The sequence below is a fragment of the Thrips palmi genome, unplaced genomic scaffold (genome assembly GCF_012932325.1).
Source record: "Thrips palmi isolate BJ-2018 unplaced genomic scaffold, TpBJ-2018v1 HiC_scaffold_1, whole genome shotgun sequence".
Classification (NCBI taxonomy): domain Eukaryota; kingdom Metazoa; phylum Arthropoda; class Insecta; order Thysanoptera; family Thripidae; genus Thrips; species Thrips palmi.
In genome coordinates, this window is record NW_023144620.1 from 7,001,909 (window position 1) to 7,138,712 (window position 136,804).

The 136,804-nt window shown below is 58.9% G+C and overlaps 1 protein-coding gene and 1 long non-coding RNA gene across 2 annotated transcripts; both read right to left on the reverse strand.

The window, feature by feature from the left end:
• Positions 1-2,355: 2,355 nt before the first annotated feature.
• LOC117640576 (octopamine receptor beta-2R) lies at positions 2,356-17,784 on the reverse strand. The gene is made up of 4 exons (XM_034377154.1): positions 17,157-17,784; positions 10,900-11,196; positions 5,755-6,104; positions 2,356-5,435 (listed from the first exon to the last, which is right to left on the reverse strand). The coding sequence occupies exons 1-4, from the start codon at positions 17,655-17,657 to the stop codon at positions 5,114-5,116; spliced, it is 1,470 nt and encodes a 489-aa protein (XP_034233045.1). The 5' UTR covers positions 17,658-17,784; the 3' UTR covers positions 2,356-5,113.
• A 138-nt stretch (positions 17,785-17,922) lies between these two features.
• Positions 17,923-111,093, reverse strand: LOC117639805. The gene is made up of 4 exons (XR_004587386.1): positions 110,841-111,093; positions 78,288-78,375; positions 32,277-32,328; positions 17,923-18,200 (listed from the first exon to the last, which is right to left on the reverse strand). It is a non-coding gene; the product is annotated as an uncharacterized LOC117639805 (long non-coding RNA).
• Positions 111,094-136,804: the final 25,711 nt, after the last annotated feature.

Below are 136,804 nucleotides of genomic sequence, written 5' to 3' on the forward strand. Positions count from 1 at the left end.
TCTGGGAAAGAGGGTTGTATGGTATCATTTTTTGTTTAGCACAATGAAACTTCCGTCGCAAGGCTGCTGTTGTTTTGGTTCGGGCTGTTAATGTTGTTTGGTGGCAGCGGCGGCGGCGGTCGGGAGGCGCGACGACTTCCACAGTTAGGTCGGACAAAAAGAGCAACGTCCATTAGAACTTAGATGATCGACCCAGTACAGTTGCTTTTAGCTTTTTTAAAACCAAAGCTTGCATGCGGAGATTCAGGCTGTCGACACGACGCCGGGCCAGAGCTATTGTGGCAAGTGTAGGGTGGCCGTCGCGTCGTCGCCGTCGTCGGGGCAGTGGCGGCCTGTGCCCAGGGACGAGCGGAATTAAATTTATAATTCTGGCGTCTATTTTTAGGTTCGCGGGCTTGCGGGAGAACGAAGACCATTATACATCGCGAGACTGTGTCATCCCTGAGCGTCTTTGGAGATCGCTCAAAAGTCTCCGTGTCAGAGGATATCGGTGTGCGGGCATCTGTAGCCGAAATAGACGAATCGTCTGGAGGCTTGCCGCTATTGCCGAAGACTGAATGTGACTGCCATCGAGCATCGAGTGATGTGTCGCCTGCCAGTCAACTACGTCTAAATTTGCTACTTTATCGTTTAGCCATGCTTCGTCACACTTTCAGCCCAAGGCATTGAACCTAACCTAACCTAACCTAACCTAACTTAACCTAACCTAACCTAACCCTGCTCGAACTCGTGCGGAAGGGAGCCTTGCGGGTGCTCCTCGGGGGTGGGGCTCGGGGCTCAGGCGTGGCGCGCGCTCCGGAGAACGCTGCGTCGTGTTCGCGGCCGTCATATTTTTGCATGGATTCTGGTGCACGTTAATTCGACGAGGCGCAGCTGGTTCCCTGGCTGGTCTGGGCCCGCCGTGCCCCAATAATACAGCTGTGCTTGGAGCCCCGCCAGCCCCGCCAGCCCCGCCAGCACCGAAAGCCCGCCAGAGAGAGCCGTCGTGTCTCCGCGACCCTCTCTGCAGTGTAACTTCTCAGTCCGATTCGATCACGTTACTGCTGACAATTGCCAGCCGCGGGCGTTTTTGAAAAAAAAAAAAAAAGACGACTGTGCCAATATGAGCGGATGTTTCGCTCGAAACACGCGGGCGGGGGTTTCCCCGGGTGGCTTGAAACGAAACTGGGTTTCAATTCGAGACACGCTTACCGCTGTTTATGCCCTGGTGGGACTCGGGGGTCCCGTAAATCTCCCGGGACTGAGAGGCAGGGGCGCCCTGCTCTGCCTGCCCTGGCCGCCCTGCTGCCCTCGAACCCATCCCGTCCGCCCCGACTCACTCCGCGTGGGCGGAGTCCGATTGAGGCCCCGTCCGTCCTACCCGTCTCGGGCTGGCGCGGCAAACTCTCCGAGAAAGGGTCACCAATTCTTAGCGGGATCTTCATTTCGGCGTCCACCCTGCTGTCGCCGCCTGCCGCCGCCTGCCGCCGCCCCGACCCACCCGACCCGGCCGCCTAAGCCTCCGGGCTGTCAGATAGATGCTACAATTTAATTAAACCCTCAATGGGGGGATCTGGTCCCCCCCCACCCCAAGAATTCGGTAGCGCGCGTGCGCGTGTAGACGAACACACACACACACACACAACATCAATGTAATTTCATATTGCCCCCGGCGCTAAGTCGTCTGCAAAGTCTGCGACGAAAGGGCTCTCTGGTAAACGTTTTCCCAGTGTCATGTCAAGTGTCAGGAGGTTGCTACGGTGGGGAGATTTGTCGCAGCGTCCAATAAGCTTTCGTTGCCCGGAACGCAAAGCGACTGACTGAGCTCGGGGTAAGACACCTTATATGCTTTTGAGTGTGTGTGTGTGTGTGTGTGTGCGCGCGCGCGCGCGCGCGTCGGTGTGAGTGCGGGTGAGAGCGCGAAGACGGAGTCTTTGTGGGACCGTCTTTCAATGGACGGGGACGCGTCCACATTCCGGCCGTTCCCGCGTTCCGGGCGGTCATGCGTCACCCCAGTATGATAGCGGCGCTTTGCCGGCCGTTCAGGGCGGGCCGGGGCGAGTCGGGGCGGGTCGGGGCGGGTCGGAACGGGTCGGGGCGAGGCATTGACGCTTTTGGCGCGAAAAATGACTTTGACGGGGAAACAAAGGTCGCGCGACAAAAGGCAGCTTGGTTGGCCTTTAGTGCCTTTAGCGCCTCTAGCGCCTTTAGCCGCGAATTGACCAGGAATGCTCTGCTGACGTCACGCTGGCCATCCATCTTTGTGATGACAAAGCCCGTTCGGAGTCCAGTTTTCTCATCCCCTCGAACCCCAGGACTGAAGTGCTTGCTGTCGACACCGCGAGATAGTGGGGTTGGAAAAAAACAGACAAAGAGTAAAATTTTCCAACTATCTTTAATGTTCACTGCAGATTCAACATTGAACAGAGTCGTCAACATTTAAGTCTAGCCAGAGGATTTAAAGGTTGATCCAGACAACTAGTCCCCACTGAGACAACCACCATACATCACACTCAAAGCTTACTTCCCACATTCGTTTGATTTCGGCTCACAATTTATAATAAAGTTTACTTTCACATTAATGTCTTTTTCAAACGCTCGGAACGTACGTGTCACATTGCCCTTGGGACAAAGCTCAAATACTATGCAAAGCCGAAAAGTATTGTACAGATTGCTTTGTTCCTGCTGAACCACATGAGTCTGGAAGGTCGGATTGGACTGGGACACAGAGGAAACAAGGAGATTTCGTACCGACGGCTAGCTTATTTTTCGTCACTAATCAAGAAGTTAGAACCAGGGTCGTGCTCATTCGATTTGAGAGATTTTACCCGTATTCTTATTTTTCTCTAATGAAATACAAACTTCTAATCTCAAGTTTTAAAAAAATCTGCTTTTGTACAAAAAAATGGGATGATGAATGACGAATTATACACTTGTCATTGATGGATCAGTAATGCAGTGTGTACTGAGAAACGGCCATAGCCACAGATTCCTAGGTAATTCAGATATGATTTCCTGAAGAAAATTAATTTACAATATTTGTCTGTAAAAAAAAAAAGATATGAACTTCACCGGCACTGCTCAGCAAATAGCAGTACTCTTGCTTTATCGAAGTGTTCTACTTATGCAAAGCTATTTTTCACACGAAACTCGCCGAAAGTTAACTGAACTCTATAGGTCATTAAAAACACGAGATCCACAAGAACTTTGCATTTTATGGAATGCTTAGCCATGAGGTATTTTCTCAGTAGTCTCCGTGACATGAATTGTATAGGTGATGCAACTATCAAAAAATATTTCAACTCATTTTCTACACAACGTGCTAAAATGACCACTGAGGACAGAAAATACAGAAAATATCAGTAGACTTACACTTAATTTTCCTAGTCTAACGTCTATAAATAATAGCACCATTGTTTGATTTTGGTAATTTAGCTGAGCAGTATTGACTCCTTGAGGAATACAATTATTTTGTATCTATTGGTTACTCCCCTTGAGCATAACATGGTTACTTTTACCATATTTCAAAGCCTTCAGTGCTCAGAAACAAGCTAGCTCTCGGTACACGACTGAAGAGGATAATATTCGGTCAACATACTTTGATACCCAAGGGAAAGCAGTACTGAACAGTTACTACACAAACATAATTTAATTACGTATTGCTGTTCAACGTCCACCTAAAGCAGATTCCTTTCGACACAAACGGGGTAACTAGGAAGGTCTACTCTCCATCATCCTCTCCTTCCTAAATAGAAATAATTAAGGAAACTGCAGGGGATTTACCGTAAACAACATTACTCATATAACATTTATAAGATTTTAGCAGGTAGGAGGAGTCGGAAAGGAAATAGGAGGGAAGAAGAACGCATATGTAAACATACTGCAGACAGACTCATATTTGATGTTACAGGAAACAATTATTGCATTTTGAATACTGACACTTAGAAAAATATTTGAGCACGGATGCATAGATTAGTAGCTTACAGCCGAGGCAGTTATGGACCCATCATAGATGATTACCTCCTCTCATTTAATTTTGTACGCAGACCATTTTGTCACAACACAGGACCATAAAAACACATTGGGCCGAGCTAGCAAGACAATTCAAGACTATGATAGAAGTGAGAAGTTTACTACGCCCTAGAAAATATAAGGTTTCATTTCTAGATTGTCACTAAACTTGGAACCAACTAGTGGCGTCACGAGAGGAAGCGGTCGCAGAGGACAACCGAACGGGGGGACCTGGCCGCCAGCGCGCTAGCGTTGAAGCGCTCGGTATAGCAAAGGAGCGGCCAATGAGATCAATTCTGGCGAATTGCGCCGCATTGTTGAGGTGAAAGGAAGGTGCGGCCAGGTCCGCGCGTTAAGCCTGCCCCGGCGTGCCCCCTCCTGCTGTTCGCGGAGCGTCCACCGTCGGGGAGGGAGCACGCCAAGGTCACGAGTTAGACTTCAAAAATCCATTTAATAAAATAAAATGCTTTTTATCTCTTGATCTGTACAAATTATTATTATTTTTTTACATCGTATCTAACATTACACTGTACATATGTACACGTGAGAATACTAGCAAGTATCACAATATGGGTAGCACGAACATAATGAAATGAATCATTGGTATAAAAAAATGAATGATATAATTATTATTAATATTATTATTTATATAAATATGAAATATGTACAAAAATATCATCAATCTGGCCCGGGAGACTTGGGTATCTTTCCTTGTGCTGCATTTTGTGAAGGTACAAGACGAACGAACAATCGAATTGAAAAATAAAAACATACGCAATCTAAATTAAACAGTCTCCAAGCACTCTGTAGTATTGCGCTCGCACTAAAATATCGAGGCGGGGGTGGAGGACATGAACACTACTGCACTCTCTCTGTCCTTAAGTAGTTTTTAGGTACATGGGTTTCATTTTTGATTCACTCGAGGGCGGCCCGCACCTCGCCCGCTCACTCCCGATTGCGTCCAGGTTCACCTCCAGGTTCACCTCCGGGTTCGCGTCCAGGTTCACGTTCACGTCCAGGTGGCGCACATGCTGGGGTCGCTGTCCGGGGAGCTACCCGAGCCACTGGCCGGGGCGCTGCCTGGCGCGGAGTAGGCGGGGCCCGGTGGGGCCGTCGGGGGTCGTCACAGACTGCTGCCGAACTCTGAGGAGCGTCTCCGGTCGATGTGCCGCAGGTACGTCTCCGAGTACACGCTCTTGGTGCGGTCGTCGAAGCGCAGCGACGGCCGCCGCATGTCCAGCGCGTCCAGGTCGGACGGCGGCCGCCGGCACAGCGAGCAGAAGGCGCACTGCAGCGTGTTCTTGAACGCCTCCCGGAAGTCCCGGTTGAAGTAGGCGTAGATGAGCGGGTTCAGCGTCGAGTTGAAGTAGCCGATCCAGAAGAGCAGCGCCACCACCACGTCCGGGCAGTAGCACGCGTCCCCGCACAGCGTCGTGATGACGTACCTGCGCAGCACCAGGGCGTTAGAACTCAGCCAATCGTCCCAGAGGCTTCCGGCAAAGGACACAATCAATCAGGGGCGTATGCAATCAACAAAAACAGCCACGGCCGCACCGAGGCTAAGTGCCGCGTCCCTCAACATTGACACTGGAGTCCTGATTGGCCGGCTCGGGTGGCGCAGCGTGTAGCCCACTCTGTAATCCAGCACCCTGCCCCTGTCGGGGCGACGGCGGCGGCGCCAATCGGGGATGATGGCCAGGCCATGGCCCGCCGCGCCCCGCCGCGCCCCGCCGCGAGGCACTCGTCGCGATGGAAGGTACTCACCACAGGAAGAAGGGCAGCCAGCACAGGATGAAGATGCCCATGATGATGCCCAGCGTCTTGGCGGCCTTGTGCTCCCGCTTCATCTTGATGATCTGCCGGTCCTTGGTGGGCGTACTCTGCGCCTGCTCGTGCAGCGTGAGGGCCTTGTTGGAGCCGCCCGACGACGACAGCGCGTCGCCGTTGGTGGCGCCGTGGTTCGTCGACATCATCATGGCGTTGCCCATGCGGTTGTGCATCTGCTTCTCCTGCCGGTTGGCCTCCTTGAAGATGGCCAGGTACGTGAAGATCATGATGGTGCAGGGGATCCAGAAGGAGATGGATGACGAGATGATGGCGTACAGCTTGTTCACCTGCGCAGACAGAGTGGGGGAACTTGGTTATGCTTTTTGTCCGGTCCTGCTCGATTACGCACGCGGCCGCCTGAGTCGGCAGCCTATCACGCCACGCCCGGTTAGAGTAATCAACCTCACACGCGGCGCGCGCGGCATGATGCAGCCGGAGTGACGGAGCGCTAATTCAATTTCCAGCCTCGCATGAGCCGCGCAGCCGCGCGCTCCTGCCCCCAAAATAATGGCACCCCCTTGAATCCGGCCGCCAGCCGAGCGCTTGCCAGCCCCTCCCCCTCCAACTCCGAACCGAAATGAATGAAAAATGTCCCCGTAGTTTGGCAACACTCCCCGAGGAGGCCCGGCAGTCCGGGGCGGCAGCCCGGCCAGCGCGATCGCCATCCGATACTCGGGCCATAATTTATTCGCCGGTCCAGCGCGGTCCGCCCAGCCAGGCCGGCCTGCCCGCGGGGCCGCGCCCATTCATCTGCATTAGGGGCGCGTATGTGCGTGATCACGTTATGGCGCACGTTTTTAGACTAAAAAATTTTAATAGTGAAAAAAATACGGGGGTGGGGATTTGAATTTTGGCTGTGACGTGTTCGCTCAACGTGCTTTACCATACAGTCCGCGCAGGGCCGAGCGGGGCGGTGGCGCGGCTCGCGTTTTGCAGCTCCTGAACTACGCCACCGGTAATGGGAGGGCCTGCTCTCATCACGCTGCGTCAGTCAACGCAGTTTCATTCCGGCAGGGATTAACGCGCAAAGGGAAAACAACAACATTCAAGAACAACAAAGATTTTAAAACCGACGAAATGATATCACACGTTATTCGTAGTAGAGGTTGAGAGGAATAAAATTCAGTTATTTCTGGAGGGGCGAGGTTACTCAGATGCAAATAAATTCCACACCGCTTAATTATTTTTTAGGAAACAAAAAGTTACGTATGCGCTCCACCATCATGCTTTCAGAAAGAATTAAAAATGAAAGTGGGCGTCTTTTGTTCCGTTGAAAGTGTCCGCGGAGAAAAGGTTCGGGGCGCGTGACAGCGCAAGGTGTGGCAGGTAAGTACCTTAATCCCAGCATGAATAAACTAGACTTCCGCTGGCGCCTGGAAAGAAAGTTGCGGGACTCTCTTGTTGGTGGACGGCTGGCTGCCTGCCGGCCTGCCCTGCTACCGCTTTGCGACCCAGCGAGAGGAAAGTTTGGCTGCTGAAATGGCGGGGGCGGGGATGCCGTGCCGTGCCGGGCACGACGTCGTTGAGGGCGGTGAGCGTGAGACGCGGTGTCCGATACCTTGGAGGCCATCCGCTGGTACCCGCCTTGTCCCGCTCATCGACAAGAAGACACGGCCAACGTCACGCGGAAAACGGGCCGGGGAAATAGAGTAGACGGCGCCCTCCTCGCGTCCACCCACAAAACTTGCTCCTCGTGCTTTGCCCAGCAGGAATTCCTTTAAGACTATTCATTGGTAGCTGTGCAATGTTTGCAGACGCGGGCGCTGGTTTTACGGTGTCCGAGGAGGTTGTCCCTCCGAGAACGACGGTGGCGGCCGCGTCTCACCGAGTCCCGTGCGTCGGGAGCGTCCTTTCGAAAAACGGGTTACCCTGTGTTGTTCACAGCGCCGTTAAGCTCCTAATGACATGCCCGCCTCCAGTTCGCTCCATCTGGCAGATTTGAGAGGAAAAAATGAAACATAAAGAGAAAATCCGTTGGCGTCGCCCGGTCGCGTTCCGCGCCGCGTCTTGCCTCGTAAAAGCCCTAGGGATGCTCCGCACCGCTCCGCACCGCTCCGCTCCACCTGGAGGAACCGTAAGGGTTGTCGGCACATCGTCCAAATCCTCTCCAGCGCGACAACTGGAGACCGACTGGAGGCCTGGCAGCCGACCGGAGACCGGGATGGGATGACGGCTGTGCAGCAGCACACAGCAGGTACAGCAGGCCGGGGGGGCTTACGGGAGCCCGACAGCCTCAGACCATCCTCCCGGATTTTTGTTTTTAAATCGCGACCCAAACAAACAAAAATTCGATACGTAAAGCAAACACTTTGCGCTCTGCGCTCCCCGTTCTCCTTCTTGCTGCCCGGGCCCTGGCGCGACCCTGGCGGGACCCTGGGGCTCCACGGCGGCGCAGACACAGTCGGGACGCATGTGCACACGGACCATGCGCTACAAAGGGCTGCCGGAACCAAAGCGGCCCGAAGGGCCGAACCAAAGCAACCTAATCAGCTTCGGCCTCGGCCACGGCCACGGCCCGGCCACGGCCCAGCCACGGCAAGGGATGGCGCCCTAATCCCGGACCCGGCCTCGGCCTCGCCTCGTTCCGTTTGCCCAGCGCGCCCCGCCCGCCTCGCCGCCCGCCTCGCCGCCCGCCTCGCCGTCCCACAGTCGTGCAAAGGGAATCGGGGCCCGTGCCGCGGCCGTGCCGGGTGGCTGGGGCCTCGCTGAGGCCGTGACGGGGAGGGGCGGGGCAGTCCTGCAGCGTTCCGGGGGCGCCACCCTTATCTGTAATTGATGAAAACACACCTGGCAAGGAGGCGACAGCCCGCCGCGCCCCGCCGCGCCCCGCCCCGCCTCAAGCACTCTGGCCACTGCGCTTACAGCTCTAATCCTGCCCAGCAGGGCGGCCAGGGCGCGAAACAGCCGCGCGTGGCGCCACCTGGCGCGTCGCACAGCAGCTCGCACTGGAGCAGCTCACACTGGAGCAGCCGAACTCAGCGGAACTGCGAGCGTCTCCCGTCTTCCGCCCCCATAGCTTGCATGCGAGGCCGTGCTCGGCGAATCAGGGCGAACAATGGCAGGGCGCATCGGTGTGAAATCGTTGCGAGAAGGAAACAAGCTCCGAGAAGGCAAATGGTTTAGATGGAGAGTCATGCCATGCCAGGCTGCTGGGCGGTTCCAGGCGCCAGTGGAGAACAGCATAACTCGGTCCCAATGAACGTCCGATGGATTTGGGAACTGCCATGGCACGACTGGCACGGCGCAGCGACGGGTCCACCTCCCGGTCAGACTGAGTCAGACGGGGCGAGCGTGTCGTGAGCGTGGCGTGAGCGTGGCACCGGGACGCGACGCCGCGGACACTGCAGCCGGGCCGCGGCCCCGAACCAAACCGCAACACAAAGCGGGATTCGCTTTGGGAACAGTGGCGGCGCCGTGCCGCTCCGCCTGGCTATAGCCAGCCACCCGCGAAGTGAACGGCCCCGTGTGTCTGTCTGCTTCGCGTCTCGTCGGCCACGTCACGCCCCGAGCAAACACGCTCTCCCGCTGTATTCCAACCCATTAAAGACGGACAAAAAAAAAAAAAAACACAACAAGAAAAAACGGTCTTGTTTGCCGCGCGCAAACCTCATTTCGCTCCGCCGTCTACAAACATTTATTATTTCACCTAGACACGAAGATAAAAGCGGGGGCCCAATCAGCGCGCCGTTTCGGCCCTTTTGAAATCGACAATAGCGAACTGTCGGCGGGGCCGCGGAGGCCGTCGTCGCGGTGATCCACCCCGCGTGACCTTGACGGGGGCGCTCGCGGCAAGGCTCGCGGCCCCGGGGACGCCGCATAAAGACATAAGACAACGCGGCCCCACACGAAATCAGCAGAGGGGTGGGGAGGAATTCCCTCACGGAGGGCGCATAATTTCTCCCCATCTGGAGGCAGCCGGGCCGGGCCGGGCCGGGGCACAGCCAGCCACGCCCCCTGCTTAGGGAGGGCGCGGCGGCGTGGCGTGGCGTTTGGCAAAATGCAGGACGCGGCCTCAGCCACGCATTCCCCGGCCAACCCTCCCTGGGGCCGCTGGGGCCGGGGTGCCGGGCCGGCCGCGGAGCGGGGACCGTTATTACTGCATGGCGGGGCTCGCGTTATGAAGCGCTCCTTTTCATGGCCCCGCCATGGGCCCCGCCATGGGCCCCGCCATGGCCCGCCGCCGCCATGGGCCCCGCCATGGGCCCCGCCATGGGCCCCGCCATGGGCCCCGCCATGGGCCCCGCCATGGGCCCCGCCATGGCCCGCCATGGGCCCCGCCATGGGCCCCGCCATGGGCCCCGCCATGGGCCCCGCCATGGGCCCCGCCATGGGCCCCGCCATGGGCCCCGCCATGGGCCCCGCCATGGGCCCCGCCATGGGCCCCGCCATGGGCCCCGCCATGGGCCCCGCCATGGGCCCCGCCATGGGCCCCGCCATGGGCCCCGCCATGGGCCTGGCCCTCGCCATGGGGAGGGGCATCCAGCCGCCACGACAGCTCGGCGCCCCGGCTAGACTTGGTCGCCCTCCTCGGCCGCCGAGTGGGCCCCTGCCCTAACCACAGACAAAGCCGGCAGGCTTCTTCTATTACGAGCGCCGAAAGTGAAAGCGTTCCCACAAAGAAACGTCAAGGGGGATGAGGACGGTGCGAGGCTATTGAAAATTCGGCCCAGACGCCTCCCCCCCCCCACCCGCCTTCGACAGGGTATCTCGATAATTGCCGGCAGGAACGTGTGAATCGGATGTTTCATCTTGTTTTTTCCCCCTGCAGGCGAGCGATGTCAGAAGCAGATAAAAAAACGACATTGTTTTATCCGACGCGAAGACGGCGGTTTTCCCTTTGAGTGCGCATCTCCGCCATAAAAAGGGCCACAACCCGGCCAGCCCATTCCGCTTTATTCCCCAGAAAGGTGATCATTTTCAGACTTTTGACAGATGACTTTCTCGAAGGAGATGAGGCCATCGGCTACGGGGCGCAGCGAGAAGGACAAAAAGGCGGTCTCCGACTCGGCGAAATGCGCGAGCCCCTGGTGGGGCCACCCGTCTTTGGCCACGGGCCCCAAGAGTGCGCCTGGCTGTGCTCACCTTGAACTCGCACCGGTCCGGGTGCATGTCCCGGAAGGCCTGGTGCTCCTCCGTGGTGTACCAGCCCAGGAAGATGGGCACGAAGCTGATGATGGCGGGCGACAGCCACGTGTTGAGCAGCATGACGCCCACCACGCGCTTCGTCATGCTGCGCGGGTACTTGAGCGGCATCACGATGGCGTAGTAGCGGTCCACCGAGATGCAGCACAGGTGCAGGATGGACGCCGTCGAGAAGTACACGTCCAGCGAGTTCCACACGTCGCACATGAAGTAGCCGAACAGCCACCGGCCCGTGATCTGCAACAAAAAAACATGGTGCATCAGCCACAAAAAGAAGTGCAGGTCTTGCCCACGCATTACCGGAGCGACTCCCATCTCGCAATGAAGAGCCCAACCGGACGCCGTCTGATTGGCCGGCCTAGGGTTCCTTTCTGTGAGGGTGGGGACAATGCCAAGACGACCACTAACGCGGGAACACACGCACACACACACACACACACACATATATACTTGACTGGGCAGGACATAAAGGGGCTGCCTTGGAAGTTGGTCCTTGCAGTCCAGTGGCGTCCCAGACAAACCTATCAAACTGCTCCGGCCCCGACCCAGAGCCTTTGCCGTTCCCCTTTTGCCGAAAAAAAAGGGACGCTGACCGGGATGAAAAATTTGTCGGGGAGAGGGTGGGTGAAGCGGAGACGAGAGCGAGACCGACCAGCCAGGTGCGTGCGGCCGTGAGGGTAGGGTCTGCACAGCCGCGGCAAAGCCTCGGCACAGCCACGGCACAGCGTGCACACTAGGCCGTAATGTCTTTATTGGCCCCCGGCCGGCGTCCTGGCCATCCAGGCCGTTCCAGGCCTCCCTGGTGTCCCCGACGTGCCCGCGGCGGACGTGGCCCGGCCCACGCCGTGTCGGACCACACCGCACGTCGCTCTGTACAAACGGGGAACCGATAATTGTCCCAAGTGACCTCCGCCGGAAATTCGCCGCGCTGCGCCGAATCGTGTGGAGGAAGCGTTACGCCAGCAGGATATGGCTTGAGGGGATGATTCCGAAGACGGCTTTCGCCACTCTGTCTCTCTCGCACACACTGGACGCGAGAGAGACAGAGCGATGAAAGCGTTCTTGGCGGAGCCCCTTCGCTCGCCTCCTGCACCGGTTCCAGGAAAAAAGGATGCGAGAGGTGTTCCTGGAAATTTCGCAAGATCTCCTGCTGCGGGTTCTTTACGAATGCATCTTTTCTGCGCTGTGCCGTGGCGGAGTACAGACGGAGTCAGCGTCTTTTTTTTCGTCCAGTGCACGCAGTCTCTCGGGCTCACTCACGACGGGTTGCGTGAGGTGAGGCGGAGCGGCGACACTGCGCAAAGTGGCCGGTTTAAACACTTGGCGGTGGAGGCGACGCGTGGGTCGCTGGCACGCCAGGCATCCGGTGACGAGGCTGAGCGGTGAGGCAGGCAGCAGGCCGCTTCGGCCCCCCTAGCATGAAGGGCTGGCAGAGAGGATTCGCTAATGTCTTCAGTAGCCCTCTCAACCCACACCGCGTCCAGGCTCCCCCTCCCTCTCTCTTGTTCGTAGGGCGTGTGGGTGCGAGAGAGACAGACAAGTCAGCCTGCCCAAGACCTGGCCCAAGACCTGGCCCACGGGATCCGGAATGTGCCGCGTCAGCCCCGCGTCAGATCGACGCCAGTCTCGAGCTGACCCACCCCGTGGCTCTGCTACTCTGCCGCTCCGCCGCCCTGCCGCTGTCTCTGCCGCTGTCGGGAAGGAGGGACGTCGGTAGGATAAGGGTTGCAGGCGGGCCCGGCCGGCGTGTTTTCCCAAGACACGAAAAAACAAATCAGTCGAGGAGCTCGGAAAGCAGATAAGTCGACTTCAATCACATCTTTCCTTCACTCCCCTCGACGGGTTCCTTTCTTTCGTCCTGTCGCACACGTACACGCCACGCGCAAAACGCGCGATTGGGTTTTGGCGACTTTAATTTCAAAGCGGAGAAGTCGCGCTTGGTGGGACAAGAAAAAAGCGCGCCAGTGGCCGTGGAAAAGAGTCAACATTCCCCTCACGACGATTGATTCGTCTTGAATTCGTTTGAAGTGTCCAATGTCAGCGAGGACGTCGCAAGCGACTGGGATGTTGTTGTTGCTTTTTTTTTTCGAGGGTGGGACACTGTCTACTCGGCTCTCGACCAGCTCGATCAGCCAACTCAAACACGCTGTGCCCCCTTTTCTGTCTGTCCCACCCTCGCGCTTCCAAGCCACCCCACGACGCCTTGCGCGCGCTTCCCCAGCACAATTCTTCCTTGATTTTCCCTCTTGTTTGTTTGCAATGTGTCACACGCAGATGCGCTGCTGGAAGCATGCATGCGAGAGTTCTGCCGTGCCTGTAGCGTTTGGCACCTATAAACAGCGACAGAAAAATAACAGTGTACTTCTATGGTGGGGACTCTGACACAATTCCAAAATGTACCCGTCTTGCGGAGCTCTCTTGCTTCTTCTACCCTTTTCTGATTCGGCCCAGGGAAACATTATTAAACGTTTACAAACATCTCGAAGTACCGTATTTAATTTTTAGCTGCAGTGCAGACGCATTGCGTGGACCCACACACACAAACGCACAAACATAAACACACTCACACACAGCCACATGGCTAGCCATCGTTAATCGCAGACGTGCGAAACTTGAGCCCAGCTGTCACACAGGGGTTGCCTCGAGTCACGTTATGTCACGTGATTTGTCACACACGCGCGCGTGTGTGACACTGTGACGAATACATGCCTTCGCAACGCGACGTCGGACAGGATATCCACTGTCGGACTGACGGCAGTGTAGCAAAGGCACATCGCGCAGAAAGACACTCTCCATTGCATGTCGTCGTAAAAGTACCATTGGGGTACTACGTCAGAGGGACCAACTAATCGTTTCAGAGGAGAGTTTCTTTTTTCCCTTAGGAATCTTGGATGGCCCTTTCGGCACACGTGGACCGTGAAATGACGACATAAATTTGCAAGTCGCGAAAAAGGTCCGGGCGAGAGGAGCCGGGTCGGGGCACAAGTCAAAGACTTAAGTAGAGCAAAGAAAATTAATTCGGTTAGTGGGCACGCTAAAGGTCGTGGGCCGTGGAGGGTTGTTGGCTGGCGGCCTGGCGGGCTGGCGGCGGTAGCGGCCTGGAGGGTGGTCCGGGATGGCTGAGCGAGCCCTTCAACCACCTACCGCCCGGACCTTGCCCCAGGGGAGCCAGGCGGGGCCCCAGCGGCCCCCACAGGGGACCCAGAGAGGACCCAGAGCGGACCGAGGGGTCCCAGAAGCCCCCGGGCGACTAGGGCCGGTTCCGGGCGAGATCACCACAAGTGACGATTTGCATTTAAATAACGCTCGTTTGATTCCAATCAGAGCTCCTCGGCGCTGGCATTATATAAATCATACATTTTTCATGTCGCTGCCGCCGCTGCCACCCTCGGAGCCTCCCCGGGGCTTTTCCGAGCCGGCGGCCTTCCAGAAGTGCCTGCTGATGCGGCGCGCCGAGGACACCCCGACCACTGCATCGTGTCGCCGCGTCTGGCCGCCACCACGGCAGAGCCTGCCTCCCTGCCCTCCTCCGTGAAGTAGAGATCCACCCGAGAGGCCGGCCTGCTCAGAGCAGCACCCGGATTCTTGACTTCACTTTTCATGGAATTTTTGACGAATACTGAGAAAAAGTCTTCTCCAGTCAGAGGATACTTTCTTGAAAGTTTTTACCCCCCTTTTTTTACGAGACAACAAATGACACAAAATTGAAAAACAAACCAAGACACACCGTACCCCGCGCGGCGCGCGTCAACGAAACCCTGCCGCGTTTTGCGGCGGTAGCTAAATCCTACGGAGGACAAATTACGCAGACCTGAATGTCATCATTCCATTATTCAGATGCAAATCGTCCCCGAAAGCTCCGCCTTTTGGGACTCGCTGCGCTAAACAAAAACAAAGGGCGACGCGCATTGACTCGACCGTCTGCAGCAGGCGAGGCCAGGCGAGGCCAGGCGAGGCGTCAGCGGCACCGGCTGCCTTCTCGACTCCGGATTCAGACAGACAAAGCAGGCGGCAGGCAGCCACACCGACCTGGCGCGCCCCCTTTGTGCGCCCCCACCCCTTTTGCTTTTACAGCTCGGCACGCCACGCCACGGTCAGGTGATTCACACTGCCCTTTTCATGTAAATGGTTGTGTTGATAGTGGCGACGGCGGCGCTCTGGCCATGCCACGCGCGGGAGGGTAAATATTTCCAGTGCCATTGAGTGAGTCGCGTTGCATGGGGCTGCGACAGGGGCTGGGGCGGCGGGGGCTGCAAGGTGGAGCGGGCCAAGAATTATGGATGGGCGTCCCGGGCCGTCACCCCGCTGTGCCCAGCCGGATGTTTGACCAACAGCGCGAGGTAAAACACGGCAACGCCACTGCGAGGCCCGGCTACACCCAGCCGCATTTACGAGATGAGCTCAATTACTTCTTTTCATCGAGGTGTGCGTCTTAACGATCGAGGCCTGCGGGGAGGAAAACACCGTGCGTTCAAAGAAAGGAATTGTTAAAAAAACGACCCCCGGCTCTGCTCTGACTTGACTTTCCTACCCTCTGTTGTTTTCCCTTCCGTCTCGCATTTCCCGATATAGCGGTTTAAAATATTCATGGGGAGGCAAACTGGAGTAAAAGGAGCGTTAGAGAATGGAAAGCGGCACCCACCTCAACGGGAAAGGGGATGGGGAGGAGAGAGCCTGACGAGTGGATCAAGTTGCAGCCGCGGGTTCAGCGGCAGGCGGGTCTTCCCCAACTCTTTCAACTTGGCAAGTCCGGTATATCCCCAGTTATGAGTTCCGCTCAAGCAGCAGTCAGATTGCACCGTCTGCCCGGCCACGCGAGCGCGAATGATTACGCCCGCGGGTAGGCGTGTTTGCAAAGGTGTGTGCGTATGAGGCATACCCCGCATGTGTGACTCGATTACCGACAATGGAAACGGGTGCCATAATACGGAGCCAGAGATGATTGCTGATTAGAACAAATGCCATCGCGGCGGGCTCCCCGCCACTGTAAACAGCCAGGCCACTGCAAACCCAACGCGGTGTCGCCCAGGTGAGGCGGCCGGTGCAAACGAGCGACTCGAAAGACAAATTGGCTGATCAGAAAGGTGCTGGCGCGGCGCCACGCGAGAAGGGTCGCGCGGCGCGAAACGCAGTGTGCCAGTGGGGTGGGCTGGCCCTGAAAAGGCTGAAAAGGGAGAGCGGGGGGCGAGTCTGTGTCGTGCTCTTGCTGGTAAATCGGCAAGCGACGCGCGTGAATTATGACTTGGGTCCCCGCCCCGCCCTCGCCAAATGAGAGTCGGCGGCACGAGGCGCGCGCGGCGGGGGCGCGACTGAGGACTCTCCGCAGCAGCAGGACTCAGAAGGTGAAGGAGAGGCGGTCGCGGGGGAAGGGGGGGGGGGGGATCGGCGGCGGGGGTCGCATCGCAAGGAAGAGCAGCGCGGCGTGGCTAGGCGGGGCTGGGCGTGGCGTCAGGGAGGGAGGGGGCAGTTATATTGGCACAAGGCGCCCATTGTAGCACGGGGAGCGCGGCGAGCACGGCGTCTACGACCTTGCAGCAGCCAGGGCCCACCGGTCGCCGCAGGCCCGCGCATACACAAACACAACGACAGAGACACACTACACGCTCACGGACACAGACACACACACAAGCCGCAGACACGCAAAACAGCGGGAAGGGACCGCGGCATGCGACAGAGACTGGTAGTTGGTTATTTTCGGAAGGGCCGCGCTCATTTCAATATGACGTTCATCCCGGCCGTGCGGCGCGACGGTGGCGGCTGCGTCCGCAGATCCCCGGCGGCGACCCTGCCCCGCCCCGCTGTGCCCTCCCTCGGACGCGGTCCTCAATACGCGGTGCGCCGGCCCGACGAGTAAACAGTGCTGATGAGGGAAGTTCTCCAGGCGAGACAACCGAGCCGAGACGCCTGGGCCCGCTGGGCTGCACCGCGGCCCGGCTAGGTTGGCATGCCTGTGCTCCGCTGGCTTCGCTGGCTTCGCTCTGCACCACACGACCGCCGCATAGTTTACTCCGCCTCCTGTGATTGGGCACGGCAAGCCGGCAGGTTGGTACTACTGCTTGGCCCGGAATGTGGTGGCGCCGCCAACTTCGCAGTCGAGTAACGGTTTGCGATTACGCAAATCACTCCCCGGGTAGCGAATTCCACGCGAACACTATCAGCAGCCGCAATTAGCGGAAAGGAGGCACCGCGGCACTCACCTGCACGCTCATGTTGAACGTCATGGCCACCATGGCCACCAGCATGTCGGCGAAGGCGAGCGACACGACGAAGTAGTTGGTGATGACGCGCAGCTTGCGGTGCCGCATGACCGACACGATGACGAGCAGGTTGCCGAGGATGGCGGCCAGGATGATGAAGCCCATGAGGGCCACCTTGACGACGAGGCCGAGCGTGTCGGCCCATTCCTCGTCGGCGGGAGCGGCGGCATCCTCGTCGAGGGCCACGGCCGTGGCGCCACCCGCCGAGTCGTTGTAGTGCGTGGCGTTGCCCAGCCGCTGCAGCAGGGATGAAGCGGTGGCCGCCACAGCCAGCGTCAAGCCGCCGGCGTCGGGGAGGGTGGTGGCGGTCCCGGCCGGCGGCGGCAGTGCCGCACCGGAACCGGGTACCGGCAGCGTGCCGCCGGCCGACAGCGCCGCGGCCAAGACCGCGGACAGGGCGTCGTGGTTGTCGACGAGTACGTTGCTGCCGTGCGGCGACATCCCATACTCTTGCTCGCGGCGGGGAGTGGGCTAGTCCCGGGACTCATAGCGCCGCGTCATGGCCGGGGCTGGCGGTGCAGCGCCATACAACGCCGGGGGATGACGGCCGACTGAGCGCGTTGGCGACGCGCGGTGGTCACCCTGCGCGCGTGGCGGCGCGTGGCGGCGCGTGGCGCGCGGCGACGACGGGAAGGACGGCGACAGCTGCGAGTGGGCGGCGTCCCCCGGCGTCCCCCAGCAGCGCGGCGCCGCGACGCGAGATTAGTAGCCTGGCGAGGGCCGCTGTCGCTGAGGCTGCCCCTGAGGTTGCCGCTGTCGCTGGCGCCGCGGCTGCGTCAGGACGCCTCTCGTTTTAGCGACTTTTCGTCGCAAAAAATAACTTGACGGCGGGACGGCGGGGGCGGCCGGGGCAGAGTGGCGTCCCGTCAGGCTGAGCGGCCTCGGCCTGGAGCAGCGGCAGTGGCAGCAGCGGCTGTGGCCCGGGGCTGCTGGGGCTGCTGGGGCTGCTGGGGCTGCCTGGGGCCTGCGGTGCGCCGGCCGCATCTGCAACGAAAACACAGGCCGAGTCAGCAAACAAGGTCAACAGGCAGGTGGCGGGGCTCCGCGTTGTTTTGGGACCTGAAAATGGACTAGGGCAGTGGTGGTGGTGTGTGTGTGAGTGGCGGTTGCACTGTCGCGCCTTACACCGAGACTCAGAGAGTGCCAAGAGCACGGTACCATCGCGAACTCTCTGAAAACGTACCCTCACCCGCCTCCTGCCTCGCGCGGGGCAGTCCTCCCTGGCAGTGGATGCCCCGTCGGCAGCAGGGATGCAGCGAGGGGCTGGTGCAATCAAAACCGGGTTCCATTCACTCGTTTGACACTTGTACGCAGCGCCCCGCCGCGTCGTCATGGGGTGGCAGAGATAAGGCAGTCGCTCCTGCATCACATCAGGTGCTGTCTGTCTGTCCAACTGTCTATCTGTCTGTCTGACTGTGCGAGAGGGGCGGATGCGGTTTATCTGATCCGCCCTGCCCTGCCAGCGCGCTGGTTTCAAAGTTGGGTCTCCCGACGTCCCGTCTCCCTCGCACCCGCACGGGACACCCCGTGAGTGCGAGGGAGATGCCTCTCACTCGGACTCAGCCCGCAGTAGTGAAGGCAAGCTGGTGCCAGCGACCCCTCGGGGGTTCCCCCGCGACTTCCCGCTGTTTGATAAAGACCCCGTCAGCCAGGTCGCTGCGTTGCGGTGCGCTGCGGTGCGCCGTGGCGCCCCGCGGCGGCGAGGTCCCCGCCCCGCCCGCCCCGCCCGCCCCGCCCGCCCCGCCCGCCCCGCCACCGCAAGGCAGGTGCGAGGCGACACGGAGCGACAAGGAGCAACAGCGAGTCACGGCGGTCTCCATGGAGCGCCTGCGGAGTCGAGGGTAGGCAAGCCCGCTGGACGCCAGCGCGCAGCGGAGCGCAACATTGCCTACGCCCAATTACCATTACCACTAAGGGCCCGCAGGCGGCCACCTCCCACCCAATAGCTGTGCGACTTAACTTTATTTCCAGAAACGTATTCCCACGCGCTGCCCGGTACGTCACGATGTAGCTTTTCCGCATACAAGCACGCGAACGAACTATGTACTTTGCGGGTGGTAAACCCGAAGCTTGTGGCCTCCCGCCGGGCCGCACTACGCGGTGCGGCGCGGTGAGGTGCGGGTTCAACGTGACACCAATTACATTACGCGCGGTTCAGCCAAGCATTAGGTCGGAAGGGAGGTATCCGGAGGGGGATCGGGTCGAGCAGGGCGAGCAGGGCGAGGGCGCCTGGGCGCCGCGTCGGCACCGAGACGGGCGCGCCGGCACGGCGGCAGCGTCTCGCGCCAAATTGATTCCCTCACAGTGTGCACCGTCATAAACAATTTTCACCAAGTCAACCACTCATTTTTTCCCACCTTGTTTATGTTTTCGTGGTGAGGGCCTGATACTAATCTTTACAAGTCACGTAAAAAAAGAGCGGTTATTTCTATGTTCAAACGAAATTGACCGGTTGTTTGCCTGCAATGGGCTCCGCTTTTGGGACACTGCACCGGGGCGCGCCTCCTCTCCATTACGCCCGATAGTGTAATGCCGGTTAATCACGGAGCTTTAACGTTATTATTTCCGAACCTAATTGCCGTTCAGGTGGAGCGACATGAAAGCAGCCCACGCACTGATCGCGCCGCCCGGCCGGGTCAGCGGTTAAATCGCCCGGCTTGGATTAATCTCCTAATGCGACACGCTGTGTGGAGGGGGAGGGACACAACCGGGTCCTTCAGGGGCAGAGGGAAAAGGGGGGGGGGGGCACTGTGAGGAAAAAGCAAGTGTCGCTGACACAACACGGATTTACACGAGAGCGTTGTGCGAGGCGAGTGACGGCTGGCGCATGGAAGAAGCGACGAACTACATGAAGGACGCACATGACAAAAGAACCGAGGGAGAGAGAGAGAGAGAGAGAGAGAGAGAATGAGAGGGGGAGGAGAGAGGGAGATAAGGGGGAGGGTGGCGCAGGGACACCTCCTTGCATCGGTAGCGCTTCGCATGGATGGATATAAGCCCCAATTTTGCCACCCTGTCTCTGTCGTACTTTGGGGGAGTCCCGTAGGGTGAGTGAGAGAGAGAGAGGGAGTGACACTTTGGAAGCACGCGGCAGACGGCGGCGCTGCGTGTGATGGACGCCAAAACGATGCTTGATTAGAGGCGTGCGAGGCGTGCGTGGTCGCGTGTGGCACGGCGCGGTGCGTGGCAATCAGGACGGAGTGCAGAAGTCCGACTTCCGGCCCGTCGCCCCGCCTCTCTCGCACCCCTACGACGCGGCGCCGCGTGAGGGAGACGGAGCGATGGAAGCACGGTTTTGTATCAGACTCCAGGCCTAGCTAGCGCTAAGGCTTATCGTGCCGGTGACGATGGATGCACGCGGTATACACCGACCAAAACTTCGCATGCGAATTTTCTAACCAAAAATTCACTGTGTCAATTATTATCCGCGTGCATTGGTGCCCGCGGACAAGTGAGCTAGTGGCGTGGTGAACACAACAACATTGCGGCGGCTCGTCTTCCGCCACAAAAGACCGTCATTAAGTGGTGCTTCGATTTGATTTCCGCATCATAGGCGGAGCGTTTCGCTGGCCACACGATCACGTTTTCTAGCCGACTCGGGCAGGCGGCCCACACAGTATTTATTTTAACTTCGGCGTTGGCGCGACGGAAAAACACACACACACACACCACGGTGCTTTGGTCGTCACGGCCCGTTACCATAATGCCGCGACGTACCTGAAGCTAATTTCATTGGTGGCCGGTAAACAACCCCCACCCCCTTCGACGGACACACCCACGGCGAGCCGCTCTCGGCGCGCTGCTCGGCGTACACACACACACACACACACACACACACACACACAACGCGATTAGCGCCGTGTTGCTTTTTGAGCTTCCCCGCGGCGACGACGCGCGGCGTGGGCGGGCCGGGCGGAGGCTCAGCGCCGAGGCATCGCGGTGCGTCTATCTGGAACGGGATTACCACCTGCCGCCCGCACGCAGCCTGCGCTCGTGTGTGAGTGTGTGTGTGTCAAAGAGTGACGTGGAGGGGTGCGAGGGGAGGGCGTCAGGGGCTGCCGCCAGTGTTGGCGTTCCTTGCTGCGGCGGCGGGGCTGTCGGACTGGTATGCCCCGGCCGCCATACGCTGGGCCATCCGCCGCCACTGCCCTGCCCCTCCGATGAAATTTACACCCCCTGGCTAATTTACGAGCGCCCTAGTTGCGATGCTGGCTGCCGGGGCGCGGCCGGGGCGCGGCCGCGGCGTGGGCGGCACGCGTCGACGGGCCGGGCTGGCTGCGAATAAAGAATCGCCGGCGTGATGGCCGGGGTTAATGAGCATCAGGGCCAGACAGGCCCGCCAAGCAACGTCCGTCAAACAGGCGGGGCGGGTCAATGAAGCGGAGTGTGGCGGCGGCTGCCAGACAGCCGTATTCTGTATCACACACGCGTACGCACACACGCGGCCCGGCCACCACTCATCGTTCGGCCCGCGGGACACCTGTTTCTGTCGGCCCGCGGCGCGCTTCGCTCGTCGCTCGGCCCGGCCGCGCCCGGCCCGCTCGGGGCGCGCTGAGCTTGCGAGACGCGCGGGCCCCGAAGTGGGTCATGGAACTCGTCTTCCTATTTTCGGCGCCCCGGCGGTGGCACTGCCGCGGCAAGCCCATGGCGCTGCGGGCAGTGTGGCGAGAAACTCAATGGGCGAAATGCACCGCGGTGCACCGCTATGCGAACGGCCGAATTTCGGCAGTGTGCTGCACCGTGTGGACGCACTAGGGTAAATCCACTCTGAAATTTTCAGAGTTTCTGAGACCACTAGGGTAAATCCACTCTGGATTTTTAGAGTTTTGTCAGAGTTGCAGAGTTTTGCTCAGAGTTTCAGAGTTCAGGTCAGAGTTTCAGAGTTCAAGTCAGAGTTGCAGAGTTACGGTCAGAGTTTCAGAGTTCAGCGTTCAGAATAAGTCAGAGTCTCAGAAACTCTGAAAATTTCAGAGTGGATTTACCCTAGTGACTCTGACTTATTCCAGAGTTATAAGAGACTCTGAACCAGAGACTCACGAAATTCGCGCACCCCAGAGTTAAAAGGCCAGAGTGTAATCTAGAGTTCAGAGTCAGAGTGTTATCCAGAGTTTCTGATGTCAGAGTGTTATCCAGAGTCTCTTGTCAGGGTGCCAGCATTAAGTTTCAGAGTCTTAATAATGATAGAATATCTTGAACAGTGCTTGGTCTAGAACTGCCTTGGAAGTGTCCCTAGGGGCTAAAAATCGAGTCCGAGCCGAATCTGCAATCCATTTTTCGCTACCATCAAATGTACCTCAGCATACCGGGCCAATACTATCCGATCAGATTGAAATTAAAACTGTCCTAGTAAAATAGTCCATAGATGACACCTACCAATTTTCAATCAAAAATAACAAAAACTTCCCGAGTTATGGCTTCGTCAATTTGGAAATATCTAACTCTGAAACTCAGACGATGGCTCAAACTCTGAAACTGTGAACCGGACTCTGGAACTCTGGATTGAACACTTAACTCTAAAATCAAGGACTCCAAAACTCTGCAACTCTGACGCTGAACTCTAAAACTCTGAGCGTAACTCTGCAACTCTGACGCTGAACTCTGAAACTCTGACCGTAACTCTGCAACTCTGACTTGAACTCTGAAACTCTGACCTGAACTCTGAAACTCTGAGCAAAACTCTGCAACTCTGACAAAACTCTAAAAATCCAGAGTGGATTTACCCTAGTGCGGCAACCTAATTACACCATCTGCTTTTTTGCGCCCCGCCACTGAATCAGCATGACCGGTACCTGCCCGGCCTCGTCGCTGCTCGCGGCATTGTCCGTCCCGATGCCATTGTCACGTGGAGGGAGAGGGAGGGGGGGGGGCATGTTAGTTTGCCGAGCCCTCGCATTGGCAAAGGGTTGACAAACACACACACTGGGCAGGCCCGATGAGGCGCACGAGGGTCTGCGCCGTAATGAGTCGAGTCCTGCTCCTTGCCGTCGTCGTCCAGCTGCAGGAAGCAGCGAGGCAGCGGGCCGGATGAAAATTTGACAATGGCTGTCCGCCATGCTGAATGATTAAACGCCCGTCCCCTGCTTCTTTGGCCCTCTCTTTTCCGCCGGGGTCGAGGAGGCCGAGGGGGCCGAGGCCCAGGCCAGCCCAGGCACAGCCGCGCAGCCCACCGGCGTGGAAAAGAGGCCCAGCAATTATTTCGCCTATTTTACTTTCCCAGAGATTTTGCATCAAGGCGCTGGTGTCGTGTTGCCTCGCAAACAACCCAGTGGTCCGCCTTATCTTCGCGTAATGTCGGATTTCCATTTGACTCGAAAGGGGGATCGTTTAGTTTCCGTTTGCAGAGAATCCAAATGATTCATTTATCAAATTTGAGTGCCTCACCCTTTCCCCCGGTCGGCGCGCCGCGGCGTGGACCGCCATGGGCCATAGCTGGCCTACATAGGCAGGCTACATAACGGCCAAATGAAAATTCCTCGGCACAGAGCGATGAGATCCACTCAGCCCCTACCCTTGCCGGCCCTGCCCGGCCCCTCTGTGATCATCACCCCACAGTCTGGTGTGGTACGCAAAGCCACAAGCCTCTTGTGGCCGGCACCCCGCCCCCACCCGTCCCGAGGAATCCAGCGGTCTGATGCCCGCCATATCCCCCTCATCTAGAAGGGGCGGGAGATGACCCAGAAATCGCGAGATTGTAAGTATGGGTATTCAAAGGGAAAGAGGTCATGAAGTATTCATAGGAGGGATAAAATATGGGCCGGGCTGATTAATGGCACTTTCTACCGTAGGAGGAGCTGGCCTGTCAGGCCTGACCCAACGCAGAAAAATCACGCGTGTCTGTGAGGAGGGCTGGGAACGGATTTGCCCCGAGTGCGTTTGTTTGTGTTATAGACCAGCAACAAGACTGAGAGGTAAACACATCCCATTGCAAAAAAAGTGGTCTTAGCTCACCTTCAGCTGCTTGCAAGTGGGTGGGAAAAGCGGGACGTGACTTTGGCAGCCTGATACTTTGTGTTTCTCCCACTTTCGCAGCCGTGTCCCGGCCAGCCTTCGTTGGCGCGCCTCCAGGAGAGAGGAGCTGGTCTTGCGGTGCAGCGGCGCGGCCGCAGCTTTGACCCCAGCGCGGCCAACTTCGCCGCTAAATCTCAAAACCCAAATTGGTTTTGGCCGCGTCCGCTCCGCACGGCAGGGCACGGCAGGGCACGGCGCGGTGAGGCGAGGCTGGGCTCCACACGGGTTTCGAAACCGCAACGTCCAGCAGCACAATGGGCGTACCCTGGAGGGCAGGAGGATCCGAGGCCAGCCGGCCAGCCACATGTCACACACTGCGACGCAGTGCGTGCACACACCGTAGAGGGCCCTCTGGCTTCGGGCGGCCGACCGCACGGTATAGTTCACAGCTCACGGAACCAATATCAAATAAGAAAAATCAACTCTCATGAAAATTAAAATTTGATGACGTCTGCCTCGTTACTGGGAACTTTCAAATGCAATAATCAAAGAAAATACGAAAGAACCGTGCTTGTACACGAGATGCGAGTTAGCCAGGCGTCGACACCCAAGCAGCCCACTCTTAAATTAAAGGCAACAAAATTCCGAAATCGACAAAGAAGCGCTTTGTTTCGTTACGTAGTGCGGGGACAGCGGCGAGGAGCCGAGGAATTTTAATCAGCGCCTTTTACGGGGCTTTGGCCAATCGGGCGTTTGAGCCCCGCCCCGCGCGTGTGGGCTGGGCTGCGGGCTGCCTTCGGCCCGGCATTTCCCTCTGTCAAACCGTTTTCGCTTCCCCGCTTATTTTTTGGCTTGCGCTAATCTTATTTTCCCGACGCTCGGCCGCCGCCGCTTCGGCCCTTCGCCTGGCGGCAAGGCTCGGCTCCTTCAAAATCGAGTAAAAAAAAGGCCTTTGCAAAGCAGGAATCTAGTAATGGTCGGAGAATTAGCCGATAAAAAGGGAAGAAAAGGCGATAAAAGATGGCGATTACAAAGACCGCGAGGTGCGTGCGCCACCATTTGTTTTAGCGCCCTCCTTTCACGCGACTTAGGAGACTACGCAAATGCAGGAGCCAGTTTGGCACGCCCCGCCGCATTGCTGCTCGCGCGGCTTGTCGTCATGAGTGGGAATTCGCAGTGCCGTCGCCATGGCGCGCCAGTCCGCTCCGTGAAGCCCCGCCAAGGCGAGCAACGCCGAGGCAACGCTCCGGCGCACCCTCTCAGAGTCTGGCGCCATGGCAACCATCTGCCCCGGTGCAACAAAGGGGCCGAAAGGGGCGCGATGCGCTTTGCACGCCCGATGGGCACGGGCGCGCGATCAAAGCGCGAACCGAGTGTGTGAGTACGCGGACATCTCGACGGCTCAACAAAAACAGAGCCGGCGGTGAAAAATCACCCGGCCCTCGCACAAGGCGCGGCGCCCACCCCGCCCAGCCCCGCCTCGTCCGCCCCGCCCAGGCGCCACACGCCCCGCCACGAAGATGGATGTGAGCCGTCGGCTAGGAATCTGAATCGATTTCCCGTCAGCAATATGATCACGCTTCCCGCAACGCCACCTTCGCGTTTTACTAAATCGACCAATTTTCCGCATCAGTGCAGAACGTCTTGTCATTCAGCCTGCTCAAAAATGCGGCCATTTTACTTCAAGAAAAATAAGACAAAAAGTGTAAGTCATGGAAGATATTCACCATAAGTGCAGTACAGACAGTCCCATCCGTGTGAATTTGTTGCGGCTACCTTCCAAAACGCGGGCTGGCCCGAATTCTGAGGTTGACCTTCTCACCCCGTAGGAATGCGACCGGGCCAAACTATCCCCAGCGGCGCGGAGGCGCAGACTCAGCAGGGAACGGCTCTTCCTTTAGAAGGCTTTGGCGAAACAATTCTACTTTGCCGTGGCAATAATTCAATGTTTCAATGAAGGGACCATCGAGGGGGCAAAAGTTGGGCCCAAACTCGGCGCAGGCTCGGCACCGTAATCAAATTAAAACTACTTGCCCGGCGTGCCACAGGCGCCACAGGCGCCACAGGCCGCGGCGTGCCGACCTGGCGGTGGGGCCATCGGCCAGGACGACCGCAATCTCAAAGACTCGCAGAGATGATGCAAATAAATTATCTTCCGAAGTCACGGAACCGTACTGAGCAGTCGGGAAGAGTGCCCCCTTTCAGTGCCCGGCTTTGCTAATCTTTCATCGCTGGAGGAGGAATGGAGTCCTCAAGAGGAGTAGTGCAGGACCTAGCCCAAGGACGCCGCACGGTCTCCGACAACCGTGCACTCTGCAATTAGGGAGTCGAATGCTAGAAACGAAAATGAAAAGCACAGTTGGATGTGACTTTCCTCACCGGCATCCTTGTGTTCGGTGGTGCAAGACTAGCCCGCCTGACCTGCGGTCGCGAAGTCTGTCGAAGTCTTGGACGTGCTGAGTCGCGGAAAACGAGTGGCCGGGTAGACATGGGGCAGCCTTGCGCCTCGCCCCACCACCTGCACTCCGATGACGGATCCCTTGTAAGGATTCGCAGGGGTGTGACTGAGAAGAGAGTCGCGAGGCGGGGCGGCGTCACCGCGGCGCGCCGTCGTAAAACTCAATACATGGTCGCCCATAAGGGGCTGGCTGCCTGGCCGTGCAGCGGGCGGGTGGGGCGCCGCGCGAGGGCGGCAGGGGCTGCAGGAGGGCGTACATTTATCACGTCATATTAGTGTTGGCACTTTCGATCTGCAGCGCCACACCGCCCGACTCGGTTGCCGGCCGCGCAGAGATATGTGTTACGGGTGCCGACATTTCAGCAGCAGGACCAGTGGCAGAAAGACAAGTGGCAGAGAACAGGAAAAAACACTGCTGGAGTGATTAATTTTACGAGGGAGAACTTATTTTACGTAGCTGCGACGTTTCAAATTGGTTTCGGTTCGCAGTTTGACCAAATTTTGTGGGTGATTGTCGCAGTGGATGAACTGGAGAAGAAAGGTCAAAGAGGGAGGGGCACTCTGAGGCAGCAGCGTCGTCAGAGGAAGAGCCGCGGGGCGGCAATTAATTTTTGAAGGTCGAGAGGTATTCGGCGCGCACTGGTGTCGCTCGGCGGCCAAACGGAGCTTGGCAGGTGAATGGAGGTCCAAATGGCCCATTAGGTGCGGCCGTGCTCCGGCCGTGCTCCGGCCGTGCTGCCCTCTTCCGAGTGAGGACCCCCTGCTTCGGCCGTGCCGCGCCGAGAGGACGTGTGGCTCCTGTGGCGTCAATTCCGCACAGTTAGTGCAAGAAATTTTTAACTTATGATTGATCATTAATTTTTTGATCATTTACTTGACTTGAAATTGGTGACCTAAACTAACCTTGCATTTCCAAAATCGTTAGAGTGAGGATGGGGTCAGCTAAAAACACTTCTGGATGTGCGTCCGTGCTACGAAAACAGGGATGCGTGGCCAATTAATTCATGTTTTGAAAAGCTTGTTGGCTAAAGCTGAGCAGGGCGAACGGAGAGGGACTGGGAGGAACAATATTTCTGTATGGATTTTTGAGGGTGCAACAGAAGCAGCCCAGGCCCCCTCTAAAGCCAGATTAAGGATTTCATTTCGCGGCGAGGAAAGCGGCCGGGCTCAGCCTGGCAAGGAGGAGGGTGGGGGATCTGATGTGGGTGGGTATTGATGAGAACGATCCAGCCCCCACCACGGACAAAAAGAAATAAAAATATTTACGAAAAAAATGAACTGGAATTGCCGTTCACCAGCACCGTTTCCGATTTTCTGATGCCTCCTGGATCAAAACATTGCCAAGTCAACATTGCCACACTATTTAAAGAGAAACTATTTAAAGAGAAGCTATCTCGTTGCTATGCCACTTTAATAGAAGCTGGTTGTTTGAACCAAAGCGCTGGGTATGTCCTAAGTGAAAGCATTTAAAAGCAAGGCCGGTATGCACTTCGGCAAAGTCTCCCTATCGATATCCAATGCTCTTGAGCATAAATCCTTGGAAGGTCATCCAGCTTACCCAGAAGGCTGCGTGGGCAGAAAATCTTTGGTACTAACCACCAGAAACCGCGAAATGGTGTCCAATTCAGTTTAGCACAGCAGTAGTCGCAGAGGGAAGCAAACCCCAACAGATACAACTGATACGAAGTTACGGTCCGAACTTCACGCCCCGTCACGCCCTACCTCATTTGCCCTATCTCGGCGGGCCGCGTTAAAACCGGGCCACACACGATAGCGGTGGCGGGGAGGCTGCGCCGGGCTGCGCCGCGGGTCGAAGGTCCTACCGCCACGCCGCCGTTTCGGAATCTGCTCGGTTTAATGTGGGTCACGGCCAGCGGCACAGCCAGGGGATTTTACGATCTCGTTCGGCCCCGCAGAATTCGTCCATTTGCAGCGCCCTCCCCGACATCACTCCTACCTGATGCTCGTCAGAGTGGGAACCCATCATCACGTCAAAAACGCGACCTGTTTTGGTTTTTCATTGAAATATTCTTGTTTGTGGTGGGCACTTTAAAGCACCGTTTGAATCCACAGTTTTCTGCCGAAAAGAGCTCTCTGTGGGTAGGCAAGCAGACCAAATGCAGCCCCGCGGGTCTGCAACTACGACATCGACCGGGCGAGGGGGGCCACCCTGTTGACAGCAAATTTATCTCCTTGTTTTCCTCGCATTGTGACGCTCCCCTCTCCTCCCTATCCGCGCGGGAAGGTGAGCACACGAAAGCGCCGCTGCAAAACGGCAAGCAGCAAGCAGCATACGCTCCTGCAGCCGCACATCGAAAAGCGATGCCGCGCATCGGCCGCGGCAAGAGGTTAGAGGTTGCGCCGGTGTTGCCAGCAGAGCTGGGCGCGAAACGTTGAGGCAGGGCAAGGAAGGAGCGCCAACCTCAAAAACAAAAATATATTCGCTGCAGACGAGAAGGCACTTATCTCGGACGTCAAATGTGGCGTAACTTACAAAGTTGGCCGTCCCGACGTCGTCCCAGTGATTCATCAGATGCATAAATAAATTGGGCTGGCGTTTTTGGACCACCTGGCAAAAGGCCTCTTTATAATGTCGTGTCAGAGGGGGCGATGAGCATTTTAGGCGCTGCAGAGAAGAGTCTGTGAGAGTCTTTCGAGAGAGTGGCAACATTCATCTTGTCGCTCACCGAACGACACTGTCATGACAAAGCAACATTATTCTTTACCCCCAGTTTTTTTAAAGGTTTTCTAGCAAGATGTTTGTATTAATCCACGTATTTTGCAATAAATTTGTACTGTCAATCGTGTTTCTAAGGGGCACCCATTCGCTAGCCCGGCAATGCAAGTAATGCTGAAAAATTGGAGTCGCCTTTGTCCTGTGCAAGAAGATCCCGAGAATCCGTTGGTGTCCACTTCCACAGCGCGATGTCCCGCCCGGACCGTCAACGACACGTGGCAAACGCGCGGCAAGGTTCCACGTGGCGAGGTGTAACATTACCGACGACGGCGATGAAATGCGATAATCAGGTGACGGTTTTGCCGGAGAGATTTCAAACCAACCGGTGTTTATCGTCACGCTCCAGTTGCGCACGCGTTACGGCTGGCAAGTCCATCCCGTTGCCGCCGCTGGGCCTCAACTCGCAGACTGCCTTAAGCCCTCACGCGTGTGTGGCCATCGGACCGCAGCGCTGGTCGAGCAGCATCCTGCCTCATCTCCATCAAATCACCGCAATCCATCATCAAGCTGAAAGCACTGCCAGCCAAGTTGCTGAAAGGCCGCACGCCGGAGTACGGACGTTCTGGATTAAGTTCAAACGCGCATCAACTCAACGCAAAAAATAGCTGTTTACAAGCATAAAAATCAGCAGCTAAAAATTAAAAAGTGTTACGCATCTGAGGCGTTCCCCAACGAAGTTTTCCCCTGGGCTCCCGTCGTGAGAATGAGTGATGCGCTTCTTCTTAGATACTCGTTCATTTCTGGAAGTAACCCCAAGCAGCTTCGCGGCCGCAGCCCCACAGGAATTCCAAATTAAGGCGATCCAACATCTGTCCCGGAAGTGCCGGCAGCAGCGCAAAGTGTCATGTGACCGCCACTGCTTTTATCAGATTCTTTTCTCTTGGCCAAAGTTATGCGCAGCGCGGGAGTGAGCGAAATTAGCTCGCGGAGCCGCACTCAGCGGCGCCCTCTCGCGGCAGTGGGGCCCCACAGGCCCCACTCTTTGCCGGGTAATAAAGGTATTGTGACTGCTGGCCACCGACAACTTTTTCATTATGTTGATAGAAAAGGCGAGTAGATTTCTCTCTTCCTCTATCTTCTTGCGGCGCCGACTCCGTTCCTCCCTGATCCTCTCTACGGCGTCCCTCCGCGGCCGCGTGAAAGAGGTCGTTTGGGAAAGACAGAGTGGAGCGATGATAGAAAGCATGCATAATAGATTGGATGTCGCCATCCCTACCGTGCCCTACCCGCCGCCAGGCCTCCTGACTGCTCTGGCCAGAAAAAATATTTCTGAGCGAGCTAATCTTTTTTCTGAAGCACAACTGCTTGCTTTTCTTAAAAATGAAAGGGTTGCAAAAACTGCACAGAAGAGCTAGTCCAGTTACCTCATGAATTCAAGGAAAATGAACGACATTTCACAACGAAAATGTTTGTGCCAGTGTCATTCCCGGCCTTCCCGCCGCCCGCCCCCTCGCCCCACTACCGTAGCCAGCCCGGACGGTGGCGGCGCCGGCACAGTGGTTTATTGGAGACTGGAAAAGGTAATGCTATGCCAAGGTCGGAGCGAGAAGCAGGTGAGAATGCCAAATGCATTCAGGGCGCGCGCTAGGAAAGAAAATAAAAAGACGAGGGTGACGTTTCTCAAAACCCAACTTTTGTCCAGCCAAGAGGCGTTCGGGGCGTGCCCTAAATAATGGCAAAAAGTTGGAGAGAAAACTCCACGCCGTATTGTCTTGCCCTAAGTACGTCCCCACATTTAAAATTAGCGCAATCATTTTGGTCGAGAGACTGTGTTAGCTATTCTATTCAGTTAAGCTTTTTTGAGGCCTCATCGCTTTGCTTGTTTTTCGGCCATGGCGATACTATTTCATTATTGAGGAAAAGTCAACGTTGGCTGCTACCAAAATTAAAAAAATAAAAAAAAACGGGGGAAAACATAGCATTCCATTGGCACCCCAAACAGTGTACAGTGTCCCTCGTGCGGTCCAGCTGGGCCAGTACGTATGCGCCCACAGCTACCTGTGTCGCGGCATGGCGTGCATGTGTGAGTGAATGTGGGAAAAGAGGAAAGGGTGGGGGTGGCTACGCGCCACGCCGGGCCCCGCACTCTGATGAAGATGGAATGAGGTTCACCGAGGGATGAAATTACACTGCTGGTGATGAGACATCGCGGTGGCGTTGTAGGGTTGACGAGGGTGGAGGAAGGAGGGGAGGTGTGCCTGTGTGGATGACAGTGGTCCCAATGCGTACACTGGGAGGGCTTGGCGGCGGCACCCTAAGATCAACGGCCCAACCACGTGGAGTAGGGGCGGCATGACGAATCAGGGGCTCCCACCATTACCAACCCCGTGTCACGAACCTGTCGAATGACAAGATCCCCGCAAAGGGCCGCCGGAGTGAAAGCTTCCAGTCACTCCAAAACGAGCCAAAAATCACTCTGACCGTTTGCGATGAGGCCCCTAGTGGAGAAGACGAGTATGTTCCAGGATCTCCAATGGCGCGCGACCCAGGCCGCTTCGTTGTGTTTCTTCCCTTCTTTGTATCAATTTGTGCCTCTGACGCGGCGCCTCCGCCCCGCCTGCTTTACATATGTTTTGCCTCTTGTTGCGGCCGCCTTCTCCTTTTTCTTTGCGCCGCTTCGAGAACAAGGCGAGTTATTGCCCCAGGTGGCGGCGCGGCACGGCAAGACACGGCCCGCGTCGTCAAAGGAAATCTTGTCAAACTCTCGCGCGGAGCTCAACTCAATTCAATTCGGAATAAAATCGGTCCGAAAAAAAGGCACGCGTGTAGCTCGTGTACTGCCGCCCAACCGCCAGCTGGGCCGTGAGCAGGAGCGCCTGGTAGGCTGGGAGCCCGCAGGCACAGTGCCGGGGACTCAGCCTACCTAACGGAAGTAATTTTTTGTACAGTTGCCGTCATGTCTCCATTTTTTACTCACCGATTTGCAACGTCGGGGGCAGCACGTCGCTACGTCATATTCCGAAGGAAATCTGCAAACAAACAAAGATACCCATGGGTTAGTAGCTGACAAAAGCAGCACTGGGTTGAGACGCCTCCTCCGATACATCGGTCCGGGGCGCGCGCTTCGTCATCGCAGGCACAGCACGGACCGTTTCCCGCACAAAACTTCCTGGATAGGGGCTCGCCTCTGCCCTTCGGCGAGCTGCCCCGCGTTGTTGGCGAAAGCGACGCCAAGCCGTGCCGTGCCGTGCCAGGCCGAGCCCTTGGCCGAGCCGCACCAGGCCGCCTGGCCATGCCACACACGTAGACGGAGAAAACTAATCCCCCGGCAGCACAATGTGGGTGGCGCGGCGGGAGTTATACGCTCATGACACATAGCTGCAAGCTGTCAGCCCGCAACGACCCGCCAGGCGCCCCAAAGGCCCGCGGTCCGCCACCTAGAAAGCAGCTCAACGAATTTTATTCTGGCGGCGCGGTTTGCCGCTTTTCCTCCTGCTGGTTAGAGTTTTTTTTGGAGTGGTTGAATTTTTTCAATTTCCAGCATCATGCCAAATTGGTTGAAAAAAAATGTAACATATTTTTCCCTTTCTCCAAGAAGAGCACAGAGGCGCCACTTTTCCAACAAAAAATCCCCCACCTAGCGTTGACGTGGAACAAAAAAAATCACGCACGCTTGTTACAATAAACTGGATTACCAATTATTATTTTTATACCTTTGCAGATCCCGCTTCCAAACGCGAAGCCGTTCCCATTCTAATTAGGGGGCGCTGCTCGCCGGCTGAGTTGAGAGAACCGAGCGGGGCTGGGCGTGAGGGAGCGCCGCCCAATAGAAACAGGTCCAAAAGGCTTTTTCGCGCTGCCGTCATATAGAGACGACAGTCGGGGATCCAGTGGCAGCACAGACGAAGAAAAATGTTGGTGTGTGGCGTGGCCAAACGGAAAGCCTCAAAGCCCCCAGGAAGAAGGCCACGGCCCGGGCCAAACGCCTCTCCAGGCCGAGGGCCGCGCCAGAGGGCCGCGCTAGAGGGCGCCAAACGGCCGTTAATCATATTCGCCCAGACATGTGTCTCTGCTCTAATGAGAGAGAGGTGCCGCATCGACGGCATGTGAATGAGGACGTGATCGGCGTTGCCAAGGCGTTGCCGAGGAGACCCTCCTCCTCATAAATCACGACGCTTCACTTTAGACGCTGAAACTTCCATGAGGCGCGCGCGGCGGTCGCGGGTGGGGTGACTTTGTCCGCTTGACCAGATCCGCACTTGCTGACAGCTCGGTCCAGCCCCCGCGACCGCAGTGCCCCTACCGTAGACCGCGCGGCGCTGATTGGGTCGGCGGCCAGACCGAGCAGGCGACCTTCTCCTGGTCGTTATTTGTTTCAGGGGAAACGTCACTGCTTCCGTTCACAAAATGTCCCCGAGGCCACAGTTTTAGTAAAGTGACGAACTTTCGTCACCACATGCCTATCAAATCTTACGCCAGCGGGTTCGTGAACGGTCGTGGACATGTCAGGTTCTTTCCAGAAGTGGCGATAGCGGTGGCTCAGCGGGGTCCTTGAGGTAGGGACCGTAAGTAAGTGCCTGCGGTGGGGGCGTAGCCCCCCCAGCGAGGGGAACGTTACGGAGGAAAGGCGCCGGTTGACTCAGCGTCGGCGGCCCGCCGCAAACGGCCTCATTGCCGTCGCCGTCGTCCGGGGAGCCAGGGCATCATTAAATATGGGTCACGGAGCGCCCTGGGGGCATTAGGGTGCCGGCGACATTCGCCCCCCCCCCGTCGATATCATTTTATATTTGATTTCCATGTTTTGCCGCCGCGGGGCGCCGCCGGCCCGGATATTTACGTCTTGGGGCTGGCCATGAAAAATCGGATGAACGGATCCGACCCTAACGCGCAAGCGGGCAGCGCCGGAAAATCTTTGCCTTTCAAAGGACGGCTGGGGACTCGTTGGAACTGCCACGGCATCGCCTTGACCTCGCGCAGCGCGACGAATATTCCCTTTAAATGTTCAGCGGCATCGTGCCGGTTAGCGTTATGGACTGCCACGCGCCAAGGACAAGAAGTGATCTCCTGTAGACTTCTAACCAACCAAGGTTTGAATACTGTTCTTGAATTCGGCGACACCCTTGATTAATCCTTTTTCATGCAAGAACAGGTCCTGCCGACGCAAATCAGAGGCCGGCACCCTTCTCTAGGTGGCCCCGTGCGGCGGTAGGCCGGTGGCGCGGTCCGGCAGCAGTCCTGGGACGGGGCCGCGCGTCGCGACCCGCATAGAATGGCCAAATTGCAAAGTGGGAGGAGTGGGGGCGGGGAGGGGGCGCCATTCAAGGGCCGTCCAATTTTTACCGGAGCGTGACGCCGACATCCCTTCGCCATTACTCCAATTCATGTCGCACCGCCCCTACAATTAGGTCCGACTCTTTTCGCCGCTTTCAGCCTGCCCCCCCCCTCGGCTCCCCTCCCCTCTCACTTTGAAGTCACGCGCCGCACTGCCGCCGAGTGGACCCCGCGATGCCGTGCACCACTGGCCACCCGGCGATGGGGCTCAACCGAGCGCGAGCGCGTTTAACACCAGGACTGCTGCTTAACTGCATGCCCATCGCTGGTAATGGAGTGAATGGGGCCTAGCTGCGCGGTGCCTTCATCTTGAAGCGCGTTTCCTGCTCCGTGCCCAGAAGTCAACCCATTCGTCGGCATTCGTTAGCCTCCCCTCCTTGCCCGCACGCACATCAAACGTATATTTGAATGCACATAAACACACACACATGCGTACGCTGCAGCCGCGTGTACATTCACGTGACATCATTTGCAGCATGCATATTCATGAGGGAGGCTACGGCATTCACACGAGTGGTCCTGTCAAACAAGGGCATTGCTGCACAACGCTCCCTGCAAATTCATGGGCCAGCCCTAAGAGGCGCATCGTTACGCGGATGCAATTCGCTCCACGGAATGAACGAAAAAGGATACCGCTTGCAATGTGCCTTATTTAAATTTAGAAGATGCCACAAGCAAAATCAACTCTTAATAGTGACAGCGTCCTCGTTCTAGGCCCTTTGTTTATTTTAGTCATCACTGTTTTTTTTATAAAGAGTGCGTTCTTGCCAATTCATCTTGCTTCATTTAAATTTCCATTCGATGTGAAGATTCTTTCACACTTTCATACGCGTTAGAACCCGAGAGGAGGCCTGGTTCTAACCAAGCACTCGTCTAAAATGAGAATCCACCCCTTTGTTTCCATGTTCCGGCCTTTTTGTTTGTGCGTCTGCTGAAGACTGTTGTTCCGCATCTTCTGCCCCAGTGCAATCCGAGTGCCCCACTCCGGGCCCACTACCACAATGCATCGGCGGCAGCGCAGCGCCACTCAGCCTCATCAAGACCCCGTCGTGCTCGCCGCCCGTGAGGCAGACTACGCCAGCCGAGCGCCAGTGGGACCCCACCGCATCCGTGGATTCGTTTCAAAGAGTGGACAGAAAAGAAGCACATCCCGACGCGGGTGTTCGCGCGGTTTTCCTTGTTGGCTTTTTTTGCCAAGCGACGTGCGAGAGCTTGTCAACAACTGTAAAAGTACAGCATTGGCAAAGCTTGGTATGCTGTAGAAGAGGAAGTTTTATTAAAACTTTGCGGCCAGGGAAGCAACACAAAATGTCACAATCTTTCCCAGCAGGTTGGAAGTGTTGCAAGTCCCTACCCACATTTCCCTGTATCCCGCGGGTTCCATTGACCACGCCGTCGAGACACAGCCGCAAGCCGTCTGCTTTGTATGCGAGCCGCACCGTCTGTCTGCCGCCTTCAATAACCCCACCCACTAGGTGGGAAGTAAGGTGCGTGACGGGCGACACGGCCAGGCGCGAGGCGCGCCGACCCGGCCTAACGTGTAACGTTGCAGCATCACACTGTATGAAGGGCGGCTGCCTGACGGGGGCGACAGGCGGGCTGCGGAGGCGGTCAGCCGCGCGAAAGCACCGACAGCGAATCGACTCGGCCGGGGCAAGATCCATCGCCAGGACGGTTTCATAATCTCGTTAAGAAAAGGGAGAGAACATGGTGATACGATTAGCAGCGTTTCGACGCGTTGGTTTCCGTCGCGACTGCGCCAACAGCAGGGCGGGTTGAGGCCGAGCCGGAGGGGCCTGTAGGCACACTGTGTGCGCAGGCAGACCGGGCCGGCGGCAAGCGGCACCCATCGATGCGTGCGCGGCTGCTAACTTTGATCGTCCAAAACACACGAGCTGCCCCGCGGCGGGGCTGGCCTGCTGCACCGCCACCGCACGCATGCAGTGTGTCAACACAGCCGCCATCGTAAACATTAATGAATGTTCATCCGCCGCAGGGCCTGCAGCCTGAATAGCCACCCCTCCCCCTTTCTCCGTCGCTCTCTGTATGCATCGTGATCGTGGACCAGCCCTAATTGGGGTAGGCGGCTGGAGGCCCCTGGCGCCCTCGGCTGTTGACACGACCAAACTAAAACTTGCACTCCAGATCCGCCTAATCGACGCCACGCCCGGGCTGCCCGGGTCGGGTGGTAATCTCAAGTCCCAATTGGTTACTTTCGTTAAACTTCAATCTGGTGCGCCGAGAGCGCCGAAGGCTCCGCCGTGGTCCCGGACAAGGTGGCGCGGCCTAAATTAAACGGCGGCGGCGATCGCGAAGAATAAATTTATAGGCACAACACGAAAATGTTAGTGTTTATTTTGGTCGCTGGTTGGAGGTCTTCCAACGGCAGGGAGCCGCCCGGCCCCTTCCACCGGCCGGGCCCTTGCGCTGGTCGGATTCCAAGCGGCCCAGAGGACGCGCAGGACGCGTGGGCCCTATCGAGTATTGCCGGTACTCCTCCTTGCCCCGGGTCCAGGCCCCCTGAGGGGGCTCCGGAGGGTCTCAAAGGGAAACCTGTCAAGGGCGTCGCTCCTGCCTGGCTCCTGCCTGGCTCCTGCCCTACACAAACCCCGAGCCCGTGCTGCCGCGCTGCCGCATCGCAAGCCCAGCTGGGCTGTCGGCACATATTACAACTGCTGGGACTGACACTAGACGGCGTGGCGCCTGCCAGCCAACCCCGCCGTCTACACTGTCGGCCACATTTGTTGCCATCATCTGCTCCAATTTACCTTGCATCGAGAGGCCCGACGTGGGGGCTCGATTCAAACTAACGGCCCCTTCACCGTGCCCGACCTTCGTCGTTTGTATTCCAGCGAAAACAGAGTGGAGCTCTGGCTCAAATAAGTCACCGAGTTTCGATACAGCGCTACAGCGGGCCCCGCCCCACCGAGATTCAATCAACAGCACGCGAAAACGTGACTTTATTTTTTTACAGGGGCGCAGGCACTTTACCGGAGGTCTTTCAGCTGCGAGAACTTGAATCCCTCCTTTCCTGCTCCGGCGATAGTGCGGCCGGAGTTTACTGATAACAACACAGACATCTCCAGCCATAAATCTACTCCCCCACTCTTCCCTCTCGATCTCTCTCTCTATCTCCTTCGGTCGCTCTCGCCCTCTCCGCCGCCCCCGCAGCCTTTGAGCCGATAGAAAGAGACTCTAGTGGGCCTCCTTGTGGTGACTCGTTAACGGGGCCACTTTCCTATCGTGAAATGCAGCCGCTTACCTCGCGTTCTCATCCGAATCAGGGCGAGATCTCGACGGGAAACCACCCCGCCTCGTAGAAACTGACCCCAACAGTGATTTCGCTTTGCAATTCATCTTAAAGACGCCACACAGAAAGGAACAAAACAGGTGTGATTTTTGGTGAGTGCCAGCCTCCCCCAGCCTCCGTTTTAATCCGGCCCTGCCGGCCTAGCCGACTTTGAGGCCCGCACAAGAAGCGCCGCTTTATCCCGCCAGAAAAACAGGGTGGCGGGAAAAAGGAGCTTGCCGTCGCACCAGGCGGTCGCCACCTGACGCAGACGCCGCGGCCGCGCAGACCGAGCAGCCGCCCCCTCCCCCCACTTTTTGTCCGATTTGCTCCTTTTCCCCCGCCCCCTTGTTTGGCGCGTGCATTCGGCGCACGCGTTTTCGCCGTTTTTTCGCACACACGCCCACACATGGCCCCGTGTGTGCACCGCCCGCCGTCAGCCCCAACAGTGGCGCTGTTGGCTGCGGCGCCGATGCCGTCTCGAAGGTTTGCACGCACGCAGAAGAAGGCCATAATGCAGCAGGCCGGCGGCGAGGCACGCAGCACACGCCCCCGACGCCCGAGGGGGCTTGATGGAGATGAGGTGTGAGTGTGGGGGTGGTGGCGGGGAACTTGAAGTGGTGTAATATGCCCAACAAGTTTGTACATTCTTCGTGAAACTCCTCCGGGCAGGGCCCAGCGATAAGCAGGGGGACAGTGACGGCTGCTGGTGTTAGTGAGGTGCTGCCGCACTCACGTCTCACTGTACCACTGCACCTGAAATAGGGCAGTTTTGTACCAGTGAGACTTTTGCCGAGACGAACATAAATCCAACGTCGAAATGGAAATGCTCGAGGATGAAGACCATTGACACGGGTCCTCTCATGACGAGGACCCAATATTTTAGGATGTGTGCAGGCGGGCACGGGAAGAAACCCTGAATGCAGCCACTCTTAACAGCCAGTGTGCTTCTTTTCGCAAGTAAAGCAGCTTGAGCGAGGTAGCTGCTTGGCTTCCGTCGCATAGCCCCCTCCCCCTCGGTCCCGCCGCCACCACTTTCAAACCTCCCCCACCGTCAAGTTTGTTTCTCCAAGTGTACAAAAGTTGGCAGCAAATTGCGGCAAGGGGCGGTGCGAGTCATTCAAGCAGTATGCGTGGCAGGCCTGCCCCGGCCTGCCCGCCGCCACCCGCTGCTCCCAAGAGGACCACCCTACAGTCCTGCAGGACCTGGAAGGCCTAGCAGGGGGCTTAAGGCCATTATCACAATTTGTCCGAAATCTTCCCTCCACGACTTTAGCGCGCACTCAGCGCCCTCACATCTCCTGGGGACCTTCCCCGCCGCCGAGAAGCTGATCGGACCAGGCGGACAGATGAGCAGGAAAGAAAAGATGCTTGGCAAACTTGATGACTAAAGTGTAGCTATCACGCACGTGTTGTGGGACGGCACGGAAGTGTAGCGAGGACAAGGCAGGGTGGGATTTGGGGGCGGGGCGCTGTCGAGTTGGCCCCAATCTGCAACTGTTTATTTTCACGGGAGTTAAGTGCGTAGTTGTGTCGGGGCGAGGCGAATCAGGCCGAGTCCAACCGAGGTGGACCCGAAGTTGTCGACGAGGCGATCCGGATAGTGCCGGATGCCCGGGAGCTAATAAGACAGTGGTGCCAAGTCCGACTGCACTGCCAAAAAGCGATCCCCACGGTGAACTGCGGTGGCCAGGCGGTAATAACTTTTGCGGCGCCCAATGTAACAAGCGTAAAAAAATATAGTTTTCATGAATTTTCCTAAGTGATTTCTGGCTTTGATTTTGATAGAGATGGTGTCTAGTCGAGGACAGTTTCCTCCCGGAAACCGTTTCATGAAAGTATTCTGCCAGTACCCCATCAAGCAAATAGTGCACCAGGACGACGGACACGATTGATTCCGTTTGCGTCTGGCAAAGAATAAAGAGGTTTTGCCCGCTGTCGACGCTAACGCACTCCAAAGAGTAGCGATCGCCAGGGGACGGCAAGGTACACATAGGTTGAAAGGCAACACAGCAAAGAATAAGTTCAGGTAGCTTTCAACCGGACAGTGGGTACGGGTACCTCCCGGCGACTGTGGCCTTACGCAGTAAGACAATTTGGCTGTCACTTCGAGCTGTTTGTTGCGCTTTGCGTTCGAAAGTGGGTCGAACGGTTTACAGAGGCCAAGTGAAGCCTTGCAAGCAGGCAGGGCGAAGCAGGGTCAGGAGCTGTCAGAGCAAGCAGAGACGACCCAAGGCTGTCGAGGGTGGAGTGTTGCTACAGTCCTTAGAAAACACTGCCCCAGTCGCCGAGACGCGAAGGCCAGGACGATAATCCAACCGCGCGGCGGAGTGTTACCTCTAGTGCGACAGTAAACTGCGACGACCAGAACATAAAACTGCAAGCACTTCCTTCAGCAACAGTTACGCGAGTTTACTGGACACGCGTTTCTGTATTCTGTATTTTTTTTTACGAATTCGCGACGGAGATTTCGTCGGAAAGGGGCGGCGGAATGGCCCATGTCCGGTTGGGCACGGCCAGGGCACGGCCAGGGCACGGCCGACGCCGCGACAGTGGGGGAGTCTCGTTTCAGGCCGATGGCGGCCGATGGCAAACAGTCCCAGAGCAATAGCACGATGATGCCGCCGGGTTAAACAATCCCAAAAGCCCCTGGCCCGCCTGTAAAACTGTCGCAAACTGCCTCGGTGGCCGTGAGGGCAGCAAGGACCGTGACGCCGGGACGGTCCGAGGACCGAGGCCGCCCGCCGGGGCACAGGGACAGGGCCACGCGTGTAACGAGACCAAAAACAGGGACTCGAGGGCTCTGAAAGCACAGCGGCACAGCGGGCCGCCGCGGTCTGTGCGAACCGTTCAGGAGCGCAGTCTCGACATATAGATGGATACACTTTCGGAAAGTGAGTCTCACTGTTCCTCTCCCACGCAGCCTCCTACAAGGGCACTTTGCCGGATTGAATATTGGCAGAGCACGCCACACTCAAAAAAAATTTCAATACAAAATTCTGTAACATGGTTACGCAGTAATTTCCACTACAAATGTTACAGAATTTTGTATCAGCACTGATACAAAATTTTGTATCACGCGTTACGGTAAACTGTTTCCCGGTTATAGAATTCTGAAATGCGAAAATCATAAAAATTGGTCATTTTATAAACAAAATTTGAACCTCAACGATCGTTCGTTCCTACACATTCGCTCCGTCGCTCCTGTACTCCCGAACGCCCGGAGAAACCGAACTGCGTTCTCCGGAACCGAACCCCGGTCCCCCGGATTGCCAGCTCGGCATGCTACCGCTTGCGCCACAGCGCCGTATGGGGAGGCACGCCTCAGACTGTCGATCACACCGAACGGGCACGCTGCATGCCCAGGTAGTGGTGGGATACGAGCCCTGCGGCGCGACAGTTAGAGTTCCTGGCCTGAAGCTTCTAAGGTACCATGCCCCACGTTAGGACTTTTCACCCGATCAACTGCGATGTTAAAATTAAGCTCGTAATATAACTTTAAATTTGCGTTATTAGTTTTTGCATCAGACGATATGTAAACTTGTAACGATATGTTACGGTTTTCTGTATCAGTTACAGTTATTTGCATAAAGATCGCATTTTTACATGGAACTATATCACTGATTGTGAATATTGAAACGAAAAGTACAGAATTTTGTATCAGTTTTAGAATTTTGAAGCACTGATTCGTAAATTCGTAACATTCTTGACGTGATACAGAATTTAGGATCAAGGATACAAATTTTTGTATCCGACTGACGTGTTACAAAATTTTGTATCAAGATCGTTACTAAATCCTATATTATTTTTTTAGAGTGCACACTGCGCACACATACACAAAGAAGCAGCTCTCTCTTTCCCTCTCGTGCGCAAACTTGGAACGGTCTCTGTCGGGGTCGGCCCTTGCCCATCCGCCCCCCTGCGCAGCCCAGCGTCTATCCGGCACGGAATCGGGCTTTTGCGACGGCCCTAGATTACAAAGGCGGCTTCAAACCGACGTCTGCTTTGAAACACGCAGCCCGGCCCGCAGCCTGCAGCAGGATAGTGCACGGCCGGCAACCGCGGAGACGGCCCGCGCTGCAGAGTGCAAAGAGGAAAAGCAGCGGGACAGCGTAGGTCGGCACGCATCTCCACGAGCAAGAAGTGCTCCTGCGCGTTCATCTTGCACCGCTGCCGGCGGCGAGGAAAGTCTTCTCGCCGCCACGCCCCGCCAGGTTTATTTGAGTTCCAGATAAAAGCCGGTGTTCCGAGCCCTGCGGGCTGGTTCCGAGTGTCGTGGTCGCCACCCTGTCTGCCTCACACCGACACGGGACGGTCCATAAGTAGGAGAGGAAGAGACAGAGCAACGGAACGGCGCTCGGAAGCAGTCTGCTGGACAAAGCGCGCGACCGTCTCTTTGCTCCCTCCACTGCGGCCCTGGCGGCCCTGGCGGCGGCGGGCACACCTGACATGTTTAAACAAAAGGCGACGCGCTGGCACGCCGCCCGCTTGGCACTGCATGGCCCGGGCCCGGCCCCCAGCAGCCTCCAGCCGCCCACGCACACACCGCCACAAACATGGAGGCGGGAAAAGGGGCCGGAACGCTTGCAGAGGGGGCACATCCAGGGAGACACAGAAAAGGGCTAGGCCTTTTAATTTGCTGCGGATTTCGAACCCAGTTTTTAGATGACGGCCGAGGGGTGCGTCTTCTAATGCGAACATCAGAACAGCACACAATGTATGAAATTTTAAATATGTCTTCTTTGTTCTTTTCGGCGCTGGGTTGCAGCAGTGCCACCAGCTCTATCCGCAGACTGGCGGTCCGGGTCCACAATCCCTGATTCGCTGGACTCGGGGTCAAGACCGGGCCGCCAGTGTATGCGGGCGACAACGCGGAGCCATTGTGTCCGTTTGTTCTCCTGATTCCCCACTCGTTTCGGTACACAATAATAATTGGAAAGGCCAACAATGAAAATCATAAAGACTATTCACGCCGCTGCCCCATTTTCGCATTTCCCCCCCCCCCCCTCCGTCCGCGCCATCGGGCTCCGCCCCTCCCCTCTTCCCGGAGAGCTGACCGGGCGCAAACAGCGCAGAGAGCAGGCCCAGCCGAATAAGATCGGATCTTGATAAATTCCCCACGGCGAGGCAAGTTGTTCCGATGGTCCAGTCGCTTTAAACGCGGCAGCGCCATTTGTTTGGTTTGAAATAACAGTGGGCGGACAGGGACAAAAGGGGTCTTACAGCAACGGGAGGCGATTTAGCCGAGCGCGCTGGAATCCGAATTATTTGTCACCTGGTTCCGGTTCCGTGCCGCCTTGAACTTGACACGGCTGCTGCCCGCGGCGCGCGGCGCACCCGCTCGGAACGCCTGTCGACTCAAAGATAGGCAACGGTGGCGCAAGAGTGCATGGCGGGACAGCCGTCCTCCAGGCGCCTTGGTGGCCCAGGCCCATCAGGCAGCCGGACTGTGATGTCACTCCTTAAGCTCTGTAGAAATTGCTGGAAAATGTTTTAGAGCGCACCAGGCAAGGTCAGATGTAAAAACAACACCGAGTGTGTTCAAGTTTCGACCAACGAATTCCTGCAAGTCCTTACCGCATTAAAGGTTGATGTGTTTCTGAATGAGGTGCAGGCAAGCTGGATGCACACACACGCACGCGCACACACAGAGGGCGCCATGTGCCCGATATTGCTTTCTTGATACCTGCGCTGCTGTTTCGCAGCTGCCTTGCCCCTCTGCTCGAGGAGACCCAGCTTTCTGCCCCGGGCCGGGCCTCGGGCCCACCACGCCCCGCTGCCCTCCGCGCCACGCTCTGCGATACGACCCGCCGAAGAAGAACAAGCCGTTGCCTCGGCTATTTGTAAACATTGTGGCAGCCGCGCCGAGAGACGCGAGGGCGGGCATGGAGAGAGCCACTCGACCCGACGAAGTCGGCGCGCTGCTGCCAACGACAGGCAAACGTGCCACTGTTCTGTTTTTGTTTTCGCTACGGTGTAACTCAAAGTAACGAGACCAGTTTTGGGTGACGGGCTGCATGTCAAAATAAAAGGTGGGGAAAAAGAATCAGGAAGAAAAAGATCACAGGCGGTCGACACGGGATGCAAAACACCGAGCACTCCGTCGAGAAGATGAAGGAGGTCGAGAGTCGGCTGAGTCGACAAGACGGAATACAGATTGACAGATGAAGTGCGAAAGATGGCGCGGGGGCGGGGGCGGCGCCCAAGGGGACCGCGGCTGCCGAACGGGACAAATTAATGGTCTTTCGCAGTTGAAGTGGAGACGGACCGGCCGGCCAGCGGCATGCCCACTCGACGGTGAATCAAGAGGGGGCCCATTCAGTCAAAGACAGAGCCAAGGGCGCTGTGGGCACTGTGCAGGGCCCCGGCTTAAAAGGGGCCTCCCCAAGAGGGCACACTTCTTTTTGTCACGGGTAAGGTCACACACACACACACACACACACACACACACACACACAACGTGCTGCTTGCTTACATGTACTGTGTGGTGGTAGGCCCGTGGCAGGCCTACGGGCATGCACAAATATTGGGTTCCTAAACGGATCAATAAGCCACGCCTTTGAGGCAAACTGCTGTTTTTTCCCCTCATGACAATACAGGCCGTTTTCTGCATAAATTGTTGACTTTGAGTTGCTTCGGTGTATTCGACCACACTCAACGTTTTCGTTGTTGATTTGTTTGTTTCGTTGCGTTAGGAGAGACTTCTACTTCGGGCCGCGCGAGCCTCGCTTTCCCTGCATTGTGAGTGACCGATGATTGTTCCTGCAGTTGGCCAAAACGGGCCGGCGCTCCGTTGCACCTCGAAGCACGATGGGAGTCGGCCCCGCTTCCCGGCCACTGGGGCCAACCTTGACCAGGCTGCTGCAATGTCAAGGGCCCTGCCGAGGGGACAGTTGACACACGAGCAGGGGAGGGGATGAAAAGACTCGAGCGCCGAGCTGCACGGCCGCGAGAGGCAAACAAGAAGAAGCGCACGAAGGAGAGGCGACAGCGGCAAAAAAGAAACGGGGACAGCGTAAAAACGAGAAGACAACAACGTAAAAACGAAAGGACCACGTGCCGGCCGGACAAACTTCCATTTGAGCAAAGTGCAGAGTCCAGCCACGCTGCGCGCTGCGTGAGTTCTAAGACGGCGTGCTTTGCGACGCAGAGCTCCACTACACCGTGCGACGGCGAGCTCTCGCCGGCCCGCCCGTCGGCCAGGTGGAGTGGGCGGTGCGCAATATTCTCGCGGCGCTCCGCTCCCTCCGGATTCGCACCACTAATTAATGCCAGGAAATTAATGGCACCGTGCAAGGTCTGCTCGGCGGACTGCGTGCAATAGTCACCTACAAGGCACGCGAAGGGAGGTACAAAAAAGCGCCGGGGCGTAAATATGTCATGATGACAGCACGAAAATCCATTTAGCTCCTCCGAAAACTTTACGGCGAGAGGCAAATGGCTTGTTGAGAGTTTTTATTTAGGCGTTTCGCTGAGAGGGGAGGGGGCGTGTTTGCGTGTGTCCGTGTACACTGCGTCCGCTAAACGACGAAACAAACTGACAATCACTTTATTTCAAACACGAAAGAAGGGCGGTTAAATAATTTACAGCCCTCCTATTCCGACGGTACTGAGTGTGCGTGCGGCTTTCTTCGGTTTTTACTCTCAAGGGAGAGAATAAATTCCCGCCAGAACAGTGATTTCAACGATCTGGAATGATGGAGTTTTTGTTTTCTAACTTTCGCTCTGTGTTTTTTGCTTAGTGCGTGATGCTGCAACGCGCTGCGTCCAGCATCCTGCCAGACTGCCGAGTCAGCGGCCACCCCTTCGGGGCCGTCCCAGGCCGCGTCCCAGGCCGGCCGGGGCGGCAGTTGCTTGGGCTCAGTGAGCGCAAACACACTCATATCTCTTTAGGATTATTGTTTGCTGAGCCCGGGCCGACCGGGATCGAACCCCGGCCGAGCGTGGCGCCGCCCTCGGCACAACCCTGGGGTGTAATCTGAAGCGCGCAGTCACTGCGCGGTGGTGTGTAAACTTCGCAGCGGCATCACACGATCTGGTCGTCCCCGTTTCTAATTCCAACCGAGTGCAATCCTCATTTCCCTCGCTGCTGTCATCGCCGCCGCCGGGTTCTTTTTTCGTCAAGTTTTCCCGCGCAAAGTTTGCATCCGGGAAGACAGTTGACGCGTTGTAAACGCGCTGCGCTATTGGTGGTCGCCCAATTGGCGCGATCTTCACTGGCGCGCTGCCCAGCCCGGCCTCGGTCGGCCTCGCGAGGCCTCAGCTTGAATCGTTCAGCTTGGCGCCGGCCTCGGCCGCACAGTGTGCGCACACAGGCCCCAGTGTGTCTCGCGAGCTTTACAAAGGCGGACTTGGTGATATAAGACGACGAGGCATATTTTTGGCCGTCCACGAAAAAAATGGCAGCGCGCGCATCGCTTCAGCGGGCCCGCCGGTGCAGCAACGTGAGAAGGGTATAAACGCTTCAAACAGGAGACGGTTTGTTTACTGTTTTTGGAGGGCCGGTCAAGATGACGTTGAGCATGCGTGGATGGAGTCGAACCACAACGTGTTCCAGGTGAAGTCAACGCGGTGCAGCTCCGACCCCTTTCAACCCCGTTTCGACCCCTTTCGACCCCCTTCGGGACACTTCGGGTCCGCTAATGAGCAGGGCTCCTCAGCGCAGCCTTGTTAGCTCCAGCCGGCCCTGGGCGAGGCCCTGGGCGAGCGAGGCCGGGCGAGGCCAGCCCTGCAGCCAGCCCCGCAGCCAGCCCCCAGCCAGCCCCGTACGCACGGCCACTGCCCACACATTATAGAGGCCCGCAATTAGAGGCACCAGAATCAATTTGCACTGGCCGCACCGCCGGCAGAGCTCCACTCAGAAAGAGTCCAATCAGACGGCGTCTTTAAACACGCGCCGCGGGTCGCTATTGGGAAACGATGGAAAAGCCCTCGCCCCGCGGCGGAGACGCGGACAGAACGGAACACAATCGACTTTTTAACAAGACAAAGAGGCAAATAAAAACGACCTCATGGAAAAATTTATTGGAACGAGGAGTGCTGTATCCCTCGGGCGGGTCTTGCAAGTTGTCGCGCAATGATTGGCCAAGCACGGGCATCCCGCTTGCTGGTGGCGGCGCTGGACCGCCGCAGCGCTACAAAAACATGGCGGGCTGAGAGTGACAGCGAACCCACTTAGCCCTAGCCGGCCCGGCCACGGCTCCCCTTAATGCCTACAAACCCCGCGGTCGCCTCGCTCAAGGCCAGCCCGGCCCAGGGCGGCCCAGGGCCCAGGGCGGCCCGGCACTGGGCCTGCGGAATAATTCGTCTCCGCGTTACACTACAGTGAATGGGAGTGCCCGCCTCCCTGGGCCGTAGCGCCGCCGAGAGAGAGGCCCCATCCCTCACGTGTGGACGGAGGCGTGGCGAGATGGCGGCTGCACAGTCAGAAACAAGCTTCGATCGCCCTGCTTCAAATCAACTGAAAAATTAACAGGACAAGTTGTTAAAAAGGAACAACCTAATTGGCAAAGTGAATTAAACTTTTAAAATCATACAAACTTCAAACACATCCTGGAAGCTGACTTCAAAAGTGCGTAGATTCCTGAGTTTTTTTGGAAAAAAAAAAAAAAAATCTCCCGTGGAACTTCAAGTCGCTTCAATTTCAATTTTGAGGTGACAGACTCACCGACGGATGGTGATGGATTAACGCTGTTTGCCCGTCGAATTTCATCTCTGGATTGGAGTGCGGCAAAGTGGGCAGAGGATTGGTAACGCGGGGCGCGCGAGGGTAAGCCTCTTTGAAGCAGAAAACACGCAAGGGGGAAAATTAAGTTTTAATTTGGGCGCCCTGTCCTGCGTGGCCTCACCTCGCCGCAGCCAGCGCCGAGCTCTATCGGTGGGCCCGTAATAGAGCCACGGTAAAGTTTGATCCAATTTGAAGGGGTGTCGGGACGCGAGGGGGACGGGGGTGGGAGGAGCGCAGCGGGGAGGCAACAGGAGGCAGAGAAAAAAAAATGGCACATTATTCTGCAGCGAAGAAAAGCGTTTCCTCTTCTCGCGAGTAATTGCTGTAAAGCGCTTTCGCGAGGAAAAACAGAGCAAAAGGGGCTTCGAGCGGAAGGGGCTGCGCACGGAAATTCGGGACGAGGCGACCTGGAGTGAGTGAGGACAATTAAGTCACACGTCCCGCTATCAAATCGAGTCCGCACAGGCTGCACTCCAACTAATAGGGTCTCCCATCACATTTTGACGACGGAGTTTATCCAAGTGCGGTCGAGTTCTACAAAAAACCCACTGGACTAAAACAACTTTGTTTTGCATACGAAAATAAATCAAAAATTAATTGAAAGGTGGGCCGATTCTGGGTGTGGTGCTTTGTGTGCGCGCCGAGAACTGCATCGTCTGGCCGCAGTCCTGTCCAGTGCAGGCCCGCCGCCGCCCACATCAAAGGCACGGACAAGAAAAGCACGCACGGTTCAAAGAGCGCCTACTCAAAAGCAGATAAACGGCTCTTGTCCAGGGTTTCTTCTTGGTCAGAAACGAGCGGTTCACACAATCATTAGTTATGACGAAGCAGGCCGACTCTACTACTGGACCCCATAGGCAGGATCATGGATACACCCCCAGACAACCCAGACTTGACAACACAAAGCAACTTTTCCGAAGAGGAAAATTACGGGGCGAGCGCTCACACCCTCGACGAAGAAAATTTTCCCGCCGAAAGGCAAGCCTTACGCTCCACAAACTGGACTCCTATTCAGCGAGCTGGAGTGCATCGGACCGCACTGGGCGCTGTGCGAACCAATTAAAACTGTGAACGAGTATGAGAAAAATGCACAACATTTAGAGGAAGGGGTTGAGGGTGTGGAACGCCCGGTCAGCTCTGTGTGGCTCGGCGCGGCTCGGCGCGGCTCGGCGCGGCTCGGCGCGGCCAGGTGAGAGGGGGCCCCGCGCGGCGTGCCTCTCATATCGATATCACTTCTATTACTCCAGGAGCGGAAGGAGCTCCATTGGCACGCAGCAGAAATGGGAACGGGGCCGAAAAGAGGGACAGGGGGAGGAATGTGAGAGGTTGCCTTCCTGTCCAGCCCATAGTGGCCTTATAGCCCCCGCGCCGTGCCGCTCCCCGCCGGGCCCGCCCCCTCCCCGGGACATTTAGTCTGAGTAATGTGCTGCTTACAACGCCAGCCAGCACGGGGCGCCGCGCCGCGGCTGCACGACCCGCCGAGCCTCGGCCGGGATAAAATGTCGGCGCAGGTATATTCGCCAAAGGTGGTGCGGGGGGGGGGGGGGGGGGGGGTCTCTAGGGGGGGGGGGACTGGCGGCGGCGGCTCCCCTCCAGACGCGTCTGGCCCCGGGAGGGCGCTGCCGTCAGCGACGCATGCCACCAGTCGGCCCAGCCGGGACTCAGAGGTGCAAAACTCGAAAAACAAACAAAAAAACAAGGCAAAGCCCTAACGCAAACAGGAAAAAAACAAAACAAATAATAGCGTGCCGCTGAATGTCGCGTGTCGTGCGGCACGATGACACGCGTGCGCACGCTTCAATTTGCGTCGCCACCTCCGCTAAACGCGCACACACGTCGCGAAGCACGCGAAGCACTGCGTGGGGCAGCGAAGGCAGCGAACACAAAAATACTACAGGGGAAAAGGCAGAAAGTAGAACAAAGCAACGAAGAATAGCAAAAGAAAACAGAGGAGGAAGAAGAAGAAGAAGAATGGGTGGCGCTGATGGCAGGGGAGGGAGGGGGGGCACAGTTCAAGCTTATCGTCGCGTCCCCCCTCTATTATACCTACCGAACTGCCCCCCACCCCTGTCCACGCCCCCGACCAAAACACCCGCGTGGCGTTGGAGCGCGGGCGGCGACTCAGTTTCGTGACAGCAGATCATTTGCGAGACTACTTCGAAACAAGTGGCGACTACGCGCTGCAAACATTACACCACCTGCAGGCCTTTCATCTTGCTGCATAGCCCCCCCCCTCTTTTTGCTGCTTCCCCTTGCCCCCTCCCACGCGCCAGCACGGCACACACTTTCTAGGGCCGTCGCACGTGCACGCTCTGCCTGCAAATAAACAGAACGGCCGAAACTCGCACGCTGAAAGTTACAGGATTCAGTCCGCGGGGGAGAATGAAACTCGTGAAATTCACGGACTCATCCACAGACAAAACCACCTCCATGGCCATTCACCACCTCCTAGTTGTAGATGTTTCTGCGCTCCGAGTTTTCGAGCGCCAGTCCCGCGCCCGTTGGCACCGCCAGCAAAGCCCCCTCCGCGCCGCCGTCCCGCGAAATCCCAAAAATACATTCAAATAATCTCTATTCTCGCACTGCACCGCATCGGACTGGCAGAGAGGGATGGCGGACACGTACAAAGGGTGGGTCGCGGAGGCTCGCGCCAGCAGCGAACGCCGCGAGGACCGGCGACGACGGAGAGCAGTCCAAAAAGTGTTTCAAAAGGACCTAGTTTGTCGGCCTCCGAGAAATTTAATTTGAGGAGTGTGAGCAGATTGAGTGTCCCGGTGCTCCGCCAGGTACCCGAACGGAGGGCTCCCCTCCCCGCGCTGCTGCCGCGCTGTCGCCACACTGCTCGACAAAAAGGGCCGCCCCTGCTTTCTCCTCCGTGGCTTTCCTTTCAGCGCAATTTGTACAGCTCATTACTTTTTTTCTTCCTCCCTCTTCCTTCTGTGCATTTCCCTTGATTTTTATCGCCCGTCCGGTCATCCCTCTCCCTGAGAGTGGGCCCAGTCCATTGGGCCCAGTCCATTGGGCCCCGTGGGTCGCTGATTACTCGGGCTCAAATTTCGTCCTCCTGGAACGCTGAGCCTTCGCGGCCGCACCGACTCCCGGCTGCAGAGTGGGCACCTCGGGGCCAAGATTCACACGGTCAAGAAACGGCGAACATTGGCGATTCCTGGACTCGATTCATTATCCCCCAGTTAATTGGCGCGAAATATCGAGGAGGGAGCGGGTGAACCAAGAGCAAGAATTGATTTCCCAAAGGTACCTTCACTTTGAAGGTGAGGAGAAGCGTACCTTTCAGGAACACTCCACCGAAGCTACCAACCACCTGCAAAAACCATAGCCTCCACTGCCGTGATTTTCTCTATTTTTCCCCACAGCACATAACACGGCTTTGCACTGGATACGCGAATATGAGCTGTAGCTAAAGCTTGAAATAAGAAACGAATGGAAATGAATCGAACGCACACCCTCTCCGGGCCACACTGTTAGTCGGTTTTGTCCGGCAGATTCTCATTCCCTTTCATCCTCTACGAACACACACACAAGCGTGCGTACACGTTGACGGACACACACCCCTGCCCACGCACAAGGCCTCCCCCCCCCCCCCACGCACACATTCGCACAGACCCACGTACATACTCCAATCAGCAAACTGTAATTGTATCGGGTCGGATCACGCAATGGCGTACGCGCATGCGCAGTGCCTGCAATCAGTACTGCTGCTGGACCTTAGTTAGTCCACCAGGCCTCCCACCGACACACACACACAGACACACAGACAGGGCACGCACGCACAGAGAGGCCATCATGTTCTGGTTCCTAGTAGGCCGCCGCCAACCCCATCGCCCTGCGACAAGCCCCCGCAGCACACGATCTGTTCGGACCGACAACCTTTCACCGTGCCTCTCTAACTGGAAACACACACACACACACTCACACACACACACACACTCGAAAAAAGTAAACAAAGGGAGGCCAACACATGTCCCTTACTGTGTCAAGAGCCGCAATAAGTTCGGGGCGTTCTGTATTCCGACCTGAGATCGGCTTGGGCCGGGCCGACGCGCTGGGGTGCTGTGGCACAGGAAGGGGCGGGGGAGGGGGCTCGGAAGGGGTGGGGGCGCTGTCTCGTTAACGCCCTCCACCGGGCGGTGGAGCCCCGCGGGCACGCCGTTGCCGTGGACGCGGAACAACACGTGGCGCACCGGGTAGGGTGTTTCGGGGTTGTTGTGCCGCGCCTCCATCGCGGCGCACAGCGGCCAAACGTCGAGAGTACGATTAGGAAGCCGGATTGCGCGGCCGGCCCGAGTTTCGCACGTCATGTCACTATCGCTCCAGTGGGCCGCGTGGTCGCCGTCGCCGAAACAGCACGGCCGGCACGGCCAGCGCTCCACCGGCCGGACTTCCTAATTGAGTCGATGCCGCGCCGCGGTCGGACCGTCGGACCCCTCGGCATCCAAATGAGAAAGAGATACGGCCCGACAGGCCTCTCTCGGCGCAACATCAATGTTCCATTTGGCATCGGCCGGCGGCGCGGACGCGGACGTGGCGTGAGCGGCCAGCCTCGCACGGTGGGCCAGAAGACCGGTGGAGGCGGCCAAACTGGACGCGTTCTGAGCTCCAGAGTCACTAAATGGGACTCCAACCGACCGTGTGACCCCTCCAATGAATTGCTCTCCGAATGAGGAATCCATTGGCGGGGTCACACGTTCGATTCGAGTCCTATTAAGCGACTCTGGAGCTCCAGAACGCGCCTAGAGTTTTGGCCGCGGGCGCGGCACTCACCTCGTTAACCGCAAACTGACAGCAGCACCCCGCCAAACTGACCTGCGAAAACAAAAGGGAAAGGACGCGTTAGTCTCGATGGAATTCACTGCCGGAAGAGTGGATTCATCCCTTGGCACGGTGTTCTCCTCGCAGCGCACGCACGCCGGGTCGTTCGGGGCGCCAACGCAGCGAGGACACTCTGGCGACAGCCGCCCGATTTGGGGAGGGGGAGGGGGCAGGCCGCACCGGCGGGGCGAGGCGGGGCGCGCTGGGAGTCCGGGACGGCGGCAGTCCGGGAGGGGAGTCCATGCTGTGAATGTTGCAGGGCGCGTCCGTGTTAGTCCGCGTGTTCTGCTGGTGAATATTTCAATCGACAAGATAAAAGGTGGGGAAGCCGCCGGGACCGGGGCGCAAAAAAGGCCTGGGGCAACATGAGCCGTAACGGTGATCGCGTCCACATCCGCTCGGTGTCCAATTCGCCGATTCAGCGATGTTGCCGGTCGACTTCAGCTTCCTTCGACCAATCGCACTAATTACCGCAGGAGTTTAACCGCCCGCGATGCCCGAACCCGTGCCGCCGGCCGACCGCGCCGGCTCCGCTATCAGACCAGCGCTCCCGAGGCGGCCACCCGGCGAGCGGGGAGCCACCAATCTGCATAGCATTCCACCGAACTTGGCGGAAGCCGCGGAGGCATTCCAATAATAACCGTCTCCGCAGCGTGCCGCCGCGCCGCCGCGCCGCAGCGAGGTGTCGGCAGCGCCACTATCTTTAGCCGCGCGGGGCGGCCGGATGCCTGGCTGGAGCGTGGCTGGAGCGTGGCTGGAGCGTGGCTGGAGCGTGGCTGGAGCGTGGCTGGAGCGTGGCTGGAGCGTGGCTGGAGCGTGGCTGGAGCGTGGCTGGAGCGTGGCTGGAGCGTGGCTGGAGCGTGGCTGGAGCGTGGCTGGAGCGTGGCTGGAGCGTGGCTGGAGCGTGGCTGGAGCGTGGCTGGAGCGTGGCTGGAGCGTGGCTGGAGCGTGGCTGGAGCGTGGCTGGAGCGTGGCTGGAGCGTGGCTGGAGCGTGGCTGGAGCGTGGAGCGTGGCGAGCGTGGCTGGAGCGTGGCTGGAGCGTGGCTGGAGCGTGGCTGGAGCGTGGCTGGAGCGTGGCTGGAGCGTGGCTGGAGCGTGGCTGGAGCGTGGCTGGAGCGTGGCTGGAGCGTGGCTGGAGCGTGGCTGGAGCGTGGCTGGAGCGTTGCTGGAGCGTGGCTGCGAACCACGGCCTTCGCCGAGGAGTAAGAAACTGACGGGGCGCTGCGCGACCGACGTTGACTCTCCCTTTCCGTCCAGAGCGAGTCCCGGGTTCCGGATTCGCGATCGAGTCCGACCGCCCCGCCCGCCTGCCAAAGACCCCTGACACGCCCACGCAAGGACCGGACCGTGCTCTCTATCTCTCTCTCTCTCTCTCTCTCTCTCTCTCTCTCTCTCTCTCTCTCTCTCTCTCTCTCTCTCTCTCTCTCTCTCTCTCTCTCTCTCTCTCCCTCTCTCTCCCGAAAAAGGACCGTGCATATGTGTTGGCGGCCACTCAAACGGACGCTCGGAGAGGACGTCAACTGCAGCCGCGAGCCAAAAGGGGCGTAAAAGGAAGTGGGGAGGTGGTGTGCTGAACTCGCCTCGCTTCGGCTGAGCGTCGTCGTCGAGCGACTTCCCAGCGGCGGGGGGGCCACCGCTACATAATGTAGATGAGCGTGTATCGCCTACCGTGCCAACTGCTTCTGGGGAAATTCCTGAAAGAAGGGACGGGACGAACATCCCTCAGGTGTTTGATTTCTAACAATGGAACTAAGAAGCTCTGTGTGGGGGAAAATGTTGAGAGAAAAACAGCACCAAGGTACGGAAAGATACACTTCTCAGCAAAGACAAAACTTCGACAGTGTCCAAATTATTATTATTTTTAAAAAAAATAGATTTTTATGGGTATTTTAGAAGTTCTAAAAAAGTTGGTATAGCTCCTATTTTCAATTTAAAATTTTCTATAGCCGTCACACTTGGTGGTGGTGTTCCGCGGTCGAAGGGCATCACCCTAACTGACCTTGCGCGCGCGAACGCTGCGCTACCCCGTCGCGCTCCCCCTGCTCGAGTCCCTGGGTCCCCGGGGCACTAGGGCGCGGGCGGCGCGCTCTGCGCATCAGGACGCCTCTTATAAATGTAGGAGGCGGGCCGTGGTGGGGCGTGGTGGGGCGCTGCGGGCGTGCAGTCGCAAGAGCGCAGCCCGTGCCTGATTTCCCGCCCCGCCCCGCCCCGCCCCGCCCCGCCCCGATCCCGAATCTCCAGGACAAACCTCGTGAATATTAACAGTGCGGCGGCGGCGCCTCTTGAGGATCAAGCGAGAAAAGTTGGCCCGGAGTAATCCTTCCGCGTGAAGCAGCAGGAAGGAGAGGGGCCTCTGTCAATGTGGCGCGGGGGGAAGAATTTCGCGTCTCTCTCTCTCTCTCTCTCTCTCTCTCTCTCTCTCTCTCTCTCTCTCTCTCTCTCTCTCTCTCTCTCTCTCGCATCAGCTTTTCCGGGAATGATGTCGCCGCGTCTCCCTCCCCAGAGGCAGTCCGGACGACACGACTTTCGGGTCTCAAAACAAAGCGCTCCGGAGGAATTGATCCGTGAAAATGTGAGAGCCCAAACATGAGAACCTGTGGCAGTTTCGCGATTGACTGCCCGTCAAAATACGAAATGTCCAAAATAACTGTTTTGAAACCGGCCGTCGGCCACGCGAGGTAGCCCGGCCGCAGATGTACGGCCCTTCGGCCCGTGGGCTCATCCATGGCGTGGTCCGGGCCGCAGTTTGTTAGTTGTTGTTGGACACAATTGCGGGTGGCAGGCGTCCGCCGCTACACTCTACAAAAAATGTCCTGTCAACGCCGTTAATTTATTACCAATGTTTGCTGTTATGCAATTCACGGCGTTTGCTGTGAACTAGTTCACGGCGTTTACTGTGATCTCGGTTACAGTGTTCACTGTGATCTGGCCACAGTAAACGCCGTGAATTGGAGCCTGATTTGCAGTACTTCGGTGCTCAGCGGCGTCAAACTCACAGTGTTTACTGGGGACCAGATCACAGTGAACACTGTAACCGAGATCACAGTGAACGCCGTGAACTAGTTCACAGCAAACGCTGTGAATTGACCTACAGTGAAAGCTGGTAATAAATTAACGGCTTTTACAGGACATTTTTGGTAGAGTGTACGCTGTAAACAAGCCGAGTTGGACACCCCGGCGCCGAGGCGCCATCGCCAAAGCAAAGGTAGGCCGTACTTAGAGCATTCCACCATAGTGTAACAGCGCCCTCTGTTTTTGTTCCGTGAGCTCTTTGTGCTCACACACACACCTATACACATACACATACACACACACACACACACTCACACTCACACACCTGAATCGGGTCAGCAGCAGGGGGAGGCACGGGCGCTGGCTACACGTACGCCGGGCACTCTCACACGCGGGGCTATATGGACCCTGCTTCGGCCGTGCTTCGCTGTGCTCCGCCCTGCCCGCAGCCACACTGTAGGCGAGGCAAAACAACGAGCGCATGCACACTCGATGGCAACAACCGTTTGCAGTTATTCTCGGGCGCGGCGAACGTTCGGAAGCACCGATGGGCGGCGCACGCGGCGCTCCGCTCCACGACAGTCACCGTCCGTCCCTCCGGCTTTTGTTCCTTCCCCCGGATTCCGATTCCCTGATTCCCTGCGGTCCGTCGTTTAGGAAGTTGCCGCAGCCCGGCCGCGATTGGAATATGTAACAGAGATGATTTCCTGGCCGCCCCCGACCCGCCCCCGCCCCGCCCCCACCCCGCTCCCTCCTCCTGGCAACTTTCCTCCCCGTCCTCTATTATGCCCGAATTCGACTTCCTGTGTAAGGCGTCCCCGGCTCCCCAGCCAGCCAGCCAGCCCCGCACCGCCGCGTCAGCTCCTTTCCATCTTTCTGCGCGCAACTTCAGAAACTAGATTCAGATTCAGAGAGACATCCGCTCGGCCAAGAAACTCCCATGCGGCAATGGAAAATAATCCGATTCCTGTCATCACGCTCCCTCTCGCAGGCGGGGCCCGGCATTTGTCTTCGTCCGGCAGCCGAAGACGAGCCGAGCCGAGCCGAGCCGAGCCGAGCCGAGCCGAGCCGAGCCGAGCCGAGCCGAGCCGAGCTCAGGCGGAGAGCCTCGTGGATGGCTCAGGATGTAGAATGAAGCGGAAGGAAGCAACTTTACCAGTCGGATACGAGATCCCCATTCACTGTACGTGTCCCGAGCGCGCGCACACACACACTCACAGACTCGCACAGCAACGGGCAATCCGAATATCCCATCGCAGTGACTCACTTCTCCGCGAGTTCGCTTCGTTCTCCTCGCGGATTTCAGTGCATCTTTGCGTCGGGCACACTGCCTTATGCTCGGTCCACTTGACGCGGATTATGATAATTGAGCGGCGATAATCAAGAAAAGAAGACCCCGGATTACACGCGGAGGCGAGGAAGGCGAGGCCGGGCCGGGCGCCTCGCACGCGGCTTAGACGCGCCGGCCACGATAAGCCGCCGTGCTTCGGCCGCGCCGCCAGCCCGAGCAGCCAGGCAGCCCAGCGGGCAGGCCCAGCAGCCAGCCCAGCAGCCAGCCCAGCAGCCAGGCCCCCTGGGGGTAGGCAGCCTCCCGCACGTGCCTCCGCATGCGGGATGCCTATCTCCCCGGGGTGTTGGGGAGGAGGAGGGGGGAGGCGATCGACTCCCGATACTAACGCCACCTCCCTCCCCTCCGTCATTAAGGCCCCGGGGGACGTATCACTGTAGTGCCGCCGAGCCAAACTTTCGCGGCACCTCTCCGGTGCGGCGGCCTGTGGTGCGCTGCGCCGTGCGCGTTGGCGCTGGAACTCCGCAGCAGCCTTGTGTCGCGTCGCCCTGCGTCGCTTTGCGTGTCGCTCCACTCGCAGCGAGCCTCCTCCTCCTCGGGGGGCGGCGGTCGGCCCCGCCGTGCAGGCCATTGTGCACCGATAGGACGTGCTGATCCACCAGTCCGCCACCCACAGCCCGGCGGCCCGGCGGCGCGGCCCCGCCGGCGAGCCTGGCGGGGCTTGAACAGAGCGGCCCGCTGGAGAGCGCCCGCGGCCGGCCGGTAGGCAACACAGCCTGCTCGGCCGCGCCGCGGCACGGCCCGCCCCGGACCCCGCAGGCGGCCAAGGCCTGGCCCAAGCCTGGCCCAAGCCTGGCCCAAGGGGAGAACAGAACGCCAAGAGAGGCCCGCGCCCTATTTTTACAAAGTTCCGGCGAACGGATGGAGGCTATTCCCACATCAGCGGGCGCGGACAAGTTTACGGCATGGATCAAGGCGGAGGCAGGGGAAGGGGGGCGCCGAGGCGCTCAACGATTTCCCCCACATATTCTGATAAGGGATGGGGCCCGGCGGGACGGCGGCGCGGCCGTCACCGGACGGAGGGTCCCCGTCGAAGAGGCTCGCTCGTCCCCCGGGAGCGGCGACACAGCGACTCGGTGCACCAACCACGTCACGCGGGGGGGCCTGGCCGTGGGCCTGGCCGTGGCCGACGCGAGGCCCAAGGCACGAGGCGCAAACAAAGCCCGGGCGAGTGTCCGCATGGCCGCATGGCCGCGCGGCTCAGGCCGTAAACTGGCTGGCTTAGGAGGGCGGCGCGGCGGTGCGGTGCGGCCTCGCCACGTGGCGAGACGCAACTTCTTGCACACAAAACGGCGAGCCACTTCCCCTAACCCGAACTAATCCATTCGTCAGCATCCGCAACACTTCTGAAAAAAAAAATGGAAGGGTTTGAAAAGACAGGGGCGAAGTCAACCTTGCCATGCTGATGCTCAGCCCGGGCGGCGAAGTAGTGGCAGCGACATCGGCGGCGTACGACCGCGAAATATGACCCTCCTTTTAGGGTGTAGTTCCTTCCGCGCCGCCACGCCTGCTGGCGTCAGGGAAGGGTCGGGGAGGGGGGGGGGGCGCTACACCGGGTGCATTCTTCCCGCCCATCTAGTCTTCATGATTCCCACGATGTCATCCTCCTTTGTCGCCAGGCGGCCACGCCCGCTCGCCGGACCGGGGGCCAAACCGGGGAGGAGGGCGCAGTCATACAGTCGACGCCTCAGAACAAACCAAAGTCACCTCCGTGCAAATTAAACAAAGAACTGTCCTTCTCGCATGGCGACGTCTGCGAAACACGGGACACTTTGTAATAAGACGAGTCTCCGTGTGCCGCATCTCGGGCTTGACGTTTCACGCCGCTTCGGGCCGCTTCACGCTGCCAGCGGCCGCCCGCCCCCGCGACACCGGCAGACTCGTGCGACGGGTCCCCCGCGCGTAATTATCAAACTGGCGCGCTAAGAGGCTCGCGTTTAGACAGTTTGGAGGGCAGGGTGGGGCGGAGGGCGGCAGGGCCGCGGGGCCGGAGGGCCGGAGACAGCGCGGGCGGCAGTCCGCCTCCCCGACCCGCGCCTACATTCGTCTCGGGCAGCGTGACGGCCCGGGACGGCCGGGACGCAAACTTACACTAATGATCGCCGAGCAAAAAGCTCGACAATAGTTTTACACGCCCATATTTTCCAGCCACCGAAAACCGACACAATTTTTTTTTGTCAAAGTTTTCCTCTTATTATTTTTTTTGGTTTTATCGCTACACTCCAAATCCAGGGTGTCTAGAAACTATACGCCTTAGGCGTATGCCACAGAAATGGAACTGCCTTAAGGCGCCTTGATTCTACACGCCAAAGGCGTATACCCCATTGAGCACCTTTTGCAGATAGAAGTTAGCATGTGAACACCATTGGTCGAAGAAAAGGTGCGTGCATTGTACACACCCTGGATCATAGGCACTGAGCTCAACAGGACTCTAGGTGCGTTGAATGCAAACACTGCCCTTGGCCGAGGCCATGCCTACCGAGGCCTTAAAGGGTGTTTACATTCTACGCACCTTGAGTCCTGTTGAGCTCAGTGCCTATGATCCAGGGTGTGTACAATGCACGCACGTTTCCTTCGACCAATGGTGCTCACATGCTAACTTCTATCTGCAAAAGGTGCTCAATGGGGTATACGCCTTTGGCGTGTAGAATCAAGGCGCCTTAAGGCAGTTCCATTTCTGTGGCATACGCCTAAGGCGTATAGTTTCTAGACACCCTGGATTTGGAGTGTATGGAGGCGGTGCGTCTCCGGCCGGCTGCCCGTAAAGATTGCGGGCCATCTGCTCCGCGGCTCCGCGCGCCATCTGGCGCTGCGAGGCAAAGATGAGGACGAGCCGGCGGGCTGCGAGCGACGCAGCGACGCAGCGTGGAGTTTCTTCCCAGCGCGGAAACGATTTCCGGACGAGTGATTGGTGGAATATTCTTGGCAGTGGCGTACCTCCGGCATGGCCTCCTCCAGCACGGCCGCCTCCATCGCGGCCGCCTCCAGCACGGCCGCCTCCAGCACAGCCAGCCAGCTACGAGCGCAGGCCGGCGTGAGGGCCTTCTAGACCACGCCGCCCTGCGGGCCTTTACCAGGCCAAGCTCTTTACCAGGCTTCAGGCTTCAGTGATTGCGGGTCCAGGTCAGCCTCCACTTCGCTTTCTCGGCCTAGAGAGCCTCCCAGACGGTCGAATCAAATTAATAAAAGTCCCTCAACAGGTTCCGGAGAAAAGCTTCGCTCAAGCGGCCGCTGGATGTGTAGAGGAAGGCCGCCTCGCAAAAGGCCCTCCCCGCCGCCGGCTGCCTCTTCCCTCTATCTTGCGTCCCCGTTCCCCAATGGGACCTCCCCTCGCCGCTTTTAGCGACCCTATAAGGTTTGCCGGTGAGTGGTGGTAAGTGAATCCCAGGTGCATGGCGGCCGTGGCGATGGCGGCGCGCGGCGCGCTCAGGATGATGGTTCAAACACTTGAGCGGAGCGGACGCCGTTTTGGTTTTACGGCGCGGTGACAGTTTAGGGCCGAAAAAAGAAAGAAAGGCGCTTTTCTCATCACCGAGCAGGAAAATCCATGGCTGCCAACCCAACGCGCTGCACGGTCCAATGACGGAAAAGACTGGAAAATAATACGACCATGCGACCTCCTGTGTTATGTATTGATGAACACACACTCGGAGCCGAATTCCCCGTCCAGGAACGCGATGTTCAGGACATTCTTCGGGTTTGCAGCTGGTGAGAAGCATGATGACATAAAGCAGCGGCGTGGATCGAAATTCCGTTTTGTTTTCTCGTCTTTTGTTTCCCGTTTTTTTGCGTTCCAGGTACTGACAGCGTGCCGTGGAGGTGGAGGGGTTGCAAACCAGATCCATCGCCGAACGGGGGGGGGGAAGGGGGAGTACAGCACCGTCACCAATAAATGTGTGCCATTCCAGGAAAGAAAAAAATCAACCGAAATTTTTTGTCGACTGTATTGACCACTACTAGAGCATCTACCTCGTGAAATAATTTTTTTTCCAGCGTGCGCTCACGCAAATGACTTCCTTGGGGAAAAGCGGCGTCCGGCTAAATGCTTTATGGAGGCCTAATTCCATTACACGAATTATCGGTTTGGAGCGACCCCGGCGGCGCGACGCACCTGCAACCTCGTTGGGGATATTTGGTTTCGCCAAGTTTGTTTAGCCGTACGTCATGCGCGTAAGCCCGCAGCGGGGGCGACAGGGGGGGGGGACAACGCGCCCAACGCGGCGTCCAGCCTCGCGCTCACCCCAAACGACCGTTCATGGTCGTTCGTGTCGGGGACATTGATCTCCACTGCCGATAGGGCGGCCACGGTCATTGGACCAAAAGTTGGCTGACCACGGCCCGCCCTTTTTTCGCAGCAGTGATTATGAAACGGGGTCCCTCCGGCCAATAACAGCCTCGGTGAACGAGACCATCACAGCCGCCGACACCACCGCCGTCGGCCGCCACGGCCGCCACAGCAGGGCCGGGCGCCCGGTGATTTCGGGGAGTTTGCGGTGTGGTTTCCGGCCAAGCGTGACGAAACACGCCGATAACAAACCAGCGCGGCTAACTACGGCCAACAGTTTGGAAAACACGACCCACTGCGAAACGTGCCGCCGAGTGCGTCCCGGCCGTGCTCGTTCCCCCCGCCAAGTACGTTTCGGCGAGGCGGCCAAACGAGGCACGGAGACTGCGGACCACGCCCGGCATGCACACCTGGGGTAAGCCGGCCTGGAAAGCGAGCCTGGAAAGCCTGGAGAGCCTGGAACAGCGAGCCCGGATTAGTCAAAAGGCGCTGCAGGCTCACTCCACTGTCCTCACGCGTGGACGGCCCCGACAGGGCCCACAACCCCGACAGGGCCCACAGCGGCCCACAGTCCCGCGCGTGTCTGTGTCCCCCTATCAGTGTGCGCGTGTGTGTGTTTGGAGTGGGACTTACGACTGTGCTGGAACAAGCGGCGTGCCGTTTTCGAAAACAAAATAATGAGAGTCAAATTTAATCCGGAGCCTTTAAAAAAGGAAATATGATTGGGGTGAGGGACTAACGTGATGCGTCCCGACGCAGCAGCTGTGCTCCTCCGGGTGCGGTGGAGGGGAAGGGGGAGGGGGAGGGGGGCTTTAGAAGGGGAAGCGGCGATGAGCTTCCCCCCCCCTCCTTTCCCCGCAGGCCAGCCGCCGTCCGGAGAGGCCTGGAGAGCTCCCCGCTCACTGCAGGAAATGACTCCAACTCCATCTTTGTGAAGAGCACTGTTCAGACTCCCTGTCTTCGCTTCACCCTTCAAGCAGGCAGCAGCAGGCCTCTGCAGCGTGCGCCGCAGCAGTGTGCCACCAGCGGCCCACAGCGAGGGAAAGTGCACAGCGAGGAAAACAACTGTTTTGCGGGAATAACCGTTGAAAATATTAAGATTTCTTTCGGTTTTTACCGAAAACTTCAAACAAAGCCTTGTGTGAGAGTTTTGATCTTTGCATTGCAGGTGTTATTTCTTGTCGAAATTTTTTATTCAACAGAAGGATATTTTTTTGGATAGTTAGCCGAGGTGCCATAACCCCGGCCGGATTATCCTCGTACGCGTCGAGCCATCCCAGCCCACACCCCCCGCCCCGAACACATTCAGCGTTCGGTTTCGCCCTTTGTACGCCGAGAAGGCGGAGCCCGGCGGAGCCAGGCAGAGCGGGACCGCCACCCCGACTCGCAAACTAGACCAAGTTTCAGGTACAGAGCGCGGAGTTAAACTATCTTACCGGAGTTGGTAAGTGGAGTAGCCGTGGCACGGCATTGGAACAGTGAGTTGGCGTGGAGCTGGGCTCGGCACGGCACGGCTCGGTGCGGTCTGGCAGGGCACGGCGCGTCACGGCCGGCCGGACGGAGCGAGGCGTTGTGTCAGGATTAGCCATGCGCGGATTCCGCCCCTACTAGGCGGATCAAACCCCCACTTAAACATTGAAATTCGCGTTAAGAATTCATTCAAATTTCCTCGTTCCTTGCGGTGCTGCGCGTTCCACGGAGGTTTTCACGCGCCGCTCCGCCCGCCCGGCACAGAAATAAATCGCTTTGGCTGCTAATTAAAAGTAAACTCTGGAAGAAAACGGCCGGGGCACAATGCGTGGACGGAGAGCCGCGTCCGCAGCGTCCGCCGCGTCCGGCAGTCGTGACGAAAATGAATCATTAAGAAGCCCCGGATAAAAGTAGGCCGGCGTCGCGACTCGAAACAAAAGAGGCGCCTCGCAGTAAAAAGGAAATCCCTCTTTCTCCTCGCAGTGCAACTTTTGTCTCTGTCTCACTCCTCCGCGATAATTTCAATTGTCTGCAATTCTTCCGAACAAAACACGGGGCCCTACCTCGCCACGCCGCCTCCTGCCCTTTCTCGTTATGAATGCGACGCGAGTCTTAAGCGAGCGACAATGAGCGCGCAAGGAAGTCACGATGACGGTGGAGGGGGGGGGGGGGGGGGCGCCGGACGGGGGAGGGGGTTGGCTACGGCGGTACATCCGGCCGCCTCACGCCCCGCCAGCTCCCTCGGGCGGCCTGCCACTGCGTGCCACTGCCTGCCACGCATTTCGCTACAAGCACGGTGGCAGGGCGAGCAGGGCGAGCAGGCAAAGGGATAACTGGGGTTCCGTTCGAGCCAACGCACCGCCATCCAGTGTGCCGCCGTCCAGGGTGCCAGGCCACCCGCGCCGCTAGCGCCGCCAGCGGCCAGCGCCATCACAGGGACTCATCAACAACGGGGAGAGCTAGCCGCCCGGCCCGACCCCGCGGGCCACACGAATTCGACCGCCCCGACGCCCAGCAGCGGGGCAGCGAGGCACGGCACAGCGAAGACTGAGAGCGCCGTGAGGGTAGGCAGGCCCGCCGCACAGCCGTGCGCGCAATGCCTACCGCCCAGGCGCTCCGACGCGCTATCTGCTCGCACACTGCGAATAACGTACGCGCTGGAATGTGTGGCGCGGCCACTAACAGCCTCTGCGGCGCTCTGCGGGGCTCTGTGGGGTTACCCGGGGTCGCTGGTCGCAGGGCGTCGCATAGTAGTGTGACCCTCCAGTTGGCCAGCCCGACCGCCCGAGCCTCCCTCCAGCCTCGACCGCTCCATCGGCCCAACTTTATCAGTGACCGACGTGGCAGGCGCGCGCGCGCACACACACACACACACACACCTACACACACACACACACACACACACACACACACAGCGGCCCACGTACTTTCGGCGACGCCCTTCACACTACGTTCACAGCTTCTGCTCATCGACCGGAGGGCGTTATTAAAAAGAAGCGGGCTCCCAATCCCTCCTCCCTCCCCGCAGTCCCTGCACCCGTCGCCCAAGTGTTCGCACCCCCCGACAGCGCGGCAACCCAGCGTCTATACACGGGGTGCCTCTGGATTTTCGTGGAATAAAAATGCAAGCACCTTCGCAAAGGCTGGGCGCCGGTTGTCGTGACGACGCAAAGCACGCACAGCTTCACGGAATTTGTGCGGCGTTGTACCTCTATGTCCACGATCGGATTGGTCCGATGTTTGCGCAATTTTTTTCTTCGTAACGAAGCTATTAGGTCGCTCGGCGGTTTCCGAGAGGGACTGCTCTCCTTTTTGGCGAGGTCCTTTTTTTGGGCAGGGTTGCCGAGTCGCCGCGGGGCACAACGGCCAGAGCGAATGGGTAGCTATTGTCAGGTAGAGGGAGGCATCGATAACGTTTGTGCGTCTTGCTCTCTTTCCCCTTCTTACTTCCGCGCGCGTGCGTGTGGGTGTGAGAGAGAGGGGGAGTGCACCGCGCTCATGTAACATGCATGAGGTAGCGGCCTCGGCACACCTCCCTTCCGCCCCGAACAGGGCACAGATCGCTTCCAAGACATTGAAAGGTATCAGACGCGGCCGGCGCTTCCTTAAAGTAGACTTGGCGGCGCGGCGCGGCCGCTTCGTCGCGCCAACACGTTATTTCCATGCAGATTCGACCCAAATTGCGCCAAAAATGCGCGGGGCGCCGATGCGAGGATGGGTGGCGTAGTGTAGCCCGGGCCGGTGGCGGGCGGGGCTGGAGCGGCCTGGAGCGGCCTGGAGCGGCCTGGAGCGGCCTGGAGCCCTGGACGGCGCCACCGCGCCCGACCCGCCGACGCCCCTTATACGAGGGACAGACCCGCGCTGAGCTGCACGCTGATGGAATCTCCACAACGGTGCCACGCCGTGCCGTGTGCCGCCGAACCCACGACGGCTCTCTCTCCTTTTTCACCCCGCGGTACCGACGCCCTGTTGCCTTCATCAATTCGCGGGGCCGAACAGCCGCGCGAAGCTATACAGTTTTCACGCCGGGTAAACTACACGCCATGCCCGTTCTTTCTGGTACCCAATTAAAATGGAACCAGAAAAAAACCGCTTTCCCGTTTTTTTTTTGGGGTGTGTGGGACTATTTCTGAGCCTATTATACCCGCTGCCAAAAGGAGAGGGCGCTCCCCGCCACACCGCCCCACGGCGCCGTGACGATGATGAAGAGACTCATATAGAGCGGCCCTTTCTTTCACGCAGACGAGGAAAGATGAAGGATGGAGGGAAGGGGGAGCAATAATGAATCTCGAGAGCACTCGTTGGCCATCCCGGATTTTCACTCTTTCTTCACCAGACCCCTGCTCGACACCTACGCACCTTTAGAGGCATCTGGCAGGATTTTTTCGAGGGGGGGGGCTCGTGTAACATCCATGCTGATCTCCGACAGTGTGTACGTCTATGTAGCCAAGGCAAGAAGCTATGGCCGCTTCAGAAAAGCCGACGTCGTGTGTTTGCCGCGGTTTTTCCTCTGCCGGCTGAAGAGACGCCGAAACACCCATTCGGGCTGGCACATGTACGACACAAAAGGTTCGGCCGGGCGGCCCGCCCTGCGGCCGAGGCGGCGGTGGCAGCGCCGCGGCAAGGGTTTGAGTTACAAGACCCGCGGGGGATGGGCAGACGCTAGACCCGGCTGCAGAGGAGTAGGCCCGGCCCACAGCCGCGCAGCATAACCAAGCAGACAGCCCACATATCCTCCTACTCCTCCTTCTTCTTTTTATATTCCACGCATTCGTCCATTCCTCATCTCATCTTGTTCAGGCGGCAAGGTGTGTGAGTGTGAGTGAGTGCGTGTGTGTGAGGGAGAGAGTGCGCGTGCGCGCACGGGTGTGAGTGAACGAGGCAACGGACGGGCAGGGCAATAGAAACGGGCAAGAAAGGGACGGAAATAGCGGGGGAGTGGTGTGGGAGGGGTGCGGGTGCCCCCCCTGCCCCCCCTCCCCCGGGTCCCTGCGGGTCCCACCCTCGTGAAACTTGTACGGGCACGGGGCCAATAATGTGCAGCGCACCGCCACGCTGGACAAGAGACGAGACCTTGAGCTTGAAACGCGCGCAGGCCTCGCCACCCCTCCCTCTTTGAAAACAAGAAAGAGGAGAGATGAAAGAGAGGATGGCGGGAAAATAAAACGCACACGCGGCGCGGCGCTTCTTGAGGCGCGCCGACCTGCACAATGCGTAATTGGCCGAGCTGCAGCCGCGGCGCCGCGTGCAGGCCATTGAGTGCGTACAGGGCGGGGTCGCTGGCCAGAGTTTCACTGCGCAGACATGAAAGCGAGCTCCCAACTTGTTTTAAAAGAAAAGGTAAACCCGGGGATAAATAGGACTCTCGGGGAAACCATTCCGCGAGCGCGCAAGTTTCAGGACAAGGGGCGTTTTGGCGGCGCGCATTTTCGCAAGAATCTTTTTGGCGGGCGATGCTGCAGACTGGCTCCGCGGCCCTCAGACAGGACATTTCATTTTCGGTCGGACGGGCGTCGAGGGAGGCCGGGCACAGGGCGTCCGGCAAGAGCGTCCGGGCTTGACGTGCGACCAGGAAAAACGGCGAAGGAGGGGGGCAATTTATTGAGGACACACAGGGCCATTTGTGGTCGATTCTGGCAAGCCAGGCGATTGCGCCCCTGGCGGCCTGGCGGCCTGGCGGGTCCAATCTGCCAGCGGAGACCTCTTTTTATCGCCGTCGTTATGCAAATAGGGGCAGTGGGCAGCGGGCTACCTCCTCGCCGCCCTCTCGAGCCCACCGCGCTGCCGCCCTGGTCGCCGGCACGGCGGCGGTCAGCAGCCGTGTTTCGCCGGTAGCGCGTGTATAGCGAGAGTGCCCGCCGGCAGTACACACTTCCACTTGGGGCTTGTTCGCCGAAATGGGGGCGGGGAGGGAGGCGGGCCTAGGCGGCGACAAGGCCGTCGGCGGCCGTTGGAATGCGGAGGGCCCTTCAGTCTGGAGGCTCCAGAGGGCCCCGTAGGGCTCGCAGGCCCCGCGGGGCCGCCCGGAGAGCGCGCATCATTGTGAGGGACCGTGGTCCTTTTGGACATGCCTCAACTGGGCGGCGCTAAAGTGTGTCCTGAAGGGCTTCCAGAGGGACCCCTTCGAGAGCGGGGCGGCCAGGGTGGCGCGCTGGTGCCTGCACTTACTGGCGGCCTTCCAAACCATCTGGCCCAGGGCGGCGGCCACGGCGGCCACGGCGGCGACGCAACAGCGTAACTGCGTGGCGCGGCCGTGCACTTGCGCGCTTGTGCGGCCAGGGCCATTAGGAGCAGTGCGATGACGACGAGCGCGGCCGCCGTTCAACCTCGACTGACGCATCAATTAGTCGAAAACAATTCGAGTACCTGGGCGCCGTTCGCTGCCCGGGCAAAGCCCGACTCGATCGACTCGGCCAGAGAGGAAGCACTGCCAAAAGTCATCGCCAAGTCCAGTTGACGCAAACGAGGGCTGGAACTCGGCGCCCCCTGCCGCCACTCGCGGAGCGGCTAGTAGCGGGGTCCGATTCATCAGGCCAAAGGCAAGCCAAAGGCAAGCCAAAGGTACCTGAAAAGGCCAAAACTTTGTCCATAACGGCAGTTTGCATGTAATTGCGAAAGGACGGGCGTTCCGTTCGCGCAGCAGCGCGGCGGTGGGGCCCGGCCTGCCCGGGCAAACGGCCGAAAGCCGAAAGCGATACCGTCGCAGAAAATAAGCATCAACAGGGTGGCTCCCCCATATGGCGGCAGGTAAGTCTCTAACGGCGTTGGATGGCCGGAAGCAATCCTGCTGAAGTTGTTTCGCTCTAGATTGGTATCGCACTAAGCGCGCCAGGGGAGAGGAGAGGGCATTCCAAAGCGGAGGGGCCGAGGCAGCGCCGCCAGATGCAAGAGTCCCCAATCTTCGGGCCAGAGGACCGTCCTCCCTATCGAGAGCGAATCGGGTCGATTTCCCATTCGAATCGCAAGTCAAGCCGCGTTCCATTTAATTATCAACGGTCCTCCTCAAAATAATACGCGTGTCACACACAGAATTCAGATGGCCGCGGGACGCCGGCCCCGCCGACGCATAATAGACTGCGAATGAATGGATGGTGCACGCAAAGTAGTTGTTGGCACGCAGTGGTCGAAGGTAAATCATAGCGATTTTGAATGTGGTGCCGCCTATATCACCGCCACCGCATAATACGCAGAGACCGGCAGCTCACCCCCTTTGGAGACTGCAGAGCACGCGCCTGGCGCGGCTGGCACGGCGCGCCGGGCATGGGGCCAAGACAGCCGGGGTACGAACCTGCAACAGAAAAGCGCTTTGTGAGTGCCAATGTCCGGATACACATGAAACTGAGACCGAGGAGAAGCCCAGGATCGCTTTTCGTCCCCGCAAAATAATGTCCCAAACACGAAAAAAGAGCACAAATAATCGACCTTCAGCTTTATTTTTACTAAGAAAGTAAAAAGTCCAAAAGTTTGGTTTTTTTTTACCAATTTGCACGATTTGTGCGGACTTGTGTAACCCGCGGCCTGGCTGGTGGGTCCTGTCTTATTTACATCGTTTCCGAAGCGCGGGTTTTGGGGCTCCTCTGCCCCTGCCATGCTCTGCCACGCCCCGCCACGCCCCGCCTCCCCACGCTCATTGCTCCACAGGTGCGCTACACAACGTCGCAACAAACCCCCTTTATGAGGGCAATCAAGGCGAACAACAAAGCTGTGAACCCTGCCAGCCTGCAGGGCGCCGCGCCGCCTAATTTGAGTGTTTTCGCAAGGGAGCGTCCGTTCGAACCGTCCCAATGAGTTTCGGGGGAGTTTTACGCCTCTGCATGCAGACGCCCTCATCGACCTGCCCGGTAAAAAAAGGAAATCACTAAACCACTACTCAAATTTGTTAAATTTTGTCAGTTCTGTCGTTGAAAAATAAGGATCATCACGGTAGACGTGAACGTGTGCCAACAAAACTACCTTTTAAATTATATTGATTTGTTCCATGGTTTTAACACGGTGAGCAATTAAAACGAGCCCAGTCAGAGGTGGGTGGAGGGGTGCCACTTTTTGTCCACTTAGCCTGCAGTCCGTCGACCCGGCGAGTGCCCGCCAATTCAAAGTCGATTAGAGGCGTGCGTCTGTTTTCTGGGCGAGCGAGGTGCGCGCCCCGCGGCCCCCGAACGGCACTTTGGAAGTAAAAAGCGGATGGCTGTGACGTGTTTGGCAGCCAAAGTAGCCCCCCAAGAGTCAATCTTGTTTTTTGGACGACACACCGCCGCCTGGGAACGGCCGACGAACTTGACGCCGTGTAAGCGCGTTGCGACCTCTGGCGGCGGCAAGCCGAAACCACTTCGCGTCAGGTGAGTTTCGCTCCGCCTTTGGAGGTAGGCAAACTGGCGCCGCAGCGAGGCAGGCAAGGCGTCACCCAGGGGGCCCGGCGGGGTGCTGGAGCCGCTGGAGCGGTGCTGTCGAGGTCTGTCAGTGTCTCCACCGCCTCGAGGAAAAGGGCAGACGACGCGGCGAGGTGCGTGAGCGCTGGGACCTCTGCTGAGGAGCACGTCTGTAATAGTCACAAGTTTGCGCGGAATGCGTAATGTGGCAATTGTTCTTAACCTGACAAACGAATTTCTGTTTCCAGCCTTATTTCCATATTTTAGGGAAACAGTGGGCCCGCTTGTGTTTTGCACTCCACATTTACGTTCGAACTCCTACCTGTTTGACTGCAAAGAGGTGGTCGTCGAAATTCGATTTGATTTCCACCAACGGTGAGTTACTGTCCCACGGACTTGAGACGCGCACAGGAAACGACCTGACCTCCAAAAATGGAAAGTACCTCAGCGAAAATACGGACGCAGTGCTGCGACTGCTCGAGTTTCTCGGTGCATCGATTCGCGGTTTCGGTACACACGGTGCAGCCTTCCCGGCGGCACGGCGTGACCTTGGGGATCTATGCGCTCGGAGCATTGCCACCACCCGTTTCCGGTTTCGTTCGGCCAGGATCGGTTCGACCCGGCCTCACCCGCCTCACGCGATGGAGCCGCCCGCATGTCACAGCACGGCGCACCGCGGCCACGGCGTTCCCAGCGCCATTCCGGACGCCAATCCTCGCCCAGGCTGGCCAACGGCCCAAATGTTCGGTCAATTCACGCAAAACGCGTTCAATAATCAGAACAGCGACGTAAAATTAAACCAAACCACGTGCGACGCCTTATTTGCGCTAGAGTGTTGACAAGTTACTAGTCTTGCGGTGAAACACTGTTACTTTCGAGTAGACTGTACACATAACGCGCGCGTGTGTACAGCACGCAAATAGACACACACTCACACACACACACACACACACACACACCGCAATCAGCTCCAGCTACACGGGCAGTGGGTGGCACAGCAGCATCCGTCTCGCGCGGCCTGACTCAGATTTATTTGCAAAGTGGGACGAATTATAAGGGCGAAGATATGACAGTGGAACCGGGAGCAATTACCGCGAGCAACGTCGGCCCGGCTGTACTCTGCGTTCGTTGCGTGTCGGATGCGTGACGCGGACTGTGAAAATTCAAGTTGTCGTTTGCTGTCAATTTCGCGGGTAAATTTTTTCATGATTGATCCTCCAACTCCGAATCCCTATGGATTTGTTATGAAATCCAGCTGGTGACAACGTTCTCGCGCGTTCGGAAAAAACGACGTCATCATTCAGGAAGCAGCGGCGCGGCAGGAGCAGGTGCCCGTGACATTTCGAGGTGAGACAGAAATTGAAACAGGACCGAGCCAACGCGCGGGAAATACCGAAGTGAGAACTGATTTTCGCATTGTTCTGCTGCTCCAGCCTCGGGTAGCAGGATAAAGGCCTTCAGCGGCACCAGGACAGGGGATTTTCAAGCACAAATCCCTTCCCAAGTGTATTGCAAAGCGCGGGATTATCAATGAATTCTCGCGTCGTGGCCTACACCTTCACAGTGCTTTCGAGGAGCGACTTAAAGCAGTCGGAAACTCGAGCCGACTTTTTATCACCTTTTTTTGCAGAACCAGTACCGAGTCTCTCAAGAAGCTTATAATGGCTCGTTAAGCCGGTCCACTGGGACCTGTAAAGCGCATGACGATGATGGTGATTGCTGGATGGATTGAGACCACCCAGGAGAGCGCAGGGACGTACTACCCTCCCAAACAGCCCCCCTCCCCCTCCACCCCACCCCCCTCTCCATCACACGACCTTTCCCTTCGATTGCCCCGGGAGCTGAGCAATAAAGCACTCGAACCGGTGCGCTTGATTTGGAAAGGGAAAATCTCGGGGACGCAACAGGACAGGTGGAAGGCGCACCGCGTTGACTTTGTGCAGGAAAAAGGGAGGGGACCTGAAAAACCAACACACGCGCACCAACGAGCTTGCGTTAACACACGCACACAAAATAACGCCACTTGCGAAAAGTGGCAAATTAAACCGCAGCCATATCCCGCAGCAGTCAGAGATGGCTCTGTTTATCTCCGGCCATTTTTGGCAGTGACGCGGGATCCCCGCAGGCGGCGCGCTGCGGCGCGCTGCGGCCCGGTCCCCCGCACGGCCTCGGGCAGCGTCGGGCCGCGACGAGCGAGAAGAGCAAGGTCAGGGGTCACGGCAGGTCACGCGGTCACGCAGTCACTGCCACGCATAGGGCTTCCGGAGGGCAACGACACATCACTGTGTCATGACTGTGTCATCGAGCGGCGCGTGCCGCCAAGCTAAATAATTACATTCACGCCATTTCAACGCCGCCTCGTCCGGTCCGTCATCCGTCTCGAGCGACTAGCGGTGAGTCACGGAACCCGAAACGACCCGAAGCGAGTTTGTTGTCGAGTGGGCATACGCCACAACAACCGGTTTTGCGATCACGAACGCGCGCAATTGCAGGACCCGAAAAAAAAAACATGGAAACGAGGCACACAAAATGGGAGGCAAATTGTGTGTGGGAAGCCGCATGTCCCACCGAGCAGAGCAGACCGGCCACTGGCCGCACAAAGGGCTGCGACCACTCACAAGGGGGAGGCCTGTACCGAGGCGGACCAGAAAATATCTCGGCCATTTATGATTGCCAGGGCCCGGGCCAAGGGCTCAAGGCTCCCCCTGAATGAACGCTCCGAGGCCGAAACAGACAGTGAAGCACTGGCCTGCGCGCCCGCACTCAGACACACAAACGCACACGTGCGCGTGACACTAGGTCGCTGAGAGTAACGAAAGTTTGAACTTTGCATAGCAGGTGCGGCAGTGATGAAAACAAGGTAACCAGCCGTTGAAATGAATCACCAAACTAAAAACAGTCCATAAGTCCACCTTTTCTGCAAAGTGAGAACCCTCCTAACAACGACGTGTGCTCATGCAAGGGGCCGTCGGGGTCGGCGGGCGCCCCTTAGGACTATGTAACGGACCGCCGGCAAGGAATTGTGCGGTGCCGGCGAGTGCATGCTTTAAATTGCCAAGGAAGAGGAGTTCGGACGTGGAGGAGTGGGATGGGAAGTCACTGGGGGAACAGCAGAGGAGCGTTGGTCGTTTTACCGTGGCGGCTTGAAAGAGAGTTGCAGAAGGTGGGGCCCATCCACTGTGGCGGGCGGGAGGTGGGGTGGGGCGGGGCGGGGCGGACCGCGAGGAATTAGGGGAAAACTTTAACAAGCCGAGGGATGCAGTGCGCCCCACCCACAGGCCGCCAAAATAAAATTAATGATGTGAGGGAGGGAAAGAAGGCACGGGGGTATTATGAGGAACGCTGTAATGACGATGGTGAGCAGGCCATTTACGCAATGCCATGGCTGGAAAACACCTCACGTCCAGTGTCCCCCAATTCCTTTTTTAGGTTTCCGATCGGGAGCGGCAGGGGGCTTTTCCCGTTGCAACGGCCGCTCTCCACAGGTTTTCTGTAGACGAAGCCCTGCCTTTTTCACCGGGGTTTCTATAGGTCGGGTCGGGTACCCGAGCATATCCCTGGGGGAAGGCGATCGGGAGCGAGAGGTCGTCTCCCGATATGGTCCGGGACAAGGGGGCGGGCGGCAGGCGCCTCCCGGTTCAGATGAAGAAAGGCCACATCTTCCATATTCCCGCTAGCTGCGTTGCTGCATTGCTCCGCGCCCCCGCGCCAACCCTTCGACCGCCCCAACTTCCCCTCACCGAGTCCTTGGGACGCGCACCGCCGCGCGATATCTCGAATAAAAGCGAACTGGAGAGACGAGGCTCGCGGCAAACAAATTGCACGGCGGGAGAAAAATCGGTCGAATCGGAGCAGGCACAATAAAGAAAGACTGTTGTGACTGCAGGGGGCCTTGTTTGCCGCTGTTGTCTTTGCATTTAATGAGCACGGATAACTTTCAATCGGGCGGCCCCCACCCCGATGGCCGCCGCCCTGTCACTACCTCCCCCTCCACTGGCTTTCCCGTCACGTCAACAACTTTGTTTTCCGGAATTTAAAAGATTCAAAAACATAATGGCTTTCCATTAGAGGCCTTGCATGAATCAGGGCCAAAAGCTTTGGAGCTCACTTGGGTCGGACGAGGCTAGAACCATCTTCGACTAGAGCAGAGACGGCAAAGAAGGGGAGATTGGAGAGAATCCTCTCCAAAGACTGTGCCATGTGGTTCTCCAGGCCGGGGGCTGCCGCCACCGAAAGGGCTCTGGCGGCGACATGACCATCAAGTTGGACAAGGCCAAGACCGCGCCAGGCCACACGTGGCTGCTCAAGGCGACTGATCAAGGCCACTGCCCACAACGCACAGTGTCCAGTAAGGAAAACCGGCAGAGGGAAGTCTGCGCCACAAGGGCCAGAAAGGCAACGCAAGACTACGCGCAGGGACGGCACACACAGCCGCGCAAGGCCGAGCAAGCATTAATGGTCGTTACAGGCCGAGAGCAAGGAAAGGCAGGGAACGGTGTCGTCGGACACGGAGTGACCCCCGCGGGGACGTGAATGAGTAATGGTACCCCTCGCCCCCTCCCTGCCTCCTTGTTGCTCATGTCTCACGGTCGATCGCGTTCTCGGCTGCGGTAGGGTGATGCCAAGGAACGTGTGGGAAAGGGGGCGTCGGCGAAAGAGGCGGGGGCTGTCGCACGGGCACACACAGTTTTCATGGGTGCACATGGAGTCTACTGGCATTTGTGCTCGTTATTAAGAACCGGTTTACACCAACGTTGGTTGTCCAGGTACGAGTGGGGGTTGTTGTCCAGCGCGGAGTAAGGACAGTGCTGGGGCGCGCCGGTAGGGCCTCGAGCGGCGGCGCGGCTCGCCACTGCCCAGGCTTGACCTTTCGCTTCCGGTGCAGTTTACCCCCTCCCCTCGCCCTTCCGAGCCCAGCACAGCCCAGCAGGCTCGCGTGCTGATCGAACGGATAGTCAGCTCCCTCTCCGAACGGCCGAACGGCCCTACGGTCGCTGCTGATGGAAGAAATGACAATTCTAGGACCCTCGGCAGCACCAGGCGGAATAAAACATGGAGAGGTGGATTTAGTTTGATGGCGGCCCCGATGAAAGTTGCAGGCCGTTTATGGTGCGCCTAATCCGGATGGATCAGGCGGTGGAGTGCAGGGTTGAAGTTCAAGATGAGCGGGCAGCAAGGGCCGGCCGAGTTTCTCTCACCCTTTCCCCCTGTTTCCTCCTGACGTGCTGGATCCATGGCTCTTTAGTCGGGCGTTGACGGATGGAGCAAAGATTGAGTGCACTGTTATGCAAATCAAAGTGCTTTGTGGCGTTTGCCTTGCAATTAGCGTGCCAAGTTGGGAGGGTAAACAGAAAATCCGGCCAAATTGGAAGGAAAGCAACTTGTTTAGGGAGTAAGTTTGAAAGGCGCCCAGGACGGACTTCATTTTGTGGCAGAGCTCAAATGGCGCGCCGCGAAGGCCGCGGCCTGGACGGGAAAGATAGGACATTTTTCGTCTTTGGGTAATTACATCACTTTTGTATGGATGAAACGCGGTCGTCTGATACTGCGGGACAGGTAATCACATTACCGTCGAGGAACTTCTTCAAGTCAGCATTGCTGTTGCTTGCGTGAACGTCATTGTCATTGCGTGCTCCGCGTGGTAGGTTGCCAACCGGCACGCTCGATGCGGGCGGGCCTATCCCAAGCCCTCGGACGGACGGAGCCCCTACACACTCTCACGCAGCGCACGGACTCTTGGGTTGGTTAGGCTGGACCCGACCTCACGCTCCAGTGCCTCAGGCCCCTCCAGCCCGATACCGCCGTGTGCTCTGTGCACACTGTCTGAAACAATAAACTGTAAAGGGTGGGACTTGACGATTGAAAAAACATCCAGCATAGTTACAGCCGGCATAGTTATTCCCGGTCGTAGCTGCACGAAAACGCCCTCATAGCTCTTGTTTGCTTTTCTTAACAACTTTCCATTCAATTTTTCAGGAAAAAATAAACAGTTACAATGAAAAACACTTTATTGCAAGTTGAGCTATTGTTTTCGTCGCGGCAGCTCTTTCCCTTCTCCTGCCACCACCGCGACGCCGCAGTCGAGATGAGGAAGAGCGGCAGTGTTCAGACCAGCGACAAGCAGGCCCCGGAGCTTGACCGGCATCGACCCTCGCGCTGTCATTCGCAAAGGTGAAACGGCACGGCTTCCACGAACGCTGCGGGGAAAAGTTGCAGGTCGCCTTCGGGAGAGGCAGCTACTGTGGCCGCGGCTGCAGTCCGCCCGCCTGGTGCACTCCGATGGGTCCACGTGGCTCGCTGACGCGTCGACGGGGAAGGGGGTCCGGCTCATCACTTGCCGCTTTTAGTGACAATAAGGCCTTGGACCGCGTGCGGCGCCTCGCCAGGCCACGCCAGGCTACGCCAGTCACGACAACGGTGCTGGAGGTATTTATAGGCCTGTGTCATCCCGCACCAGGATCGCTGGGCCAGATATGACGGTGGCGTGGGCAGCGGCGAAGCAAAGATCCCGCGGAACAGGAACCAAAGTCAGGGAAGATGAAAGACGGAGATGTGGGCGGTACGGTTTCTTCGAATCAAGACTCCACTGATCAAACTTGGAAGGTCTTCCTCTCCTTGGACTATAAACAGACTGGCTGAAACGTTTGTATTTGCCTTTCGATGCGGGTCGGTGACGCTCGAAGAGAGAAAGGAAGCGCCGATTCCTGAGTAATATTCGCTTCGGTCAACATAATTACCCCGGCGCGGTTTTCGACGGGCGGTTTTGTGAGCGCGGTTTTCGGTGCGCGCTGCCGAAGTGCAGGCCGCGTCTTTTACCATTGCAGCGCAGAGCGTGGCCAAAGCCGAGCCCCAGTAAAGACTATATTGCGCCTACAGAGTTGGCACGCGCCGCGAGGACGGGGCCCGCCTTCCCAATATAAATCCGCCCAGGCTGAGCGCGGCTGAGCGACGACGAATGCAGACTGGCTCCAGCCAGTGCGCTTGGCATCCGGGTCACAGCCCCAAACACATCAAAACATTCCTCCATTTTTCCTGTTTCGGTTGCAAGTGATCCAGAGTGAGCACTTCTCCATCGCGTGGAAATAAAAAAAAATTACCAGCGATATTTTTTTACATGATCATATCTAGGATGTTCCTTTTCCCAGATTGCGTTTTGTCTGTGCGTTGGTTGCATGCTCCACTCAACAGTTTCGGAAATGGTTTCGCCGGATTTGCTGGACTGTCACTGCCGCCGTGCTGGCGCGGCGGCCGGGCCGGCCAGTCGAAGGTTAATCCATTCCGACATGCGAGCAGCGGCGGCGCGGTCACACCGGCAGCACGCCACGCCGCGTTGCCAAGTCGACCAGTCCGTACCCCTAGCCAAATATAGGTTAGCGCAGCGGCTCGGAAGGTCCTGCCGAAAGACAGGAGTACACACCACCATGATAAATAAGCAAACGAATCAAGAGGCAGGTAAACGCAAACCGCTCGAGGGCCGAGTGTCCCACGCACTGTGAGAAAATCGTCTGCATTCGATGGTGGATTAAGTCAGTCGAGAAAAAGGGTTGTATACCAGGGCAATTAGTTATTCCTTAGATTATTGTTTTCAGCAGACGAAGGCTTGGAGTGAGTTGTTCTGCGCTCAGCACCCCGACCTAGTCCAACACACCGCCCCGGTGCGGCGCGCGACGCGGCGAGGTGCCGCGGGCATGGCATGACCCCAGTGTAGCAGTGGGTCACAAGGTTATCCAACGTCCTGGCTCGGCTCGTGCTGTGAGCTCGGCGCGCCGGCTTGGCTCGAAAGGACGGCGTCGTATTTTTGGAGCAGCAGTGGGCATAGCGGCAGGATGGCCGTTTGGCGACAAAAACAAAAGCACTCTGAATGTTGCCGTTCGCTGGCTACGTGGAAGGAAGCCGACAGCCAGAGAGACTTCTTCGACTTCTTCTTTGAAACGATTCTGCGACTGCGAGCGTTTTTGTTCAGCGTCATAACCTCATCGGCATGCCTGTCTGTCTGGCCGAGGCCCGAAATGGAGGCGGCCGCGGCGTGACAAGCAGCCGGCACTTGTCAAAGGCATCTCGTGCCCCTTCCCTTTCTACCCCCTCCACCTTCCTCCCGGCCCGTTTCGATTAGATGATAGCGGCAAGGCACCGCAACCACACTAGGCCAGCGGGCCTCGCTCAGAAATGACGTCAGAATCACACATGGTTTCCTGACCGGGACTTGGTGACAGAAATGCATACTGGTACTTTCATCTAAACGACATGACAATGAACGCAAATGATGAGATTGCCAGAGAAATCCTCTGGGAAGAACCATGCACACAAAAGTTTGACTCGTATTAATACATTTAGGTTAAAGAAAACCCGCTTTGTTTTACACGTACACGAAGTCACACAGGGTACGAAACTAGGCAAGTGGGAAGGCTGCCTTTTGGCTTTTGAGGTTCAGAACGTCTTGCAGTAAAGGAAGCAGTGACTCAGTGGCTTCACTTTCCTCTTAAAAGGGGTAGTAATTTAAGAAACACGGCAAGTAGATCAAAGAAGAAAATCGTATAAGAGGGGAATGAGAAGCAACAGAATAACACAAGACGCTGGCTTCATCCTCACTCCCTGGTGAAATCTTCACCCGGCAGTGGAGGCTTCGGTTTGGTCGGCAGAAGCGGCTTTAAGGGAGCTGCCTCGACCTAGATTTCCGCTCTCCCCCTAAAACGGTTTTCTGCGGTGCGACAATCAATTTCACCCCCGCCGCCTCCACCGCCACTCGCCTTTCTTCTGTCTCGCGCGCCTGTTAAATCAGGAGACACGTTTGCATCCATTAGCGCTGCTCCAGGAATGCGGCACGCCTACCTTTGGTCGGCGACATGTCGGCCTCCTTGATGGCGGTGATCACGCTCATCCCTCAACCGTCACCTTGTCCTGCAGTTACTTCCATCACCTGCAACACACGACCAAAGCGAGCCTGGATAAGACGGGGGTCCACTGTCCACAAACGCAAGGCATTTCTTGTATTTAGCTACCCCGAGCTACCCTCATTGGAGGTACGGCCAGGTTTTCTACTTTACGGCAGCTAAAAGTTTCATCAGACGAACACACTTAATTTTTTTGTGCCAGGATCAATATTTTTTACACCGGGGAAAGAAAAAAAAGCATTATGTAGAAAACCACAAATAATTTAAGACAAAGAAAAGTAGAAAATTCTGCGTTGCAAGGAACGAAAATAAGAAGAGGGTGGTTCGCGGGGTGGTTGCAATCGACCGTCGTCGTAAAGTAGCAAAAACATTACTAGAATTTCGTTTTTATTCTCTTCTAAAAAGGGGGTGAAGGCGAAATCGGCGCCCCGCCGTCTACCCTTCGATGTCCACCTATATATCTGAAGCAGGAGGCCCATATTTCTTTTCCGTCTCTGGCAAAACCGTCTGGCATTCCGTCCCGCCCCGCTTCCCCCCAACCCGCCCCGCCCCCGCGATCACTGAGTGCTATCGACTTTTCAGTCACAGACCCGCGCTCCACCACCAAACCTCAATTCCCTCCCTCTACCCGCAAACCCCCTCCCCCATCGACGCATCACGGAAACCACTACACGCGTGTGCTCCTGCGGGACAGCCAAATAAGTCCATTTATTTCCTGTGCCTCTCGTTAAACGCACCTCGAAACGCAGCAATTTTTTAAAGCTCCCTGAACTCCCCTCTCGCCTGGCACGCTTGCAGCAGTGTTGCGTGCTAAGTGAACAATCCGGCCGATTCCTCTTTCTTTTACACGACGGCGCTAATCCCCGAGCTGCAGCGACGGGAGGCCTCCCCAGAGTCAATCTGTAAAGGCGATTACGGCCAACAACCTTCAAATCCTTTGATCCCCTACGGCTAAGAGAAAAGGACGGGGGAGGGGTAGGAAGGCACAAGACATGTCTGCAAAAGCTCGGCGGGAAGCTCCACGTATGTGTTAGTGTGGGGATGGGGAATGGGGAAGACGGAGGGGGTGAGTGCCCGTGATTCATTTAAGGTGCTGCTGGTAGACAACGTGCCCTCTTAATCGCACTTCACCTGCACTACCCAATACCGATGAAAGGCAAAATAACGGTACACTGCTAAACAGACCCTCTAAAATGGTTTTCCAGCACGGTCACTAATGGACGGCGTGGGTCCCAGCCACAGATAAATCACACTGAACGCGCGCAGTGCGTGGAGAGCGGTGGAGAGCGCCCGGAAGTAACAAGGGAGAAGACGGGCACGAAAGCCGAGGCAAGTTTCTTGCCCTGCTTCCCCTCCCGCTCCGCGCTCTGCTTCCCCGTTCGCGATTCGTTAGGTGAACCGCAGAAGGGGAGGGACAGAGACAGCGCTGCCGGGATCTGGTTCGAGACGGTGCGTGGCCGCGCGCCGCATGTTCGACAGGGAAGAGACAGGGCCCAGGAACATTCCGCCAATTTGGTTCAGTGAACCTTCCTCCTCCTTTGACTAAATTGCCACAGAAGCGGGGAGCCGTTTAGGCTTCCCGATCGGTAGAGTCAGCTGCCTGCACTTCTGGAGCTAAGCGGTAAAACCGTGCTTAAAGTATCTTTAGGAGGGATCCATTTCCCGGCATTACTGTGAAACATTTAACATCGTGCCTACAAACCTCCCAAAAAAAAAAACTTCACAATCATTTTCCTTCCTAATGAATACCCGCCACGAGGAAATTTTGAATTGATGGTGAACTAGGCGCGCGTTCACCCTCATAAAAGTCAAACCCTCCTTGACTGCGCCATTTATACGGGGGCCGGTGGCCTTCGGGGTGCCGTAGATCAGATGGCCATTGCTGTCAAGGAGCGGAACGGTGGCCAAGTCAAGGTGATGTGCGTGCCGTGGCCGTGGCTGGGCCGTGCCGTGGCCGTGGCTGGGCCAGCAGCCCCAGGCCAATAAGGCAAAGTCCGTGCAGGGGAGCCCGGCCGGCCGGCGCACTGTCCAGCGCCCCGACCCTACCGCACCCTACCGGTCGTCCTTATCGAGCGCGTCACTTTGATGCGATCGCGGGATCAAGGAAAGTAGGTAGCGTTGTGATATTGGATTTGGCCATCTTTCCAATAAGGGGCCTTCCTGGGCCCGGAGGCCAAAGCCGCGCCACAAAGAGCGTGGTAATTTAAAAAAAAAACTTGGAAAAGGAGTTTGAACTTGCTGCGGAACCACTCCAAAGTCGAGTATCTGCACCGCAGCTGTTTAAGCAAATGTAAAAGTGAAAAAATAAATGCACGAAACAAGACAGAAAGCAAAGCAGGTCTTCCAATATTGTACCGTGCTTTCGCTCTGCACAGGTAGCGATTCTTTTCTCTTCGCTGTAAAGAAAGTGGAACACCCGGCGATCACTTCCATAAGCTGGGTCACGCGCAGCCAGGGATCAAAAGAGAGATGGAGGCCGCCTGCTGCTCAGCACTGAATGGCCACTTGAATGACCGTGGCACGCCATGGCGGCAAACAACACACTGCTGGCGATGGCTGGAGGCTGCTGGAGGCCGGAGAAGGCCGGACGCAGCCCAGATCAATAGGGCCCTCATAGGTTAGTCAGCATGCAGGGGGCCGCAGCACTCCAATGGCATGCTCTAAAAAAAGGATACGGCTTATAAAACAAAATAAAAATTAAAAAAATATCATGTTTTAGAATTAATGACAGCAAAAAGCTTTGAAATAAGGAAGGAGTTCATTTGACACGACTCAGCTAACGCATTAAAAGTAAGAAATTACTACAGCAGCCACCACAGAGAAGGCCCCATTTCGCTGTGCCGCCCGCCCCCTCCGGGGCTGATATACAGCAAAGGCTCAACTACTCTCCGGTTCCAATAAAATGCAAATAACTTCCAAACCGTTAGCATAACATAGGGCGCCATTTCTGGTTCCGATTGGAAGAAGCGCCGAGTCAGAGTGAAACGGAAAAAGCGAGGGACAGAGAAAGGTTCAGTGATTTCCGCTGTCTGAGAGGATCTAGTCAGCTTTTTCTTTGAATTTTTTTTAAAAACTCGTGTATTTAAAGCAAGCTTTCTCCTATCTAGTGGCGCAGGTCGTTTGCATCATACAACAGAATTGTTAAAATTTACATCATCAATAGGGTAAAAGTGGCGCGGCAAAATTTCATCCTGGTCGGGCCACGCGCTCGTTTTTATGCTGTACCTCGACGTGACCTCCGCACCGCTTCTTTCTCTCTCTCCTCCTTCGTAATTGAAAGTTGAGCTGCTCGTACCGGCCGTCCCTTATTAGTTGAGCAAATATTCCTCCCTTCTTTTCGGGCGGTTAGCCTTTTGCCGTGTGGATAGCAGGATTACACTCAATGAAGCCAGCCTAATTAAACTAGGGGCCAGGACTACGGAGGGTAGCGGGGAGGGCGGGAAGAAATGAGATTTTAGAACGCAACGAGCCGAGAAAAAAAAGACCATCGCGAAATGTGCGGACATTTTTCTTTTTAGTAGTGTGCGAGACAGCGCAACGCGGCGTCCGTTGGGCAAGGCGCGACACAGACTAGCCCAACCAGGCCCAGAGCCCCGTGGCATCGTAAAAATCACGCGCTGCCACTGCTGCTGCTATTTCTGAACGCACCTCGTTTAGACACCGTCGGGGGAAAATATAAATTGCGACCAGACAACGTTGGTTGGTCACGTTAAGACTGCGGCCTGTGTACTTTTTGTCGCTGGGCAAAGCAAACTTCATGCCAAACAAGCTCAAAGCACATTGCGCCAGACCTCTGTGCCATCCTTTTGTTCGTTTGAAGGACTGCGTCCCGCATGCTCTGCCGAAGCCAAGGCTGAAACGCGGTTGTAAAACACAACTGCATCCGGCTGAGTGTCTAATTACGCTTGGCGAAGCAGCAGTGTTCCAGGCAGGACTGATTCATGGGGCTTCGGGCGGGCAGCGCGCAGAAGCGTCGCGACGACCGCAGTCAGGGCTCTGAGTGTCCCAAGGACATTAGTGCCCCGAGAAGGCCTGCCCAGACCGCCGTCGACACAATTGGGCAAGGGCTTTCAAATGACTAGTTTTGGCAGCAAACGGGGTAGTAGTAAGGATCCCCCTTGGCGTGGGCCTCCACTTTGATTCCCACAGTCACGACGAGTAATCTAGTCTCCGCACAACCGAGGCAGAACAATATAAACTGGAGGTGTTGGGCTTGCGTGTCGGAACCTTTACGGATCTGAGGGCGTTCTCCATGGGCCAGGGCGGGGGTGTCCGCAGATCGCTGGAAATCTCTCCTCTCATGAAAGGGGTCCCTAATGGAGGGTCTGCGCGGGAGGGTTCCAGTAGCCGCAGACGGAACCGTGGGTGGCTCCGGGCCGAGTGCCGGCTGGGATTCATTGATTCCCTGCACGTCAGAGGCAGAGACAGATTGTCAGAGTTGTTGCTGTTGTTGTGGGGGTGGCATTGGTTCGCGGGGGTGTACAGAGCTCGGTCTGGCGGCGGTGGCCAGACGAACGACGGCCCTCGAGTACTGTAAACGAAGCCGGAATGAGGAATGGTTCAAAACATCGAGGGGATGCGCCAGGCCCTCGGCAGACCTTCGCCAAGGCAATGGAACCATTAAGGCGGCTGGCGGCTCCACATTTCACATTGCCCAGGACTCGGGGTGCGCGCGGGGTTAAATGTGCATGGTATATCATGGATTAAGAACGCAGCTAAAAACGTGCTGAGCAGACATTAAAGCAGAAACGCTGTGTTTTCGTTGAACTTTTTGGTACACACCTCCGCCGTTCTTGGCCACGACCGTTCACAGCACAGGGCTAGACCATCCTAACCCTCACACGCTCGTCGTGGGGTGGGATGACAGCAAGGCTGCGCGGCCGCGTAAATTGCCACAGTCTCGCGTTGTGCGTTGTCCAGGCACTACTGTGTAAAATGGGCGGTAGATGCGTGCGGGGCCGTGATAGGGCGCAACACTGTCGCCGGATTACACACCTGGCGGACAAAGAGGCACCGCGAGCGGCGCGAATCACACAGTGTGCCACACAGTGTGCCACACACCGGACGGCCGGCCAGTTGCCCATTGTTGTGGCCTGGCAAGGCGGGAGGGCAACAATTAAAGCCAGCGACACAAAAGTGGACCTTAAATAGTGGGTTTACACATAGCAGGCGTGCAGAGGGTAAAAAATTAGGGGTTGTTCGTTAGCATCAGGGTGAAGAAACCGCATTTGATAAGTTTGCAGCAGTGCATAGCTACGGTACAATTTTTATTCCAAATCCGTGCAGTTAGCGGAAGCGTGCCCCTACGGGAAATTTCAAATTGAGGAACGACCCGGGCCGCCGCTGGTCGCTGGCTGACTGGAAACGCACATCTGGCGAGTTGAATTGAGCGGCGCCAGAGTGCGGTGCACGTCCGCGCGGGCACGCAGTCTTTGATTACCGCCCGTCCGCCCGTTCGTCCGCAAATGCCGAAATAATGACAAGGTTGGCCGGAGCGGCCGGCACGCCATGACGAATGGGCCTAATGCGCGCACGAATAAATTTACGCGTATTGGCGCGCATCACGCGCGGCAAGGTGACACAAAGTGACGCGTGCGGTGAGTCACGCGGTCCGTCACGGACTGTCACGAGAGTGTCACGGACTGTCACGACAGTGTCACGAGTGTGTCGCGTGCCGCAGGTCACTGTTCCTGCCGCAGCCTTGCCACGCATCCGGCATTTTGTGTGTTGGCACGACCAGAAATTAGCCGGCTGCCCTTTTGTTGGCACGACGAATTGGTGCAGAAAGGCGGAGGAGAGGGGGCAGGCAGGGGGAGGGGCAGGGCTTGACCGCACTCACCGGATGGGCTACATCAAAATGGCCGCCATAAAATACAGAAGACACAGTTTGTGTGGCATTAGAAACAAGGCCGAGGGCCATGTGCACAGCCAGAGTGTGTGCGCGCCGCGTGCGTGACCGGGGATTTGGCAGTGTGGGTGGACTCGCCACCATTCGGCTGGGCGCATTGAGGGCTGGCCCCGTCGCGGTGCCCTGTGCCCTTTGATGGTCGGGGAATGGAAACAACGTTTGCGGAGAGCAATGGAGCCGAGCGCCGCGAAAGGTGGGTGTGTGCCGAGGAGAAACACCCGCCGGGTTACTACACTGGCAGCACTAGCGGCGTATTGGACCAACAAATTGGGTCCAGGTCGGCGACGGCGCAGAGCGGCACACACCGATCCCCAGCCCCGCTCAATGCGGACCGTCGCGCCGGAGGAGGCGGCCACTCCTTTCCAGTGTACCCAGTCCCTTTCTCGGCACACACGTACTCGTCCGGCTAGGGCCGGGCCTGGGCCCTCAAAGGACCAATGGCGTGGAAGCGACGTGGAAAAGGCAGGCAAGGTCACACACACGCGGGGGAGGAGGAGAAAACATGTTTGTCAACAAGGCCAGCCTATAGTGGCGCCGCGGCGATATCATCTTTATTTCACAGCTCCTGTCGAAGCAACAGTCACACAATGGTAACATTGTGCCACACGCGCTGCAGTGGGCTCCAATTATTTTCCCACCCACCTGACTAGGGAGCTGTAGGTGAGGAAAAAAAACTGCTCGTCCAACCCCTTTTGGTCATTTTGCTGCCCCGGCCGCAGAAGGGCTGCTTGTCAGCAGGTGCTGCTGACTCAACTGAAGCCCCAGGCAGGGGCCTCGCCAGACCATTTTGTGGGGCGGTCAAGCAAGGGCATAAAACCTCACGTGACATTTTTTGAAATGATAAACATTCCTCACGATATTAATTTGCAGTAATACAACATCCCTGCGCGTTTTCTGACTGTCTTTGAGTCAACCTGGAGACGGGGTCATTGACCTGAACGGGCTTTGAGAGTCATGGCGCCGAATGGGTGCTCAAGACCAGGATGCGGGACTGTTTGCCACGCTGTCCAAAGGACAAAGCTCTCGGCAGTGAACGTCGCGTTGGAATGAGCCTTTTCGAGAAACAGGAAAGATGGTCTCCCACCCTTCAGGCTCCCTGCGTCTGAAAGGAAGACGGCAAACAAAGCAGCCACCTTTATTTGCCCTAAGACTACACCGCCCCTCGGAAGGGCCTCATTGTGTTTCCATCGCATCCACTACTCGCGAGCTGCAGCAATAATCCGAAAAACCCACTCTCGGGCCAAAGGCGCAAGCAGAGCCAAATCAGCTCCACTGTCGGGCATTGCCAAGCGGCTTCTCTCTGATGTCATTTGGCGAGGACCACACGCGACACTGAAATTCCCAGGCATGATTCGAGGACCAGGTGGTCAGCGGCCCAAAAACAAAATTGCGGCGACCTTCAACCTTCAAGGCCACAGGTTTTCCTCTCCGCGTACCTACAATAGCGCCTTTGGCTACGAGGTATTTTATTTTAGTTTCTCTTTTCTGTCGTCTTTTTTCTGTGGGTGCATTCCTCGAAGACTGGAATTCCTGTCTCAAAAATAACCCCACCGAGAGCACGTCGCGGCTCGGCCTCTAGCCGTGTCGTCTTTGAAGACGTTTTTATCGACACATTTGGCACGTGACGCGGGTGACACAGCCCATTTAGTGTCCTCTCTCTTTCTCTCTCTCTCGCTCGCGTCTGAGGTTCAAGAAGCAAGGACACACTTGCGACTCACCAACAAAACTCTGTACGTTCATTCCATAATCAGGGTGATGTGCGGTAATTCGATTATCGGTTCCAATCCAACTCATCCGTTCATGCCATCTGTCGTTCGTCTTCGGGCCTTTCATAATTCCACGGTCCGTCTAGGCGTCCCACATAATTTCCCTTCCTCTGACCATGTGTGTCCATTAATTCATGCATTTATTCATTATTCACCGCCTTCATTCCATCAACCGCCCTTCTTGGGCGTTCCGGGATGAATATTGGATGAGGCGATGTGCCTCCCATTCACTTCACTTTCATTAGAACGATCATCATCATGGCTGCGCGCCGCAAAATGAAGCTTATTGGATTTCCAGCATTTCGTGGAGCGCGCCAAAACGGGTCGCCGCCGCGACGACGACGGCGGTGCACTGTGGTGGGGGATGGCGGAGCGGCGGCGGCGGAGCCCCATGACCTCGGCCGGCCGGGCCCCGCGGCGGCGCGGCAGCGCGGCACAGGTGTCCTTGACCCTTGACACAGTGCGGCGGCCGGCGTGCCCCAGGGTCCCCCGGGCGTGCCCCCGAGGCCTATGAAGGCCAACCAGGACTTGTTACTGACAAGCCCGTCTGGCCGGGCCTAGCCGGGCCTAGGCGGTCCGTGTGGCCACGGTCCCAGGCGAATTGTCAAAGCAAACAAACCCGCCAGCAGCCGGCGGGGGTCAGCGACCGGCTAAGCGCGCCCCCCGCAGGGTCCGCAGGGTCCGCAGGGTCCGCAGCCGAGGGCCAATCTAGTTTCCCTCCGCCTTCGTTAATCCCCGAGTAATTGTGGACGTTTCCAACTACCTCGGGCGGAGGAATGAATCAGCGACGTGGCGGGCAGCGTCATCAAGGGTACAAACAATCCCCGAAAGAGGAGTCAGCCAAAGCGCGGAGTGTAACTGGCCCTTGGTGCGACAGCAGGGAAGTTTCCAGGGAAGCGGCTGGTGATGATGACTCCTAGCAGCCCGGTGCAAGCGCGGTGCAGCTGCCTGCGTGCCGCGAAGCGCGAACCCAGTACATCACGCTTCAGTTGCCCAGACAGCCAGGTGCTGCATCTCCCCAAAGACAGGCACCAAAAGGGGCGAGCAGTCTGGCCGGCGTGCTGTGCTCCAAAGCGGAGAATCACCCCGATGCCTGACTGACGACGGTGTGGTGCCGGTTCAAACAGTACGCCCACACGGACGGCGGTCGGTCTGGCAGCAGGGCGCGTAGCACTCGGGCGGTTTCGTCGTGTTGCCAAGTTCGCCACGGCCGCAGCAGCGACGTTACGCTTTTACTCCACTCGTCGAGTCCCATTTATCGCCCCGCGCCGCCAATCGCAGAAGACGTGTCGTTCAAATTCGGCCCGAATGACACGGCGCGCCTCCGAGTGGCGCATAAAGTGGAACGTAATTGCGGCAGGACTTTCACTCGCAGTAAAAGTAAGTGCGGCTGTAAACACGCGGCGGTGGGGGTGAAAGGAGCCGCGATGCTTCGGCGCACGCGTGCTACGTGTGCTGTCGGAGGGCGGTAATCACGACTGTCGTACAATTTTCAAGAAAACATAACAGAAAAACAGAACACGAAGTATATGGGCACATTCGGAGAGCAATCCGTTGGTGGGGTCACACGGTCGGTTCGCGTCCCATTAAGTGACTCTGGAGCTCAAAACGCGTCCAGAGTTTTGGCCGCCTGCACCGGTCTTCTGGCCCACTGTGTGCATGTGTGCAGCTCGGTAAAGGGTGGGTTCCCAGCAGTGTGGCCTATTCCGGACCTCATTTCACTTACTACTTCCTGGAGTTGGTCGCGAAACCCCCCCATCCGAGGACACGGGATCAGATTGCCGAGTTAATGAAGTGCCGCCATCTCGCTCCTAATACCCACAAACCGAGGCACCCTAAGGCTCCCCCCTTCCCCCCCCCCCCTTCCACGCGCGCGCGCGTCTGACCGAAGCCGGGACGCCGCCGCCCTTGCCGCCCTTGCCCTTCCCTAAGGCCAGAGACACACTCCGCAGATGCCTCGGCGCGTTCCGACCTCGGGCCCTTCCTCCCCTATTTTTAGTCGGGCGATATCCCGCCTCGCCAGCGTACACGCCGCCACGCCACGCCGCGCCGCGCCACCAGGAATAGCACGCACGCCACGCACCGCCACCGGCCTGGCCTGGGATTTAAGGGGTGGGAAATTAATGAAGAGCATCGCGGCGAGAAGCAGGCCATTTAGAAACGAAAAAGACAACGATCCTACACTGCCGCGACAGCTTCGCTTTTCAACGAGCTTTCCTTGACCGTCGCCGCGCACTCCAACTTTTTAGAGTTTTAAAAGAAAACTCGGCGTTTTTCTTTATTTTTACCGCAAAGTTTTGCGAGCGGGTAACCGAGGACGATATTCTAGGGAGGTATCTGAATCGCAATCCTATTCATTTACACCTATTGAATATGTATGAGCGCCACTTAATCCCTCAGTATACCTGACTCAGGCCTCAGGCCCTACTTTGTCTCTCATGGACTACCCCTTCCCCTCCGCCGCCCCACCCACACACAAACACACACATCCCACCCCCTCACCTCTCACACACACACGCTGCCCCTCCACCCCCGTCCCCAATACACACACACATACACACACATACATATACACACATACACACGAACACAGTCGCCCCCAGATTCGCTCCAAAGGGAGCCGTGAGAATTTCATTACATAGTGCATAAGTGATGCCAAATGAGGGGCCGTGCTGGGTTTTCCTATCAATCCTTAATGCTAATTTGTGTCCCCTGTTCGCAAACGACACACTCGCATAAAGTTGTCCTAATGGCGGGCCGCAGCAAAGATGGCAGTCGCGACGGCAACAACAACAACCCTGGTGCACGTCACGGGGCTTCTTCGGTCTCGCGACGACCGCCAACGTGTTTACAGTGCGGTACCGTTTTAAATGCGTTGTTTCCGCCACTTTGGGCCCCTGCAGTGCCGCAGCGCAGCCTTTCAGCGAAAGGCGCACGCCGCTGGACGGGACGATGACGTCACCAGCCCCCCGAGCGGCGTGCGCCAAAGGCGGCCAAAGGCGGCCAAAGGATGGCAGCTCAGGAAATTGCACTTACTACTGTCACAAGCTGCTCGCGTCCAATTTGATTTGGTGCTCTTTTAAGCCGGGCCCCGGCATTAGGAAAGGGAAACAGGGATGGAAGTGGATGATGAAAGGGGAGTCGTCAGCGCGTTGTCGAAAATAAGCGGAATATCTGCTAAAGGGCCGAGTTACAAAGCGCGCGTTTGACGCGGCGCGCGGTAACGCGATTCCGGGATCGGATTTCGGCCCCCGCTCTCGTTAGCGCGGTCATGCCAAACTCCCAGTGTCGGAGATGTACAACCGGCAGCAGCTAGCTTGTGTCGCACTCGCCGTGCGTTTTCCGTCCCCCCCATCGACGGCCTGCCTCAACTTTCCCGCGGAAAAAAAAAGTTTCTCGCAAAGGAGCGCAGCACAGGGCTGCCACCACCACCCACCGCCGTGCAGTGCGGGGTGACAACAATTTTAAAATTAAAATTTCAGCGCACGGCGACGCGGCGCTGCCGCCGCTCATGAACGAGAGCGGGGAGGTTTACTTCCAGCGCCGTGCGCGCAAAAGGAGGATAGACAGCGCTCCCCGCACTACATGCAAGCATTCGCTCTCTCTCTCCCTCTCAAAGACAGACAGGCGCGCACACACACACACACACTCACTCACACACTCTCTCACACACACGCAGCGCGCATTGAGGCATGCTCGTAGATCGAGATAGCTCCCGCAACGTTCCGAATGCACGCGTCCCCAAGCACCCCGTCCGTTCCGTTCCGTTCGGGCCACGCTGCCGCCGCGCTGCCACGCCGCCGCGCTGCCGCCTCAGGTCGGGTTGCGTTCGGCTCGGGTTCTCCGGAGCCGCTGCTTTTAAGGGAAGGTAGACGGAGGAAAGCTAAGCAAGTTTCGCTGGAAGATGATGAAGAGGGCGCGTCCTGTCGGCCCGTCCGTCACCCGCACCTACTTCCAGCGGAGTGGCCACCCGCGCCCTGGACGGGCGGCGTTACGTGGTTGGTGGACGAGAGCCCTGGGCGACGGGACGACGTCCACGGACCAGAATTAACCCAAGAAGAAAGAGTCCGGAAATTGGCGTTCCGTCGGAGGGTTCGAAAACGGCGCCGCGGGCCTGCGGGCAGCACCCCCCTGAGGCCGCCCAACTGTCCGGCGAGTTTCGCGAGGAGTCTTGACAGACTTCCCGCCGGGCCGGGCGGGGCCGGCCGGGACGGTGCCGGGCCAGGGCCTCCCCGTTAGAAAGAGGCGGGGCTGACGCCGGCTGCCGCCGGCTGACGCCTCCAGAGAGGGTGCGCGTCAAGCCAGTTGTTTTTATTGGCTTGATTTGCGAGAGGCACACCTGTTTCACTTAAACGTGAAGTAGAGCTGTCGGGAAAATAAAACGGCATCCTGGCAGGGCTTGCTCGGCTTGCGCGGCTTGCGGTGGCGCGGAGGGGGAGGCGCGTCGGTCGATACACCGTTTGTGCTTCGTGCCCGTCGCGCCGTTCGGTTCATCAACACTAGAAAAGGGCTCCTCTCTTGCTGCGGAACGAACGCCGAAGGGGGCCTCGCCTTGGGCTCCGCGAGTCATGGGCTTTTTTTGTGTTGGCATTTCTCTTTCTCTCTGTCGCGCTGAATGAACACTCGCAGCGGAGCGATGCGGCGGTTGGAAAACGAATATAATTCACGGGGAAACCGCCTTTTTTCGAGGCGCGCTCTGGCGGCAAACCGACGAGGCTTGCCCGTCCGTGCGCCTCATCTCGTGATTGTAATGGCTCGTTTCGGCGTTGGGGTGGCCGTGCCAGGCGGTGCCAGGCGGTGCCGCCTCGCTGCCCGGGTCGCAGCGCCGCGTCGCGTCGTCCCGGCAGTGTAGGGCCGTGCCCGCCACCCTGCCGCCGTCCCAGCGCCTCCAGCCTCCCCAGCCGGCGACCCGGTGCTGCCAGAGGTGAGAAAAGTGACCCGAAACGGACCCGAACAGACCCGCTGCTGAGGAGACTCCATCCGATCCGATCCGACCCGCCTGGACCCGATCCGCACCGCAGCGGCCTGACCCGCTCATCCGCCGCCGCTCCGTAGGCGCCGCTGCGCTAGCCGGCCGGGCGGTGGAACGACACCCGCCGGAGCCACGCCGTTTTGGCGGCTTTCTGATTGCCCAACTGCCGTAAACGCGGTAGTAATGTCATCCTGAGACCATTATCTGTCTTTGCGTACACTTAGTTTGCATTTTGGTGCCGAAAAAAAATATTACCGCCGGCTGGTGTTGAACCTCTGTCTCTTCGGGCGCGTTGAAGTCAGCCCGCTAGGCCGGCCGGGCTCGGCGACGCAGCGGCGGCTGCGTGCGGAAAGTATTCGCACGAGGAGACAGCCCGACTGGCGGATGGAGGCGGGTCAGAGCGGGTCTCTTTTCTCACCTCTGTGCTGCGCTCAGCAAAGTCGATCACCTCGGCGTGCCGCCCGGCATGGCCGCATGCCGCTGACAGACTTCAGCGAGTGTTATCCCATTAGTTGTTTTTTGGGGGGCGACGCGGTTCCACTGACAGTGCAGTGCGCGCCGCGAGCGACGGGCGGCTGACAGACCCGAGCCGACAAATGTGCAGCCAGCCCACTGACAGATGGATGGAGACCCACAAGCCAGACCGAGGCAGTCGGCAGTGTCTTACCGCGAAGTCGTCGACGCGGCGGCAACAACTCGATAAGTCTGAGACAGTGCGCCGCACCCCGCCGCGCCCCGCCGCGCCCCACCGCGCCCCACCGCGCCCCGCCGTGCCCCGCCGCACCCCGCCGCGCCCCGCCGCGCCCCACCGCGCCCCACCGCGCCTCCGCGACAAATTTGCGCGAGATGGTGGCGTCTCGTCTGAGAGCGCCATAGTGTGCCGCCATCCCTCATGACGCCTTCGGGGCCGTCGGGGGAGAGGCGTCGATGGAGCACATTGAAACCGCCGCGGGCGCCACACCGCACTGTAAGCTGTAAACAGAGAGGGAGTCGGCCGGGCAAATCAACTCAACGGCCGCCAACGGTTCCGCCTCTATTTACACTGCCGCGCCGTTTGCTTGCGTTGCTTGCTTTGCTTACCGACACACTGACTCGCCGCCGATGTATCTTTTCGCGCAGTCTCACGAGGGGCGCCGATGCGCAGCCAGTTCAATCAAAATCTCACTTTCAAAAATTTCCCAATTTTTTTCTTTTTTTTTCAGGTGGAGGAGCGGGGCAGTCGCAGCAGATCGATCGGGGACTACCGGCCAATACCGTCCCTCCGCTCTCATTTCCGTCTTCTGTAACGAAAACGGAAAGCAAGTCCAAGAGTGTCGCAGCTGCGTCCGCGCGGCAGTGCGGCGCACAGCACAGTAGTGGGCCAGAGAACCCGGTGCAGACGGTCAGATTCCCGGACGCGTTTCGAGCTCCAGAGTAGCTAAATGGGACTCGAATCGAGCGTATGACCCCACCAATGGATTGCTCTCCAAACGAGGAATCCATTGGTGGGCCACACGTTCGATTCGAGTCCCATTTAAGTCCCATTTAGCGACTCTAAAGCTCAAAGCGCGTGTAGAGTTTTGGCCACCGGCACCCGTCTCCTGGCCCAGACTGTGCACGGCCAAGCAAAAGAAAAAATATAAACAACAAAAAAGAGCCGGCAGCAATGTCACTTCGCGGGCGCGGTTCGAGTGAGTTGGTGGCGGCGGAAACGAGGCGAAAGGAAGCGAAAGGAACGTCGCAAGTCGCAGCAAGGCGGTGCAAGGCGGTGCAAGGCGGTGCAAGGCGGTGCAAGGCGGTGCAAGGCGGTGCAAGGCGGTGCAAGGCGGTGCAAGGCGGTGCAAGGCGGTGCAAGGCGGTGCAAGGCGGTGCAAGGTGAAACTTGCAGTGCTCCCGCAGAGGCAGCGAAGGCCTCTCGCCACGCGTTCCTCCTTTCTCACACGGAGCGCGAAATTTAAATTTAGCGGCCGATTGATTCGAACTGGCCGTGCTGCGCTGCTGCGCTGTCGGCCGAACAAAGCATAAAGCACACTGCGGAGCGCGGAGCACTGCGGGGCGCGCCTCGCGTGCAGGCCGAGGGGGTAAACACTTCAAGAAATCGTGTACAGACTACTCGGTATTACGCTGTATTACGGGTGTATTACACGTGTATTACGGCCCTAAAATGCCCAAATTTGGAACATTTGACCCAAAAATGGTATTACGATCACGTGTATTACGCGTAATACACGGTTTTTGTGTACAGGGTATTACGGAAGTGGTTACCCCCTCGGTGCAGGCTGTGCAGGCCGACGGCATGGCGGGGCGGGGAGGGGGAGGGGGGGGCAGTGCCGCCGGATACGGTAGGCCGCGGGGATTTCGGCGGGAAGGCGCGTGCTGTCGTGCTCGTAGTAAACTTGCCCTTCGCGCTTCGCAACGCCCACGCTAGCGGCCAATCATTTTCCCACGTCTGCCTTCAGCCGTCAGGCCGGGCAGCCAGGCGGGCAGCCAGGCAGGCAGCCAGGCAGGCAGGCACGATACCAATCTAGAGCACTAGAAGGAGCGCACCGCCAGAGCGCGCCGTCACTCACCCAGCCAATCAAAACTTGGACGGTTTTGAAAACAGTTACGTTTGTCTTTGGCTGCACGCTAGGCGCGCGAGGCGAGGCGCTGCCTGGGCAGGCGACGACGCCACGCCCCGTCGGCCTCGGCTCGGGGCAACGCCCGCGGGCGCGCCGATGCAGTCCGTTTCCAGGTCGGGACGTTCTTGACGGGCACCTCGGGTACCGGCGTACCCGCAGAGCGTCGCCCCCACGCTGCGGCGCCAGGCCTTCTTTGACGTGTTCGCGCGCAAAATGGTCCCCTGCGGTCACGCAACGATGTTGTTGTCGGCACGGAAATAGCCTCTTCCACGAACCGTCTTTCACGGGACATACTTTTCCCTGATACCACGGGCGGCCCGAGTGGCAGTGCCGGCAGGGCGCCGAGTCGAGGCCCGCCAAGCAGTGTGGCGGTGTGCAGGTACACTGGCCCCGGGCAGCTCCAGGCCTCTCCATTGCGCCTTCGTCATGTCACAATCAGTGTGACAATGCTCCCGAGGGTCTCGTTCCTGTGTGTTTTTGTTCTTGTTGCTGTTTTTTTCACCGAGTCCCGGCGAGACATTGACGCCGTCAGCTTGTTCTGCCGGCTGGGCTGGGCTGGGCTGGGCACCTCCGCGACGCGTGCCCGTCGCGGTCCACGGCCCCCCACCTCGCGCGCCGCGTCTTTGTGTCGCTGTGTCGCCTACTCACACACAAAACGACAATTTTTATATAAAAAGTTAAGCAGGAAGGCGGCAATTTGCGGCGCGGCCCGCCAAGGTGACGCGAAGGGGCACCGAGACACTGCGGTCAACCCTCCGACGGGCGGGCAGACGGACGGGCGGGCAGACGGACGGACAGCAGACCGACGGGCGGACAGCCGGACGCAAAGGGAATCCTATTCCGGTAGCCCAGGGCGGCCCAGGGCGGCCCAGGGCGGCCCAGGGCGACCCAGGGGCGGCCGTGGGCCTCCATGGAGTCCCCGGGCCCCGCATTGGCTTGCCTGATCCTTCCTGAACCTCCCGGGGTTCAAAGCCAGCCAGGCCCGGGCCAGGCTCGGCCCAGGCCCGCAAACCGAGCGAGCAAATGCAGGGAATCGGACGACGGACCTGCCCCTGCCTCGGCCAGTGGCGCCCACACTGCAAAGCAAACAGCATTAGCGGGTCACCTTGCCTCCAGTCCAAAGGCACCAAAAGGTCGCCTTACCGGCTGCGGCCTGCGGGCGAGACGCGCCCAAGACGCGCCCGAATCCGAAATCGGAGACAGGGGCGGACGAGCACCCATAACGGGTGGGCCGGGTGCAGGTTCATCTCTCGCACCCGTGCGGGCCGCGCCGTGAGTGCGAGAGAGAGAGAGAGAGAGAGAGAGAGAGAGAGAGAGAGAGAGAGAGAGAGAGAGAGGCAGGCCCGGCCCGTACTCCGGAAACATTAGGGCGGGCTCACCTTCCCGGTGAAGGCGCGGGGAACGCGCTCCGGGCGGTGGCGCGCCATGGCGGTGGACCCCCTGGGCCCCTGCTGCCGCCCCGGTGCCGCCCCTGGGGCGCAACAAACATGACACCGTCCTTTTTTCTCAAAGTCCCTCCCTCTCTCTCTCTCTCTCCTCCCTGCCTCCGCCTTGGACGGTGCGTCGCGTCGCCGCGTCACCCTGGAGGCCGTCGTCGCCGTCGTCTCCGTGAGACAATAGTTTTTGAAGGGCGTGAATGGTGGGCGCGTCACGGAGTCTCGGACGGCCGGGCGTAATTAAGACGAATCGCCGCTCCCATTCACTGCCGCCCTCTCCCCCCCCCCTTTTTCTCTCTCTCGCACCCGTTTCATTCAACCCCGTGTAAACCACCCCGCCACTGCCCCGTTGTACCAGCGGGCCGGGCCGGGCCGGGCTGGGCTGGGCTGCAGGCCCTGAACCCTTTCCAATCCGGAGCCAAGCCCCCCGATAGAAACCCTAAACCCTGCGCTGCCCTTTTCCCGACCTGTCCCTCTCCCTCGCTCCGTCTCCCTCTGTAATCTCCGCTCTCGCTCCCGCACAATGCGCGGGCCGCGTCGTTAATCGGCGAGAAATGGCACGTGTCAAACGGACGCTAGTTTATGCCGTCCAGTCGCCCTTTGACATGCGTGGCCGCGGCTCGGGCGGGGCGGGGCGGAGCGGGGCCGGGCGGGGCGGGGCGAGCACAAAAGCGCGGCGCTTAAGCGGGGCGTCCATCGGGGCGCCGAGCATCGTCACACACGCGCGCAAATCAGCCATTTAGTTTGGCAATCGTCGAGCAGCGGGTCCCGTTGTGGTGCCGTCGGAAGCGGACGGGGTAAGCCGCCGGCGGGGTTCCGGCAAGCCAGGAGAGCGCACTCCGGGGGATGTGCTGCTGCTGCCGGGGTGTTGGCCTCGGCGGGAGCCTCGCGTCGACGGGCAAGTGGAAAGATTCTCCATCATTGGCGGCGCGCCTGCAGGCAGCACGGCCCGGCCCGGCCCGGCCCCTCAGGTCGTGGCAGGTCAATTAGGCATGCGTCTGGAGAGAGAGCGCGAAGCAAGCGAAGCAAGCGAAGCAAGCGAAGCAAGGCCCTTGGATCGTCTCGTCTCCACCCCCGAGTAGGATAACGCACGCCGCGCCACGCCGCGCCACGCCACACCACGCCACGCCGCGCCACGCCCACGCGCGTGGCAATCAGTCAACGTCACCGACAAGCAGCAATGCACGCGTATGTACCGCGGCGAGGAAAAGCCCACGGGGATTTGCCAAAAAAAATAGACGCCAGTGGAAACAGTCGCTAAAAACAATATTTCGCATATAAATTTTCAGCAGTCTCGTTTAATGTTGTGTTCCCTGATTCCAACGGCTTGGTTTTGCTCTCACAGTGTACTGGCCCCAGCGTCCGGCTCGGCCGGGCTCGGCTCGGCGGCGTCGCGCGAGAGGCACGCGTCTGTGTGCACACACGCTGCGCTCCGCTCCGCCATGGCTCCGCCCAGCTCTTACCCGAGGATGGCGGCTCAGGTATCGCATTAGCGGTGGTATGCATATTCACTAGTCTTCCCGCCAGTCAGCGACGGACCAAGAGCCAGCCGCACAGAAGCCGGTCAACAAACACACAGAGACAATCTCTCTGACACACGCACACACACACATATTAGTTTCTCTATCGCTCCGCTCGCTCCCTCTCTGTCGTTTTCTCAGGGACACGGTGCATTTTCTTTTCATCTCTGCCAGTCTCCCTATTACACGCACACACACATACACACACACGCGCGCGCGCTACTTTACTCGTCAAACAGCGCACAGTCCACAAGCAGACGACGCGCCGCCCAATGTTTGTCTCCGCCTTTTCCCGCGGTGTGGCGGCGGGAGCGAGGAACGTTACGCCGCCCTTGACTTTGAGGAGCAGCCCCGCAATGCAGTGTCGCGCACGCGACGCACGGTGGCGGCCTGAACTCTCAACACGCGTTTGGAGCTCCAGAGTCGCTAAACAGGGCTCGAACCGAACGTGTGACCCCACCAATGGATTCCTCGTTCGGAGAGCAATCCATTGGTGGGGTCACACGTTCGGTTCGAGTCCCATTTAGCGAGTTTGGAGCTCGGAACCCGTCCGGGATTTCGACCGCCTCCACCGGTCTTCTGGCCCACTGTGCGACGCCTTTGTCACGTGACTACATTAACATGCAAAATGCGCATTTTTTGAATCCAAACCTATTTACCCGGGGGGACTTTGAAAAGTAAAATAAATCAAAACTTTTCGCCGTTTCCCGGAAACGGTTTCCGTTTGAAAAGGGGAGCCCGGTGCACGATTTATGCATTTCGGATCAAGCAGTTTGAGGCGTTACGGCGCCGCTTTTCATCGCAGCGGGCAAGGGGTAAAATTTTTCACCTGGAAAAAAAATAGACTAAACACGATTGCGCGCCCGTGCTCCGCCGGTGGCCCGTTTTTCCCTCTGAAACGCGACCCGGTGCTTCCGCCTTGATTTCATGCGGGGGCTCCACGCAGGAGCAGTTGACTCGCCGGGGGTCACGCGGGGACGGGCGTAGATGTATTCACAAGGAACAAAAACAAAGAGACGTTTAGATTGTTTCAAACTTGCGGGGGCCAGAGCGCTCGCTCCGCCGGGTCTGGCACCGATTTCTGCCCCCTCTCCTCTCTCCCAGCTAACGCTGACCAGCAGGCTGCTTCCGTCTCTCTCGCACTCGTGCCTTCGGCGGCTCCAGCGCGAGAGAGACAGACCCTTGACTCAGCCCGCAGGTGCACGCGGGGCACGCGGATAGATGTAGCGGACAAAAGAGAATCATAAAAGCAACTCGGTGTCGGTGTTGTTGTTGTTGTTGAGATTGTATAAATAAGTGTGCGAGGGGGCCGGGAGAGCAGTCCCCCCCCCCCATGAAAGTGGCAGCAGGCAAGCATTGTTGACTCAGCAGAGTGGCTTTACTTGGTTCCTTTCAAATCTCCGCGCTGCTCTCGACCGGACAGTCCTCTCACCAGCAAAAAGACAAGGGGACCACACACGCCTTCAAATTTTGAGCTCAGGCATTTTCTTACTGGAACTCAACAAAGTATTCTTAAGACCTTTTCTAAAAAATAAACAAAATTTTATGAAGTCCGGTGGTTTCAAGTAGATAAAATTTCAAAACTTTTTTTTGTTCCTGGGATGGTGCAGCCAGCGGCTTCGCCATTTTCCTTCCAAAACGACGCCGATCCGCGTCCTCCTCGATCCAACCACAAATTTGGCGACTCCAGGTTCGACTCCAGGTCCCAGACTCCAGGTTCCAGGCGGTTCACAACACTGCCGCGCTGCCGCAGCCGTCGAATTGCCGCGATGACATTGCCAGCTTATTTCCGTAACCAGTTTGCCATTTGTCTCGAGTCCCGACCGCCAAGCGGCGCCAGGCGTCGAATGACTGCCTCGCGGTGTCACCGCGTTGCGTAAGCCTGCGGCGTGCCTGCGGTGTGCCTGCGGTGTGCCTGCGGTACCGTAGGACGCCGCGCTGCCGCCGTGCTGCAGGCTGGTGCCGCGCAGTCGCTCTGTCTCTGTCGCACTCGCTGTTCAGTCGGCTGGACCGCCGTGCGGGGTAGGCCAGACGCGGCGCCGCCGTGCACGGGTGCGTGGCGGGCCTGCCCGCCCCGCAGGCGCTCGGGGTGCCTGCGAGGTAGGCCACCCTCGGAGCGGCGGCGCACGGCGGCGCGGCGGGCGGGCCTACCTCGCAGGCGCTCCCTCCAGCCGCAGCAGCCACCCTCGCCAGCGGTGCAGCCGAGCACATGGCGGGCCAGAAGAAACGGTGAAAGTCTAAACGCGCTTGGAGCTCCGGAATCGCTAAACAGGACTCGAACCGAACGTGTGACCGATGGATTCGTCGTTCGGAGAGCAATCCATTGGTGGGGTCACACGTTCGGTTCGAGTCCTATTTAGCGACTCTGGAGCTCGCGTCTAGTGTTTTGGCGTCGTCCGCCGGTCATCTGGCCCACTGTGCGGTGCGGCCGAGCGACCGCCGCCGCTGCCAGTCGGCATCCCGACGGCTGTTCCCAAACTTTACCGACGGCTAGGTTCGGTCGACACGCCAGCGACACGCCAACGACACCACGGATCGGTACTTCGCCTTTTGGCCGGTCGGGTTTGACAGCAAAGTCGGTGAAAACCGCGAAAGTTGGGGCCCGGTGATGGTTGCCGGAGGGGCCGCGCCGCTGACAGGAACGACCATGCGTTTCGGGAACGGCTAAAAGCAGGACTAAAAGGGCGGGGCGGTTTGTTCCATTTGTCTTTGTGTCAAGGCCGCGGACGCGGACCCACGCTGTCAATCTAACCTAGTCTCCGCGCGGGGCTGGCCGGGCTGGCCGTGCTGGCCAACTCGCAACATTGGCGGCCCAGGCTCGGCCTAGGCCTGGTCGGGACGGCACTGCCGGCCATAGCTCAATTTACATTCATCCGTCAATGACAGACGCAGCAGAGCCGCCCGGCCCGGCCCGGCCCGGCCCAGCCCAGCGCCGAGGGAAAGAGGGGACGCGGGTCGCGCATCGAACGGCGCGGCAGTGGCGCGGCCGGCCCCTTTCGGACACCACCCCGCCGGACCCTCGCCGACGGACGGACCCCCGGCAGCTTGGCCGCGCTAATTGATGGTTTCAATGGAACGGATGGAAAAGCAGTTAGTCCGACTAAATTTTAGAAAGACCGGCTAAGCCGATTTATTTTTCGATTCATTTCATCCGCCGCCGCCAGGCCGGTCGCGCACTCTCCGCTCTTGTTCGCCGTTCGAGAGGCGCACGGTACGGAAGGCCATACGGCGCGCCGGGCAAGACCCGCTTCAGGCCCGGGCCTGATACATAGAAACGAGGCAACCTCCCCCAGGACGGGGTGGGCCTGGGGCCGGGCCCGCCTCGGACCCACACTTTCCCTTTCACAGTGGTGGTCCTGGAGGCGCCCCACCGCCAGATCCGCGCCATGAAACGCACGCACACACACACACGGTCGGACGCCCCCAAAGCCGGACTCGGCCGGACCGGGAAGGGAGGCGGACAGAGCGGACGGCGTGGACGGCGGACAGGAGAAAGAAGGCGGAGTGGGGCGACGCGAGTGACGAGCACTGTAAAACTAGTCAGCGACAGAAAAACAATTTTTTGAAAAAAAAATTGAAAAGAGGGGGGGGAGGCTAACGCGAAGCGTTTACAAAATATCGGTTGAGGTGTTTGTGGCGCCCGAGTACAAGGGGTTGCCTAGCCCCCACGGCGCTCCTAGCGGCCCCGCCACGCGTGGGTTTGCAGTGGCTAGGCCCCTGCCAACTCGAGCACGGCACAGGCACACACAGAAGACGGTCTAAGAAGCGGCACAGTGCGAGAAAAAGAAAAACACATCACACAAAGCTCGACGTTTTTTTTTTCACGGCGGGCGGTAGAGGGATTCAACCCCTTTTTTTTTCCATACCGCCTTCAGGCACGCTTTCCAAATAATGACTCGCAACAAAAGCGGGGGCGGTACAGCGCGCGCCTGCGTGCTTGGCTGTGTGTACATGAGTGTGTGTGTGTGTGTGTGTGCGTGTGTGTGTGGCGCGACACAGTGACATGACCCGCACGACGCTAGTGTTATTGCGATTGGACGCCCCGGGCCGCTTTTTGCGGCACCATCATCGCTTCCCCCCCCCCTCCTCCTTTCCCCTAGACACTCACACACACACACACACACACACAGAGCGTGGTGTTTGTCAGAGATACGCCGTGGCTCCTCAATGCGAGAGAGCGAGAGTGAGGTTAGCGCTCGCCGAAAGCGATACAACAATCACTTGTCTCTGTCGGTGAGGTGGGGCGGCGCCGCGCCACGCCCTTTCGGCTTTCGGCTCGGCGGTCAGCGAGTGCATTTTTCTTGGCGGCGCGTATTTCGGGACCCACCACACCGGAAGCGGACGGCGCGGCCTTGGCGGCCTTGGCGATAGCGAGGCGACGACGACGCCGCCGCCGAAGCCAAGACGGCCGAGCGGCCACCACCGCACCGACTGACTGGAGACGGAAGCGCAAACCAGATCCGAATAATGCCATTCATGGGTGTCAGTAATCAAGCGCTTTCAGACCAGTCGGCTTTCAGTGGCACGGCTCGCGCGCGCGGCCACTGAACGAGAAGAAAAAAGGAGGAAAGCGAAGGAGAGAAAAAAACAAGTTGATTTCACGCATTTATTCGGGCCGCTGGGCAAGCTATCGATTCCTGGCATCCATTCACGCCGAGGTCCGGTCGGGCCGGGCCGCCCCGCCCCGCCCCGGTCCGCACTGTTCCCCACAGAGTGACAGTATTTCGCCAATTACGGTCGACTTGCGAGCGGTCACGGTGTCACGAGCCGCGCTTACGCCATTTGCACTTGAAAAGGGGAGGGTCTAGGCCAGGCACGCGGCGCAGGCAGGCTGGCAGGCAGGCGAGACAAAAACGGGATTTCTCCCAAAGTACGCGCGGCACGCCTGAACAGCGCGCTTTTGTCTTCCGCGTGTAATAAGGGCTCCTCGACGCGACGACTGCCTGGCGGGGTCTCAAGACAAATTGTTTTCTCGTGTGTGGCCCTGCGCCCCTTCGGCTCGCGCTGCTCGGCGCGGCGCGCATTAAAAGCCGGCTTCGACCGGGATCAGCCGGGCGCACCGAGTGGAGGAGAGGCACCGGCATGTGGGGGCAGGGGGGGGGGGCACAGCCACCACGGCTCACCTGCCCCTGAGCTGCACGGGGGAAAAGCCTGATTTAATGAAGCCCAAACTCGGGAGAAACCACCATCTGAGCCGCCGCAGCAGACACCACCGCGGCCAACCTTTTGGCTTCCCTTCGGCCCGGCCGGGGCCAGGCCGTCCCCACCAGCGCGCTACCTCCAAGTGAAGAGTTCAACCCCCTTTTCGCTCCGCCTGGGCATGCCTTGCGAGGACCAGCCAACGCCTTTCATGTGCCCCGAGAGCTTTTGTGGACCCGAAATAAATTCGTTCGCTTCTTCAAACTCATTAGCTGACTGGATTACTCCCCCCCACCCCCACCCCTCCGGGGGTCTCTCTGGACGCCAACCGCGCATCGAGCCGCTGTCCCCGCCCACATTGCAATTGCCCGGCTTTCATTTCTTTCATTTGCTTCTCCCTTTTAAACTGTGCCGGAATCTGGCCGCGTCGCGATGCGCGTCCAATGTCCACGGTGAAGCATCATATTTCACAGCAAACATAATCTCGATCCGAATCGGGAACGCGCGTCCGTTTTTGAGCGTGTAGTAAATTACTTTCGGATTACTGCAGCCGAAGCGGGTCGATACGCCGCGTTTTCTTTACGACCCTTTCAAAATAACTCCGTCGTTCAATTTTACCCTCGACCGAAGTTGACTCGACGCTGGCGGCGGAGCGTCTAACTCAACCCAACTGGAGGAGAGCACAAACCAAAAAATAAAAACAATGATCGAAATCAAAACAAGCCCAGCGCAAAAGTCCGTATTTATGTGCGCCAGGCCGCGAGGGTGGGTCTATCGAACGGCGCGCTGTGTATCGGCACCTGCAGCCGACACAACGACTCTGTTTACTGCGCTCTACCTTATACCAGGTGCCTCCACCCTGGACGCGGCTCCGGCGCCACGGCGCGGCGCTTCCCGGGGTTAGGTTCCTTTTTACGACCCGTGGGCGCCCCGCCCCGCCCCGCCCCGCCCCGCCCCGCCCCGCCCACCCCACGTCCCAAAGACGACGCGACCCGCGCTGCAGCGTTGACGGCCCGACGGGTGGCACTCGTTAATGAGAACATGACACTCCAATTCAGAACGCGGTTGCGCCAGACTCCGCCGTGGGCGCCGCAGGTATGTCGGGAACACAGAGTCCCGTCCAACGCCGAAGTCGTCACCGCGCGTCCGATTGGCCGCCGGCCCGCTCGCTGAGGTGCATTTAGCAAGCGGACCAACAGTGCTCTTCTGCCTCTGTCTCTCGCACTTCTTAGGGCGTTCGGTAAAAACGGTACCTGTTTTCTTTTTTTTTTTCAGGAACTCCCAGGAAATCGCCTATGTCTCCACCATAGGCTTCCCGGGAAAACCAGGTACCGTTTTTACCGTGTGGTGGTCTTATTCACACCAATAGGTGCGACGTGCAACAGCGACGGACGAATCACCCACGAGGCCAGGCTGGGCCAATTACCGCGCGGAAAAGAGTTTCGACCAGTACGTACGCGGTTTGCAAACAATTTCCCCCGAACTCACTACCCAAGGTCGATACAAGTGACGAAGCTATTTTTACACACCATGTGCTCGCGTTCCTCGTCAGCTTCCAGAGATACTGCTAATAGGGGCGGGTTGGCACTTCGTTAGTCACGGACCGCCGGTTTTACTACCGCGCATCCCGCCAGCTACATTAATTCCAGCACGACACTGGAAACAGCACAAAGTCCATCCGAATCGGATACACACACTTCAGACCGATTTCCTGCATAATGCATCGAAGAAGTCAGTTTTTTCTCTTCGATGCGACTGAAAGTTTCACACAGTGCAGCGATTGCCCTCTTTTTTTGGCTCGCGAGACCCTTGCCTGGGCGTGGGCCTGGGCGCGGCGCGCTGCGGGCAGGTCGGTCGCGTATTCATAGTCTCTTTACCCTCGACGCGCCACCTATTTGCACCCATTTCATGGGCCTTCAATTCGAGACGTTCAATATTCACCTCAGGCAGGCCGAGCCGGGCCGCGCCGGGTCACCGCACCAACGCCACGCCAACGGCCCGCCGCGGGGTCACTTTACCTTCCTCATTACAAAGTTGCGCGCCGCGAGGGGGGCCCGGCACGCCACGCTCCGCCACGCCGAGCTAAGGTGTCCCCGCGTCCCCAGCTTTACGAGGGCCGCGACACGCCGTTCTTCGCAGGTACGCGCTATTCGCAGCGCGACTATTTGCAGACGCGGGGTCGCCTATTTGCAGTCGCGAGCTCGCTACTCGCAGTACGCCGCGGTGTGCTCCGCGACTGTGGGCCGCTGTTATCTCGTCGGCCCGACGGCAGCGCGATAGCTCCATTAACATTTTTCAAATAAAAAGGACATGTGTGTCGTGGCGCGGCGGGGCGGTGCGGCGCGGCGCGAAGGAACACACCGCGCGACACGCGCGGCGCCGGCTCAGTTCCGGGACGAAAATGTGGGAACCGGCGCGGCGGCGCGGCGGCCGGCACACTGGCTGTGCTGCAAAGCCGCCGGCCTCAGGCCATCCCAGCCGCGCATAATAAAAGATATCAAAAAACATAAATAATGCATGTTCTCTGTAATGGACCACATTTGCATTCAATCGCATTACAGTTTTTATTTGTTGCTCCTTCCTCCATCGGGCCTAACCACACGAAAGGCACACACAAAAAGAGTTGTCAGTGCAGTAACAGAGCTTGTTCAGACATTCGTCTATTAATACAAAAGTTTTTTGTTTTTTTTTTTAATTTTTGTCGAAGCGGCGCAAAATCAACTCCACCAGACGCCGGTCGGCCGGTCGGTCCCACGACGAGAGCCACGAGGCGGAGCGAGGGGGAGTGAGGGGGAGTGAGGTGCGGCGGCAGCAGCACTAGTGCTCAAGCAAGGTCAGCCCGCCTGCATTTGCACAATGCACCTGACGTCGCACGCGTCACACGGCACCCAGCGCTCGCTGACCGCACACACACACACACACACACACACACACACACACACACACACACACACACACACACACACACACACACACACACACACACACACACACACACACACACGTGCAGCGGAACGGGGAAAATGACATTTCGCCTTGATTTCGGCGCGGGCTTTACGGAATGTGTGTGTGTGTGTGTGAGTGTGGGTGAGCCTGTCTGTGTGAGTGTCGTGTCGTGTAAGCCGATACAAGAGGTGCGCGGCACCGATCAGCGGCGCGAGGGCCGCGAGGCCGATGCCAATACACGTCGTCTAAAACGGTCCGAACGCCCGCCATTCAGAGCGTCACGCCCCACGGGCCCGGCCGCGGCGGGGCGGGGCGGGGCGGGGCGGGGCGGGGCGGTGTGGCCCCACTCGGTCCCCCACAGGGTCCGCCCGCGGCCGTGACATAGAGCCGTATGACCACCGCGGTGCAGCGCGTCGCCAAGCGAGACTCCCGCTGCTGGCTGGCTGGCTGGCTGGCTGCTGGCTGGCTGCTGGCTGGCCGCTGGCCGCACTGCACGCCAGTCGCAGCCTCACAGTGTGGCGACACAAGACAAGCCTATTAATAAATCAGGTACAACACTGGCGCACTCCGCCGCCACTATTTCAGGGGCTTTCTCCCTGCGGCCGTCCTTGGTCCTTTCCAGCGGGCAGCGCGTCTCTGCGCGCCTCCAGCGCCGCGGGGGGTCCCGAAATGGCGTTTGTTCGTGATCTGTTCGAGTCGCCCTCCCCGCCGCCGCCGCGGCCGCGCCACAGCCCCGCCGGGAAAGCCGTTAATGTACGTAATTTCTCCCCAACATCTGCGGCAATTTGCGCGAGTCGCCGTAATGCGCCGTCTCGTTTTCGCGCGCAAAATGTCCGGCCGCGCTTCCCTCCGCGACGTCGCTCCGTCTCTCTCGCACTCGCGGCGGGGCCCGTATGGGTGCGAGAGAGACAGAGCGTCGCAGCGTCACGTTTCGGCTCGCGCGGCAGCATCCTTTCCGCAGCCAAGTCCCTCCGCGAGTTCCGATGGAGTTGGCCAGGCCGCGCGGTCCGGCCGGCAAAGTCAAAGGTCGCAACCATTTTTCATTAATCTTCGGCGGGGCGGGGGGAACCGCGGGGGAGGCTTTTTACTCCCCGGTATGACTCCGGCAGGTCTTCCGAGCTTTGTGAGTTGGGCGCGGGGATGGCAGCGGGAGATTGCAAATAAAACTTGCCGGGAGTTAGCCAGCCCTAGCCAGCCTCATCTCGTCTCGCCGCGCCTCCCCCATCCCCTTTTTTTTTGTTCCCGAATCGCTTTCGATTAATTCGCGCTTTAAATCTCTTGGCCGAGTAACGGAGAGCGAACTGGCCCGGCCGCGGATTCGCAACGAGCCGCATCATTGCGCACGCCGCGCCGCCCTGCAACCGCCTGTTGGCTCCAATAACACCCGCGCGCGCTTTTTATGGCAGTATCGAAGCCGGCACGGCCGAGCGCGGCGCCACAGGGACAGGGGAAAAACCTACCGGGAAGGTGTTCCTCCCCGCTCTCTTTCTCCCTTTATTCATTCCAATCAGCGACAAGTTACGCCAGCCGGAGCCGCACCCTGTCGTCGGGGCGGGCCAATCAGAGAGCAGCGCCGTTTACGCGGTAAAGATGAAAGGCCCCGCAAGCGCGCCGCGGCTAGGAGCGCAGAGCCACGAGGAAAGACTCACGGCGCGTTACGTAAATCGTGGACGTGTTTGTTTTCAGCGTCACGAGGCTGGTCCGAGGCGTTTCCCAGTCTGTTGCCCGGCCAGCGTACAGTACGCGTCGCGTGAGCCGGCCAGCCCGGCCAACTTGACCGCCAGCCCGGCCAGCCCGGCCAGCCCAAGCAGTAATGTGGGAGTATCGCCGGCTGCACAAAAAGAGCGCCCGAACGAGGGTTATTGCCGGGGATGTAATTGCAGCCCCATTCCTGCCCAGAAAGGCGCCGGGACACGACGTCTTCACCCTCGAATTAACAACAAGGGAATAATCAGCTGCTTAAGAGCTCGCTGTGGTCGATTAAAAGGGGACGGATAAAAATCGTGCGGTGGCCTTAGTAAAAGTATTGAGAAAATAAGTAGTGACCAAATAATCCTGCCTTATGGCTCTAAGCAAAACAATGAAAGAATGAAATAGCTCGGCTCTGACATGAGTCAGAGTAACTATTTCAGGGTACAGCATTTTCGTTTTTACTGCCAATAAGGCGCTACTACGAAACTCGTCCGCCAAACCGCAGCACTATTTGCAGTCATGGCCGGTCTAAGAAACGCCCAGGCAGCGTCACCTCGCAACGGAACGATGGTTCCGATGGCGTTCGGTCGTACAGTCCCCACTTCCGGAGGCCAGGTCCGCCCAGCGGCAGACTCATTCAGCTCGCCGCGTTCGCCGCTCTGTCTCTCTCGCACCTACGGGGGACGCCCCACGAGTGCGAGAGAGACGACTCCGAAGGGCCCGGCCCAGGGCGTGAGCGGCGCGGCCGCGTCTCGTCGGCAGGAATTCGCTTAAAGAGAGTGCCCTTGACGTGCATATGCACGTTCGTTCGGCACGCGTGTACAAACACGTCCAAAACCAAACGCCAGACTGCACACAGCCAGCGGCGCAGCCGAGGCGCAGCACAGTGCCCTCTTCTGTCCCAAAGCTTTCCCCAGCTTCCAAATCCGTTCCGTTTTCATTTTCGTCCGTGTGCGGATCCGCCGGCTGGGTTTCGTGTCATCCTAAAATGTGTGGCCGGCAGCCTCGTAACCCTTTTCGCTTAATAAAGTGCTCACGCCCAGCTGTCGGGCCCTCATGAAGGGTGTGACGTCAGGCCTTTAATCATGAGGTCAGGCCATCTCTGTCACACTTACTGGACGGCCGGGCGGCTCCAGACCCGCAGGCAGACGGACGGCCAGCATCAGGTCATCGGCCGCGCGCAGTATCGCCTTCCTGCCTGTGTGTGGTACACTGCGTGCCGAGATCGAAAATCAATTGACTTTTTGCTAATGCCCGCTTGGGACGGCGACGACGGTCCCATAACTCGAGGGATCCTCAAACTGGGCTGCACTTGTCTCTCTCACTTAGGCCGAGTGGACAGCGGCGCGGCGGCGCACAGTGGGCCAGACGCTCGGCGCAGGCGGCTGAAAACTCTTGGCGCGTTTTCAGCTCCAGAGTCGCCAACGAGGGGGCAAAAACTCGCGCAATCATGTGTACACGGCCTCCGAAATCACACGCGAATCATTGAGAATCACGCGAAATCAAGCAATCCGAAATCAGCCAAAATCACTAAAATCTACCGAAATTAGGCAGAATCACACGAAACCAGGCCAAATCAGTCCGAAATCATTTCTTTCCGAACACAATCACACGCAATCACGCCCTCACCCTGGGGGCGCGTCGTGAAAAAAGGCAAATCAGCCAGGGAAATCAATTAAAAACTGCGCTCATTGCTCTTTTCCAAAGTCATGCGAGCGGCGAAAACGCCCGAGGCTTTTGCCCCCTCGGTCGCCAAACAGGGCTCGAACCGAACAAGTGACCCCACCAATGGACTGATCTCCGAACGAGGAATCCATTGATGGGGTCACACGTTTAGTTCGAGTCCCATTTAGCGACTCTGGAGCTCAAAACGCGTCAAGAGTTTTGTCCGCCTGCGCCGGTCTTCTGGCCCACTGTGCGGCGCGGCGGCCGGCCGACGTGATGAAGCAGTCCGAGCACGGCAGCCACGGGACCGCGCGTGGTGCTGGCGGCGCGCGAACAGAAAGCATTCAATCCTTCCAGCGTCGTAATGAAGCGAGCCTGCCCCTGAGGATGATGTTCGCGGCAAACACGCCGGCCGATCTATCAAGACGATCAGAGTGATACATCCATCGGGCCGACAAAGTGGCTGTTCGGGATCCAGACAGGCGGGAAAAACAGCGAGGCTGTGCCGCACGCGTTACACGCGTTCCCGGGGTCCGTTCCGTTCGTAGGGCCTCCCGGCGGGGGGCACTTCAAAAGCACATTACGCGCCACTACAAGGACATGCCGAGTCAAGGCGCCTGACCCTCGTCATCAATGAAGACAACACTCGAGTACCTCCAAACTGGTTGGCCGACTCTCCATCCATCGGCACTCGACAGTGGGGGAGTCCTTCGTTCACAGAGGCGGGCCCTTTCATCCTTTCGTTTATTTTATTTTCCGTGGCGAGTTTAAGGACAAGAACCGATGACACGTAAACTCCGCCCTTGCTGACGGTGTGTCCCCGTCGGTCCCCGAGCTGCCTAGGGCTGCCCGAGTCAACCACGTCAACGACCCATCCACGCTGCGCGGGCGGGGCCTTCCAGTCGAAAGTGAACCTTCGCTGAGGCGACGCGACGCGACGTCGCCCCACCGGGAGCTGCCCCGAAGCCCTGCGGCCCTGCGGACTGTGCACCGCCTTCTCGGGGCCCTTCTTCTTGGAGGGCCGCCAATCCAATCGCTCGGCCGACACATACACATGGTGGCGTGGCTGGTGGCGGTGGCGCCCGGCGTGATGGTCTTCCATTCGCGATAAGGCGCGTCAGGTCCTCGCGGCGCCCATCTCCGGCACCACCGTCACCACCACCATCATCACAGTGGGCCAAAAGGCCGGCGCGGGCGGCCGAAACTCTAGGCACGTTTTGAGCGGCGGAGCCGCTAAAAGGTCCTCGAACCGCTCGTGTGACCCCACCAATGGATTCCTCGTTCCGAGAGCAATCCATTGGTGGGGTCACACGTTCTGTTCGAGTTCTGTTTAGCGACTCTGGAGCTCAAAACGCGCCCGGGATTCTGACCGCCTCCACCGGTGGTCCACTGCTCCTGGTATCGCCCCGGAGTCCCCCAGCAGAGGCCCGAAGTGATTAAGCGCCTCATTGCCAAGGAAATCAGAGGCGGGAAATGAAATGCCCACCTCCTCCTGCCTCCCATTTTTTCCAATTTTTTCGCTGTGTTCGCCAGCGCCGGCAGCGCAGCAGGGAGCTTGTTGGGGTCAGGTCCTGATTTCTGGTGGGTGGGATTATTTTTGTGATGACGTGGCGGGGATTTTCCGGGGAGGGTCCGCTTCATCGACGAAACGGAACGGAAGAAATCATTTGGGGGAAAGGGACTCGGCGTCGTCCCATAATTGGGTCATCACTCGGGGCAAGAAAGTTGAAGCGATGCTTTTCGGTCCCACGAACGTCAAACTGCAAACTCTTGACGGCAGTGTCACCGGCCTATCGCCCGGTGCACCGTCTCTCTCTCTCTCTCTCTCTCTCTCTCTCTCTCTCTCTCTCTCTCTCTCTCTCTCTCTCTCTCTCTCTCTCTCTCTCTCTCTCTCTCTCTCTCCACTCAAACTACTGGCGTCGTCGGTTCGCCGCACGTTCGTCCAAGGTGGCCGGGCCGACCTGTCCCAGGGCCGGCAGACGCGGTTACTTACAGTAATCACCATTCGGTCTTGCCTCCCACCGCAGCCCAAACAACAACAACAACACCGCCGACACTGTCGTTGTTGTCGCTGCGTTTTCCGCGATCCTTCCCCAACATGGAGGCAGCGATGGCCGCGCCATTCGGAATGAGTGTGAGTGACGGACTCGCTCTGGGACCTAATAACGCAGTTATTTTGTGCCGGTCCTTTTTTTTCGGCACTTTTTATTCCGCTCTCTCTGTTTTTTTTTTTTTTTTTTTTTTTTTGGTGGAAACGAAATAATGACGTGCAGCTTGCATGATCACGTAGCCCGGCGTTTCCGCTCCCCGCGTTTTCAAAGGGAATCGGTTTTACTGCAAGGGGGAAAAGTGTGTGGGAAAGGGGGGGGGGGGGTCCAACGCCGTCACGACAGCGAGGGCTGTCCGGCTGCTCACGTGACAGGGGGCAATTTGCGGCCGATTGACACCCCAAAGGCCTCAACCGCAAGAATTGGCGCGACAATTCTTTCCTCCTCAGTGTGCGACACCGCGACACCGCTCGTCCGCTATTTTCCATTTCTCCGCCACGTCCGCAATAAAAATAGACTCTCCGATTATCGCAACAAAAGTGAATCGATGCCTCGGTGGCCGCGGTGGCCGCTCCACTGAGGAAAGGCACGTAAGACCAGACCGCTCACCACCCATCAGTCACGCAGGACATACACATTACACAACGCAGCGGCACACACTCCATACAGCCTCGCCAGGCACAGCACGCACTCGCGACGTGACAACTAGGATCCCATATGTAAATGTCACAAGTATTCCGACACAGCTCCGCGATTGGAAGTCTGTTCCCCGCGTTTTTTGCCGCAGTCGGTCTTGTACCTTGAGTGAGATCCCGGGACGAAGCAGGAGGAAGTCCAGGTTCTTGAGGTTATCCTTGCACGGGTTTTCACTTCACTCACAACACAGACACAAACACTTGGCGCCCCTGCGGGGCCTCCGGGTGCTTCCCTGGGCGTGCCCAAGGCGGTGCCCACGAAGAAGGTGCTGGTGTCCTCGGGGCGGAAAAAGCGCGCCAAAAAAAACCGGGGCTCGCGCCGCCGCCGGCTTGACGGCTAGCCCGGCTCGGCGGGCTGGTGGGCGGGCGGCTCGGCTCGAATCGGCTGCGCGGGGATGGGGATGGGGCTCGCTGGCACAAACGCCGGTCGCTCGGCTCGGCTCGGGACTCGGCTCGGCTGGACTCGGCTCGGCTCGACTCGGCTCGCGGAACGCGGGACGCGGCTCACTGCTCGGAGTGGCGTTGCGGCGCGTTGCGGGCGGTGCGCGGTGCGGCACAGGACGGGCCAGCGGGGCGACACAGCCTGAGCCTGGCAGTCCTGGCACCGCACAGCCTGGCCTGGCAGCCTGGCACAGGCAGGGGCCGCCGACGGTGGCGCCCCTCGCGGCCGGCCGCGCAAGCGGGGCCCCCACCCTCGACGCCGCCCAGCAGCCAGGCAGCCGCCAGGCCTTCCCTGGCACCCAGCGCGCCGCCCCGCGCCCTGCGCCCTGCTGCAGGGGATGCGGTCCAGGCGGGCCGGGCCGGCCGCGACAGGCAATAGGCAACCGAGGCAGTCCGCCCGCCCGCCACAGCCTGGGCGGGCAGCAACAGCATTCGGCCTGCAAACATTGGGAGCTCCATCCTGCAATACACGGCACTCAGCCAGCGGGGACCACGGGGTAACTCAAGATTTTCGTGTACACTGACTATATTTAGAGCATGATTACATGTGATTTTTTTCGATTATTATATTATTTTGAATGTCACTGACTATAGATTATGATTACGTCGGTTATTGGGGAATATTGGGGGTCATATGAGCGCTGACCTCGGAAAGCTGTCAAAGTGTCGGAAATCAAATTTTGCTGACTTTGGGCGGCCACTGCATCCAATTTAGTTGCGGTCAAAGGCCTCCCTCAACGCCCTTAGTATTCTTAAGACCCTATTCTTTTATGCCCCGAGTCGGGAAGGCTTTGACCGCTGATAGTTTGGGAGCAGTGGCCTCGCAAAATGGTCAAAAAGTGAATGAATATCTCAAACTAGCCGTTTTTGCTGACTTTGGGCGGCTACTGCGCCCAATTTAGTTGCGGTCAAAGGCCTTCCTCAACGCCCTAGTATTCTTAAGACCCCACTCTTTCATGCCCCGACTCGGGAAGGCTTTGACCGCTGATAGTTTGGGAGCAGTGGCCTCGCAAAATGGTCAAAAAGTGAATGAATATCTCAAACTAGCCGTTTTTGCTGACTTTGGGCGGCTACTGCGTCCAATTTAGTTGCGGTCAAAGGCCTTCCTCAACGCCCCAGTATTCTTAAGACCCCACTCTTTCATGCCCCGACTCGGGAAGGCTTTGACCGCTGATAGTTTGGGAGCAGTGGCCTCGCAAAATGGTCAAAAAGTGAATGAATCTCTCAAACTAGCCGTTTTTGCTGACTTTGGGCGGCTACTGCGTCCAATTTAGTAGCGGTCAAAGGCCTCCCTCAACGCCCTAGTATTCTTAAGACCCCACTCTTTCATGCCCCGACTCGGGAAGGCTTTGACCGCTGATAGTTTGGGAGCAGTGGTCTCGCAAAATGGTCGAAAGTTGTTGAATCCCCGAAAGTATGATTGTGGTTTAATCGAATGATGTTGATATCCCTTGTGGTAGGCCATCCCGCCACACACACTTCAGCCTGCGAACTCTGGGGTAGGCCATCCCGCCACACCGCTCCAGCAGTGCTCTTCGGCGGCGATGGCACTCGCGGCCTGATTGCGCCAGGCCGCGACGGAGTACCGAGTACTCGGCTGTCACGGTGAAATGAAGCGCACCTGGCGGCCGGTCGACGGGCCGAAGGCTCACCTTCCGTCGCTCCGAGGGGAGGGGAGCTCCCTAATGTCCTTTTCAACGGGATTATTCTTCGCAAAGAGGGGCTGCCTGCTCGCCCTTCCCCGCCCCGCTCAGACGGCTCGCCAGCGCATCCGAAGAACCGCCATCTCTCTCGCACCCAGCGCCCCACACGAGTGCGACGGAGACGGAGTGCCACGCTTCCTCGCCAGGTGCCTCCGGGCCGCTCCGGGCCGCTCCGGGCCCTCAGAGGCGGCGGTGCGGCGGGGCCGCGTTGCTCCAGATGGCCCGACGCCTCCCGGGATCGATATCGAATTAATGAGCGCCGCGAAAAGCTGCGCGCGCGAGTCGGTGCACGGGTCGCCGCCGCCGGCCGCGGCTGCTGCTGCATAATTAACGCGAGAATCAGGTGAATTAGCCGGAAGTCGGGGCTGCGGGCGCGCGGCGTGGCGGCGGCGTGGCGGCGGCGTGGCCGCTGTCGGCGACCGTGTCCCCGCGCGGCCGGTGCGGCCAACGGGACCGTTTTGAAGCTTATTTCCACCCCGGCGCCGCCCTGCGCGGTGAAGCGACCAGGCACGCCCCAAGCTCATCATTCGCAGCCACCCGTCGGCCGCGAGTGACGCGCACCGCCCCCATCCATCCACGACAAACGACGCCTTCTTTCACGTAAATCAGGCGGCCAGTGAACCTGCCCCGCCCCGCCCCGCCCCGCCCCGCCTCGCCGCACTCCGGAGCGGCGGCCGCGGGGCGCGCAGCAGCCCGGTATCATGCGAGGCAGGATACCGACGGCACTGCCGGGGAACCCGGGGTGCTCTGCCTCCTCTCCTCCATCGCCGTCTGACACGCTCGCCCCTTAATGGCGCTATTTGAGCTGACCGGCGGGCCCGGGGCGGTCCGAGGCGGCTGGGCCGGCCCACGGCGAGCGCCAGCGGGCGGCCAGCGCCGGCCAGCGCCCCAGGCCGTCAAGCAGCACGCCGTCCAAGACAAACCGAGGCGATCAGCACCACTCGGGCAGCGGCAGCAGCGGCAGCAGCGGCAAGGACCATTCATGCTCATGGATGATGGTCTCGAGGAGCAGCAGCGGGAGGGCTCTGCGGAGGAGGCGATCAGAGGGGTTCACCTAGAAAGAGGGAGAAGAAGAAGAAGAAGAAGAAGAAGAAGAAGAAGAAGAAGAAGAAGAAGAAGAAGAAGAAGAAGAAGAAGAAGAAGAAGAAGAAGAGAAAAGAAAAGAAAAGAAAAGGAAAATAGAGATTGCGCTACACGAATACACGGAAAATGGAGCGAATGCACGAACAAGTGTGTGAGCGACTTTCAACACGTTTCCTTCCCTTCCGTCCCGGGGCGGCCCGACACGCGTTTATCGTTATTTATCGCGAGAGGCTGCCGGTGACGTCGTCAGCCATGCCTACAGTAGTTCGCATCATTCACACCCCCCGACCAGCACCTGTGAATAATGCGTCGTTTGGTAGCGGGCGGCAGTGTGGGTGGGTGTGTAAGAGTGTGCTTGTGTGGGCGTGTGTCTGTCTGTCTGTCTGTCTGTCTGTGTGTCTGTCTGTCTTTCTGGGAATAACGGGTGGTTGCAGCGGCAACGCGACCAGCTCGGCACTTCGACGCTTCGGCAAAGGCAGCGGCGTGGGGCGTGGGCCATGTAAGGAACGGCAGCCCACGGCAGGCATTGTCGCGGGGGCCCTGCTGTGCCCGCTGCAAGCGAAACGCGCTGCTTTTTGTGTTGTGAGTCTTCCTAACAAGGGCGCCCCTCTCGTCCATGAGGCCGTGGGCAGAGGCCACGGGCCGCCGCGCCACCCCACCGCGCCTCGCCGCGCCTCGCCGCGCAACATAGTAAAAGTTTGTCGGTGCATTGGGGTGGGGCGGGTGCTCAGGGGTTCCACTTGACGGGCCCTGCACACCCACCCCACCCCGCCCACCAGCAGCCCCCGGCCTGCATGGTCCGACACAGCTGACCTAAGAAGAGATGAGGAAGATAGGCCGTGCCCCGGTGAGCCTTGGGAGCCTTGGGCCACCGGGCCGGGCCACGGCCGCCCAGCCCAACCTGCAGGCAGGCAGTCTCGAGGCCCCGAGGCAGCCCCAATCGATTCCATCCCTTCCATCTCATGACAAATGTGTACAGGCAGACCAGAACGCAATCGTGTCTTGCTGCGGCTCTCTTGAAAGATATTCCTGCATTTTCGGTATACCTGCGTCGCAGAACCCACCCCCTTTTGATTCAGACTGTGTTCAGGGGCACTCGAGCGCGACCGGCGGCCCGTGGGCTTTTCAACGAGTGCGAGAGAGACAGAAGACGTTACGTGTTTCTGGATGACTCCGTGTGGCTGAGAGAGACGGAGCAAAAGGCGACGACGCTGTCCGTCTAATCGCGTGCCGCGACGCCCGCTCCTCCTACTTCTCGCACTTCTCGTCGGCAGTAACAACTCGGCGGCGAAAGCAAGCGCCATCCCTCTCCGCCTTTATCGCTGCGAGGACCGCCAGGTCCACCAGGACCGCCAGTACGTGTCTCAAACTTTTATCGAACTGCGACAACAGCGCCGCGGTGCACGGCCCTTCATGCGCCATCAACCCGCCGGCCCCGCCTCGCACAGTAGATTTGCCAGAAGACCGGTGGGGGCGGTCAAAATCCCGGACGCCTTTTTACAGAGTCACTAAATGAGACTGGAACGTGTGACCTAGGGATTCAAAGCCTAAAAAATTTACCGGAAAGAAACGGTAATTTACCGGTAATTTACGGTAATTTACCCCGAGCGTTTTCGCGTGTTCGTTTTCGCGTTTTCGTTTTCTTTTTCGCGTTTTCTTTTTTCGCGTATTCTTTTTTCGCGTTTCCGTTTTCTTTTTCGCGTTTCCGTTTTTGCGTTTTCGTTTTTGTTTTCGCGTTTCCGTTTCCGGGAACCTAACCTAACCTTGCCGTCCGTTTTGGCGGTAAATTTGAAACGTGAACCTCATGAGGCTCGGTGGGCGAGTAGGCGAGATTGTGAGTTTGTGCAAGTGCAGGCTGCAGCGGCCGCGCAGCACGCGCAGCAGGTGCAAGCTCATTAGTGAAAGTGGTACACCGCGTGGAGTAGAGTGAGAGAGGGGATGGGGGGTGCAGCCGCCGCTCGCGCTGCCTCGCGGATTTTGAGCAGCAAGCCGCCCCTCTACTCCGGTTTGCAGAGCACGGCGAGGTGTTCCTTCAACTTCCCACGGGTCTCATTCTCGGCAGAAAAGCCGCGGAGCGGGGACACACCGCGATGCCACTCGACTACATCATTCCCAAGGAGCATGTGCAAACTTGGCTGCGGGCAGCCCGCGGTCCGCGCACGGCGAGAGTCAACTGTTTGAAAATCGATGTCCTCTCTCGGCGGCGGCGGCACCGTAAAAAGACTGGCGTTTGCTTATTCCTCGCGCGGAGCCCCGGCAAGGGATCGCCTACACGAGAAAGAATGGGGCCCACCGGGGGGCCCGGGGGCGGCCGGGGGCCCGGCCCGGGGGGGCCCCGGGGGGCGGCCCGGGGGCGGCCCGGGCGGCGGCGCGACACGGCCTGCCGGGCGCTGCTGCTGCGGCGTGCTGCCGCCAAAATGTGGTTATGGCCTGCATGATTTAGGGGCACGGCGCGGCGCGGCGGGAGCGAGGTGCGCGCGAGGCTAGGGCGGAGGAGGTGTAGACGGCCGTGCCCCACTTCGTCACGCCCGGGACCGCGCTGCCGCGCTGCCGCCCCCGGGGCCGCGCTCACACCCTCCGAGCTGCAGCAGCCGGCAGCCCCCGTGTCCCTGAATGGCGGCCCCAGGCCCCAGGCCCCAGGCCCCACCCGCCCCCACGCGGCCCCGGGGCCGGGCGGCTAGACGCCCCGCCCGGAGTGCCGCACGACGACACACCAGTCGGTAGCGCCGGCTTGATTTAGTTGGGACTGCCTCGTAATAACGCCGGCGTGCTTCCACCTTCCGTTTTAGTGGCGTCTCGCCGCGTAACGGCGGCAGTTGCAGGTACAGTGTCAAGGGCGGCTTCGTTTTGAAATTTCCATTCCGGTCTGTCTGTCTGTGTTTCTGTCTGTCAGCCTGCCTGTGCGCGGGGCGCGAGACCCACCGCGCCGTCGCCAAGCCGCAGCGGCCCGTTCTGGCGGCGCGGTTTTGGCGCGAAACCAGTGCGCGGGGCGGCGGGCGCGGCAGCAGGCTGTCTCCGAACTACATCGGCGTTCTCGGCACCCATGGGGCGCCCCGTGCGAGTGCGAGAGAGACAGAGCGACGAAGGCAGTGTTCGGCAGCAAAGCGTGTGCAAAGCGCTCCTCAAACAGAGATGCCGCCGCAGCGGTCGGCCGCACGGCCGCTGTATTTGCGACCATCGATTTCAAGTGGTGTTAGCAGGTCGGGAGGCCGCCCCGCCCCGCCGCCGCCGCATGGGGGACGCGACGCTGGCCGTCCCGGCGGCGACAGCCAACCCGATTGGCAAACACTGTGAACGGCGGCCCGGCCGGGCGGCCAGGCAGGCAGGCAGCCTCGCATGGCGGCCTGCAGATAACACGCAGCCCTGCAAACAACAGAGTCCTTATTCCGGCCCGCTCACCCGCCCGCCGCATTACAGCGTGTAAACCGCGGCGAGGCGCGGATGCAGCAGCGCCAGCAGCCGGACGGACTTGGCCATGTCGCGGTCGCCGCGCTGCACCCACTGCAGAGAGAGAGAGAGAGAGAGAGAGAGAGAGAGAGAGAGAGAGAGAGAGAGAGAGGCGCGTGTTCCCGGCACAATGCGCGCTGGACGCTGGTCGTGCTGGTAGCGCCGCGGCGGCCACACCTCGCGTGTGACTGTGTGACTGTGTGACTGGTGTGACGAGGCGCCGCCGCGCGCCACTGGCGCCACCGTCGCGGCGGGGCCAGGCGGAGCGCGGCAGCGCGGCGGCGTCCTCGAGCCTGGGCGCGGCAAATTTATAGCGAGCCGGCCAGCAGGACCGGCGGCAGAGCAGAGCCAGCGGCGGCGCGGATGAAACTAGACCGAGCGCGGCGGCGGCGGCGGCGGAGGAGGAGGAGGAGGAGAGGAGGAGGAGGAGCGGCGCGCGAGCTTCAGCCCGTCAACGCCAACAAGAACACGCACCTGGTGCCGCGGTGCCGCGAGGCGAGGAGGCCTAAAGCAGCCCAAAGCCTCTAGTGTCGCGAGACCGCACCGCCTACACTGCCACCGCGGCGCAGCGGCGCACCGCGTTGTGGGCTGCTGGCGACAGAGCCGACCCTCCTTGTCGTCTCGGCGCGGCTCGTCGCCGTGAGTGGGAGCGAGACAGACAACCAAAATCAGCAGCGCGGCAGAGCAGCAGTGCCAGGCAGGCCCATGTTAATCCGGACCGCTTCGCCGCTTTTTGCCGAGGCCTTGTGTTATGATGGTCAGGGAAACAATGCCGGGCCGCGGCGGCCGTGGCGCCATACAGACGACGCGAGCAGACGACGCGAGAGCAGACGACACTAGCAGACGACGTCGCAACAATGCCGGCAGAAAATGCCGCGCATGGCGTGGCTCGGTGGGGCCGCTGCCGCTGGGGCGGGCCGAGGCGGGGCGAAGCGGGGCGGACGGACACAGCATCTCGCGGGTGATTACATGTGTCATAACTTTTGCCCCCTGCTTTTCTCTCTCTCTCTCTCTCTCTCTCTCTCTCTCTCTCTCTCTCTCTCTCTCTCTCTCTCTCTCTCTCTCTCTCTCTCCAAAAAGACCCTAAAGGACGCGCCTCGCCCACTCCGAACAAAGCCTGTAACTGTGGCAAAAGATTTAGTGCAGTTACGTGCCTCTGGCCGAGAATAGCCAAAGTTAGCGTGCTGTTTCGTCGTCGTCCCCACCCTCGTCCCCCTCCCCGAGCACTCGGACTGTCGGCCCACGGGCTCCGTCAAGCGTGAAGACGCGCCGGGCTGCCTTGAGGGGTGCAAGGGTTCAGGCTCGGACTGGCCCCCAAAAGGCCCCGGCAGATAAGACGGCAAAAGGCCCCCGATCATCATAGTTTTTACCCTTCATGACCAACTTTGTGAGTCTACCGATCCCACACAAGTTGCGGTCAATAGCCTAGGCAAAATCGTTGTGGTCAACGTCTTCCCGATACAGGGCATGAAAGAGTAGGGTCTTAAGAATACTAGGACGTCGAGGGAGGCCTTTTACGGCTACTAGATTGGACACAGTGGCCCCCCAAAGTCAGCAAAATCGGCAAATTTCCGAGATTCGACCACTTTTTGACCAACTTTGGTCCCAAAATCGTTGCGGTCAAAGGCAAAATCGTTGTGGTCAACGTCTTCCCGATACAGGGCATGAAAGAGTAGGGTCTTAAGAATACTAGGGCGTCGAGGGAGGCCTTTTACGGCAACTAGATTGGACACAGTAGCCCCCCAAAGTCAGCAAAATCGGCAAATTTTCGAGATTCGACCACTTTTTGACCAACTTTGGTCCCAAAATCGTTGCGGTCAAAGGCAAAAAACGTTGTGGTCAACGTCTTCCCGATACAGGGCATGAAAGAGTAGGGTCTTAAGAAAACTAGGGCGTCGAGGGAGGCCTTTTACGGCAAATAGATTGGACACAGTGGCCCCCCAAAGTCAGCAAAATCAGCAAATTTCCGAGATTCGACCACTTTTTGACCAACTTTGGTCCCAAATCGTTGCGGTCAAAGGCAAAATCGTTGTGGTCAACGTCTTCCCGATACAGGGCATGAAAGAGTAGGGTCTTAAGAATACTAGGACGTCGAGGGAGGCCTTTTACGGCTACTAGATTGGACACAGTGGCCCCCCAAAGTCAGCAAAATCAGCAAATTTCCGAGATTCGACCACTTTTTGACCAACTTTGGTCCCAAAATCGTTGCGGTCAAAGGCAAAATCGTTGTGGTCAACGTCTTCCCGATACAGGGCATGAAAGAGTAGGGTCTTAAGAATACTAGGACGTCGAGGGAGGCCTTTTACGGCTACTAGATTTGGACACAGTGGCCCCCCAAAGTCAGCAAAATCAGCAAATTTCCGAGATTCGACCACTTTTTGACCAACTTTGGTCCCAAAATCGTTGCGGTCAAAGGCAAAATCGTTGTGGTCAACGTCTTCCCGATACAGGGCATGAAAGAGTAGGGTCTTAAGAATACTAGGACGTCGAGGGAGGCCGTTGGCTGCAACTAGATCGAAGCAGTGGCCGCTCAAATTCAGCGAAAACGGCCACTTTCGGAGATTCAATCACTTTTTGACCAACTTCGTGACGTTACTGGTCACAAATCCAAAGGCCCCGGCAGATTTTTCTGCCTGTCTGCCCTGGCCAGTCCGAGCCTGCAAGGGTTGGCGGCTGGGGGCCGGGCCGGCGGGGCGGCGGGGCCAGCCACGAGAAGAACAAGAAGCCAGGCGATACAGCCGTCCCCTTTCCGGAAATCCGCAGCGCCGAAAAGATAATTGTCTCTGGCCCGTTATTCTCATGAATCGACTCAGGGTCGACTCAAGGTCGAGACGCTCTGATCCGATCCCATTGGGAAGCGCCCAGCCCGCTAGCCGTGGTAGCCAGGCGAGCCCCGTGCGTCCCGACAGCCCTTCTTGCCTCCGCCCTGCCTCCACCCCACTGCGAGAGCCCTTTTGCAGGGTTGGCCCCTCCGTCTTGCAATCCCCACTCGTCAATAAACGATGGCGGTGTTTGCATGACAGGTCAATTACTTTGGAAAGCCTTAATTTCCTGCACCGCCTGCTTGGCAGGCAGTGGCGTGCCAGGGCGCAACCGGTGCAGTCCGGTGTTGCCTCACAAGTAGGCGAAAAGGAGGCACCAACGTTGGAAGGCAGGAGAGATGCTCTTGGGCAGGAGAAATGCTTCTGGCTTGGAGCAATGCTCTAGGGCAGGAGAAATGCTCTTGGTCCACCAATACTCCGCTGCGCGAGCCCCCGGCAGCCCCGCCTCACGCCTCGCACCACCGTCGCTTGGGTTGCCTATCCGCGAGCCGGCGGGCGGCGCAGCAGCGGCGTAGCACGGCACGGGCGCGCTGCGCTGTCCCACGACCGCACCTGGGAGGGTGGCTCCCCCCCCCCCCCGGCCCCCGGCAGCCCCTGCCCCTCCCCGCGCCGCCGCTGGACAAAGGGGACGGCATGTTTGCGAGCCCGGCTCGGTTGACCGTGCCAACACACAGGCACACAGGCGCACAGGCACGCTATTCAAGTGACCGGGACGGCCGGGACGGCGTGCACCATCACAACACGGGGCGCATGGCGGCGGCCGGCGGCGACCTTCCCTTCCCGTGCGCCTCGCCGGGCAGCGCCAGGGCAGGGCCAGGGCAGGGCCAGGGCCGAGGCCACGGCCAGGATGTTGTTGGGCCGCGCTGCGTCGCCGAGCAGGTCGCGGACGCCGCCAGCAAGGCTGACCCGAAACGAGGGGGCGGCGCGTCGCGGTGCGTCGCGGTGCACACGGCCTGGCCGATGTAGGTCAAGTGCGGCGGAGGGAAAAACAGCGAGCAGGCGGCGTGGAATGCGTGGCGGCGCACCGCGGAACGGCACTGTGAAGGAGAGATTCTCTCATTCTCTGGCTGTGCAAAAGCGGGCAGGGCGGGCGCGGCGGGTGGGGCGGCCCAGACGAACAGTCTAGCGCACAAAGCAAGGCAGTGGCGGCGCACCGGCACAGCAGCGCAAGCAGCGCAAGCAGCGCAAGCATAGCGCAGCACTACCCGTTGCGCGGGACCAAGTAGCAACAACAACAACAACAACAACAACGGGAGGCGCGGCGGTAGGCCAGTCGGCAGTGCGTGAAAAACAAACGAAAAACGTCGACGAAACAAAAGGAGACACGTCGGAAAATGCCGTTAACATACTAGTCCGAGACACCGCCGTCCCACTCCAGCAGATCGCTCTCTCTCCGTCATCGCGCGCAGTTCCTGTAATGCCAGAGACAAGTTGGCGGCCACTCACTCTGCGCCGATGTGAACCGAAGGTCTGCTCGCCGTGCCACTGTGTGGGTGCGCGTGTGTGTGTGTGTGCCTGCAGGACGAAGCAAAGCGCTGGGAACGTCCAGAAGTTTGCCATCCCTCCCGACTTGTATGAATCGATTCAATACTCGAGTGGGTGCGCGCTGTCCCGGCGGGTCGCTGGCGGCCCGGCAGGCCCCGCATCCCCGGGGACGGGACGCCCTTCGCCCCGCCGGTCCTGCGGCCCTCCGTGGAGCGTCCCTTCTTATTAACCTCACCCTTTCCTTCATTTTCAGGGGCCGCCCGGCCGGATACCCGAACCGGCCAACCCTTTGGAGTGGAATCGATCCAGAGACAGGACAGTCCGGCCACGCCACACAGTGGGCCAGAAGATCGGTGGAGGCGGCCAAAACTCCAAACGCGCTTTTGGGGCTCGACCGGTCCGGCCCCTGGCGCCACGCGGTCTGAACCCTCGACCTACCACGGCTCCAGTGCGGCCAGCAGGCCAGTGGCGTCGGGGACCGATGCGCAAAAGGGTGGAGGGGCCGGTATTTCGGGGATTTTTTCCTAGACACGCGTCCTAGGAACCCATGCCCGACGCAACCCGGGGGGCCCACTGGCCCAGTGCCCCCACACAGGGCCGCTTTACGGCAGACAACCAGCGACCCCGGGGCCGAGGCCGAGGGTTTGAGTGGCCCCCCGGGGACCGGAAAAGCGCAAAAAGGGGGAGGAGGTGCCAATTTTGGCATTGGCTTTTTAGGTAGGCAGCGGGTGGCGGCGAGTAGGAACCCAGGTGCGAACCCGACGCAAAGGGGTGCCAACGCCGGCGAGGCCCCCCTGCCGCCGACACAGGGGGCCAGCCGCTTTAAAAGTGAGACAACGCAGCGACGCGAAAACGGCCGGAACCGAGGAGTTTGAAAGTGGCCGCCCCGAGTGGCCCGGTACACATCGCTAGTCAAACAAGGGCAGGAATGCCAACTTGCCAACTTGGCTCATTAAGGTGCAAGGGCATCGCGTTGAGTGGCGGCGAGTCGAACAGCCGGAGGTCCGCGAAGGGCGCAGGCAGCGAAAGGGTGGGGGCCGAGCGCCGCCGAGCGCCCCGTGACCGTCCTGCCCGGGAGCCAGCCGATCTCTATCCCAACTAACTGATGCACTTCTCGTGTCTGTCGCTGCAAGCTCGCTGCAAGCCGATAGATAGGGCGGCTGAGTCGCGCCGCCGTGCCGCCCCGCCCTGGTCGATGCAAGGAGGCCAACAAGCCTCTCGTCTCTCTCGCACTCGTGGCTTATCCGTTCCGCGTAAGTGTGTGAGAGAGAGGGAGAGAGACTAAACCACGGAACGGTGTCAGGAATCAGTCTCCACGCAGCGAGAAAAAGTGCAGGTGCATCCCAAAAATACCCAGACCAAAATTGCTCCAATAAAACCATGTTTTTGTTTTCAGACCCTGTACTGAGGACGCCGAAGAGAAGCCAACGGAGAAAATGAAATTGTGACGCGCGTCGCAGTTCTGGCGGGGCGCTGCGAGGTGGGCCGGCCGGGCCGCCGGGCCAGGGCCAGAACAAGCAGTGCGACAAGGCTAAGAGTCTCCGCGGATAACCCCCAGCGCGCCCCTTGACACCAACCGTAGCGGTCCTTCCCCGGGGAGGGGAGGGGGGCAGGCGTTGGCGGCAGTGTCTTCTCGCGAAGATCACCAAACTTTGCTAATCCGCCGCAGCACGGCAGCACGCCACGGCGCTGCGCTGGCTACGCGGCCCGCTTGGCAAGGCGGCCCTGTGGCGCCGCACTGCCGCACCGCGCACCCGCAAGGCACGGCGGCGGCACAGCGTCGCACAGCGTCGCACAGCGCAAACACCAAGGCACCCGACTCGCCATTAAGGCATTCATCGCGCGATGAATGTACCGCCTCTGGCATCATGTCGTGGTCGGTCCAGGCTCGTACAGGCAGCCGGCCGCCGGGCTGATCCAGCACCAAAGCTGACTGGCCAAAGCCCGCGCTCCCCCCTTCCACTATTTGCCCATCTCCAGTATCGGGAGCGCGGGCCCTAATAGGGGCTAGAAGCCATAAACCGAAACTTGCTCCAGAGAGGGGCCGCGCCGAGGGCCGCGCGAAACGTATTTGAGCGTGACAGGTAATTGGAGTTTAGGGAAGGCCGGCCGGCTAAGTTGATTCTGCCCGCCTTTTTGCCTGCTCCAGAGAGATTGCGTAGGAAACCAATCGACACCATGATGTCCACGATGTGTAATAACTTTGTTGTCACTATGAAATATATCAAAGTAAGTGGGCCCATCCGAGTTGCAAACCCATTCCACAAGTGCACGGGTTAGCGGGCTGGTGGAATTATTTGGCGGTCTCGCGAGGCTGGGAATCGAAAACGCTTATTTGCAGCAGTGCGTGGGGCCGTGCGGCCGGGGTTGGCTATGGCTAGGGCTGGGGTGGGGCTAGGCGGCTGGGTGGGTGGGAACGCCGGTTCCGGTCCAAACTTGCAAGTCCACGCCGATTTATCCGCAGCCGAGCGAGAATCGGCACCTGGCACTCCTGGGCCGGGCCGGCCGTTCCGAAGGTTCAGAACGGACCAGCAGCTCAACGACGGACCGAGGAAGCCGACCGGGCTTGGCTGGGCCGCCCGGGAGCAGCCACCAACTTTCCAAGTGTCTGTGGCAACTTATTCCACCATAATGCGCGGCCTCGGACACCCCGGGCCGGCCCGGTCCCCGCAAAGGCGAAGCAAAGGCCTGGCGAAGGCCACGCCTGGCCACGCCACGCGCCCTCCGATCCCATCGACCGGAACTCGAAAATTCTACCCGCCGCGGCCGAAGTCACCAAAGTCGCGGCGCGCGCGTTCAAAAAATAATCATAAAAACAAGTCGCCTGCTTGGTTGGCGACGTCGGGACGTCGGGAACACACATGTACATCATACTGCGGCAGTGTATGAGGGGCCATAGCAAACTGCGCCAAAGTGGGTCAAAGTCTGAAAAGGCACCATCGGCTTATGCAGCGCGCGGAGGCCGCCCGTTTGTGTAAGGCACACCGGAAAAAATAAATAGCCTGCGGTTTCCCAGGGAAAACTATGGCACTGCGCGGCTGCGCGACCGCTTGCCTCGCTTCGCCGCCGCGCCACGCTCCACGCTCCCCCCGATCGCATTCCCATTCCTCAAAAGCGTTTGCTCGGCTTAAAAGCGCTGAGGAAAGCCAACCGCCAAGCCTTCCACCGCAGCGGGGGGGGGGGGGGGGGGGGAGCCCGTGGGTCCCGAGGAAGAAATTGCCTTTCTGCTTTGTCCCCTCTCGACTTGAAATTGGCCCGAATGTAATTACCAGCAAGGTCGCCCATTAAACAAAAAGGGAGAGATCCTGATTTTCATGCTTTCTTCAAGCGGCGGCGAGGCGGGCGGGGTGGAGCGGAGCGTGCCCACAAAGTGGAGCGCGTCATCGACGGAGCATCGCGTCGGAACGCCGTCACGCCCTGCCGGGGCGGCCGGGGCGGGCCGCACTGGACCGGCGGGACGGCCTGCTTTGCCTCGGCCAGCGAAGCCAGCGACGCTCTTTAAGGGTGGCGCGGCGGGCGCGGCGGAGTCTGCCATCCGATATGTAGAGTACGACACTTGCGCGAGGCCGCGAGGTGCTGTTTGATTACCATGTGTAAAGCGCACGATTCCGCGGGGATTCAAAAAAGGCTTTTTCCCCGCGCGCGTTACATAAATGGATTTTTAAATTCCAGAATAATTTCCCGTGGCTGAGGGAACGCGGGGCCGAGCGGCGGGCTTGGGCGGCGCGGTGGTTCTGGCGGGAGAAAAAAAAACTTCCAGTGGCGGAGAGTGGTCGCACATTAATAGTAAGTACATCCAGCAGGTGAGGGAGAGAGGGCTGAATTTCCTCGTCGGGAAAAAGGGGGTGAGCCCCGTCCCCCTGTGCGTGGACTCGTTTAATCCAGGGTGATGACAATAAATCCATAAACAACGTAACAACCCGGCCCGGCCCACACTACTACTTCGCCAGCTCATAACCTTGCACTACGTCGCATACTCCACGCCATCCAGTTGGCAAACTCATAAACCAGACCAGTTTCGACGCGTGTACTCACATCGCCGTGTTTACGAAAGCACTGCTGTCTGCCCGCCGCGAGTGCGGTTACCCTGTGTGCCACGCCGCCACTTCACTTTCACGCCGCTGGAAAATAAAGTCTTTTTTATGTTTTCCAAGGGAGTACTCACTCATTTTCAATTTTTTTTTTTTTTTTTTTTTTTTGTGAAATAGGAATATGCGTGAACTTTTGAATGTTGAGAACTATTATGAATATCACCAGTCCCGCAAAGTTGGTCAAAAAGTGGTTGTTTACCCGGGCGGGTACACAAAATACTCTGAGTGAATACCCTATCGGTTTCTGTAATGCGGGGTCTCCTTCACTGCACGCCAGGGTTGTGGAGTTGTTGTGGAACATTGGCGAGTCTGGCACAACCGGGCCGCCAGGGCCCTGCAGGGAGTCGCGCACGATGTAGGGAAGGGCCCGGAAAGGGGGCTCAGGAAAGGGCCGCGGAAAGGGCCTCGAAAGGGCGCCGGACCGGCGTGTACGTTAGTGCAGCCTCGGCCGGACCGAAGGTGCACGGCACACCGAGAGTCGTTCTCGTCGATCTGTCTCTCTCGCACCTCCACGGGACGCCCATGAGTGCGACAGAGACAGAGCGGTGTCGCTCTTCGTGTTCCTTTGCGAGCTTGAGGTGGCGAGAGGGGGAGAGGGGGAGTTTCGTCAGAGGTTAAAGCAACCTCGACATAATTGTGCCATTGCCTGAAAGCAGTTCCAGAACACGGGGGGCCGAGGAGCAGAGGCGCTCTGTGGACCAGCGCAAGGACTCGGAGGACAGCCCACGGGACAGTCCAGACAGGGACGCCCCTCCGCCCACTTCCCCCCCCCCCCAAACTTCACTGGGAAAGAGGGGGAGGGGGCTATCGCGCGCTTTTAGGGAAGGCGGACAGGAAGGCGGAGGAAGGCGCTCTTCAAGTGGGCGCTGATAGATTGCCAAGGCGGGGCGCGGAGAAGGGGTTAGTCCGGAGGGGAGGGGGCACCTGAGGCTGCCACGGCTTAGTAGCGAGGATGATACGCTGGATATTACATTCCAGTGCGTGTGAATACGCGTGTGTCCGTCTCCTACCAGTGCACCTGTCTGTCTGTCTGTCCTGTCTGTCTGTCTGTCTGTCTGTCTGTCTGTCTGTCTGTCTGTCTGACTGCCATTGAATTAGCAATCACGGTCGGCTCCCTCGCCGGGCGGCGCAGCGCGGCGCAGCACCCTCACGCGTGGAGTGGAAACACCTTTGTATGGCGCAGGGTGTGAGTCGGTGTGTGAGACTGTGTGTGTGTGTGTATGGTGGGTGGGTGGGTGCGAGAGAGACAGCAGTAGTGCGGTGACGCTACGCCATTGTGGGTTAGTGTTAGTGTGTTAGTGTGTGTGTGTGTTCGAGTGGTTTGTGGTCATTGGTGTGCCCACCGTTTCTTCAGAGCATTCTTGCTGGAGCTCTCCTTGCGGCCTAGACTAGCCTGGAGGCAGGTAGGGCGCCGTAGGGCGCCGTAGGGCGGCTGGTTGGAAACTTCGGTGGCTCGTTTGATTTCGGAGGTATAGGCAACCCGTGGCCCCTCCGCGGCCCGGGCCCCCTTTCCTTCCTTATCACAACGACCGGCGCACCGCAGGGCCGCGGGGCTGAAGGTGGGGCGGGGCGGGCTGGGCTGGGCGAAGTGGGGCGGGGTGTGGTGTGGTGGGGTGGGGTGGGGGGGTGGGGCGGGGCGGGGTGGGGTAGGGCGACGTGACAGGTGTCTGCCGCCTCTGCCCTTCCGGAGCCGCGTCGCGCTACCATTACGATTACTAGGACTACACTGTCAACGACCCACCGTAACCTTGGTTAGAGAGAAAGAGAGGGAAAGACCCCCCCCCCCCCACACACACACACCAAAATGCATGCCGCGCAGATCTGGATACTTGAAGGTAGAGTAGAAAGGCGGTGGATTTAGAAATGCGGGGTGGGCTGGGGTGGGAGGTGAGGCAGAAGAGAGCTACGAGTGCGGGGGGCAACTGGGAGTTCAGATAACGCCCATCCTGCACTGGGCCCTCACTCTCCACCGGACTTTGCATTCCCCCCCCCCCTTTTCCCTCCACTCTCCCCGCCCCTCCTCCCCTTCCCTCGCTCATTTCCTTGCAGACCGGTCCCCCGGGCCATTCATCTTTCCTTATCGGAGCCACAGTAGAAGACTCGGGTTGTCTCTCACTTCGCAAAAGCGCGACCGACCACCCGCCACGCCCCGCCACGCCCCGCCACGCCCCCGCGTGCGGTGCTGCGCCAGGCCCGCCAGGCTACGCGCTGCCAGCGCCAGCGGTGTGCACTTGATGGAGTGTGCCTGCTCGCCTGCTCGGCTTGCTGCTTGCCAAACGCACAATCGCCATGGAAGGCCGAACAGTGCCCTCGTCGAGGCGGGTTGACTGAGGTCCGAAACGCACAATAATTTGTTTCGATTTTTGTTTATGGTTTATTTTAAGCACGTGACACCTTACAACTGTCGCTAAACCTACATTAATGAAAACAAGTGAGGTGCTAGGCAGCTCTTACTCTCGATCAGGAAAGCGCCAGAGTGATCTATGATTTTATTTTATGCTTCTCATCTAAATTTTGAATTTGTCGAGCGCTTACAATGATTTTTCCTAGTGTCCCCCCCCCCTCCCTCTCGGTCCTTGTCCTCGTCCGCGTGCTTGGCTGGCCTGCACTTCTAGTGCAGCCGCACGGTTACACTGACAGGGTTTCTAGAGAGTCTTGAGGGCTTCCAGAGTGTCCCCTCCTCTCGGAGCCCGCGCTTCTCCCGCCACTCTCTTCTGCCCCCCCCCCCCCCTCCTTTTGTTGGCGACCGCAATTACTTGTCGAATCCATATTCCATTTAATTTTGGAATGGCGCTACTTCGTGCCGGGGCTTTCAGCGGCTGGCTGTACCGCCCCACGCGCGGGGGGGGGGGGGGGGCTGAGATGAATAACTGTCGGGCCAGACTTATCCCGAGATGGACTCGGCGAAGACCCATTATTGCAGGCACCAAGTTCAATTGGCCCGGCGTAAGCCGCGAGGCGGGGCGAGGCGGGGAGCGGCGGGGTGGCGTCCCGGAGGTCAAGAAGGGCTCCCGGTCGAGGTTCGTCCCACCGTCCTGGGTGGCGTTTGGTGCTGGGCCCCATCCTCGCCGCTGGGGCGGCTGGGGCGGCTGGGGCCCCGACTTCTCTCCAGGGGACGCCAAATAGTCGCTAACTCTGACCGATCGGCCGGGAGCGCCGCGCCCCGCCGCCCCGCCGGCCGAGCCACTGACCCTTTGAAGAGGTCCTCCGTCCTCCGCCGCAGGGAATCCGGCCCCGCCGGCCTCCATTGGCCGCCTTCGCACCTGAGTTTGAAAACGTGTTCGGGTGGAGAGGGGAGGGGCGGGGAGGGGGGGCAGCCGGCAATTTCGCGGTCGTCGAGGAACCGCGATGGAACAGCTTTCATTCGTACCTCCACCACCTCCCCTCCCCCATGGTCGCCGTGGCCGTCGAGCCCGTTCTATGGCCGACACACACAGCCAGAGCACAAAGTTCTCACGGCAAGCGGCGGGGCGGGGCGAGGCGGGGCGGGGCGGCCACGCGAAGGATGCGCGCTGCAAGAAGTTGGCCGGTGAGCCGCTCACCACGCCCTCGCACTTCAGCAGCTCCTACAGCACGGCCCTGTCGGCGTGTCGCCAAGGCGCGCCGCGCGGCTCGGGCGCTGGCGGCCGGGCTGGCTGTCCAGAGGGGCGGTCCGGGGGCGGTCCGGGGGCGGTCCGGGGGCGGTCCGGGGGCGGCCCCGAAAAGCATTGTCACCCCCACCCCAGCCCACACGGGGCTGGGCTGGGGGCGCACGGCGCCGCACGGGCTCCCGGCCACAGTACCCGATGCGGAACGAAGCGGCCCGGCGAGGGAAGAGAGGTGACCTTCGCAAACTTCCTCGAGCAGCGGATCTTCCACCCCTACACCCGCCGCCGCGCCGCCGCGCCGCCCCCGACCCATCCAACCCTCGTTTCGCCCCCGACCGGCAAAGTTTTGAAATGTTCAGTTTTGATTGGGCCATTCGGTCATGAGTTATTGTTCGGGCCGGGCCGTGCATGGCTGGCTCTGAAGACGCACCTAGCCCCCCCCCGCCTCCCCCATCCACGCCAAGAGTTTGATTCCTGTCTAGCCGTGTCGAGCTGAGCTGGCCGGACACAGTGGCGTGAAACGCGCCGCGCGTCGTCCCTGCCCCTCGGGAAGAGTTGCGTCTCCTTTTATGTTCTCGCAAAAAAAAAGGGAAAAAAGGGAAGGCTCCCCGAAAAAGTCGGCAATAACAACAACAAAAACAAAAACAGGAAAAGTTATCATCGGGGCGCTGGAAACAATAATTCGGTGCCGCGGGGCATCCGAGGGGCATCGGCTTTGACGCGACCTTCGGCGGCGCCGCGCCGCGCCAGCCTGGGTCGGTCGGCCTGGGTCGGCCTCGCGGGAGGTGCGGGCCGGGCGGACCTTGTTGCTGCTCTCGCTCTGGTTGTTGTTGTTGTTGTTGTTGTTGGCGAGGCCTCGGCCACGCAGTCTAATTACCAGTGCTGCTCGGTACAATGCTTGCATTATGCGCCCCGGGCGGCACAGGGCGGCCCAGGCTGACCGGGCGCCAGGAAGGCCGTCCCGAAGGCCGTCGCGGAGGACGGCATCGCGCAGGCCTGCCCCGCCGAGGTGCGAGGATGTGCTTGTGCTTCATTTCGGAGGGTTCGCGCCACGCCTCGCGCCGGGCGCCTCGCCCACAATCGAATTACGAGCCGGCCGGCTCGGAGAGAGAGAGAGGGGGGGGGGGGGCAGAGAGAGAGGGAGAGGGGATGTTTTCTTAGAATGCTTTTGTCCTCATCCATCTTAGCGCTGAGTGGCGCCCCTCCGTGGCCCTTATTGCCCCCCTGCTCCCCCACCCCGAGTTCCCCCGGGACCCTTTCACCTCTGAACCTCCCCTCCCCTCCCCTCCCCTCCCCTCCCCTCCCCTCCCCTCGGGGCGCCCGGCCCCCAGTCCCTGGCCCGGCCGAGCTGCTGGGCCGGAACAGCGCCGCCCCGCAGCCGCACAGCGCGCAGCCCATGCCCGCCGTGGGCCGCCGTGCCACACCCACCGCAGTGGGCCTAGCCCGCCTCTCCCACTCGCACTGCCACGCACTGCCACGCACTGTGCGCATCCTGTAGTCGTGTTCGAGGTTTCGGAAGCCCCTCCCCCGTTTCCCCTTTCGTGAGCCCCCAGCCGGCCGAACTAGTGTATGAGGATGGACAGGCTGTCAAAGTGGCACTCCTCCTGTCCGATATTGTGTTCCGCGTGTTCGGCCGCGGCTCCGTGCTCGCGCCGCTCGCGCGCCGTGGTCGTGATTCGGCCCCTCCCGCGTGCGGGCCGAAGGGCCGGGCCGAGCCGAGCCGAGCCGAGCCGTGCGCTTCGGCCGTCCTCATTTGTCTCCACGCTGTCATAATTGCGTTATGCCCTCGCGCGACGTGCGGTGTGAGCTATAAAAAAAGCAGATGACGAAGAAAAAAAACATTCCGAAATTTGTTCTGCAAACTGAAAGGCTGCTCGCGGTGAGCGGATAAGAGCGGATAAGAAGTTGTTTTTAAATAGCCCCAAAAGATTAAAAATTTCTCGGAGGAAACAACGTTAGTATTGCCGAGTCGAAAACTCCGGCTAATAAGAAGAAATAAGGCCGAGTCGAAGTGTGAAGCGCCCCGGGCCGCCCCGGGCCAACCCGGAGTGCTGCGGGAGGTCTTCGAGATCGCCACTTTCTCTCCCCCGTTCCATGTTCGTCCAAGTTGTCTTCCTTCAAGAAAAAGTAGCACCTCAGCAGCTTAAAATGAAGAAGAAGCAGGAAGAGAAAAAAAAATATTCGCAAGTTTGTGGCCCGGACCGAGACGTGCCAACGCCGACAGATAAAATGTTCCATGAATGCAGCTACATTCAATTATTTTCTCTCCCCCCCCCCCCTTCCGCCTCCGCCCAATTTTTTTCTTTCCACCTCGTGCTTTATTTTCCGCAGGGTTTCTCCCCGCTTTCTCGCTCAAGTTGTATCAATCGATTCCGCGCGCCACGAATTAAATAAATAATTGGCTCCGGAATAAAAAGGAAAAAACGAACCGGCGGCGGCGGCCACACCTCTTTGAGCGTTCGGCAGCCCCGCCGGGCGTCGGGGCGCCGCGCCGGGCCGTCAGCTCATGCCAAATAATCTTATCCGATCCTTCAATAATTAGCGGGCCGCGGCGGCCAGATATTCGTGTCCCCCCCCCCCCTCCTCCCCCCGGCCCGCTCTTCGCCTCTCTTTCTGTCGCGGCGATTGCGAAATTAGATTTCACGCATTTCCCTCGCTGATTGGGTTGTCGAGCCGGGCCGCGTACCGTCGCGTACGCACGGCGACTGTACACTGTGCGGCAGGGCGGAATCCACTTAGAGGGGGAAGGAGCGCTCCGGCCGCGGAGGAGGAGGAGGAGGAGGAGGAGGAGGAGGAGGAGGAGCAGGAGAGGGAGGGTCATCTATATCTGGACACAGCGCGTTGGTGGCTGGAGAATATTTTGCGGCTCTAATGCTTGCGCTTTCTGTATTCAAGTAAAAGGTTTTTACGAAAAGTTGAGAAGATTTTTGGGGGGAATTTGAGTTGCATGGGCACCCGAAGGCTAGCGGCGGCAACGGCAACCACGCCGCCGGACTATGGACTGCTCGGGGCGGGGTGGGGCGGGGCGGGTGGGGCGGGGCGGGGCGGGGCGGGGCGGGGCGGGGCGGGGTGGGGCGGGGGGGCGGGGGGGGCGGGGCGAGGGCCGGCCGGCCTGGCCTGGCCGTCGGAATGGCCGGGGTGATTGTCTTTTGTTCGCAAAGGTTGCAATATGCCAGGCCGGCCGGAGCCAGTGTCAACAAAGGGAAAGGGGTGGGGGTGACGGCCACCACGAGACGAACCGAGAGGAGGAGGTGGGGGTAGTCCCACCGGTTATGGCTTACGCGGTTGCCGCTGAAATGTCACACGGGAAAGGGCAGTACGGGGGATTGGCGACTGGTTATACGCCTCGCCACGCCGCCGACGCTTTATGCCTGTCCAGCGGCCCCGCGGCCCCGCGGCCCCGCGGCCCCACGCCCTCTAAACGCGCTCGCGGGAGGGCCCCATAAACCGCGCGGTATCTCATCCTATTTGGACGCGGCGCCAACGCGGGGTGCCTGGCCTCGCCGTCGTGCTGCTGAGTGGCCGCCGCGCGGCGTCCAAGGACCAGCAAGGAGACGCTCTGATCGGCGTGCTCGGCGGCCACGTCGTCGACGGCCACCTCCCCCTCACCTCCCCTCCCCGCCGGCGGCAGCAATCTGATAGTGCATCCTCGCCGCCGCCTCGCCGCCACCGCCCGGCGGTATGGACTGGAGCGCGCAGTGAGCGCCGCCGCGTGCGCCGGACCCGACGCGCCACCGCAGCCAGGCCGCAGCCGCCGCAGCCACCATGATGGACGCCGACAAGGACAGCCTGGTGGAGGTCCTGCTGCCCGGGGGCACCGGCAGCGCGTCAGAGAGGCTGCGTCCGGAGGGCGCCGAGGAGCGCCACCGCAAGACAGGTAAGCCGCCAGCGCGCCAGCTCCCCGGTGCCCCGCCTCACCACCTGGAGCCTGGCTGGAGCCTGGCTGGAGCCTGGAGAAGCCGCCGCCCTTCCTGCGGTGCTCAGCTTCCCCTACACTGCCTCGGATCCCGGCTTTTGAATGAAAACCAGCCGCGTTTTCGTCGTGGCCTCGTCGTGTAGCTGTCTAGTGCGTGGCGAGACAGACACCGCCACCGACTGTTTCAGTGTTTGCCGCTCGGGCGGTGGGGAAACATTGTAGTGGTCGGGTCTGTGCTCCAGCTCCAGGCTGCGGCCAGGTGCGTCAAAGATTATTGGCTGCCTGGGATGCCCCAGCCGGGAGAAAAACGGACATCCATATCGCAACGAAGAGCCCCTCCCCCTTTGCCCACGGCCGCGGGCGGAATCAGTAACCGGCTGCTTCGGATTCCGTGACTTTTTCCGATCCAGGGACGATCTTGGGTTGCCTCTTTGCCTCGGTGTGGCCGTTAAGCGACAGCCTCCTCGGCGGCAGTGAGCGCCCGGCGGGTAGGCAAGGCGAGCGCTCCCCTGCGCGCAGCGGGCTGCGTTGCCTACCTGCCGGGCGGTCTGTCTGGCCGGACGAACAGTCAGGCAGTGAGCCTAGGCAGTGGCGGCGCACAGTGGGGTTATTGAGCCATCGAACCGTCAAACCCGGGAGTGTCGGTGAGTCGCTGCCGTTTTCTGGCCGTGCCGTGCGCCGCGGTGGCCTTTTACAGCCCTGCTCGGCGCGGTAATTGTGGCTATTGACAGTGCCCCGGCCCTGAACGCCCCTCCCCTCCCCGCCACATCGTGCGCGAGCGTTTCCCAGAGTGAGCCGGGGGAGGTGGTGTTCTGCCGATAACGGAGATAGAGCTCCAGCGATGACACATCGCGCAACGCCCGACCGAGCCGAGCCGAGCCGGACCGAGCCGAGCCGTTGCACGGAGGCTGCGCGCCGCCGAACTTGCACCCTGGACCGTCGGCGCGCGGCGCGCTGCCGGGCCGATGTGTCCGGTATTCCCATTATCTCGTGTTAGCGCAGTGTTTGCCGAGCGGAGCGCCCCCCCCCCCCTCCCCTCATCATCGCGACGGGAAAATGGTCTCAGTCGTTGTTTGTTACACGCGCGGCCCGGCCCATGGGTGAGTCGAGTCAGGTCAACGGAACGCCAAATCCGAAACCCGGGCCAGACCACAAAAAGCAGCGCGGGGAAAAGTATAAAACGTCGAGAGAGGCGGAACGTGCGTGAGACGGAGCGCGCCCATTATCCGACAGTCGTTTTCGTCGCTCTGTCTCTCTCGCACTCATACGGGCGTCCCACGGGTGCGAGAGAGACAGAGTGACGTGAGGGTGCAGGTGCAGCGAGGCAGCTGGCCCGCTAATTACTGGGCCGCACCTGTGGCGCGTTCGGCTGTTCGGCTCGGACAGGTGCGCCGGGGCGGCAACGGGGCGGCAACGGGGCGGCAGGTAATCTCAGGCGGGCAATCTGAGCCGCGCGGCGGCAGTGCGGCAGTCCGCGTCAGCGCGCCAAGCTGCGATAATCCGCGGCGGGCGAGATCCGCGGCCCATGGTCGGTAATTGCCACTCGGCATGGAGATGGCTCACTGCCTCTAGGAGGGGGATTTTTCTAGTTTCAATTTCAATGAAGGAAATGGCGCCATCTGCTCTGAATATCACGAAAAGAAATTTGAAAATTTTCCCAAAGTTTACGTTACGGCAGTTTAATCAGACAGCATGGACGAAAAAATCTTGGCAACACTTGTTTTGCTCTGCGTGTGTGTTGGCGGTGTTGGCTAAACTGTGCCTGAATTTCTGCAGTGTCCACCGGAGGCGCCATCCTGCTGGAGGACGACGATGACCTGTCGGAGGCGGGGCGCGAGCGGGAGCGCCGCAGCCAGTGCTGCTGGGTGCTGCTGCTGGTGCCGAGCTGCTCGCTCGTCCTCACCGCCGCCCTGGCCACCCTCACCGTCGGCGCGCTCATGGCCGCCTCCTGCTCCGTCCAGGTGTGAGTACACTGCAGTCCGAAAGCCGCCAGTGTTGTTCCCCCCCCCCCTCGGCCTGACCGCCCCCTTCGTGGCCCCCAGGCAGTACGACGCGCCGTGCCCGGCCGTCCGGGACGCCATCCTCAACTCCAGTAGGACGGACGTGCTGCTGCCCAGGTCCTCGTTCCGGGTACGTTCCCCCGTCGGCGCGCGCGACCGCCCTGCCCCGCCAGTGTACACTCTGTTCCAAAATGTCCCCATTGCTGCAGGTGGTGTCCTCCGACGCGAGCCACGTGACGCTGAGCCACACGTCGCCCGTCAACGGCGCCGCCTACCACGTGTACTTCTTGCTGCGGCCGGCCTCGGACAGGACGTGCTCGTGTCTGGTGAGTACAGCTACGTTTTGATCTCCGGAGCCGCGAAACAGGGCTCGAACTGATCGTGTGACCCCACCAATGGATTCCTCGACCAGAGAGCAATCCAACGTTCGGTTCGAGTCCCATTTAGCGACTCTGGAGCTTGTAAGGCATCCGGGATTTTGACCGCCTCCACCGGTCTTCTGACCCACTGTACAGTACTGTCGGGGCGCCCCGCCATGTTTGCTCCAACTCGCAGCCGTACAGCCGAAGGCGCCCAGCAGGCGCCCTGTTTTACAGCGTGGGCCCCTGTTTGCACCGACTTTGTTGTCGTTGACCCCCGAGCATTCGAATGCCGAGCGAGTCTCTCCCCCCCCCCCCAGTCGAGGGCCGCCGCACCCTTTGTCGCGTGATGCAACTTTCATTTTCATCAAAGTTTGCCTTCGGCGCCCCATTCAGTCGCTGGCGTCCTCGTCCGTGTGGTTCCACCTGGACGACGCGGGGGCCGGCTACTGCGCCTTGCAGCACCTCACGCCGCGCGGGCTGGCGGCCCGGGTGTCCTCCGGCCCCACCTGCAGCTCCAGGGCGCTGGGCCTCTGCCAGGCCGCACCCTCCTCCTTCCTGCAGGGCGCCTCACCCGGCGTGCAGTCGGTGGGGAAATGATTTCCCGATACTCCATTCACAAGAGCATTCACCGCAGTCCCTCAGGGCCTCGTCAGACCAGGACTCTCACTACTGCTTTGCATTTTGCGTTTCTGGAATCGTTTTATCTCTGTTTGAAGTAATAGGGCAACAGCCTAAACGAGTAAATCTATTTTGAAGTTTTAGTGTAGTGTACTTGTTATTACTGTAGTACTTGGTCGGGAATCGATGAAAAAACAAAAGTCGATGTTTGTTTGTGATTATTTTTATTGTTACAATACTTTACAATAAATATTCTATTCTATTTTTTGTATAATATACTTGTATCATCTCTAATTCTTCCTGCCTCTACAAAGCACCTTGAAAAGGACAATACCGATCAATTAGATACCAGTACATTCATCACAGCCCGTGAAATATAAATTTCCGCTTTCGGAATTTTTTTTTTTTTTTTTTTTTTTGCTTGGTTTGTTTGCTGTTGGCGCCGATCGGACAACTGTCTCCACTTTACGTATGGCGAAAGGAGTCGATGATCAGATTCAGCAGACCACTGCA

Bases quoted from the DNA above. Each gene is read 5' to 3' on its own strand.
- LOC117640576 (XM_034377154.1), bottom strand. From the start codon at position 17,657: ATGTCGCCGCACGGCAGCAACGTACTCGTCGACAACCACGACGCCCTG. The intron at 6,105-10,899 runs GTGAGCACAGCC...CTGTCTGCGCAG, and splicing joins CGGACCGGTGCGAGTTCAAG to GTGAACAAGCTGTACGCCAT. The intron at 5,436-5,754 runs GTGAGTACCTTC...GGTGCTGCGCAG, and splicing joins TGGCTGCCCTTCTTCCTGTG to GTACGTCATCACGACGCTGT.